Raw genomic sequence first — 144179 nt, 5'->3', positions numbered from 1 at the left:
ATTTCAGTTGCTCATTGGGTGCACCTATTGTCGACTTTTTTGGGAGACGTTATTCTTAGTCAATTTTTAGCACGACTGCTATTAGATTTCTTTTTAAAGTCTACAGATATTATGATGCAGGGCCAGATCATTTCTCTCCCTAATCTACCAGATAAGTATAAATTAGTAAACTCATCTATTTTTCAGTACCTCCGAGTTAGAGATTGTATAAACAAGTTTTGTGGACACAGAAACTGGCAAATGTTTAGCTCCAACCACCTAATAAAGCTCTATTTAAAATGCACAGGATACGCAAGAACAAAAGGAGATAAAGATCTAAATGTCCCAATCTCACCAACTGAATGGCTTGACAAGCGCATAGTTGAGTTTGTGCCCAGGAAGACCGTACCCCATACCCAAATAATGACTCAGACACCTTATTTGGGTGCAAAATATATTGTCCACAGCTTTATTAACATATATACAATATTTAGAGGTCATTGTCAACCCAGCCGCCCCGGTTAAAACATAATTAACAGTTTACTTCTTATTAACACTGACAATGACCTCACATAACCAATAAATTAACCATATAACAATGGCACCAACACATACCAGGTGCCTCCACATTAACCCATTAACATATTGACCACAATAGGGGTATACTAAGACACCCCTACCAGACCGTTTAACCAAATTATAACTATGTAGGGGCATACTGAGACACCCCTACACCACCGATTTAACCAAACACCAATGCAGGGGCATACCGAGACACCCCTACACCACCCCAGGTTCTGAGCCACAGGCCAGCTCGAAACCTACACCAATAACTTGAACCAAGTCAAATTATTAAACAAAAACAAACCACCGTACTAGGCAATAATCCCCAACTATCCCCGCCGCTGTGACAAAACGGGGTAGTCACCCCCCCCACAACCCACCTTAAAGGGAGGGAGGGTGGGACAACCAGGATTTAGAAAAGCAGTTAAGTGACAGTTTACAAAATGGTTGCCACTTATATACCTTGATAACCCCACCCATAACAACTTTGAACCAATTAAATTAAATCACTCCTTTTGCACACCACCTAGCTCTGTCAAGGCCCACTCCGCCTAAGCTGCGCTGCTCCATGGGCTTCATAATGGGTTCAGGAAGTTGCTTCCCAGGATTAACGACCTTTCCCTACTTGAGACCCAGTTTATACAAAGATGTTCCCGGCCAGCCCTAAAACATGTTGGAGATGTGGTCAATATTTACATATATGGTGGTTATGCCCGAAAGTCATCAGATTTTGGTTAGAGATCCTGGAATACCAAATTCTCCATCTTCTCTATTAGACATACGTTGGCCCCCTCTGTCCCAAGTTCAGTTGAATTTAACGATACATACCTGTCTAGCTGCAAAGAGAATCATTGCTAAAGAATGGAAACAGGACAGATTTCAACGGGTCCCACTTAGAGAGCCAACTGAAATTTCAAGTCTCAATAGAGCAAGAAGTCTCATCTTTTTCATAAATCATTTAAAAAAAAAAAACTCACATTTGGGAGATCTGTCTTCAAAGAATACCATAGGCACTCCCTTTGAACAGGAATAGACTTACTTTATAAATTGATATTCTTTTTTATTTGTATCCCCCCGCCCAATTCCATCTCTCTAATGTTTGTTTTGTTTGTTGCATGTTATTCTGTTTGCTGAACATCGGGAATCTAATTACACTGAAATTTTTTTAACAATAGTTATTACGAGATTCCCTTAGACCGACAGTTCGTTAAATATTTGTTATATGTGCTTATGTCAATTTTTTATAAAAAAATAAATATTTTAAAAAGTTTTTTTAAAAAGTTGCAATTCTAAGGTTTAGAAGAAATATAGAAAAGTTTTGGCTTTTATAAACTCAACTTTCAAATCAAGAGATTATAGGCTTTAACACATTACTGATTAAAACAAGGTAATAAAGGAATTGAATCATTTTATAGGAAATTAATGAGTCCCTCTCAGCTTGCAATTGATTACAAAGCAACCCATAATTTAGATAATTAATGGATTTCAGAAACTCGTTAAATCATACACAAAAAGCTACCTAATATGTAATTCTTTGATTGAACAGTGATTAACATTTAAATGTAATCATTAAGATTGACAAAATTGGCATGCATTGTTATTGTAATATATTTGGTCAAACTAATTGGCAGTTATCGCAAAAACTAGGATTTCTATTTCATCTATAACACAAAAAAAAAAAAAAAAAGAACAATGTCAAACAAAAAGGTGATGAAAAAAAAGCTCTTAAAACTAAACTTGGGCGCCGGAGGAAAATTTGTGTTAGTTTTTCGGGGAAGAATTGTTTGTATTCCATGGAAACAAGAAAAATGCATAGAAGTTCAATTGGGAATTTGAGATTAATGGATGGAAGAAAATGTAGACTGGTTAAATTAATTTAAATTAGTCAAAACTTAAGACACCAAGGAATGGCAGGCTGAGGCTAATCAAGTCTCAACCAGAAGAAAATCACTAAAATGCAGCACAGCAGTGACAAAGCTGTTGCGGTGAAATGAACGGATCCCCTGCCTGCTCTGCTCTTATATAGGCTCTTAATGACTAGTCTGCTTTTTTTTTTTGTTTCAAACATGAAGCACAGCCATTGGACAATCCCCCAGCATGATTCTCCTTTTAGTGTAGTTAAAGTATGAATGTATAGACAAAACAGTAAAATTTGGCACAAAAACTACTAAAAACCAAAAACTTTGTGGACATCAGGATCTTTCTGAAGCATGGTGAGAATAAACCGTTCAAGTAATGCCCAATCACACGATTCCCTTCCATTAGTCACTCCGTTTGAGGTCCCTGTTGGACGATCACACATAATGCAGTCAGCAATTCAGGGTTATGGAGCCCAGCTTGCTGATCACAGTGTGAGAAGACAGATCAGTAGAAAGGAAGAGAAAGTTTCTGCCCTTCCTGAAAAAATGAAAAAAAGTAGGGGGAAAAACAAAATATGAATATAAAATTGTAAGGGAGCCCAGTGATTCACCATGACATCACTGGCAAAAATAGATGAGATCCCCAAAGTGGAAAAAAGTGCCTTTTAGCCCTTCCACAAAAAAAAAAAACAAGACTACCCTATACCTTTTGCCAATTGTATAATATATATATGTAATATACGAAGCATGGATGTGGCCCTCTTGAATATAAAAGGTATGTATGTTGCCGAACATAAATTTGCTTATTGCTCAGCTGTGGCCCTTACATTATAGAAGGAATTTTAAGCAATAGTGCAAAAAAAAAGTAAATTTAAAAAAAATCTATTTTAACCATTATGTTTTGTATACATTCTGATAATTTGTGCGGGTTCATCAAAAGTTTAACATAGTAAAAAAAACAAAAAAAAACCCCAGGCCTGAAGGGGTTAGACGTTTAAGCGACAATATCGGGTGCCAATGCTACTTCTAGATTTAATGTCCTCATCACAAGCCAAGGAGAAATGGTTAATATTCCTAACATCACTGGGTATCTGAAATGCATTGATAATATGGATATTTCTGGGTTTATAAAGCCTGAAACGAGATGATGAAATATTGACTATGAAATTCAGGAACAGTTATTGATTTTTTTGCGTGCTGTAATATAGTAGTAATACTGTCTATAGTGAATTTTTGCTCGATTATTGGTGATCTAAGGTGCAGGATGATTGTCCATGAGAATGATTTTCTCAACTAGTTTACAGTAATTAGATACTTGCTGAAAAAATGATATTTAACCCAATGAGTGACTCAAAGCCGCTATATAATTAAAATAGTTGGTCTTCAGCGCATCTTGACATTTACATTAAACGTGAAAAATTAGCGAATGAAGCTTTATGTGCGTGGAAATGCGGGTTTGCGCTATGAAATGTAGACAATGTTGCTGTTTATCGTGGATTTACCGACTGCATTAGCATATGATATGCCCCATCTCCTAGGTAAAAACCATAAATCCTTAATTTCTAAGGCAGCTTTAATATTTTAATTTTTTTACCACAAGAAACTCCTGCAAATTCTCAGCTTTCCTGACTACAAATGACACATTTCCTTTTTTTTGTAATTTATAGTTTTTAGAAATACATTTTATGCATAAAATGTATCTAGTTGTACGTTTATTACAGATTCACAAAAAGGTTAAATTATTTCCTGTAAACATTACTTGGAAATTAGGAGACATAGGCTTTGCTAGATATCTGGGTGTTTACATCCCTTGTGGTGTATATCTCTAGAACATTGCCGTTTGCTCAATGGCAGGAGCTCTTGCAAATCCATGTTGGCTTTGCTAGGTATAAAGTGCCATTGCAAGGGGGGGGGCAGTCCATTCACCCCTAAAATGTGCAGAATAGGTCAACGCGTTAAAGCGTTAAATATTGTATGTAACGACAAAGTCCCGGTTGTTACATCATTTCTATTGGCCTGGTATTGGTGCGGATGTGGCAAATTACTGTTACTCCTGCCCCGAGTATCAGTAGGTAGGATAACCTGGGCAGGTTGGTAAGGCTCCCCTAATACCCCTTCCCATAGTAGGGGAACCATTTGAGAGGATAGCAGTTGACAGTAGTTCTGGGAAAGAGTACATCCTCACTGTAGTAGATTATGCCACTCGATACCCAGGGCCGATGCCCTGTTGAGCGTCTCATGTGTGAGATTTCCCAGAGAGACTCTGAATGATCAGGGGCCCTAATTTACAAGTGATCTGATGCAAAGTGTAAAAAGGTTCAGGTAGAGCACCTAGTCAACGGCCCGTACCAACAGACGAATGGCTTGTGCAAGGGATTTAATGGGACTTTACAGCAAATGTTGTCAACATTTGTGTGGTCACGGGGAAGGGATGCAACGGTATGAGGTGGGACAAGCTGCAGGCTGTCTGGGAGGGTCCACTCACTGTTCTACAGAGACAATGTTAACTTTGTGGTATCTTTAGACGTGAATGGAAGAAGGCAGAAGGCGTACCATGTCAATATGATGAAAATACTTTGACCGGGAACCGCAGTGTTGGTGTGTAGTTTGCCTGGGGATAAGAAGGAATCTTCTTGCAGCATATACCAGGTATTTAAACTTGGTTGTCCTGGTCAAAGCAATGCAGTGGGATACTGAATTCCCCCCCATTGCACAGATCTCCACGAATGGACTGCACCTTCAAACTGAATTATGGCATCGATAAAGTAGTTTTCCTGCTTCATTCTCTTGTATAGACTGCATCTATCAACAAAAATATAAGAGGCATAACAGCAAGTACAACCGGTGCTCTTGTAGCCACAGCATGTCAGTCCCCTAGTGCTTCCTTTATTACTTAAAAAAAAAATACATTTTGTAAAAGAAAATAAGCCTTTATTCCACTGGAAGAAATGTTTTTTTGTGAAGTGACTTTTCTATTCCTTACACCGCATGTTACCTAGAAATGCTTTTTTTTGCTAGTGTTCAGATTATGATCTTTACCAATATAGCTACTATGGCTGCTCTCAGTTATAAGATAACTGAAGTAACTTACACGTGGCTTTGTCTATGATTTAACCATCATGTGATTGCCAACAAAACATAATTCCATGTTTGAATATGCATTTGATCTTTCAGATGAATACATGGAAACAGCTGAGCTTCGGGAAAACCTAATCCTTTCATAAATTATTCCATTGGGTATAACGATTAGGCATTTGGGGAGGACAGAAAGGTAGATAATTACTTACTAGCCATTAGCTTAGCTATTTGTGGAATATGTCTTAAATACCAGATGTTTTATCTGTTATCCGAAATCCCGAATTCCATCTGTGGCTACTACAGTGTTATAAATTAAAAGGAACAAAAAAACATGAATATATTCACCATCTGTTTACAATGGGGAAAATACTCATTTCTATCAATTGAGTCAAGTGCTATGGGAAACCTTCTGGCAATCTAAAGAGAATGTCTGCCCAGACACATGAGAGATTGGTAATATGACTATGGGAAGGCATTTTCCAAGCCAATGCCCTCCTTTGGCATCCTTTCTAGCGATGCTGCACTACTGGCCACATCCAAGGACCCAAAGTAGAGTAGGGGGCAGCAAATTTAAATTGCTTCCAAAAAGTATTTAAATAAATTATCCAAACGGGCCTTCAATTTATTAACCTAAACTAGGAAGGAAAGGCATAGAACAAAAGAATCCCTGAGAAACTGGCGCACAGTTGCAAAGAAGAAAACTTGGCTCTCAATGTGCGCCATGCATGCGCTGCACAAAAAGCACAATATGGAGGAAAGGAAAATCACCTAAATGTACAACGGACAGCCGAAAGGAAATTGAAATTTAAGAAAATGAAAGGCAAGGGCAATGGCACCACGCCAAAGTAAAAAATGTAATCAATAGAAAGCAGAAGAAAAAAAAAAATCTACAAAATACCAATATATTATGAACATCTTTTCTGGGAGCAGGAAAGAAAGTTGGAAGATGAGGACCACTATGTGCATTTGCCACAGGCGGACATCGGTGGTCTAAGTTCTAGAATCGCTGCAAAAATTGTTGGAATAAAAATTTATAGTTGAACTAATACAGCTATTAAATCATAAGGAAGGCAGCCAAAGAACCCCAGACTATGGCTACCTATATAGGGGAGCAGCGTGAAACGGTGTGTTGTGAGTAACTATGGTTTCCAGCAGTGTGAAATAGTGAATTGTGAAGCATTGCTTGCAAGATTTAGCCATTAAGGGAATTTTCTCCATTGATTTGCTAAAATCTTAAATTATCTCTGAACTACATTTCCTGAGGGGGGGGCTTCTCAATATTCACACATAAAATGAAGGAGGCACTTTGTATCTTTTTATTAACACAAGGTATCGTGGCATTGTGTAATTATATATACTGTAGTAAGGTACCTCTTAGAAGAGTAGCAAGGACAGCAGGAAACCCAATATGTTCCCAGGCTTTTATTGCACCAAATCAACTGAACACAAAAAACCCTACTCCTATTTGGGAGGCTTACTTAACAGTAGTCTTCCCTGACTAACAGAACTGGGCAACTAAGCTGGTTTCCAGTATAACAACAGAATATACGCCAAACTGATTCCCAGAAGTCGTCTCTCCTACCAGCCCACTTTGAAGCACACTGGAACTCAGGTACATCTCCTGCTCCTGTTCCAAGATGCAGACAAATTTGCAACGGGCTGTTCTCGGTCAGAGAGGCCGTTTCCTCCACCCTGCATTTATCTCACGGGGCAGATTTAAACCTGGGGCACCTGTGTTAATAGGACCACCAGTTAAACCATTAATCACTGGGGAAATCTCCTGCTTACATACATCTTTCACCCTGTCGCATTCTGGTTCACCCTAATGTAGAACAAAAGACCTGTCCTTCGCGAGGCTCTCCACCAGCTCATCTACACACGGCATTGGGTAAGAATCAAATTGATGTTTTGTTTCCTAAAGTCCTTGCAGAACCTGAGAACCATCTGGTTTGGGCACAAACAATGGGGCTGGACCAAATACTATACGATTCCTCGATAACGTCAAGTTCCAGCATTTTCCTAACTTCTGTTCTGATAGCTTCTCTTTTGGTCTCAGGAATCCTATATGGTTTCAACCTGTTACACCCCAGGCTCCGTTACCATGTTCTGGCTCATGTCACCAGTTCTACCTGGCTTCTCTGAGAAGACATCTATTCCTCTCTACCATGGTCCTAGCGTCCGTGACCTGTTCAGGAGTTAGTTCCATAACCAGCTTCACCGATTTGTCATGGTCTAGGGGCTTCTCTGTAAGAAGACAGACCTCCCCATCCTTCCACAGTTTAAGCAGATTTATATGAAACACCTGTTTTTTTTCTACGGCGATCAGGATGCCTAATCTTGTAGTTTAGAATTTTTTTTCCCAAAAAAACCTCACAGGGACCTTGCCAACGTGCTAGAAGTGTACTCTCTGCTGTGGGAACCATCACCATTACTCTGTCCTTGTTGAAATTCCCACAATACTTCTATTACTCTACTCGTTGCTTTGAGACTGTCGGGTTAGCCAAGGGAATCCCACCACGTATGACTCCATGGTGGCGCAAGTGGAAAGACACCAGTCCGACAAAGATTTGTCAAAACCCACCCCGGTCCACTCTAAGTTATCTTCATGGGGTCCTGCAAGTCCCAAAAGAAAGTCTGTTAAGCCCCAAAGACCTGGAGCCAGGATGAGTGACCCTGAAGTCAGAAGACCTGGTGCTGTGCTTGATGTTCGTCCAAAGAAGATGGACTATGTAGACCCCACTAATGTGGAAAGAACTCCGGTATCCTATTTCGAGTGTGGGCATGTCTGGGCCCGATGCCCAAACTTGTCAGAACCAATGCAGTGTGGTCTTGGTGAGGACCCTGACTACTTTTGTGGCTTGCTCTGCCTGGCAGGTATGGCAGAACATACCCAGTTCTATTGAACAAGAAAGACTCCATTGCTTTAGTAGACTCTGGTGTCTGCAAATGAAATTGATATGTCTCGGCTACAGAGAAATCATGTTATAGGAGTGCTGTGTATACATGGGATCACCGTACATTATCTCACTTCTATCACATGAAAATAAAGGAAGGGGGAGTATTGATTTTATGATTACTGACACTTTTTCACTATTTGTTTTCTAATAGATACTGGCACTCTTATCACTCCTATACATGTATTTTTTTCTCCGAGTACCAGTACATGTTTTTCGGCATCATTTTTATATAAAAAAAAAAAATAGACCAATATGGCTTATGGGATTAACCCCTTCTCAAATTGGAGGGAGGAAAGGGTTAAAGAATTGGATCATTTTCACAAGATTCTATTCATAACGAAACCAACTCAAATTTACACATTTAGAGACACTTATGCAAAAGGAGATAAAAAAAGGTGGTGGTAATTTACATTTATAAAATATATAAAAACAAAAACTACACCTAGAGGATTGAGGATCTATAAGACCCCAGCCTTTGGCACAGATGATCCGGCATTTATGCAGGATTGGCATAACATTAGATTGCTCATTTAAGTTACTTAAACTAATAGTTTCACAACAAAAGGATCAATTAAGAAATATAAATAAAGAAATACAGGATATAGAGGATAAGGTAAGATACAATTAACACTACGGCCACAACCACAAGGAAAAAGAATAGAGGGGAAAATTAGAAAAATGGAGGAAGAAATCATTGAAAAAAAAATTCTTTAGGAGATAACAGGAATACAGAGGGGAATACATCAAGTCAAAGCAACATAGATAAGACAATTACACAGGATTTTTTTTGGATAGACCCAAACAACCACCCATGAATTTTAGAAACAGATTTATCCCAATAGACCAAAGCTTGTGGAAAAAGAAGATCCCAAAGGGGACAAAAAGGGAAGAAGGTAGGAAACAGTGTATAACTGATACCAGAAGATCGTAAAATGTTATCCTTTAAATGAGAAGTTACAATATAGAGGTTTTCACTGGAAAAATTAGAACTGAGAAACATTTTAATTTGAGTAGGCAGAAACAGAGGTCATTAGGCGTTAAAGAAAAACACATTTTTCCTATGTGCCATTTTGGTTTTGTTATTTGTCACCTGTTTCTGTATGTCATCTAATGTCCCATCTACCCTGTGGATGGGGCCATATAAAATAATCCGATCTTGGAAAGGAGGTCCAGAAATTGGGCAGCAAGAAAAAGGTCTACCTCTTCAAATTTTATTAGGTTTGCTGTACCATTTTCGGTTTCTCACCGTTGTTTGGTTCATATCATTTATTTTTAAATAGCTTTTTTTTTTTAGGTGCCATCTGGTCGTCCTAAATCATTTGGGCAATGAACCAAATTGAGACTATATATTTAAATTAGGATCACTGTTCATGGTTATATTTCAGGTTTTTCTCTGCACTCCAATTCACGATTGGCATCTTTTCCGCCTTCTTAGAACGAGCAATCCATATTTTTGGCAAACAATTGCATGTCACCAGTGTGCAACCAGCAATTTTGTCAAACTCCCAGCAGTATTTCCTTGTTCATTTTCTTCCTGTTAGGCTATTTAGCGGATTCTTCAACCATCAAATTTCATAGATTGAAATCTTATCACGGTCAGTAAACTAAATCACCCATGTGCTTCAAAATATATCAGATTGAAAAGTAACAATTCCTTTGTATGTTTTCAATCCAAAATTGCAGCCGTAAATATATATATATATACTCCATTCTAAGGTTTCAGTTCAGTTGTAAAATGGCTTTGTACACAGTTAAAAACTAAACTCCAGAAACAAAGGCACATTTCCAGTTTCCTACATATTAACCATTTACATTGTGTGCTCCTGTTGATCCAATACTGCCCCATAATAGGTTAAAGATCCTTCCACTACCAAGTACCCATGAGTCCTCAATGTCAGTCTGCACAGACACATGCTTACTTCAACCAATTGCTATCAAATTGATTAAGACCAATATTAAAAATAATAAAACGCAATGGAAAGAAACAAAAAGGTAGCTATAAGAAAATGTATCAAAGAAAACCAAAGTATAATCTAGCTTGGGGAGCCCAACGTCCGTCCGGGGACTGCAATCTACCCACTCTTTTGGGATATCCCAAATTCATGACGCTAGTTTTTGATGCAAGGGACAGACTTCCTGGCCTGATGTGGGTAATATCCAAGAATTCTTGTGGTTCTCACATTAGAAGTTGAAGAAAAGGCTAGTTCTGATGAACAGTCCCTTCTAAGAATGCAGGCTGGTTTCAACTGCCTACTTGACAGTTGGATCCAGCTCAACTTTCAAAGCATCGTGGGCAGTATGGGAATTTTGGGGCCGATACTTTCAGATAGGGCTGCAACTAACGATTATTTTAATAATCGATTAGTTGGCCGATTATTTTTTCGATTAATCGATTAATCGGATAAAAAAATACATTATTTTAAATTGAAGAAAAATTGCAATAAAAAACGTACAATTTACACTTTCATCTCTTTATTGCAATGGCCTCTCTCTATTCACCTTCTTATTTTACTGACATAATAATAAAAGCTACAAGAACCCAAACACAGTGCTTCTCAAACTAGGTTTTAATACAAAGTTATTAATAAATATTAATTCATATGTTAACTATTTTTCATATTTAATAAAAACTGAGAAAAAAGCCTTGTTTAAATTTTTTTATTTACCAAACTGCCCCCAGTTATGCACATCTGACCCCCAGCTTGCCACTCTGCCCCCATATATGCCTTATACCTCTTATATGCCAGATTCCACTGTGCCCCCTGATATGCCACTGTGCCCCTGATATGCCTTATACTCCTTATATGCCAGTGATATGCAACTGAGCCCCCTGATATACCTTTTACCCCCAGATTTGTTTTATGCCCCCCTGATATGCCTAATATCGATGTCTTATACCCCCTATATGCCACTGAGCCCCCTGATATACCTTTTACCCCCAGATATGTTTATGCCCCCTGATATGCCTAATATCCATATGCCTTATACCCCCTATATGCCCTAAAAATTCATAATACCCCCCATACACCACTATAACTCACCCATACACCACTCTGCCTCCTCCCCCTCCCATACACCACTCTGGCTCCTCCCCCTCCCATACGCCACTCTGGCTCCTCCCCCGCCCATACACCACTCTGGCTCCTCCCCTCCCATACATCACTTTGCCTCCTCCCCCTCCCATATACCACTCTGCCTCCTCCCCCCCATACATCACTCTGCCTCCTCCCCCCCATACATCACTCTGGCTCCTCCCATACTCCACTCTGCCTCCTCCCATACATCACGTTGGCTCCTCCCCCTCCCATACATCACTTTGCCTCCTCCCCCCTCCCATACTCCACTCTGCCTCCTGTGAACCTCCGTTTCTGACAAGACACCAGGGAGCCGGGTAGAGAGGCAGAGTGGCGTATGAGAGGGGGAGGAGCCAGAGTGGTGTATTGGAGGGTGGCTCCCATACACCCCTCTGACTCCTCCCCCCTCCCATACACCGCTCTGCCTCTCTACCCGGCTCCGTTACTGAAGGCACTTTCATTGCAGCTTCATAGAAGCCACAGTGTAAGTGAAGGGCAGTAACGGAGTCTGTCTGTGCGATGCAGACCCTCACCGGCCATCAGAAAGGATGATTCTCTGTTAGCCGGTGGGGGTCTGCATCGCACAGACAGACTCCGTCACTCACCTTCACTTACACTGAGGCTTCTATGAAGCTGCAGGGAAAGTGCCTTCAGTAACGGTGCCGGGTAGAGAGGCAGAGTGACGTATGGGAGGGGGGAGGAGTCGGAAGTGAGAGACCGGCCGACAGTGAGGGGAATCCAGGTCCCCTGCAGCGTTGCGGGGGATCTGGATTCCGGTGTTATAATCCGATCTCTGTTTGAGGTCGGATTATATAAAGAGAGGAGTTTTTCAGAGCATTTGCTCTGAAAAAAACCTCTTTTTATAATCGATAAAAATCGATCCGATTAATCGATGATGAAATTCGTTGACAACGATTTTCATAATCGATTATTATCGATTTTATCGATTAGTTGTTTCAGCCCTACTTTCAGAGCTCAAATAACTTAAAAACGAGGAATATAACAAAATGTAAACAGAAGTGATGGGTTTTCAATGTTGGGTTCAATTATTTCTCAGAAGAGAATGTATCTTTCAGTGCTACATTTTCATGATATTATTGACTGGGCAGCTCGGTAAGAAGCCGACACCATACAGATGTTAGGCTAAAAGCCTCAGTGCGATGTCAGCTGTGAGGGTATGATAAGAAATCATTCTCACCGAACGGCACGGTGATCTTAAGATGTACACAGACCAATCAAATGTCAAGTGGCAGAGTGAAGATAGTATATTGTCAGGGCAGCTCAACCAACGTTCAATTTAAAAAGCATACTGCTTTTACAGTCTAAAGTAAAAATACTTTATTTTTCCCATTGGTGTCTGTTACCTTAAACACAGTGAGATCAACGGGCATGCTCAAGCATTTTGATTTTTTTTTTTTGATTCTACATTTTGTAGAGTTTCTATTTTGCTAAACACACACACATATATATATATATACATACATACACATATATATATAGGGCTGAAACAACTAATCGATAAAATCGATAATAATCGATAATGAAAATCGTTGTCAACGAATTTCATCATCGATTAATCGGATCGATTTTTATCGATTATAAAAAGAGGTTTTTTTCAGAGCAAATGCTCTGAAAAACTCCTCTCCTTATATAATCCGACCTCAAACAGAGATCGGATTATAACACCGGAATCCAGATCCCCCGCGACGCTGCAGGGGACCTGGATTCCCCTCACTGTCGGCCGGTCTCTCACTTCCGTCTCTCTCCCCCTCCCATCTGCCTCCTCCCCCTTCCCATACATCACTCTGCCCCTCTACCCGGCACCCTTACTGACAGGCACTTTCCCTGCAGCTTCGTAGAAGCCTCAGTGTAAGTGAAGGTGAGTAACGGAGTCTGTCTGTGCGATGCAGACCCTCACCGGCTGACAGAGAATCATCCTCTCTGCATCGCACAGACAGACTCCGTTACTGCCCTCACTTACACTGTGGCTTCTATGAAGCTGCAGGGAAAGTGCCTTCAGTAACGGAGCCGGGTAGAGAGGCAGAGCGGTGTATGGGAGGGGGAGGAGTCAGAGGGGTGTATGGGAGCCACCCTCCAATACACCACACTGGCTCCTCCCCCTCTCATACGCCACTCTGCCTCTCTACCCGGCTCCCTGGTGTCTTGTCAGAAACGGAGGTTCACAGGAGGCAGAGTGGAGTATGGGAGGGGGGAGGAGGCAAAGTGATGTATGGGAGGGGGAGGAGCCAACGTGATGTATGGGAGGAGGCAGAGTGGAGTATGGGAGGGGGAGGAGCCAGAGTGGTGTATGGGAGGGGGAGGAGCCAGAGTGGTGTATGGGAGGGGGAGGAGCCAAAGTGATGTATGGGAGGGGAGGAGCCAGAGTGATGCATGGGAGGGGAGGAGCCAAAGTGATGTAAGGGGGGGGGAGGAGGCAGAGTGGTGTATGGGAGGGGGGAGGAGGCAGAGTGGAGTATGAGAGGGGGGAGGAGCCAGAGTGGTGTTTGGGAGGGGGAGGAGCCAGAGTGGTGTATGGGAGGGGAGGAGCCAGAGTGGTGTATGGGTGAGTTATAGTGGTGTATGGGGGTATTATGATTTTTTAGGGCATATAGGGGGTATAAGGCATATGGATATTAGGCATATCAGGGGGGCATAAACATATCTGGGGGTAAAAGGTATATCAGGGGGCTCAGTGGCATATAGGGGGTATAAGACATCGATATTAGGCATATCAGGGGGGCATAAAACAAATCTGGGGGTAAAAGGTATATCAGGGGGCTCAGTTGCATATCACTGTCATATAAGGAGTATAAGGCATTTCAGGGGGCACAGTGGCATATCAGGGGGCACAGTGGAATCTGGCATATAAGAGGTATAAGGCATATATGGGGGCAGAGTGGCAAGCTGGGGGTCAGATGTGCATAACTGGGGGCAGTTTGGTATATAAAAAAAATTAAGCAAGGATTTTTTCTCAGTTTTTATTAAATATGAAAAATAGTTAACATATGAATTAATATTTACTAATAACTTTGTATTAAAACCTAGTTTGAGAAACACCGTGTTTGGGTTCTTGTAGCTTTTATTATTATGTCAGTAAAATAAGAAGGTGAATAGAGAGAGGCCATTGCAATAAAGAGATGAAAGTGTAAATTGTATGTTTTTTATTGCAATTTTTCTTCAATTTAAAATAATGTATTTTTTTTATCCGATTAATCGATTAATCGACAAAATAATCGGCCAACTAATCGATTATTAAAATAATCGTTAGTTGCAGCCCTATATATATATATATATATATATATATATATATTTATATTTATATATGACCTCCCATTTACCCCTCATTTGGACCCAAATACCTGTGTGCCCCTTTCCTTCCCTGATGCCCTTCTTGTCTAAGAGCTAGGAATGTTTGCTGGATATGAGGGTATCACAGGGTTCAGTGTATAAAATCACAATTTCAATGGGTTGTGCAGTAATGGTCTTTATGCAAGGGGGGGCACGACGACTGTCCTTTTGGCTAGAAGAGGTTATCTGAAAGACAGAAGAAGCCTGTAAGTATAAGAAACCCTTAAATGCAAGACCTCTCATCTACACGTTTTAGTATTCTTTAAATTGACATCTGTGCACTAAATATTTAGGAAATTGATCTAGAATTAAAATATTCCCTCCAGTCTCCAGATGGAGATTATATGAAAAGGGACCAAGCACAGAATACAGGAAGGTTTTCTTTTCCAACGTTATACATCACCCTGAATTCCAGAGTGGAAAGTTTGCTATCTTTTATACGTTATATCCAAACTGTGTACTTCAGCATATGCGCACTTCTACGGATGCACTTCTCTGCAAGCTTATAACTCATAACACCAGAACAGGACGTCAGGCATCTTAAGAGCACGCACAGACATGTGTAATACACATGTATGCCATGTGCCCCAATAAAAAGGAAACAATACCTACTTATCGCATCAAAAACAGATTTTACCGTAATATCAGCAACCCTAGCGCCCAGAGCATCATTAGACTAAGTGACTAAGCACAGGCATAAAATGTTATTAAACAGTGAAATGATAAATTCCCCCAGCAAGCGTAACCTTTAAGCTAACAGGTAAAAAGGAAACTAATTGTAGAATGTCGAGCCTAAAGACATCACAAAACATGTCCAGCTTCTTTGCATCTACAAACGGCAGTCAAAGCCTTGATATAGTTTGATGGCATTCAGTAACCACCCTGATCATCTTCCTTGGAGCAGCATTACTACTCGTTGATGCCGCCAACAAAAACCATTTGACCCAAAGTTTTTTTTTTTTGTTTTTATACATAAACTGCTGGACAATGTGCCTTCGGAGTATTTTTCCTAAGAATTTGAGTAAGGATGGCGTTGGCCGTTATTTATATGCAGTCTTGTACGATAATCGCTAAATAGAAAGCTCTTAAAACAAAGAGGGATATAGTCATAGCACCATCATATACAGCAGCCCTGCACAAACAAGTTCACAATTTACATTTGTAGTGAACAGCAGTGTGGGTCAGCATTTGAAATCAGTTTATATTCCTGTCCAAGGGACGATAAGGATTCATACAAATGTTTATATTAAAATCTGTTATGATACAAAAATCCACTAACCCACAACCTTAAAAAAATGAAAGTATGAAAAAAGTGCATACTTTTTATTTTAAATTTAACTCAAATGTTCTGGAGCTGCAACGATTTGCACCAAATTGGTCAATATGGGGTAAAATAAGGAAAAGATACGTTTGTTTGAATGTTTATTCGCTTGTGATACTGTACTGTGTATATATCCTTTGTGAAGTAACTGATTAAAGAATCTGATCTACATATAATTACGGTCTGATTGCGACTACACTTGTAAAACAAAAAGGGGCTACTTATCAGTCTGTTTAGCAACACCGTGTTCTGTCATTTAATTTCAATAATTGCATGTTATTTACCATAGTGCAGACGTTCTGATCTTATGCGATCAAACAATTATTCGTCAAAATTCTTTTATGCGATGTTTGCATTTTGATGCCTTTTCAACAGACTAAGCGATCCTTAGTTTTTCTAAATTGGATTAGATTTGTTAAAACGATTGCCCACTTTAAATGGCTCATTACTTGCTTTGTTACAGTTTAGAGATTTAGTTACATAGGCTGAAAAAAAGACCTGCGTCCATCAAGTTCAGCCTTTCCTATATCTGTTAATTTGTTGCTGTTGAACCAAAAGAAGGCAAAAAAAACCCCGGTTTCGCTGTTTCCAATTTTGCACAAAGCAGGGAAAAAATTCCTTCTTGGATCAATAAGCAGTTTCCCCAAGATTATATCCCCGAATATTATGTTTTTCCAGGTATCCATCCAGTTGCAGTTTAAAAGTCTGTGCAGACTCTGATACAACCACCTCTGCAGGCAGAGAATTCCACATCCTTATTGTCCTTACTGTAAAAAACCCTTTCCTCTGCTTAAATATCCTGAAATTAAAATAATTTTCCTATGTCTGTCAAGGGAGCAGCAACCTTAATCTGAACGATTACAAAACTAGAATCGACAGAAGACAAGCCCATACATTAGGTAAAGAGGGTCCTGCTTGCCAGTGGCAACTCTAGGAACAATGTATTAGGGGGCCACAAGATACAACTAGATCATATCACTGAAATATATATATATGCCAAGATGCCAAGTATTGCGGTATGCAATGATGTTTAACCAATGAAAAAGGTAATACTTAAGACAAGCTTTCAAAAGCTGGCAGCTATGTGATTCACCGCTGGCCCCCAGCATGCCCATGCATTTAGATAGCACTATGCCATTTGGTCCTGCAGCTTGGGGGGGTTCTAAATTCAGTGGGGGGGGCCAAGGAATATTCTAGGAGGGCAGTTGCCCTCCCTGTGACGCCTATGCTGCTCACGAGCTTACAATTTGTATGTTGTGATTTAACGTTCAGCCTTTGTAAGGGTAGAGAAAGAAGGAAGAGAACTTCAGGACAAGAAATCAACACAAACCTCACGCAAGCTAAATATTAATAAAATTAAGTTAATTATGGTAAGCATGACCAAGAAATGTCTTCTAATTCCTGAGGGTTTCCGTCTTGTACCGGGTTCGCCCTTTGAGAAGGGCTCGAGCTGGCACTTTTACTGTACTAAACAATGCCAAAATATATTACATACTTTATAAACTTAGTGCATTGCATACATCAGCAATGTAACATTAATTACAAAAAATAAGTGTACTGTAACATTGTTTCTATAATGAGGAAATCCATGAGCTCCCTGTAGATTCTACAAGATTCATAAAATGGAATGGCATCGAAACATCTCATTGTGACACTGAATTAACGCTGATGGACTGCAGATGGTAAATGGGACCCAAGTCCCGGTAAAGGGGACCCAAGTCTCGGTCCTTTCTGTCAATCTGCAAGAGCAGTAAGCTACCTCTTTGAAAATTTAGGAAGAAAAAGAATATTGGAGACTTATTTCCAGAGTTTATTGGCATAATACTGTTTTACATCTAAATTATTTATTCGTGGGAACTGAACTTGCCCTGCGCTCAGGGTTTTCATCTAAAGTTTTAGTAAGTGGTCAGATTTTCCAGGAAAGAGTCTGGAGCTTCCTACTTTATCCTGTAATATGGATATGCCAATTATTGCTATTCTCACTGCTATATCACAGCTGAAATAACTGCTTGAATACAGGTAACTGTACAATTAGAGCTCCCCCAAAACAATCTAATGCTTAGTCGTAGAATTTGCATGAGAAAGGTGGGAACTTAAACTGAGTGTAGAATAAGTTATTTTTTTCCCCCTTAGACTCCTCTCTGCATTTTGAGGGATGAATCTAAATACTCAACACAAAAGCTGTTTAGTGAATAAACCCCATAGACAAAAATGTTGGTATTAATCCAGCTCAAGATATCACTACTTGTTTTATATAGCTCCATCATATTCCACAGCGCTGTGCAACAGGTAAACCGGACATAACAGTTCGGCACAAACAAGGGGTAAGGAGGGCTCAAACGCGCTTACAATCTAGTGGAATCTAGAGTAAATAAAGGCCATTCTTTATTAAATTCACTGCAAATCTCTTCCAAACAGTCAGCCTTGGACATTTCAGCGAATAGCATTCAGACATAAATCTTATCAGTAAATCTATTATATCCAGCAAAATAAAGCTTGTAGTCTGAGGCGGACAGAACGGAAAATTGCAAATCTCCCTTGAAACTGCGTTACTCCATTTCGAATCGTGTCAGGCCTGTGCTGTGATTGACTTAATCTAATGTCTTCCTTGGAGATGGCATTTGCTATCAAGGAAGTCATCTGTGGTCTAAGAGGACATAACGGCGACTTGTCCTTAGCAAAGACTATTTCCTAAATCATTTGGTTGCCTACATTGGCCAGTGAATGCTAGGAGTTTCTACCATAGGTTGTCCCTGTTTTGATCCTTTTATGATAAAAAGGGTCCTAACTTCTAGAGAAGCCCCTTCTGGTAAATCTTTGCCAATTTTGTTATTTTATAAGACATAATTTACTTGGTTTTACAAGTATCACACCATGAGTCTTCAAAAAAAACCTTCACACTGCTTCAAAATAACTCATTTAGGCCAACCCCCCCAAGGGTAAAAATCCCAGTTTATTGATACTGATATGATACATTGTGCTTTCTTTATATAATACATATTGATACATTGTGCTTTCTTTATACATTCTGAATCATGTGCAGCAGCTAGGCATCAAAAACTAACCACTCCAACTAAAATCTGCGAGCATAGAAAGGGCAGAATTCTGAATAACGATAATCTGACAAAAAAGCGTCATTGGTAAATATATCGGAAGTTTTATATATTGAATGTGAAATTGTGAAAGATGCTTGCTTTGTTGTTTTATCTAAATTGAAATTGACTGAGTTTAAATAAATGGAGACTTGAAAGTCCATCTCTAGCAGCAGCTGTATTTCCATCTGTCAATCTATTAAAGAAGATTACTTTTTTTTTGTCTATGTGGAGCCATCAAGCCACGGTATGAAAGTTAATACTATGCATCGTGTACATTAATCTCCATCCCTTCCCAGGAATTTTGACAGTTTTGTAAACTACGGAGACATCTATACAATACGTGTAGCTTATTCAATGGATTTTGAAATCAGATCGTTCCTGAGAGATGAACGATGATTAAACAAAATAGACTGTTTTGGGGCATTTTTTCATATTGTTGGCATATTACTCACAAATGTCATCTTGTTCCCATTAGACAAAAGTGATTTCTCTTTTTTTGTGAAAGCAGAAAAATCTAAGTATTTTTCCAGTACATCTCAATGTCTGCTGCTTTCAAAATGAAAAATTGACAAATAGAAACTTGGCTTAATACCAAACCTCCTAAAGAGTAAGTCCCATTCAGAGAAAAATATTGAGCATGACCCCCAGCATTGTTAACACTAACCGCCAACCCCCCCCCAACACTTCATACAACACTGACTAAAACTTGGTTCTCTTTTCTCCAACTCCCTTTATCTACAGACTTGGAGGAGCCATTGCCATCAGTCATGTGATATTTTGGGTGACTTTCCCAGCTCAAACACCACACTGAGCTGATGCTTTATGGCAATGCTAATGAAGTCTGTTGCATCATAGTTTAATTGGTCTCGCTGGGTAAATAAGTCTTAGTTTATTAAAGTGAACACATACAAATGGCTAATATGCAGCTCCCTCAAATCATTATGGGGCAACTGGTTTAAAATAATTTTTCTGAATTTCTAAAAATCTGATAAAGTTAAAACTGGGCACGATTATCCTTTTAAATCTAGCCATTTCTTTTTATAAAGTGTAAATAAGATATAAAACATTGCTTAAACAAAATCAGTAGCGCTAAAAGTATAATCACTTAGAATGCATGACATTTCTCAGGGGTAGACTAGACCGGCCAAATGATTATAAAGCTTTGTTAGTCTGAAAGAAATGGGGTATGCTTTTCATTAAATTGAATGAAAATCCTGGGGATTTTTCAATTGCAATTAGCAGGATCCCGCTGCAGATTAGACATTGATAACTTCAGGGTTAAAGTACATTTTTGCTACTACCAATTTCTAAATGATTAACATGGTAGTGGGTTGTGATGCACACAAAAAAAACCCTTGTTTGTGACTGTGGGGATTGTCCTGGGAAACTTAGGACTGTTGGTAGCTATGAAAAACCACTGTTCTAAAGTTGGGGTCATAAAAATTTAGTGTAAAAGAAAATTTGTCCATTAAAACACTAAATGGACCACAAAAACTGCAGTCATTGATGTTGTAAATTACTATTGTAGTGGGAAACTGCGTACATAGGCCCTTTATCACTCCCATCACTCCTGTGTCCCAACGGCCCTTTATCACTCCCATCACTCCTGTGTCCCAACGGCCCTTTATCACTCCCATCACTCCTGTGTCCCAACGGCCCTTTATCACTCCCATCACTCATGTGTCCCAATGGCATGTTGTGTTCGCTGATCCAAGTTTAAAAGGCTGATGATTAGAAACCCTTTTGCAAATATGTTAGAGATGTCCTTGTTTTCCATGAAAGCAGCTGAGTGAGCCCAAACTTCTGAATACTGTACCAGAAACTTATCTACAACGCAACTAGTTTTATAACCGGAAAGAGCATTTTGAATCAGGTATTTGTGAGAAGCAGACGTACTGAAGGCACCCGTTAGAAGCAGCATTCATAAAAGGGAAGTTTTAATTATATCCCACTTGAACTGTACTCAGGCTGTCTCTGCCAAACCCCTGTTATCTGCTTCCACGGGGTTACCTTTTAAGCCAATTATTTCTGAAACTATTACACCGCTAGGCTTTAACTAATGCATTTAGTTAACCCGAACGCTAAGCTGGCAAGTCTCCCTTTAATAGGGCCTGTGTAAAGATCCGATGGCCCCGTTAATAGCTGTGCATTTTGCAATACATGCACATACGATCACGTATAGGGCATGTGTATATAGGGCCTCCTGAACACACACACAATGGCTTCCAAAAATCACTAAGCTTCCAGCAGCTCCAGCCACTTCAGTTCATGTATATTTTAGTAACCTGCAGTGATAGGGTGGTGTTCAGTGGTGCAGATGCGTGCTTATAATGTTTTACATAAGTATTAGAGCTGGAGGGGCATTTAGGAATGCTACCCCTTTTAGACACACATGCCCAAAGCAGACACGGATCCTGGAATAATTAGGGTATCAGCAACTAGCAGATCCTCATGCTGAGGTATTAGTAGGATTCCCTACAAAGGCTGACTTAACGCCACACAACACCCCACAGTTCCATCTCTCCCCTCTGTTTCCTGGTTATTCACTCGGTATATTGCCCTCCCTCATCTGCGGTTTGAGAGAAGCCGGTCCAACCACTCTATGGCATTCAACCTAACTCACAGCCATCCCCTCATCCCATTAAACGCAGCCCGCCAAAACAGCACGCAAGATATAGATAAGGAACACACCATTAGAGGCAGGGGTAGGTGTAAGCCTATCCTCAGGATTATGGAGCAGACCATTTTGGGCAGGGGTAGGTGGAATCTATCCTCAGCATTGTGGAACAAACCATGCGAGACCGGGAGAGGTGCAATCAATCCTCATCATTATGGAACAAACCACTTGATGCAGGGGGGAGATAGAAAACACTTCTCCAAGTTTTAGCCACTGTTCCCTCCCGCTTTTCCACCTCCTTTTATACTCTGACACACAAAGGGTCAACCAGGACATAGAAAGATCGTGAGTGGTAAAAGGGCCAGCTGTAAGTAAGCCCCGTGAGACAGTTGGGGCCCTGGGCCACTCCACTTTTGCCCTGTGGCAAAAGCAGCTGAATGACAGCTCTGCTGTTTGTCACATCACTTCTTAAGGACTTTTCACGTTGGGACTTAGTGGCAGGTATTGGAGTGAGGAAAAAAGTAAACTGTGCCCAGTAGGTGCAACCCCCAAATCTTCACCTTTTGGGCCAAAATGGAAACCCTTTCTTCACGGCTCGGCCAAAAGGCCCAGGGGGACTACAGAAGTCTTCAAAGAGAGTCAGGAGACCAAAAGGGCAACCCGCTTACCCTCCCAAAATCCTAGCTATTGCGGGATCCGGCTGCACTGTGACCATTTTCAGTGTTCCATGTAAAAAAAATGTGTTGAATAACCCTATATCTGTAAAAAAAAAAAACATTTCCTGCAGATTCTATACACATTATCGGGGCTTTTAGGGTTGTAGAAATCTTTGATACCCTCATACCCAGCAAACACTCTGGCCTCTTAGAAAAGAGGGGCATCCGGGGAGGAAAAAGGGGCATCAGGGATTTGTTGCCCAAAAAAGGACTGCCCAGACGAAACAGGGACAGTTGGGATAGATATATATATAGACAGTTGGGACTAAATTGTATGTATATATATATAAATATGTGTGTGTGTGTGTATATATATATATATATATATAATTAGTTTTACAGCTTTGGCTACAACACAAGGAAAAAATAAAACCACATCTGCATAAAACCATGGTGTTAATTAGAAATGTTATTAATGTGCGGATCGGGACAAATAATCAAATGTATAAATCAGTAAATGGGTATTATCTGGTGTTTAAGAATGTTTAATTGCACGTAATAAAAATGGCACCGACTGCATATAATATTCCAGCTGATGTGTTAGAAGTGTGATTTCTGACAATCCCTAACAGGCTAAAAGCTCAGATGGCATTGTGAACATTTTTATAAATGGAAAAAAGGGTTTTATTTGTTTTTTTCCCCCAGTCTGTATACACGGCGGTTTACTTAAAATATTAATAATATTAAAAATATTAAATCACCCCATGTCTAAATTGGCTGCGAGAACACAAATATATCTTAACTTTGATCAATCTGTTATAAATCTACAACTCCCATCATCCTCATTTGATGAGAGCGGTCGTATTATAGCAGACACATTTTGGGATTTATAGGGTTAAGACGGAAGGGCTGAGAACAAACGGCTTCTTGGGTTTTTTTTTTTTCTTTTCTGTCCATTCATTAAAATTAGATTAAATACCCAGGAACACTGAATTGTGCTCTTTTTTAACTAAATTTTATTTGGGATTATTTGACTTTATTTTGAACCCAATTTATGAAAAAGTCAACACCCAAAAATCCACCTTAAATATGTTTATTGCCAACCTGATACATCAGATCCTTACTGCCAATGTGTGCCCCTGATTTTTTTTAATGAGGATATTCTACCAACCTTTCTTAATTACTAGTACCAGATTAAAAATATATTTTCCTAAATATGGGGCTCTTTTCTTAAAAAGTTTAGTTTTTGCTCTGTAATATAATGTTTTCAGGCAGCTGCATATTAACCATTTGAGTTCTCATTCTGTTAGCCGAGCCTCAATCTACTAGACAAACACAACAACTCCTTATCATACTGCCTGTGGGAAACAATAGAATGGCTCAGTCTAAATCACCCAGCTGGACACTCTGACTAATGAAAGTGTGGTGTGTGAGCCGGGAAAGTCATCCAAAATATCACATGGCTGACAACAATGGCACCTCCAGGTCTGCAGATAAAAGGAGTTTATTGGAGCAAAATTAGATAAAACCTGTTTTTTCTCAACACAACAGACATTATTGTAAATAGTGCTGGGGGTATATTACTGTATACAGCGCAGGGGGGTTATATTACTGTATACAGCGCAGGGGGGTTATATTACTGTATACAGTGCTGGGGGTTATATTACTGTATACAGCGCTGGGGTTATATTACTGTATACAGCGCTGGGGGGTTATATTACTGTATACAGCGCTGGGGTTATATTACTGTGTAGAGTGTTGGGGGATATTACTGTATACAGCGCTGGGGTTATATTACTGTGTAGGGTGTTGGGGGATATTACTGTATACAGCGCTGGGGGTTATATTACTGTATAGAGTGTTGGGGGTTATTACTGTATACAGCGCTGGGGGTTATATTACTGGATACTGCACTGGGGGGTTATATTACTGGATACAGCACTGGGGGTTATATTACTGGATACAGTGCTGGGGGGGTTATATTACTGTATACAGCGCTGGGGGTTATATTACTGTATACAGCGCTGGGGGGTTATATTACTGTATACAGCGCTGGGGGTTATATTACTGGATACAGCACTGGGGGGGTAATATTACTGGATACAGCACTGGGGGGTATTACTGGATACAGCACTGGGGGTTATTACTGTGTAGAATGCTGTTAAATTAGAGCTAAAATACCTGCTTGCATACAGAAGAATGTATATTTCATAAAGGGTTAATATAAGTTGAGTCTCATTGTCAGCTCATTTAGAGCTGGTATAGTTATGGTAGGAATGGGAACTCTTGTCTCACAAAAAATGAAGGCAGAATTTGGCATCTGTCAGCCCACAGCCATCCATCAGGTTAATGCTCCTGAACGTTGAACTCCAGATACTAACCCTCAGGAGTTTTGTGGAATGAAGTAAGAATTAAGGAATTTCAAATAAAACATGTTAATTCATTATGTCATAGGAAAGGAAGAGTATGTTCTTTATTAGCTGAGAACATGCATTTTAGGTTTAGAATGGAAACATTTACATACAATATTTGAGAATCCTCATTCGTCTATGCATTTCTCTACATTTATAAGTAACTTTGAATTTGGGCAGTAGATGCAGACGTCACTGCAACTTTATTAACCACTTAACGACCACAGGACTTATTTTTACGTCTTTATGTGTAATAGGTGACCATTGGGACATAATGACCATGTTATATCCCCTTATTATCCCATGTTATATGACAAGGTGCCATGAATTCGTAGATTGTAAAATTTCCACATTTTGAATCAGTCCAATGACAGTTAATAAATACTACGAGGGTTACGCATGTAACTACCCCGAAAAAAAAACTGACATGTGAAATGAGGATTAGATTAAAAAACATGGATGTTTTCTGCTGTCAAAACCTACTTCTCTGTTGGTTTCTTTCTGTAGCTTATTTGGTAAAAACTATGAACTTGGTGACCTCCCTATTTTTACAGGACAAAGAAATACGCCGTGTTCTTGTGCTGTAATTTCGAAGTGCCCGGTCAAAGTAGTGCTTATCAGTAGTATACAATGTTTCACCAAGCGTACTGAAGGACCTCGGTGTCACTTAGTTACAGATTAAAGGGGAACTGTTGCAGTTCTGTGAGATAAAACTGTAATTGGAAGTGTGGGGGAAAAAAACATCCGATACACGCATTGTTATTTTATGTTCATCTTTAAAGTAATTTGTAGTTTTTTGTTTTTTAGCTCTGGCATTCACTAAAGACATTGCCTGGGCATTTCATACAAAAATTCCTTCAATTTCCAGTATCCCTCATTGAAAATTCTATTAGTCGCCCTATCGCCAGCTCCTTCCAGCAAGTCCCATGGGGCTTTCACAACATTTTGCAGTTCACTTGTTTTGATCCAATGCCAAGAAATTGTGGTCGAAGGGAAAATGTCAACTCCAGAAAGCTTTCCGTGTTCAGGATGTTGGCGCATGTAACCAGCAGCTTAGTGTAGGTTATGTTGTCCATAGTAAAATATAGTATATGTATATATGTGTATGTGACAGTAATAGCATCATATACAGGGGGCTTCGTTCTCCCTCTTTCCACTAGTCCACCCCAGGCCCTCAGCTTCTGGGAACATGATATCTCCTAAAACCATTGAGAAACCCTTGATAATAGGTGTGAGACTCCCAAGAAGAGGAAACACAATGTATCCTTATATTCTGTATCTGTCTTTTGTATTTTTTAGTATTTTAGGAAAGACACCATAGACCTTTTCCCTTTAGGGTTTTATTATACTTAAGCTATTTTCAAGATTGTCTATTGATTCTCTATCGATCTTGGAGATAGCACTCGGAATGTTTTTTCTTCTATAAAATTCTGCCTGCTTTTTTTTTTTTTTTATCTTGCCGATTTGATTTGGTGGGCTTTTCAAATGGTAATGCCCTTTATCGAGAGATGTTTCATATGAGTGTCTGCACTTTAAAAGCCGGGTGTTGGAGCGGGACTTTCTGGATTAGATCAAAGAAGAGGAGAAAATAGATACAGAGTGAGAATTGCTTTTACCCGTTTGTGCTGCGTTACAAAGTAGCTACTCCAAGCCTTTCAAAATTTTTTGTTAAGCTGTGATAGCCTCTCCAATAAATACAGAAATGTTTAGCAGTGCTTTTGGGACGGTTTTTTGCAGATTATAGGTTTTTATATATATATATATATATATATATATATATATATATATATATATATATTATTACACTTCTGCTCCCACCCATCCCATTGAACAGAGGTGGCAAGCTGAGAGAGGGCATAGGCTGTATGCTCTCCAAAGGGTACATTACCCCCCCCACACACTCAACGGCATACAAGGTGAAGTGAGAGGGAGGATTGTTGTTCCCCTTGGTTCATAGGGGGGCCCTGAGGACTGTATTTTTTATTTTTTTCATTTACATTTTTTTATTCCTACATGCTATAGTGGCTGGATGCAGCCTTGCACGCTGCCGCTCAACACTGCAGCGAGCAGGCATCCTGAGCGGAATGATGTTACTTCCAAGTTTTGGCGCCAAACCCAGTTTTGTAACCTTTTCTCATTCCTCGCCCTATATAAACCCCAGTAACCAGCTACACCTTGCCTTCTGATGGCCGTACCTGTGCTTATCATAAAGTATCCCGTCCTCGTGCGTTATCCGTTATTGATCTTGTGTATTTGACCCGGCTTGATCCTGACTTTCCGTTTCTGGCTTCCTGACCTCTGGTTTTCCGAAGCTTAACTTGGATACATCCATTATCCTGAACTCCAGCTCCCTGACTATGGCTCTTCTTGTATAGCCTGCCTGTGAACTCTTCTCGTCTGTCCCCGGTGTAAGAGGATCATCAGAAAGTCCCACGGCTGCTCAAACCCAAAAGACTAAACCCCAGAGGGAACCGGTTGGATGGTGAAGAGCTCTTCTGAGATCGTAGGGCTTTCTGTTGTGGATACATAGTGTCCTATCCTGCAATAGCAATAGCAGGATAAGCTGAGCGTGACACAACTAAATTAATTATTTCTTTATTAATAACTTTTATTGGTTGGGGAAATATGCATTAAAAGAATAAACAACCCAAAAATCCATAATGCAAAAACAAGTAAGGATATCGGAATATGAAAAAAAAATGGAATTAAATGTTTGGCCAGAAGGAGATATAATTTACAGTAGCAATCCTTATATGTAATCATTTGAGCAGATTCAAAGAAATGTTGCTGTACAAAAGGCCCAGACCGTGCATCTGGCATACCGGGCAAATGCCCTGGGGGCTGCCGGCTGACAGCAATAATCTGCCGCTACAGGTTCTACACCCGGGGGAAATGTGCAGCTATGGTCTCCAATTGTTTTATATAGTGATGGACAGCAAACTTCATATTCTCCTTGTAATGTTCTCTCTGTCTAAGCATGAATTTCCGTTGCCCTTCTTTTTCAAGCAAAGGCCGAAAAACAAAATCTTATAAATGGTACCCTTTAATACTACAGGATATTTTGGGAAAACTACCTTTTTTCTGCGACTTTGTTTCAGACAATCTTTCAGTTAAAAGGAAACAAGGCAGGAATTAAACAGAATATGATGAAAGTTCCAATAAAACACAAAAATAAAAAAGTAATTTTTTTTTGTAGATATTCCATTGCATCAGATCGAAGAGATGTAGAATACCGGTACTTTATTGTATTTGTAAGACCAAAGGTGAGTCAATATTTTTCCCGTGAATAACCACAATTAGTCCCAGCAGTCTAAATAATGATGGTAATTACACAGGTATAACACAGGTATATTCTCTCCAAGGAACAAATGCAATTGATTTATGGAAGCTGACATTTCCGTTTAGAAAAAAAAAATCTGAAATCATTTAATTATGGCATTAATTTCTGCATTTTTAAGCCATCAATTTGCATTGTGAATTGGCAGCAAAAACCATCACGATTGATTGTCTCGGCTGTCACTTTAATTAACCTCGCTCATTATCCTTCACATCTGATTTGCTTGTTACGCAGGCGAGGAGGGGAAACAATGCAGCCTATTGCGGTTCTGCAACAGGCGTTTTTGGAAGACGGCAAAGAGTTCATACTTCGGAAACTCACGAAAAGAAAAAAATGAACGGAAACCTTACACCGATCAAGGAATCTGACATCATTGCAAACAGCGTTACAGTTACAGTAGTATTAACCTACAGCGTTGTAGGTTAAGGGCAATTGGAACGTATAGATTAACCCTTTCGTTGAGATAGGTTATTCGCCCGAATAAATGAAAGTTTTAAGTATTCAAAACAGTTGCCTAGGACATACCTAGTCTTTATACTAAAAAGAAAACTTTCCTTAATGCTTCGGTGCTGGAGTGTGGGTTCTGTTTGTTAAAAAGGTTCTGTCATATTAAGAAATCCTACATTATTAATCAGGTGGGATGGGTTAAATACCACGGGAGCAGCGATCTTAACATTCGGGATCGGCTTTAACTATGCATGTTCGCTAAATGACTCCCCCAGTTCTCCAAAAGGGTGATTGGCCCTGGGAACCCAAAAGTAGAAGGAGTTCATGGTCTGCGCAGGGAAGTAATTCGTTATGTAAGCGTTGACGTCAAATGCCACCAGGTGTGATAAACCTTTAACCCCTTGATGGCCAAGGGGATTTAGTATCTCAAAACCAGAGCTGTTTTGACTTTTTTGTTCTCCGTTCATTCGACCATTACTTTCTTTTTTATTTACCCAGAGACAATACGTAGTGTTTGCTATGACAGGTTGGACTGGAAATGAATGGATGTTTTGCATACGGTATTATTTATGTACCTAGAAGTGATTTTTTTTCAAGAAAGACAAATCGTACATATGGTTTTTTTTTATTTATCTATGACAGACACATTACGCTTACTTCCCTTCACCATCAGAAGATGTCCATCAGCTCCGCATTGTCAGAAAACACTGGGATCCTGTTACATCGATCTATTGTCCGGTGAAGTCTGGTCAGAAGTGGTCTTCATGGAAGACTTGCGGCTAAAAAGGCCATACGTCCGACGTGGAAACAAGGCCAAGCGACTCAATTATTTGCGAAAACATAGGAACTTGTGGGGGGGATAGCAGGAGGTGCTCTGGACTGATGAGTCAAAATTTGAAATATTTGGCTACAACAGAAGGCATTTGTTCATCGAAGGGCTGGAGAACGGTAAAAAGATGAATAGCGATGCATGGTGGAGGCTCCTTGCAAGTTTAGGGCTGCATGTCTGCAAATGGAGTTGGGGATTTGGTTAGGATTTGGTCAGGGGATGGCCCAGAAGTTCTCTCGCGTCCAGAGACCAGATCTCTTGATTTGTACCTTTAAATGGAGTCACAGGAATAACCTCACGATCAGATCACCTGCCAGTTCCTCAAACATGAACGTATCAGAACGGTTTCGTGATATTCTCTAGAACTAGGTCACAGGCACAGAGCGCATACTATGCTTATGGGGACAAGTATCAGGGGCTAACAAGGTATTTCTAGAAATTGGCGTGCAATAAACTGAAATAGAGATGCCGCGAGGCGTCTCGTCAAACTCTTCACGTACCATTTAAACTCAACTGCGACATTAGTGTTAAACCAATCACCATCCTAGACTAATTACAAATTGTAGATGTATCTACCGTACCGTGCAATACGTGGCTTTATCCATTCATCTACCATCTTGGTATTTACTCTGTGGTTGTGTGGCCACCAGACCCTTCCAAACTCGTTCCACGCCATTATCATGGCCATTAAAGGCTTGGGGTGGGCCGCCAAGTGTTTAAAGCGTATATATCATCGAAAGTGCCGCGCTGGTTAAGATCCAAGCTATTGTTTTTTTTTTTATTAATGAACTTTGCAATAACCAAATCTGCGAATGTTTTAAGTGTACACTTTCCATATCATTTAATTATTGTTCATTTGCTGTATCTTACCATATAAATTAGCATTTTTATATCAGCGGATCGTTTAATTAAATATTATAATGTTAATTTAAACAGTTTATTATGATTATTATGATGTTAATCTAAACTGCGTATTCTGATGTTAATTTCAGCAGTTTGTTCGAATGTTAATTCAAACGGCTCATTCGGTTGCTATAAAGTATACTTAAAGCTTAACGTATGTAATTATTTGCTATTTTAGGAGGTAAACAACAGTACTTGCCTTATTAATTGCTTCTATTACACCATCTGTCATTGCAACCACAGAAACTTGACGTGGAGGATTTTAATTGTTACATAAAGACATCTGAATTGTTTAAATTTTCAGGAAAAAAACTATTTTAATGCTGCAGTTCCACCTGCTTTGCTAAATAACGCAACGTTACAAACATCACTCCTCATACTTTTTAATGTCCAGACCCTTTTTTGCAAATAAATATTTAGGCTGGCAAAATTTTGCCTTGCTCTTTTTTTTTTTTGGCAGGAAGAAGTCACATGACACTAAATGGAGTGTACATACACTATATGGACACATATGGACAAAAGACATTTTTGACGATGCTCCTCTTCCAGCTTTGTGGGAACAGTTTGGGAAAGACCCTTTTCTATTTCAGCAAGACTGCGGCCCGGTGCAGAAAGCAAGCTCCATAACGACACGGTTGGGTGAGTTTGGTGGGAAGAACTTGGTCGGCCGCACAGAGCCCTGCCCTCAACCCCATTGAACACGTTTAGAAAGAACTGGAACGGAGATTGTGAGCCGGGTGTCTCGTCCAACATCAGCGCCTGACCTCACAAACGCTCTACTGGATGAACGGGCAAAAATCCCACAGAAACTCCCCAAAAGCTTGTGGAAATCCTTCCCAGAAGAGCGGAAGCCGTTATAGCTGCAAAGGGGGGGCCGACTTCATATTAATGTCTATGTATTTAGAATACGATGTCATCAAACCCTCAGTTGGTGTAATGGTCACCAAGAGCATATATAAAAATGTATGTATGGAGGTCCAGTCAACCCAACAGTTTTGAGCTTCATGGGTTTTATCTGTAGGAAACCCCCAAAATGTACTTACCTAGAGCTGTATATTTACAGACATTAAACACATTTTTTTGTTAATTTCCTGTTACTGTAAAAAGTATAAAACATGTAAACCATCAATAATGAGTTAAACATCATGTAGTTTATGTGTCAACATGGAAACGTAAATACCAAGCGGATGCGGGTCAAAAGGTAAACATTTACATTTTTTTATGCACATATTTTACCCATAATTCCTTTGGATTTAATGCTCAGTAATACCTCTTTTTCGAATGACTTTAGTGCTAAGTGATCTACATATTCACATAGATATCGACTAATCTGTTTTCTAACTGAGACATTAGCGTGCTATAAACAGGAGATGAGCGGGGGAGATGCCGGTTTTGTGATCATGTAGTTTTGTTTGATCTGCCTAAACTTTTCACCTTCCATTATCCCAGCAGCGATTTCGGTTATTATCACTTCTCCTATTCCTTCGTTTTGTAACTCATCCACAGGCTGCCAGCGAAACCTGTTATTATCACACAGGTACGCTTAACGGCGATACGGCAGATCATATGTCATACGAACATAATAAACGGCGCACTCCCCATGCCTCGATGGAAAACTTTTCTACTTTCTCCACCAGAACGCAAGAAGTCACCGCCGAAACTTTTTCCCCTACTTGATTCCCATGAAAAACATGCTAGGTTATTATTGTACTTGGGAATGTTCTAATTGATTTCAGGCGAATAAAATATTAACCCTTTATTAAATCATTCTAAAGTGACTCAGGGAATCGGTGGTTCTAATAATGTAACAGTGACAAATGTACCAGTTATTATCATACCTGGGAACTCTCCAGGTTTGACCCGGAGATTGCCGGGTGAGCGTGGCTCCTCCTGGTCAAGACCCGAATCCTCCGGGTCGCGGGAGCGGGGTCTTGACACGCCACGCTCCCCGGCCATTTTTCCTTTTAAATGGGGATGTTTTCCGCTGACGGCAGCGAGAACACCCCGACGGCAGCGGGACCGCCCACGACGTCAGTGGGCAGTCCCGGCCGCGTCCCACAAGGGAAGGCTCCGGGTGGCTGGAGCCCAGAAGTTCCCAGGTATGGTTATTATGTTCAGATTTCATTAAATCAGAGTAGAATATGAAACTCTGAAACTGGGCTACCAGCCCTGAAAATCTGCCCATTCACCTCGAATCCTTGAGGCTGCGATAAAAACCCTGAGGTTTTACAAACTATTGAATCACAAGGTCTCCTTAGTTTTTCACACTGGGCTTCTCCATTTTGGCTTTATTTTTGTTCACTAAATCATGACAAAGTGTAATGTCATGTGTTGTTCATCTGAGGTTGTATTTACCTAATTTTTAGACCTGCTAAGGAACAGATGATTGTTATTATGTCCTGTAAAACCATAGAATTCAAAGAGGGTGTACTTTCTTTTCAATTTTCTATTTGTGATATAAATCGTGTTATGTGGACCCCTGAAGACTCACAATCATCCCAAATTATTTTTTTTAAATATCAGATATCACAATACTATACTGGATCTACCAAATGTATATACATGTGTGTATATGTATGTATGTGTGTATGTATGTATATATATATATATATATATATATATATATATATATATATATATATTCTAAAACACCACAACAGCTCTGAAAACAGAATTTAAACTACATTATGTTACATTATATACAGTACATAATATGAAATAAAATGGACTAAAATGTTTTAGTTCTTGAGAAGGTGAAAAAAATATATATACAGGCATCTCATGTGAAGGCTAAAGGCACACGAACAATTTACCTGACCGTTTCTTGGCCTTCATCACAAAAAAATTGCAGAAATCTCCGCTCTAATCCTTTAATATTAGATGTACAGTTCTAAGTATTAACTAAAAGAAAAAAAATCAATGAAATGTCAAAGTACATCTTAATTATGTTTATTTTAACATCCCGTAGATGGGTGAGCATACTTTAACAAAGGAGACAGTAGAATAATATTATTTCCCATTTTTTCTGCCCAATACGTAGTCAGATACAAGGCTCGTACTTTGTAATTTTTCTAGATTCTACCACATACATTATTCCGACCCCTGGGTGGCTATTTCTTTGAAATACATTAACAAAATTGCTTCTTAGCTTTTGCCAGTGGATGTATTCACTTAAAATGTCTGTTTTACGTACCTAGTAAAATCTAAGCGTTTTTCTCCTTTTTTATTCGCACGCTCAATTTTATCTTCCAACTGATGTATTTCAGAAAAGATGCAAGTTTAACATTTTTGGTTATTTGCTAAATATTCGGCCCCCGTCTTCATTTCTCCTGCTGTAAAGACTCAAACCTTAATCAGTCGTCGGTCTCGCCTTAGATTCAGGAGTCGTATTCCTATCACATGCATGTTTAAATCCCCTCACTGTATTACCCTCTACCACTTCTGCTGGGAGGCTGTTCCACTTATCTACCACCCTATCACTAAAGTAAAACTTCCTTCTTCTTTCATTCTCATTTGAAAACATTCTTCCTTTACTTGTCTTATAGAAGGGCAGTCTTATGCCTATCAAGCAATATTTATGTCAATCTTTATCTATCCTAATTCTGACATTTATATATTTTTTCCCCTTTTGGTTTAATAATTTAATGATTTTTCTTCTTTTCTGTTGTACAGGAGCTGTCAAAATATTCATGTACTAGACATTTTTATTATTTATTGATTTATATGGCACCATCATATTCCGCAGCACTGTACAATGATGTCAATCTGTTAAAATTATATTTTTATAGATTGTAAGCAGGGCCCTCCTCACCTCGTTTCTGTAAGTCAAATTGTTACATTATATACTGCTAGTCATGTCCTGTCCACCCATTGTACAGCGCTATGGAATATGATGGCGCTATATAAAACAATAAATAAAAATAATATTCTTAGCAGGCAAAATAAAAATGAAAAACAATTGTTGTCCCCAAAATTTCCATTTAATTTTTTTTTTTTTTTTTTTTAAAAAGGTTTTGCTTACAAGCTCAAAAAGTATAATGTAGACAATAAATAATTATTTTTAAGGAGTATCAGAATAACATAAATTTATTTTCCAGTATATCATAATCCATATATTTCTAATTTCTTCCGCTGGTCCTTAAACTCTTATAAGATACTTTTTAAAATGTTCTTAATTATTATATAAATGTGTAGTAAATATTTCCAATTACCCATTTATTCTCATTTAAAATAATTAAGAAATGCAAATGAAAAATGTACAATATATAAAATAATAAAAAACGTCATATAGTTTTCAAAGCTAATCGAAACAAATGGTTCTTTTGATTTGAATAAAATGAATGCAGAAGTTTGTTTTGTGACGAGCGATAATGAAATTCGCTAAAATGGAGACTGTTTAGATTAATTGAAAAGCAAATTCATTGTTTGTGAAGTTAATTAAAAAGTACTGCCAAATCATTGAAGAAGACGAAATAATGATGTCATTGTTGGGTAGACAGCTCAAGGTCATCCAACAAATGTAAAAAAAAATAAAAAAAAAATTAACAATTAATTACTAAACTTTGTCACTTTTTCTCAGATTCTGTATTTGACAGAACTTGCATTTATAGATTAAAATGTTTTCAGGGTGCGTTCAGATGTTTCTCTCTCCGGTGTTAAGTTGCTGATTGTTGTTGATTGGTTCAAGCAGCCTAAGTCTAAGATCATGGAGGAGGAAACTGTCTAGACTGTCGTTTAGACCATTTCTCCTCCCACCCCCAAATAAATATATATTTGATGCTAGCACCACCCACCATGCCCCCCATACTAACGGCATTAATCCCGCCCACCAAGGCCACAGATTATGTTGGCCCCATCCACCAATGCCATTGGACTACCTAAAGAGGGAGGGCTCTGGGAAGCCTGGAAGTTCCCTGGTATGCACATCGTATGCTGCATTTACATCATCAGACGGCCGCTGGCCTTAAAGAGCCAGGGACGTCTTGTCATTGATAGTCCAGCATTGCCGTTTAGTAAATGTTCCCCTATAAGCATAGCTCACTTGTTTTATTGACTAATAAAACACAGACTTGCTGTCTGTGATGATTTATAATGATAATGATTTACTTAAATGATTTACTTTACAAAAACATAATTAAAGATGTAACTTAACATAACTAATGTAAATGCTACAAAATACCTTTGAACAATAAGATCAATGGAAACATCATATTCAGTTTAATAATGTTAAATAGGCCGTGGATGGGTACTTGTCATGGAATTTAGTAGAATTCCAATGTCAGTAGTAGCTAGCCTATTCATGCCTTGTTTATGCTTTACTGAAAGAGTGGTGGATAAGTGGAACAGCCGCCCAGCAGATGTGGTAGGACCTAATAGCATGAGGGACTTTAAACGTGCATGGGTTAGACATACGGCTCCTGAATCTAAGAGGAGACCAACGACTGGTTAAAAGTCTTTACAGCAGGAGAAACAGGCAGACTAGATGGGGGCCGAATGGGGCCGATCCGCTCGCAAATATGCTTCTATGTTGTTTAAAGAAATATGATTAACTCTATCATCGTTGCTGAACTTATTTGATCAAATGTTTTTTTTTATATAATCTTCAGTTATTTTGTGTCTCCGTCTGTCGCTTTATAAGGAGGGCGATTTGAAAAAAACAATACAAGTGATGAATGGGCAGGGGTTAATTGCACTTACATCTAAACCCTGCCCGTTCATCACTTGTATGAAGATAACATCCCATGGTTGTGCTTCTCCTTTGTTTTTTGTTTCCTTGCATTTTCTCCAGAGACGAATGAGATAAAAAACCTTGAATATCACAACATTTTTGTGAGTGCAATTATTGGCCTTTTAAAGAAGCCTCTAGTTTTATAAAGTCTACACTATCATTGTTTTTTTTTTTTGTCTTTTTGTTTCTCTATTGGAATATCACAATCGGTTCATACGAGCTCCCCTAGGTGGTTTCTGATTTATGTGGTGCCAGCAGGTTCTATAGCGCTGTTACAAAGGAGATATTTAACAAAGACAGTGTAAAATGACAATAACACCAACACACATTAAGACATATTGGTATAGGAGGAGAAGAGGGGCCTGCTCTGAGGAGCTTACGATCTATGGCTGTGACCAAATTGCAAAAGCTGGTGCTTTAATATTTATTATTTAATTATGTTCTTATTAATTGTATATTACTTAAAAGTATCATTTAATAAAGTAAACTGGGTTGGTGGTGGCTGTGGGATCTTTATATTGCCATGGCTGCCATGGCATTCAAAGCACAAATAATAAAATATTAATCTTGAAATACATTTTATTGTTAAGTTTAGATGGGGTTTGGGGGCTGAAGTCTCAATCATGACATGGCCCCCTGAAAAAAGGGGATGTCTACTTACTCTAATCCAGGGGAATTGGTCGTCATGACCTCCTTGTATCAAGGATACATTGTATTGTATTACAAAAAGAAATCAGGGCATCTATAGTATCGATGGTTACCCTGGATCGATCTTCTACCCCTGCCGATAAAAAGACTGTGGATATCCACATCGTGAGCACCGTATTATGAAGTGTTTGCCCCGTACCCTTACTCATGGGACACGACTTAAAGAAGCTAAACTTTGTATTTTTGTACATTTTGTTCCATCGGTTCCTTCACTTCCCACCTGGGTCCTTCACAGCTCTTTACTACGGCGTGGAAACGATACCAGTAATATCACTCCTGGTTTCTCGTGGAAAGGTTCTGTACCTTTCTGGGTCATTGTTTGCTATGTTGAGTGGAGGGATGTTTTATCTGTACATTTCAATGAACCGGTTCAAGAGGAAGAAACCATTCGCCCCGTGGGGTCCGCAGCTGATGGTTTTTTCATCGCAGCCTAAAAGCCTCTGCTTTTTAATTCAAAGAAAATAAAAAGGATCAATACGTGATGCTAGATTGATGCTGAGCGTCAGTGTGTTGGGTATGTGTATGTGTTAAGCAGAATGTACGTGCCACGTTTTATTTCTAGTCTACACTATTATTACTGATGCTGAGCGTCAGTGTGTTAAACAGGACTGGTGTGTGTGTGTGTGTATATGTACGTGTGTTTGTATGTTAGGCAGAATGTACGTGCCACGTTTTATTTCTAGTCTACAGTATTTTTGGGCCATTTAGCTGGGACTGGGACTAAACTTTTTTCAACTTTTCATTGCAGTCAAGTATCCAGAATACAAATCAGAATGCGGTGCTTATGCCATTGGGGGGCCCGTGTAATATATATATATGTGTGTGTATATATATATATAATATATATATATATTTTAAGTTCCCCACGCTGGTGCTTCTAAATCCCTATTTAGATTTTTGCACCTTTTCTTTAGAAACAAAAAGCAGAAATTTTGTAAATGATGAATAGAAAAATGTCATTTTGAAAATTAAACTCATGGAAATATTTCCACCTTGCCAATTTATTAATAATTACTTTTTGTATTAATTGTATTATTTGCCATCAATGAATTAACGACATTAAAAGTATATAGTATATATCTATATAAATCTATCTATATATATCTTGCATGTATATAAATACATTTAATTAAAAATATATATTATTTAAATAAATCAAATAACTTTACATAGTGCAAAAACAAAGATCCCTAAATTGTTTACCCAACCACTGGTACTCACTGAGTGGGGGCTGATCCACCACCCAGCACTGCAGGTAGCGTGTTCTGAATGCACAGTGTGGTTTGGTTACTTATTGCATTAGCGTTTCATGGAAGCATTAATGGAAACGCATATGAATGCCTGAATCCCTGCCAATTGGATTACAAATATATTAATTCAATGAAAGAAAACCCAAGAGAGATTTTTGGGTTATTGTTCAGGAGAATAAAGGACAAATAAAAAGCCATTCTATCCCAAAATAATTATGACATTAATTAAGTTATACTTTGCATTCCGCTGGAAAATAAAACGTTCTTTTACTATCAAGACCGTGCTGTGCGGCTTACGCATATTTTACACGCATTGTACGCTACATATCGCAATACTCTTTCTGCATTTATATTTTAAATTTAGGTAGAATTGGGTGCAGAAAGTTTGAAAAACGATATTTCTGAATATCTTTGTGTGTTGAGTTGGGCAGTAACATTCCATTGGTTGCCATGGTGAACGATTCACGGTAGAACTTTGATCCAGAATTTCTTCATTTTTTTATGAATATGGTGGGTTATTGCTTGCTAAAATGCACCACAGAGAATGATTGTAGAGCAAACATAGAAAGGATCCGGCAAGGTTACTGTGTCCTAAAATCACCTGATCGGGGCACCTGTGTTTGGAGGGTATGTGGAAAGAGGTGGATAGGGGAGAGTATCGCCCTGGAATTGGGCAGCATGACCTTCTCCACTCTCCCACCTTACCTGAGTTGTCAACTCATGACGCTAGGAGATAACGCAGACCTCCATTGATTGATCAATCCATGAATGGTCAGGGCAGATCAGAAGGTCCTCCCAACCAGCCAATGCTCTGCCCAAAAAAGTAGGGCAGCTACTCGGGACAGCGAAGACCTTCAGTGTCTGAAGGTCGTCTCCGTCCCTCGAAGACTTGGACTCTTGGGAGGTATGCTTGTATGTTAGCCTATAAGAAACCCGAGCTTGGCTCTCTGGACAGCCGCGTAGTTAGCCAATATATTCGGACCCAATCCTGATGATCATGAAGGCCCTTCTTAGGAGGGCTTCGGAAAATATTTAAAAATTACGTTCGTGATCTGCAGGAATTCAGAGGCAGGAACGTGGTTTCTACCACGAGAGCTCCAGATGTGTACAGATCTTAATAACCAAGCTCTACGCCTTAACGTTAAATGCCCCGTCATGCGCGGTGGCCCAAGTTGTTTGGTCAGTATTAAAATCGTATCGATCCATTAAAATGACCAGCTATTTTTATATGAGATGATTTAGAATGTTCTCAATCTTTGTCTATCCAGCCGTTGTCTAGAATAAATATTTGTTACAGGACCTAACAGGATCGTTTATAATCGGATTTCTATAAAAGCATAACAGAGGGGAGCGCCTTCTCTATTGTTATCGGAAGAGATTTGGAGACTTATCATTTCTGAAAGGTTTCACGATTTTGAAATATCTCTCTTACGACGCTCGGGTATTTTAATTTTCTGGAGAGATGTTTTATGGTGTGTCGCTGAAGTGAGCTATTACCGGATTATAGCCGGATCGATTTTAGAACAAGGCTTGGTTGGATAGAGGAAGTTTGTATCAATTTTATTTTTAAAGTCATGGCCGGAACCGAGTGTCAAAGATAACAGGTAAAACGAAGTAAATATTATATTATAATATATTTATTAAAATAGAAGAAATAATGCCTACGGTCCTGCTTCTAGAACTGCAGTCTATAAGTGGTGTGAAAATATATACAGAAACCTAGAACCAGCCGGCAGATCGGCCCCATCTAGTCTCCCGTTTTCCCTGCTGTAAAGACTCAAACCTCGTTGGTCTCGTCTTAGATTCCCATGCATTTTTAACCCCTTCAGTCCCCTATGGACGTACCAGTACGTCCTGCCCTTCTTGCAGCGGCAAGAAGGGCAGGACCGATTGCTCCGATGAGGCACAGACACTGTGATCTCTATGCAAGCCAATGAATAATGTATATTGAAGTGATTTGTAAATAGTAGATAAAAATATAAAAAATTCTATTAAAAATAGATAAATATAACTTTAGGAGCTGTTGCAGCTCCAGAGCTGCAGCACACTGCCCTTTCCATGGTCCAGTTTTTTGTGCCATTTTGCCTTAAGTATTCTTATATTAAATAAAGTGCCAAAGACTCCAGATGGAGCAACTGCCTAGCGCTTACTCATAAGCTCCAAGTGCCTTCAATGGCTGAAGAGTCACGCGGAGACATTAAGGTGTTAATCTGCGCATCACAACGCAAGAATTTGGTTTGACAGACTACATGAATAATCAACAAGAGAAGAAAATATACAAAACCATACTAACGTACGTATAAAAAAATATACAACGGAAACGGATTATCCAGACAAAAAAAAACAACCAATACATTTTATATTTCTGAAAACCCCCAAAAAACGTCCGTCTATAAATCAGATAAGGGTTGTTTGGATTGTATAAAATGAGGAACATTTATTATTTCTAGAAAATGTTTTGTTTTTTTTTTCTAAAAAATAAAAACATCTGTCTAAATAAGCAGTTATTAAACACATGGATCCCGTTAATTTCGTTACAGGCTGAAACACTGTATCTTTATTGATAAAACGTGTCTGTGTCGGTTGAAATCTAAATCCTTCGGGCTTTAGATAATTAAATAAGATTGATAAGGAGGATTTGGGGATAAATCACCACTAATTATCTTTATGTCACTTGCATCTAATGAATAAGAAGCAAACATTTTTTTGAGTAAATGATTCAATAATAATAGAGTAAGAAATAAAGAAATAAAAACCATTGGCGCATGAATTATCTACTGATCTAGGGATTCATACACCGATAAACACATCCCCCATGACAAGATAAAGACCGTAAAGTCAATAAGTGCCCGTAGGACTTAAAGGGGAACAAAGAAATATTTTTCTCCTTGTGTCCTAAACCCATTGAAAACAATGCATTTTGAGCCGTACATGTACGGCTTTGTCATTAAGGGGTTAATGGTCATCATCTCTTGGAGTTTGCAGGTGAGTTAAGGAGAAGATGAAACATTTCAGCTCCCCGGCATCAATCATTTATGAACTATGCACTAAGTAAGCTTCTCCTGCTTGAAGAGCTGAGCTGGCTCTCGATAACGCATAGTTAAAGCAGGAAGACATCTTGAGTATGAGTATAAATTTCGAAGGCCCGTTTCTGCCCCCATGCAGGATAAGCAAACCGAGGTTGGCCCTTTTTATATTTATCGTACGTTTGAGTAGATAACGTATGATACGATCTGGAAGATTCTACTACTATAATCCAGGGTGAAGCGGAGGTACCAGCTATAGTGGGTTACGAGCTGAGTGGTGGCCATATTATAACGGGTCCAGCCCACCTAGCCCATTCACAAACCAAGCTTCATTCACTTACCCGATACACAGGTTCCTCCATCTTGATAACCGCCCTAAATCATTAGTAATCTACCGATATTTTGCTATTAGTTTATCTATAACGGAGTACGGTAAATGTTGCACTCAGTTAAAGTGAAATTGTTCTCCAAGTTTAATATCGAGCCGGAGCTTTGAACCAATAACAACTCGATTAAGAGATCCACAGGAACCTGATAATGTAGTCATTTCAGAAAAGAGAGGCAGGGGGCGGTTCTTATAAAGACAAAATGGCGGCACACATACAGAGGTTTTGTTATTAAAAATACTTTTCTTTTGCTCAATGAGAAGCCTTTTAAGCTCTCACCCGAAATTTAAACATATTTCTGTGTCACAGACACTTATAAATAATAAACATTCCCCATTTAAGCGCCCTGTTGTGTGTTTAATTACCTGCCGTCGGCAGCGATGGTATAGCACCTGTCTTATTACTGTTTCCGACGTATGCAGAGATGAGAACCCATTTTCTGTTCACGCCGCGTTACTACTAATTAAAGCTGGAATCTAACTGCCTATTTATAGCACGGTGGAGAATGACATTTGGGTTCCGACAAAAGTTTTTTGGTGTTTCAGAAATAGCAACATCAAAGAAGCCTTGTTGTAAAAAATAATAATATATAGATATTATTGTAAGACACTTCTGATGTTTCCATTATTATGTTACTACTCTGAAAATAAATGTCTGCAAATATTAGCACCTGTTTTTATAAATTTTAATTGGTCTCGACCACTTAACGGGATATGTAGTTTTTCAGACATTTTTGTAAAAAAATAAAATAAATAAACACTGCCACCTAGTGGTGAGGTTCATGTTTGTGCTTTCACTCGCTCGACAAGCGTCATGAAAATCTGGGAAACAATTGTCGGTTAAATAGCACCACCTAGTGGAATGTTCACTAACGGCAGAATCAACTGTAATCTATTTTATATGCAACCACCAATCATTTCAGGCAGAAATTTTTTTAGCAATTTAGCTTTATTTATTTTTCTATTTGCAGGTAAAAAAAAACAACAAAAAAACAACACAAAGTTGTATTACATCTGAATTTTTACTTTGTTGGACTTATTTCCAGAAAGGTTTTTCTGTTATAAGCCAGAAAAACTCATTTTTGGGGTCCTTTCCTATTGGCATTGTATTTAAGAATCAAGTTAAGATGACTTTTTCAAGTGACAATATACAGAACTTGCTCGTCAGCTTTAATGAAATACAAAGTAATTCTGATATCCACTAAAAAGTTATATTTCTATGTTTAGTAAAGAATGTGTGAAATGTCTCTGAAAATGCTTATTTGTACTAAAAGTGTCTTTCTTGTCTTATGGTCAGACTCAGTGCTATATATATGTTAATATTTAGAGAGTGGATAACTACTTTTCTTGTTGATTGAAAGATAACCTAGCTGGTGCAATAATAATAATAATAATAATAACCGAAACATAGAATTTGCTGGCCCATTTGGCTCTTTTTTTCATGAAAGATTTAGGTCTTAATCAGTCCTTGATCTCGTCTTAGATTCAGGAGCCATATGCGTATCCAATGCATGTTAATTTCCCTTACTCTATTAGGCTCTACTACTTCTGCTGGGAGGTTGTTCCATTTATCTACCACCCTCTCAGTAAAGTCAAACTTCCTTACATTCATTCTCAGTCTCTGACCCTCTAGTGTTAGATTCTGGTCTCGTGTTGTAACTCTCGCTTCTCTCCTCCAAGCCTCTTCGTGCTATTATTGCCTCTCTCCATATAACCCAGCAGCCTTTTCTATGCTGGAATTATACCTCTAAAGATCTACGTTTCAAGTGACACCAGGCACACGCGTTACCCCCACTTAGCAAGACCAGTTAAAAAATGTTTTTTGGGATTTCAGAAAATACTTAGTACCATATAGAGGCAAGCAGTGAGGTTTTCCCTTGAAAATAATTCAGCTGCCCTTTTTCTGTATTGTGTGGAATATATTATTTTTTTATTATGAATATTTTCTCCTTGAGCATAAACCCCCAAGAGCTGAATATAGTAATATCCCCCAGCGCTGTATAAAGTAATATCCCCCCCAGCGCTGTATACAGTAATATAACCCCCAGCGCTGTATACAGTAATATAACCCCCAGCGCTGTATACAGTAATATAACCCCCAGCGCTGTATACAGTAATATAACCCCAGTGCTGTATACAGTAATATACCCCCCAGCGCTGTATACAGTAATATAACCCCCAGCGCTGTATACAGTAATATAACCCCCAGCGCTGTATACAGTAATGTCGGTCGTTGTTGATAGAAACCTGGTTTTATCTCATTTTGCCCCAATAAACTCCCTTTATCTGCAGACCTGGAGCCGCCGTTGCTGTCAGTCATGTGATATTTTGGGTGACTTTCCCGGCTCAAACACCGCACTGAGCTGATGCTTTATGGCGATGCTAATGAAGTCCGGTCCTCCATTAGTTAGAGAGCCCGGCTGGTTGATTAAGACTGAGGCATTCTATTGCTCCCCACAGGCAGTATGATAAGGAGTCGGGGTGTTTAGTAGATCGGGGATCAGATAACAGAGCGAGAATCATACAAACGGCTGATATTCAGCTGCCTGAAAACTTTATATTATGGAGCAAAAACTGGGTGAAAAAAATGTTTGCGAGGAGTTCTCCTTCTAATCAGTTACTTATCCTGTCAAGTTTTATGTCATTACACGGACACGCTGATACTCGTAGAGACAGAAGACACAGTCTTGGTGTAAGAGACTATATGGCTTAATGCTTAATATCACAACGGATATGCACTGGTAAAAGTAATGTTTATTAAAGAGGAATCGTCTCAGTCAGAGATTTTATCCCCACTAAATTCATTAAATACACTTTTAATGAGTGAAAATGTTTTGCAGACAATTAGTTTAAAGTTTGGGATAATTTCTAAACCTCCGGAACCAGAGACACAAACCGATATTATCTCTCTCTTCTCCTTCTACCTTAAAAAGGTCGCCAGAGCAATCAGCAACAACCAGCAACTTAACAACAGCGGAGAGGTAATGGGGAGGAATAATCATGCAGATTGAATGACAAAAAAGTTTACTTTGGACACATGAAAGTTCTACTTTAAGTGTTTAGAACATCACCATCCCTTTTATAGAAGGGTAGACAATATGTGATTACTGTTTGTTTTATAAAGCTAATTATTTATGTCATATTACTTTTTTTTGGTAAATGTACTGTTTTTTTTTATAGTTTAATATTTTATTTCCTTGTCTTCTGTTCATTTGCCTACTAAAGCAGTTTGAATCGCCAGCCGTCATGCTTTGCCGAGGGGGTCTTTGGAGACTCGTCGGATGTCGCTGTTAATCGTGGCTTCTCCTGGGGCATTAAACCCCCAGCGCAGCAGATGCCACAAGCAGGACTCACGGCAGCTTCTGCACTGCAGTTTGGAGACATTAGTGCTGACATTCATTTTGAGCTCGAATAAAGAAAATCAGTTATTTTCAATAACCTTATTCTGTAAAAAACACAAAAAAGGCATATTCTCAAATAAACAACTCTATGGTTACAGTTACATAGCACAGAAGGCTGAAAAAAGACCCAAGTCCATCAAGTTCAACCCTTCTACCTAACCTTCCTACTCTTGATCCAAAAGAAGGCAAAAAAACCCTAATTAAGCTACTTCCAATTCTGCCATCAGGGGAAAAAAATCCTTCTTGACTCCAAAAGGAAAGTTGAGATGTGTCGATGATGTCATACTTGTCTTTTACATCATTTCTATGGTTAATTTTTACCTTTAAAGGCAGATCAAGGCTTATTGTCTAAATGATGTACCAGGTCACCTGAGTTTGGGCTATCACTCAGCATTGCGCAGGCTTAAGCGCCCTCCTTGCCTGTTGATGTCCCATGATGGAGCTCTGACGCATGCCAAGGAGTGCACAGGAGTCTCCAGCTGGAGAAAGACTACCAATGTTCTTAACATGCAACTCATGCCAGGTTGCCCTTTTAAATGAACCAGGTTATTTACTAGCGTGAAAATCGCCCCTCTGGGGGCCAATACATATCAAATTGGCTTATTGGGTTTTTTTGTTTGACCAGTGATTTCCTACACACACCAAGCTCTGAAGAACACCAATTTCTAGCTGGCTTACAGAAAAATACCTTGCCAGGTTGCCCCAAAACTAGAACTGCATTGACAATTTAACCTGGTAGCGTCCATCTAAAAAAAACACATTTTAAAAAAAAATTCCACCATTAAAGTAAGTAAAACCATAAATTTGATAGAATCCATTAAAAATGAAAGGAATAATGTGCCTTTTTTTAAATTTCGTTTTAGTAATTCATATGAGTGTGCGAAAAAATTATAACCCCCCAAATTCAAAATTACAAAAATAAAGACACGGACAATCTGTTTTTTGTTTTTTAACAATTTACACGGGATTTATAGTTAGCAAACACTGTTTAATAAGTTGACAATTTCTTTAACAAAAACCGAATTCTCTTTTTTTTTTTTTTTTTTTTTTTTTTTTTTTTTTAACTCTGTGATTCATTTCTATTTCGGTATTTCAAAAGTTAAAAGGATGGTCATACATACGCTGGCTCGAATACACTTTACATGATATAAAATGGCTTGTGATGTCACATTAAGAAGCGACAAATGCTTAATTACAGTACAGTTTATTTTAATGAGACCACCTAAAAAAAAATTCTACGATAACAAGTATATTCGTACGTCTACGAGACTTCAAGTACTTTAGTTTAAAAGAAAAAAAGGAAAAACGAACTGGTCACCAAAAGTCCACCTCCCCAACCAAAAAAAAAAAAAAAATTAAAAAAAGCTATTATAATGAAAAGGGGAGTTTTACACAACATAGAATTTTTTTTAAAAAAATGCATGATCTATATATATTAAAATACAATATTCACATAAGTCAACTTTATTTTCTTTTGTACTTAAAAACAAAGACACAACTGTACGTCACAACATCATTAGACAAAATTACAGCATGCTGAACACCGCTAGGTTAATTTGGCATTAACTATTTACTGACATCTCAACAAAGGGTCTCTCACATTTTTAAAGCTCCATCTATGTTACAGACAACTAAAAGCCATTGGGTCGATGACACGGTGGGAAAGAAATTGCAGACAATTAAGAAAAAAAATATGTTACAAAAGAATAATGGTTAGTCTGTAAATGCAATAAGGCACTCCAAATGTTGAGTTTCTGTAAGAGATACACAAAATTCTACTTTGTATGTAAAAAAAAAAAATCCCAAGACAATAATGAAACAAATAAAATACTAATATTTGGCAAAAAAAAAGGTTGGAAATATCCTGGGGTGCATTAATTACGGGGCTTACATGGCTGCTTGCGGTGCGCTGGTAATAAGAACGACTAAAAAAAAAGAAAAAAAAAAGTAATTGCAAAATTGGCTCGTTTTTGTCAAGTATTAAAATTATCAGGTAAAAATCTAAAATATTTTTTGTCTGCAGCGCCGGCTCAATTTTAATTTCTACTTTTTTGTGCAGGTGATCTGTCGCCACTTTTGAAAAAGAGTGAAAAAACTTTCTATGCCACAAAAAAGTATCGGTGACCGTCTGAAGAAGACTCGTAGAGCTTGTAGATCCCAAAAGCTTTTGTCACTTTTCATGTTGGCTCAGTAAAAATCATCGATTTCACCTAAAGACTCATTTTTCTCTTGGGCCAATAGAGCAATATCCTTTTTTTTCCCCCCAAAAAGTACCCAAAAGCCTTTTCTCAAAATTCCAAAGATTCTTCTATTTGATACGTTTTTACTAAAAGCTGAAATTTTATTTCCATGTTTTCTAGCCATTAGAAAATCTAAAATTTTGGGGTTAATTGTACTTATTTGCCAAAATGTATGTGTGTTTTTTTTGAGGTCCTGTATGACGTACACACATGCAAACATCTAAAAACAAAATGTCTATACGTCTGAATATTTAAAACATGTAGCAAGAGTTTGTTCTAGCTTGAATCATCTAATAAATGTGTTAGAACATGACTCCGTACAAGTAACCCAATCTAAGAAGCCCCTATTGCACTGAACATGGCGGACGATAAAGCACATACATGGAATCATGTTTATCGCATGGCACATACTAATTATTATGCATTACTATTATTAATAGTAAGTGGAAATGGTTTATTTTACATGCAGAGTTTATTTTTGAAAACAAATTCCTACTCTGCCAAGTATTTTAATGTTTTGCCAGACACAATGAGAATGATGTAATAATTAACTATATGATTTTTTTTTGTTTTAATACCAAAGCTAAACACTGAGGAGGTTTTATAAGAAATGAATTTACCTTTTGGGGGAACCCTCCGCGATCAGCATCCCTAATAAAATAAAAGCACATCATATCCCGGCGCTGTGTCTTAAAGATCAAAGTTCTCCCTTGTAAACGGCCCAAGGGACGGCCCCCTAGTCTTGTACCGAGGGACTGCCTCCTCCCTGGACCGGCCACCCTTGGCCTAGGCCAGGATACATCACTAGTTTTCACCCAAGTATACAGCCCAGTAATGTGCCCATTTTAATAAAATTAAAACACCTCAATCAAATGTTAATGGGTTTTTGAAGGATACATTTTTTTAACCATATGACCAGAAAAAACCCCAAAAAACTTTAATATGTCCAATTAAATTCTGGGAATTCTGTATTATATCATTTTTTATTTATTTTAAGCTATGCTCATTTGGATATTCAGAAAGTGTCCAGGTTTTACCCAGAGTCTCCGGGGGGAAGAAGTGCTTCCTTGGGGTCTCCGGGTCACACCCCTCATTCCCCAGGGTGGGGGAGCAGTATTTAGCCGAGCCCAATCTCCACCCAAGTCCCCTCCCACTCCCAATCCTTTTCATGCCATGTGGGGCTGGCCCCACCCCCCTTCAGAAAAGGGAGCACCCCGTCCAGCCTGCCCTGGGAAGTTCTCAGGTTTGTTAATTTATTAGATTTTATTTTGGTTTGTGTTAGGAAGCAAATATTGTAATTATTGTCAAGTTGACCATTTGCCCTTTTTATTAATCTGGCAGTTTTATCCATTCCTATTTATTTTAATTTAAAGAGCACATGGGCGGCTCCTGAGGATTTAAACTGCGCAGACTGAAGAAGAGAAGAAGTCAATCTGAATTTACTGCTTTATGATTAATTTCAACTGAAACACCCCTGACAAGTTTTGAGACAATAGTTCATTATCCATACATAAAATATATTAGAAAATTCTACAGTTTCATTGCCCTAAAAAGTATTATTTTAAATTTAATATATTTATATATTAGAGCATTTTTTGGCAAAAGGAATGTTTAATAAATGATACTATACAGAATTGATTAAATCTATTTATTTTGTCTGTATTGTGTGCTATTTTATAATTATTTTGTTTGCAGTGGAGTCATTTAATGTTTGTTACGCTATACAATGATTAACCAGTTTTATTTTGGTTAAATTATTTAATCTTTCACATAATGGTCCACGATATTCTAAAATAATGCGCTGTGGAAAATATTACAGTATGTTTTTACGGTTTTTATTCTGCAAATACTGGAAAAGTAATAACTAAGAAAATATCAATTTTTAATGCAAATTGGCAATCATGTTCTATGTGCAAATTAGTGATTTACCTCTTTCAAAAATTCATTTTGATGATGTTGTAATACTTATTTGATGAGAACAGTTTTGGATTCCGGTATGTATTTGAGATAAAGAGACACTAAAATTTAAGATATAATGCCAGAGATAAATCTGTCTAAAAGAAATGAATTGGAACTGTCTCACAATGAGATAGGAACGAATTCCTCTGATATCCTCAGCGTTTGAATTAATGTCGGTACACGCAATAGTTTAATGTAATATTTTATTCACTTTAATTCTATTAATTTTAACTTTCCAGTTTTTTAAGGTAACAATAACAATTTAATATTAAAAAAAATATATTATACAGGTTTACCATTTCTGAGAAATTCTTTAATTCATATAAAATATAAGAAGTAATGTGTTTTAAAAATCGTATCAAATGTTCTTTGAGCATTGGAAGAAAAGTAAAATAAGCTTTTTGAATGCATTTTTTGGGAGTTGTAAAAAAACTTAATTAGGTTTTGAAATCTGAATTTTAAAGTTACTGAATTCTAGAACAATTATTAAATTTAGAACAATTGTTATTACATTATTAAATTTCAATTATTAAATTTCAAATTGTGCCAAAATACTAGAATGGGTTCGAAACATTGTTGATCTACTTGTTTTTTATGATTATCCAAAAAAATGTCAGAATTTAGACTTCAAATGATTTCCTATATAAATAGTTTTTCTTAAAAAAAAAAAGGTATTTTTTTAATATCCAATTACATGTAGAGCTTATAAACATGCAATTTTATTTGTGAACAAACGTACATTTAAGGACTCTGTTACATGGAACGGCCGCCATCGATTCTGCGGTGCTAAGAGGTCATGTGATTCTTGTTAACAAATCATTGAACCCCTGCTTAGCAGCTGCTATATGAAAGCACATCGCTTGTAGCTAGTGGCACTGATGGGTCTATGTGGGGCTCATTAACTAAACCAAGCCACACGCGGGAATCACATGCGTGTGCAAAGCGTCAGCTCTTCTAATTTAAGGGATTGGTTTACTGAACCTCTGACGCCTGAAGGCAGCTGATGGGTACGGCTACGACGGCAGTGCTTGCTTTACTGATCCCCAGAATCAAATGTTAAAGGGATTTATAAGTATTAATAACCTCCAAAAGAACCTAATTGCAAACAAAATTTGTTACATTCATGTGGCAAATCCCAGGGTAGTCCCATCCATAGTATTGGACTCACCACTACATTTTTTTATATATATACATTTATTAGTTACAATTGGTTAAAATTAAAAAAATGACTTTTTTAAAAAAAAAAAATCTGAAATCTTTTTAAGCATACAATAAATCTGGAGATAAAGTCAAGGGATAAATATCACGTTAATGAATAATTCCAAACAGCCTGATCCATCAGCAAACGTGTGCAGTTGTCATTTCTGCATTTTTTTGGCACATTTAGTTACTAAAACGTATGTATTAAATCACAAATTCTGAAACACATGGCTCGAGATGCTTTATGTATCCCGATTCGGTTAACTACTTACAAGAATTTCTTGGTAAACGAATAATATCACCATAACATTGACGCTGAATTATTTTTTTTCCCTACTCACAGTATTATTAATTTATAATTAATAATTAATTATAAAAATATTTGAATGTATTTTTTAAACACTTTTGGAGAATGCACTAAATTATAGAATTATAGAAATATTTGTGTACATATTTAATACGGCAAATTTTTTTCACCATTTTATGATCTTTTATTGCAAAATAAAATTTGACTTTAAATAGGGGATTACGTAGCTCTTCTTCATCTTTATCTCTTTTATATGTGATTATTTGAATAGACATATTTAATTTATTATTATTAGAAAAGTTATTCTGTAAAAGATTAAAACTCACTTTTTTAGTATCCACTGAACCACATTTTAGGTTTCTCTAAAATATTCTTGCCTTTAGTAATATAGGTAGATGGACACTTAAAACATTAAATAATAATAATAAAAAATGATGTTGATAAAAAACCTCTTATTTCCATAGCTCTGGTCGTGAAAAGGCACTTGAGGGACCTTTGCTCTGCAAATTAAAATAGAAAAGACGCGGATAAAGTAGAAAATGTTTTTAAACTTTTTTTTTTTCCCTGCACCCAAAATAAATATTTGCATGGCTGATGATTTTTTTTGTTGTTGGTTGGACTTCCCTATTTCACAGTATGACGTGGAAAACATGTAAGTAGAGATATATAGACGATATATACCATGACATGATAACTATAGTTGCTTCATATTTCACATTTATCAGGTATTGGGCTGGGATATCGAGCAATTTAATTGTAAGCTCCTGTGAATACATTCATCTGCACAGGTTATTACAAAGAATATAATACTCTCAGTGCATAAAGTATAGCTACAAGATAATCACTACATATATCTTTTTAACATTAAAAATCGATATTGATAATAAAAGATGTATTTTATCACTAAAGATCTGTCAGAAACATATGGCACTATGCATATTACAATCCATTTCTAGAATTCTCCTGAAAAAAAAAAAATGTATTATGGTCGGTTACACAAATATATAAACTATGGACATTCTGCATTTAATATACACATTCTGCATTTATATAGGCTTCGCCTAGTTTTCCGTCGTTCACAAAAATAACAGTTTTTATGGGTTTTGTAATTTTTTTACATTCAAACTGACATGACGTACGTCATTTAAATTCCGACATTCCTCATTACCGTGTTAATTAAAAAAGTAAAATTATTTATAGATGTATAAAGTTTCCAGTTTCTATGTTGTTATTTTCTATTATTTAGTATTTCGAACTAAAGTTAATCTACTAGGTTGATCCAGTCTTTATGCATTGCATAAAGTATTTTCAGAGTTAATTGACATCATAGCAGTTTCATAGCAAAATATGTACCTGTTATAACTCTGAAAACAAGGCAAAATCGAGGAGCATTGTCGTAAAGTAGGCATTTTATATTTATATATATATATATATATATATATATATATATATATATTAAATGTTAAAAATGGTCAATTATAAAGTAGGCATTTGAGATGTATATATATATATGTGTATATATGTATGTATATGTATATATATACATATATATATATATATATATATAAATATATACATATATATATATATATATATAAATATATTATATGTTAAAAATGATCAATGGCATATTGGTTTCCCAATACATTTCGCCATTTTCCAGTGTTCTACACAACACAAATTGTCACATACACATTATCCATATAACCTATATTATATTTACCGTGACGCTTATTTATCAACACGATCCAAAAATATTACCAAGATACCTCCATGACGTTTGTGTTAATCGTTATCAAGCGTTACACTCTTCGACCATCTGTCCCCGGTCAGTTATTTCACATTAAAATTGGTTAACGCACGAATGTTTAATCTAAAAAAACCAAAAAACTACTTTTTTTAAAAAATAATAAAATTCTTTCTAAGTACACAATATACAAGCTGCCACACTTATTACTCCGTAAACAAACGATAAGTATTTACATACGACTCATCTGTAGTACTTATCAAGTGCTCCAATTTTTTATTACTCGCTCTCTCTTAGACCTATGAAATAAGTAGGTATGCCGACGCAACAATGTTAATCGAAGGTGCTATGTTGTGTATTCTGCTGTAATACACAAAATGTACCTTTTACAAAGATTCGTTGTTCTCCTATTTGATATGAAAGCCCGTCTATCGTTACTGGGCATGGATTTATGGATAGTCAACATCGTGGAGTTAAGATGAATGACCCATCCGCAACAAACCCAACTAAACTAAACATTCCGAGACAACTTATGATGTTCCGTCCCGCTTTTCTATTACAAATGAGAAGTAAAACAACAAAAAGAAAAAAAAAAAGATAAAGTGAGATTTGGGTGGAATTAAGCATTTTGGGAACTCATGTCGCCAGGTTCTCCGCATTTATGCTCGACATCCTGATCTGGGAACTGCTCTTGCTCAGAATGGAGAGTTGCGTCCCCCCGTTGACACCGCTGCTTGCCAGCGAAGGGTGGCGATGTTTGAAATCCACAGCAAAGTACCGGTTGACTTTCCAACTCCGCCACTTTCTCTTTATTTCTGATTGCACCTTTAGGGAGAAACTTCAAAAGGTCATTTTTTATGTACTTTGCTGTTATGGAACATGCTGGCTAAAAATAAATACAAATAAAATAATAATAAATAAAGATAATAGACAGAATAACTGAAATATTCACATGCATTACGCTTCTAAAAAAATATATATATAAAAATGTCCAAATACGGTTAAAGGAAAATGATAATGTAGGAATCTTTTTCCCTTTTTTAAGTTTTATTTAGCTACGCAATATTTTTTATTTGTAGAAATATAGAAATATATGTTAGTCAATGAGATATATGGCGTGATGAATATAATCAAGAGAAATGCCTAGGGCTATATCTTGCAGAAAAGACTGGAATTGGATAAATAATAATAATAATATTAATAATAATAATAATAAATAAACTATGTTTCCTATGTGTTTTATTTTTTTTAATAAATACGCTACAGACTAATTTAAAAACACATTTAAAAAGTACAGCATACCGACCAGTAAACATTGGCACGTTGGTATTCAGTATTAAAATTAATTTAAATGGTAGTATTTAAATATTCATTTTATGGTCACTATGTATCTGACCCCAAGGAACCCTAATGTACGAAATGTGAATATATTTGGCTTTCAACAAAACCAACACATTTCTGGGAGATTTGTATCAAACTTCAAAGCGGGCGGCTTTTTATCAATTTCGGAAACTCGACTTGAGAACGGGCTTTGTGCCAGAATCCCATCTGTCTTTGGAGTTTCATACGGAGCTGAAGAGCATGTAATACATTTGTTAATTTTATTTGAACGTCCTTCTGGCAAAAAACCAAAACAACTTAAATATATAAAGGAGATTAAAATACAAATAAATAAATACTTGTTTAATGTAATATGGCAATGAAAGGGTTTAGGCTGACAATCCTTATCTGCTCCATGTTTTATTTGTTTTTTACTTTTATTCTAATAAACGTCAAATTGCTGAATCTCCGGCATTGTTGATTTTTTTTTTGTAAAGTGTTCAATTTAAGATGCGGTACAAATTTGTACACCGTTTAGGTTGATCTCTATGCACCCATTTTTTTTTATTTTATTTTTAGCATTGGCAGGTTATTAAATCACTTGCAGTGCATTTTTCACCTTCACTAAAATCCACTCAATTGAGCCCATTGCGTCTTATAACTCTCCCCATTATCGACCCTCAGACTGTATTTTTCACGCAACTTTTTAAGGATTTAATATAAAAACTAAACTTTTAATTTCATTGGGAAGGTTTGGGGGACAAAGTAATCAAGATAATTAATTTTAAAAAAAAAAATCACCATGGAAAAAATTCACCTTTGGGACGCCGAACCCCCAAATACCATTTTCTTTCCATAGCATTTTTTAGTAGAAAGTATCTCACATTAATAGGATTAAAGCACTTTTACAAAGAGGCCCCTCTTCTTTGTGTGTGCGGGATATTATGCCGTCTCCTAATAATTACAAAAGTGGGGTGTTTTTTATAAAAAGTGTAAAAAAAAAAAAAATGTAAAAAAAAAACTTTTATAGTCCTCCCATTACAAATATAAATAAAACGTAATTTGCTGCCTCAACCCAAAAGTGTTAAAAAACATAAAAGAAAAAAACAGTATATGATATAAAGGAAATATTGACACTCCAAAACATACAAAAAGTCTAATGTTTATGTTTTTCAAGACCAGCACCAAATCTGTTTTTAAAAATGTATGTATCGTTTTCTCTGTTTTTAACATGTTCAATGATTTACAATTTGCGAGCGTAAAATAAACATGAAAAAAGGGAATCGTTATTTGAGCGAATGTATGGTAATAACGCCAAAAGAGCTCCGGTCATGATGGTGATAAACTCTCTGGTCATGAAAAGGTTAAATATAATATAGTAAAAGGAAGTCTTTCACTTCGTGTAATAATTGAACTATTTTAATGAAAATAACGACAGATTTACAGATTTACGGTATAGTTCAGTGACTTTAATAGCGTTTTGCGACAGAATGGATGCACAGAATGAAGTTTTTTTTTTTCCCATGCAAACGCAAGAAAATAAAATGTAAAAGTTAAAAGGATCTTACCTCCCCATTCAGGAAACAATAGAGAATTGCAACGACAAAGCCCTTTGGGGAGGAAAAAAAAAGAGGAAGAAAATCGGTGAATTGTTTATTTTGAAACAGGAAATATGAAATAAATACTTATTTTTGCCATCGTTTACCTGGAAGGACCCAAGACCCAACTCAAACACTAGTCTCTCCCGCTTGCTGACATTTTCAGGCGAGAAGGCGAAGACGGTGTAGTGGATTCCGAACAACGGGATAAGCAGCAGTGTGGATCGCGCCAGCCTCCTGTAACAGGAAATGATGTCATTGTTAAAGTGATGTAATTTGATTTTACAAAAATAATACTGTCTATGTATTAGATACTTTTATTACTTCATAGACCAGGACAGTTTCACATTCCATGCACCTCTATATAGGATTGGTGGCTGTCCAACATTGTCCAAAAATGTTATTATTTTTAAAGGCTTTGTTAAAAAGGCTGCATCGGAAAATGTAATAAATGTATTCTGAGGGTAGAAAATATATATGGGATAAAGCGGGTCAATTACATCTATACAGATACATAATCCAATTATACCTATACTTACATTGACTGAACAATGTATCTGCCCATCTTTAACATTAAGCCGGATAGTGAAAGGGTTAACATGGTGTTTAAAAAAAAAAAAATAATAATTTGCTCAAACATTTCATTGGTGTTTATGTTACACGAGCATTCATGGGAACTGTCAGGATTTGCCCCGGAGCCTCAGGGTCTCGGGGTGAAGATTTTCAGGGTCACACAGTCTGAAGTCAACTCTTTCATATTCTGCTCTGGTTTAATTTAATGATATCTGAACGTCCTGATTGGTGCTTTTCTCACCGCTGGGATCCCTGCATGAATACAGGTGACTTCATTCCGAAGTAATGGTTTCCATAAGGATCGTTATGAGAACCATTTGGCTGCCACCACTGTAGCAAGTCACTACAACAGAATTTTTTTTATGGGCTACTAAAGGGTTAATGTTTTGAAGAAGTCCCAGGGAGAGCTCATATCCACTGAACTGATGGATTAACATTCCGGACAGGCAGTTATCTTTCTATTCTTTTAAAGTTAATGACACTCCAGCTACTTTAACATTCCCCTACCCTCCAGCTCCTTGGCCTGCGGGAGATGCATGTGTGTGAAGGCACCTTCTGCTTAATAGTGCGCATGCATGATATGATCACCATCAGCCAGCTCCCAGCGCTGGCTCGCACAAAACATAGAGGGTCCAACGGGACCACTGAAGCAATCCAAACTCACATCAAACGTGGACAGTAAAGCGGGTAGGGTGCTGGAGGTTGAAGCTCTGGAGCTGCAGCTTCTTCTAAAGATGACAGTTTATAAATATATATATATATATTCTCCATCGGTGGACTGTAAGGGGCACTGAACTGTCTCTTTAATGTTGCAGTTGACGAATAAGGAATATAATATTATTATAAATATATTTATAAACCCCCGACAGATGTCTCTTTAGGATAAAATTCATTAGGAACTCCTGTTCTTTGCTACAGATGTTTACGATATTCTCCTTCACAGAGATGATTAATAATATGGATTATTCATGAATTCAATATATTTAAGTATAGTGTTTATAGTTATGGAAAGTATATATATATATCATCTCCTAATTTTCTTGTAGCTTTCAGATGATTTTCACATTAAAGGTCTTTGATACAAATATATGCCACCCCTATAGCCTTTATAAATCAAGATAAGATATATATACCTCAGAGGACTGATTATCTGGAAATAGATGAATAAACATGGAAAATAGAGAAGAACCTGGGCTGGAGGCTCATCCCCCATGCCCTAAATTAAAATATATATATAGTTTATTAAGTTCCATCTAAGCCGCTGACCCTTTAAAGTTAAATGACCAATAAACAAAGGAGAAAAACTGCTGCTGAGGGAGCAGGGCCGGCCTTAGGGGTGTGCGACCTGTGCGGCCGCACAGGGCGCCATGACAACAGGGGCGCCTGCCCGGGACTTAAAGCATCGTTTATTTTTTTTTTTTTTTTTTTTTTAAACTTTATTTAACATCCTCCATATTAAATAAAGTTGTTTTAACTTTATTTAACATGGAGGATGTTAAATAAAGTTAAAACAAACAATTTAAGTCCCGGGCAGGGGCGGCGAGCGGTTTTCCATTCTAATATATAATATAATATATAAAAAAATATTTATTAAAAATCAGAATGTACAGAACCCATGTAACATTATCGAAAACATAAAAAGGTAGACCCGCATATTCATACTAAACTATGGATATGAGTGTATACTCCCGTTATTTGTCCCTTTCAGGTGTAATTCAAGACCCTTTGACCTAATTTTTTACACATACACGTTTTCTTAGACACATATTTATTTGCAAGATCAACAATAATCCCCCCCATAAAATTTACATAGTCAAAAGAAAAATGTTGAACGTTCGTATTTCACAGAATTTCGACATGGTCTTTACAAACTTTTAAACAACTCGTAAGAGGTGTTCCTCTGAAGTAATTGGCTTGAATCTATTTTGTTTCTATGTTTCTACGTTATGCTTCTAATTATTCCATTCAAGTACTTCTTGTTCTTTGGAGGTTTATTTAATACGGCCAGGTACGTGGATGGTGTCTTCTGTGACTATTATAAAGCCAGTCTTACTAGTTTTACGACTTCTCTTTGATGACTGTTTCTTCGTGTCCACCGTCAAGCCCAATAATTCCACGTACATAGATATCCGCATCTTCCAGAGGTTAAACTTTTCTTTGCGATTTTGTCCCGATGCCCCTTCTATCTTGACACTTGTTGTCCCCATAGATTACCATCTTCGTTGCAATCCAAGACTGAGGTGGTCATCCGGGAAGTGATATCGCGTTGGCAACCTTCTTCTCGTCAGAACTGGGCATGTGGATCTCAACATTCACAAAGTGAATTGGGCATCATGTGCATGTAGGCTTCCATTGGAAGGAGCCCTGATACTTTTCCACCAATGTCCAATCATCTATTCATATTCTAAGACCAGGGAGGTAAAAAGAGACATCCAATATGAACGTCCTAGCATTGGCTGCCTCTTCTGGTCTTGTTTTCATACAATTTGTCACATTCTTTTGTGTAGAACGTTTAATAACGCTCAAGCAAGATGCATTCCCAGTAGCCCCGAGAGGTGCCACTGACCTGACACCGGTTGACCGGGTGCTCCAAGTTCTTTCGGGTCCTACTGCGTGTTGACCAGTCTTCTGATCTGCCCTCTGCTGAATTCCCAATACAGATGCAATGGGTGAGGGGCTACGGAGCAAAGAGCACTTTGTGTGAGAGGTTTGGAGCAGACGAATCTAGCCTTAAAACAACCGAATGAAGACAACGCTGATGCACATCTTGCTACCATATTTAGGGTTTTTATCCTGGGACTTGTTAACTTCCTGGTCAACAAACGGAGTGTATGTTATACAACAAATGTCACGGTCACTGTTTAAAAGGCCCCGTATAAACTACATTTTATAGAATAATGTCTGGTGTTTTATATTGTTTGTAAGGTGGTTTTATAACACTACACTGGTCTTGATCTGCAGAATTCTACTTTGAATACTTACCTTCTCTTCCCAAAGTTCCTTTAGGTGTTCTTTGCCTTCTCTTTTTTTATTTTATGGCTTCGGTGCTGATTTGAGAGTTTGGTACATAAATGGTGGTCGAGGTAACCGTAGAAAGGGAGAGAAAATTAAGGTTTGGTTTGGAAAAATTGGATCGGGTCTACAGGAGGCAGCTGTGGGATTGCTGGGGACACCAACACATCCACTGACTGTATGTGGACCTGAAGTGGTCATTTAGAAACAAGGAAGAAAAAAACACTTGTTTCTTTTGTTAAGGTATTTTGGAATTTTTATCTGGTAGGCCACAGAGAACGAAGAGTTTCAGGCGTGGGCATCAGATGGTAGAGACTAGGGATAAATTGGTGACATTTTTTAAATGTAGACATATTGTCGAAGTGTTTGTAACATTTGTAGTGTTCTACCAACATCATTAACCGCTTAAGGACAATGCATTGTGAGCCCGTACAATGTACAGGCTTTGTCATGAAGGGGTTAATCATAGTGTTAGGTATGAAGAAGGAGGAGAAGATCATGTTTGTTGTTTCTGGACTCCTTTGCTCATAGAAATATCTACAAAAGCCCACTGGAGAGATAGACGCCTCGAAAGAAACGTAGACGGCAACGTAATGTTATTGAAGAGCCATTGAATGTGTTTAATTTTAGGTAACAATGTGTAACAAACTGCGTAGACCGAATAACATAATCCCCATATTCTGTAAATCTGAGGCTTTATCAGCCGCATCTATTTGTTTTTCTACATATCAGTTATCCTGATATATGGCGAAATTGCAAGCGTCACCCTCAGGATCAGTTTATTAAATTCATTGCGAGAGATGTGGTGTGTCACATAAACAACGACAACAGCAGTAACAAAATTACAACAAAAACATTAAACCTGGTCACACAAATTAGACAATGTGGCTGGGTTCTGTGACATAGACACACTTTTTTTTTAATTTAAATTGTTCCTGGGTTGTAAAATGTCCAAATATGATTTTAGTAACCTTTGCTAAATACAGATCTAAAATTAATTAAAAAAAAATTCCTGAAATTTATACCTTTTCCTTTTTTGTTCTAAAAAATACCACTTCCGACTAAATCATCTTTCAGCAAAAAAAAAAAAATCACAATATTTACAAAAACCAAAAGGAGAAAATTAATTAACATCCCAACATATTCAGCAAATATTTCTAAAGTGGTGATATTAATTTTTTTTTTTTTTGAGAAAAATCTTGAATTACAAAGCAACACAGTAAATACAGATTATGGAGTCAGGCATAGCTATGGATCCATCTTATATTACAAATAGTAAATGCAAAGAATTAACGGAACAAATTTTCTTAATTTTATTTTCAGGAAATAATAATTATTATTATTAAATAGAAAAACAAAACATATATTGTGACACACAATGAAAAAACATATAGATGGGAAACAGATAAAATCAAACAGTAGGAAGGACTACAAATGATACTCTCCCACTATATAAATATATACTATAAAATCATCTACTATTGAGCTTTCTGGATTCTAGGATTTTTAAACATGAAAGTTAACATTTTATTTTTTTATAAATATATTTTTATTTTAAATTTCTTTTTTTATTTATATCTTTTTTTTTTTGTATACATTTTTAAATAAGTGTTCCTATAGTATTAAACACAGTGTGGTAGAAACTAATGTAGTATAGCACTAAAGAAAATGATGTTTTCCCCGTATTGATACATTGTATTCTGTAATATATTAACTGAATTAATCTCAGCTGATTTGTCGTTTTAATCTTTTCTTTGAAAAACAGCCTATCGGTAGCTGCTTTTGTGTCACATGACAAATTTTGTATGATTAAATAATTATTTCTACAGCATGAGGAATGATGCTGTGGATGCATTATGTTATACCTGGGAACTTGTGGGCTCCGGCTACCCGAAGCCTACCCTTGAGGGACGTGGCCAGGACTGCCCCCCCCCATTTAAAGGCAAAATTGGCTGGGAGTGGGGCATACCAGGACCTCGCTACTGTGGCCTGAAGGATCTGGGTGTAGACCCGGAGGAACAGGTATAATTATAAGATCACATTGTGTTGTGAAAGGCACCCGTCAAGAAATTATTCTAACTTTATACTATTTTAAAAATAGACAACTATATGCTGGTAAAAGCTATAAAAATATTATCAATTTAAAAAATTATCCTTGGACTTTATATACCGTATTGGCCCGAATATAGGCCGCACTTTTTTCCCCCACTTTAAGTCTTTAAAGTGGGGGTGCGGCCTATATTCGGGGTCTAGCGCCCGACGCACGGGACATGCAGTCCCGGGCGCCGGGCAGGCAGCGGGGTTAGGATACAGATCCCCCGCAGCGGTGCAGGGGACCTGCATCCTACTGTCTGATACGCTCAGACAGCCTCCCCTGCCAGCACTTCCCACGGGGGGGAGTACCGGCACGGGAGGTTGTCTAAGCGCATCGCACGGACGTTCACCGGCAGCGGCGATGCGCCGTTGCCGGTGAACGTGCGCACGATGCATTCTAACCCCCCCGACTTACCAGGGCAGACTCCCGGGTGTCTTGCAGGGCCGGCGGAAGACATCTACGCAATACACGTATACAACTTCCGGTACCGGCACTTCCGCTGAGTGCCGGCACCGGGAGTTGTATACACGATGTGCATAGATGTCCCCCTCCGGCCCCGTAAGACACCCGGGAGTCTGCTCTGGTAAGTCGGGGGGGGGGACAGAGTGGCAGCATATCGCGGGGAGGACAGAGTGGCAGCATATCTCGAGGGGGGGAGGACAGAGTGGCAGCGTATCTCGAGGGGGGGAGGACAGAGTGGCAGCGTATCTCGAGGGGGGGAGGACAGAGTGGCAGCATATCTCGAGGGGGGGAGGACAGAGTGGCAGCGTATCTCGAGGGGGGGAGGACAGAGTGGCAGCATATCTCGGAGGGGGAGGACAGAGTGGCAGCATATCTCGGAGGGGGAGGACAGAGTGGCAGCATGTTTTTTGGTGCTTTTTTAAAGAAAAAAATTTTTTCTTTAAAAAAGCACCAAACTTTTAGGGTGCGGTCTATATACGGGGGCGGCCTAAATCCGAGCCAATACGGTATATGCAGAACAATAAACTAAATGTATTTAGTTATATATTTATATTATATATGACATTTATATATTTAAATTATTGCAATAATAAAACATTGCAACCCAGCAACATTTGAGAACCAAAATGTAGTGAAATATAATTTATTTAATTAATATATATTAATATATATACCGGTAATTAATTTAGGACATATGTTACATTTATATAGTTCAGGCGGTACATTGGCACAATTAAAAAGAATAATGGAGAGGTTCTCTGTCAGTCCTAAGTATCTGCCCTTTCATTAAAATAAATATCGATTAGGTATATATTATGTGTATTGTACAGATGTCGTCTGCGGTGTAAACATAATACATATATATATATATATATATAATGAATGGTTTGCCTATAATTATATCGTGTAGAGCTCGATCATAACAGGGTCCTGACTTATTCAAACATCTAAGGGTTCTTTATTTCACACAGACACACAACATCAATGTATCATGCAACAAAATGCCTCTGACCCAGCAAACATGGACAACAAGTATCGGAATCATGCTTCACAAACACGGTAACGTCACAGGAGTGCGTACACTTACAGAGTAATGGTGGACATCTTGCAACTGTGCTGGTGAGCACTGTCTGTCTTACAGTAGCATTTCTGAAAGCAGCTGCTGATAAAATTAGTATATTTCAGCTTTTGTAGGCGGTTTTGGCAGAAAGTCATCTGTTTAACACAATACACAGGACACAGCAGAACGGCAAACTCAACGGACAATGAACACCTACGGTCATGACGAATACACTTAACAAGATCTGTAATGACTGTGTTACTTCATTACTATTAATATTTAAAGGATGCCCGAAATTTATTGTATTTGAGGTTTTTTTTTGGAATTTTCCCATTTGGTTTGGTGTGAAATAGCTGTTCTTTGTGATTTATGGGAATTGTCACCACTATTCCCCAAGACGATGATGATTTTTATCCAGACTATGGCTGAATCCTTGTTGACCATACGAGAATATCATACAATGGTGTTTCTGATCATTTGATACATTAACCCCTTAAGGACAATGGGCGGTCCCTAAACCCATTGAAAACAATGCATTTTGAGCCTGTACATGTACGGGCTTTGTCATTAAGGGGTTAAAAGGTATTTAATTTAATTTAATGTACTTTCTCAACGCCTAGTGAATGTTTCTAGCATTGTCTTCAATATATTTTCACAATCAAAACGTGAATAAAGAATAAAAATAATAATAAAATAATAAATATTATTATTTATTAAAATGAATCAGTAATCTATGGCTTCCTTATAGGGTGTCTCCTTAGCCAATAGGAATCTGAGACCACATTCTACTGAGAACCATACGTTAAAAAAAAGGTAGAACCCCTTTCTATCTCTATCTATCAATTCACATTGATACGTTCAAACATCCTTTTTAAAAATGTGCTAGTTATAAACGTAATCTGAGGGGTCAAAATAAAGAAAAAAAATAATAATTTAAACAATGGAAACACTGGAATGGAAAAGGATATTAGAAACGTGGATAAGGGTCTACCTTTACTAGTTTCCTTACCTATTTCTTAATTATAGAAATAAAACAGGACTGGTTTAAAACACACTGAAGGACGGCATCAAACCAGCAAACATCTGGCTTTTGCCAGCACTCCCTTTTTGCATAGAAAAGTGATCAAAAGAAGCGTTTTGGCAGAATAACATACAAAGCAGAAGACGCCTAAAACCAAAGACTTTAACGAAACATCGCTAGCATATTTTACTAAAGATGAAATCCTAATATTAAGGTCTCTATATTTCTATATAATAAATCAATAATAAGGATTATAATAATAATAATTTAAGAATAAAATAATATAAGAATAAATAAATAAGAATAAAAAAGAATAATAAAAAAAAAGAATAATGAAAGAAAAATTCTATACAAACCTATCGGAGAATCAATTGAAAGAACAAACTCTAAAGAGAAAAAAAACCCTCTAAATTAAACAAAATAGAGCTTTTTATTGATCGAGTTATTTTTGTGCTCTTGAAGCTTGTAGGAGGCCACGAGTCTTGAGAACTTTATGTTTCTCCTGCTTCATCGAACGTGACATATTTAGGGAACTTATTATTTATTTATTTTAAATCAAGGGTTTGAGCGACATTTAGGGCAAAAAAGTAAAGCATCTGAAAGTTGTTAAAACGGAAAAAAAAATACACTGTATGAAGTTTTTAAAATAAACTCAACAATGAACATAAAGATAGATAAAAGCACAAACTCAATTTATAATCTGATACAAATACAATTAACGGACTCTGATCTGTTACCTTTGTGATAATGCGTGGCTTCTCTTTATATTGAGACAAACTATGCATAATAATGTAATTTCCCCCCTTTTTATGGAATTTCTGATTGCAAAAATGCATTTAACCAAAATCATGCAGAATACACATGGAAATATTTAAATGGACCTGCTGACGGGTTTGGTGATGAATCCTGATGTGTAATTACCATACATGAGGAATTGTGGGAAATGGGTGGAGTAAGATCCAACAGGGGGTGGGACTAAGTAGAAAAAGGGTGGAGCTATAACCTAAAAAGCTTTAAAAGGGTTGAGGGAGGGCAGAGCCATGGCAGACAGTTTCCAGGAGTGGGAATAATCACCTATTTGTGATAGCCGACAACCTCACAACAGATGGAAATTAAAGTGAGTTACAGCCAATGATACGACTTCCACAACCAGTAGGAAACAATAGGAATTTTTATTTTTTATTTTTATCCTTTACATGGTTTTAAAATGATCTTTTATTGATCATATTGCATTGATATACAATGCATCCCACCTCGTGCTGCGGTTAAATCCTAAAATAATAACCGACCACTTAACGAGTGCCAGAAATTTATGAAAAACATAAACCTTAATCAGCAACTTTTTGAAGCCAATTGCAATAAATGGTACTAATAAAAATGCAAAACTAAAGACTCAACGACTCTTCGCTTGATACCATTTTATCAATAAACAAAATGGAAATATAAAGTTAAAAGGACCGTGTTCTGCCCCAAGCAGCATCACCCGACTTGGATTCAGATTAAAATACTCAGTAAGTACTTTAATATGCATTTTTTTGTCTAAATGTTGCTAAAAACACTACTCTACTTACCTGCTGAGAGAACCCCTTTTGGCTCTCCGTGTTCTAGCGCCGGTTTTGGCAGAAAAGAGATCCCACTGAAACCAGCAGGAAGCCCCAAATGTCTCATTAGACCCCCAGAAATTTATAATGAGCCGGAGCTGGCCGGGGGTGAGTGAACACGCATGCGCGCTGCTGGACAGGAGATGCATTTGGGCAAAAAGTCAAATAGCCGGAAAAAAGGGGAAAAGCGGCAAATTCATGGAAGGGATTCTGATGAACCCTTCTATGCATTTTTAAAAAATATATTATTATAAGGTAACTCTCCTACGTGTTAAAGTGCAAGCAATATATAAAATTCTAAAATAAATATAAAATATATCAAATTATAAAAGTTACGCACTGAAGAGGAAGTATAGTTGGATATCCTTATGTATGTTTATGACAATAAAGATTTTTATTTTTTTAAGCACGGCTTGGGTAATATATTAGCACCATTGCCAGGAACATTCTACTGGTTGCTATGGTGATTGCACCATTCATCCACACAACCCCACAAAGTTCAGGTGACCCATTAATCCATTTATTTTCATAGGACTATATACTGCGTGCACCTTTTTTTTAGCATGTAATAAAGGCTTGATGATCCTCTGTGTATAGAACTATATACATCAGGTCACTTATAGACATACCTATAAGATGCAATAACACGTATACGCCATGTTGTCACTATGGCCAGATTTTTGCCCAGGAGGGCAGCCGGTACATTGCGATGTATCCTTTATATCTAACGTTACACTTTTGCTTGTAATTCTGATACTCCTGCGCAAACAAGTTTTATTTTTATTTTTTATTAAACAATGTTTGTCTGTGTATTTGTTCTTTCAGTTCCCGAATGCATTGCTTGAGCTGACCTGGTGCCTCACTGTCGTGTTGGTTTTGCAATATTGTTATTTACTGGTATATACGTAGCGCCATCATATTCCGTAGCGCTGTACAATGGGTAATTAGGACATAACACGTAGTGCATCATATGGAAATTGGGACTTGCGGAAAGAAAAGGTGAGGCCGTCCCTGCCCAAAAGAGCTTATAATCAATATAGATATTATATATTCAATATTAAATGTAGCAGTTGGAAACCCACATAGAGTTACATGGTGGGCACTTAACCCACCATAGTTGGCACATGGTGGGTTAAGGTGCGTTATAATCAAGGCACTTGAAAAACAAAAATGGTTCCATAAACATATATTCATATAGTCGTGTATATACAGTATATATATATATATATACTGTGTATATATATTTATATATATATATATATATATATATATATATCCTACAATTTTTACATAATTGTAAAAATGCGCTGCATTACAATATGTAATCTGTGCGAACATTCCCATTAGACTTGTCCCTTCAATCGGTGTACACCATATTGTATCTCTGCTCGATGTGGATATTATTATACTTACAGGTATATACTGGATTCATTGCCTCCGATATCAGGCGACTGGAGCTTCTGAACGAGGATGATGATGATTCCGACGAACAACACAAAGTTGATCTGTGGATAAGAATGATGCATCAGGTGTAATCATAATGAACTGAAAGCACAAACTCAATTCCTACATTTTTTGTAAACGTGACTGTACTCTAAAGCCCGTCTTGGCTCCACTCAGTTAAAAACCAACCACAACTTGGAAACTTATTAACCTCTTAGTATCTGCCAAGTTGGAAAATGGGACTTGGAAGAAAATTTCAACTGGGAAATTCAATCTCTCCTGCTAAAGATATCATAGAGTCATTTTAATACAATTTATGTACATCCAGTGTTGTCAGCTGGTATCTAAAAATAAAAAAGACAAGGTGCCAGAATACCCGAAACCTGTAGCAATAGATAAAAAAATAGCAACTGGCTGTATAGGATGTGGTATATATACACTCCTGTATATCCAGCACCCCCTACTGATGAAAGACTGCATTGCATGTTCAGTAACGCCTGTAATTTAAGGACTGAGCACTAGGTGGCACTAGTTATCCAGCTCTGTGTAACCCTTGCTAATCTTTTCCTTGACCATCTATGTACAGGCAGAAAATAGTTAAATAACACCTTTAAATGCATGGTTTTATGGGGACCTCTATGATATGGGATATCTTTGTGTAAGAAGGTCATATTCTTGTTTTGCAATTAATAATCCTTGGTGCTTTTTAAAATAAATATAATCAATTTCCTAATTATCTGGCTCTATAACAATACAGACAATTCTAATTTAAACATGGCATTAACAAACAATAACATCCAGCCCTGGTGTGAGCCAAATAAATAACTATTATAGAAAAAAAAATGATTTTTACTGTTAAATATTTCTTATTATATTGTACAATCAAATTTTTTGGTTATCACTACAATGCACTTTTTTTATATCTCAGGTCAGGTACACGGTGGCTGTTAATGTTTATTAATAATTAATTATAAATATTAATATTTAATGAAATGATTATATTAAAATAAGAACTTTGGCACTTATGTCTGCAGATGGTAAAATATCATGAATAATATATAATAATAATAATAATAATAAATATATATATGAATAAATATTTGAATTAATATTGGATTTAACTTACCATGATTGAGCCAATGACAGGACCCTTAATCACCCACCACAGAGCAGTCTTGTTGTTTGTATCCCAACAGCTAAAAAGAACAGAGAATTTGTAAAATAATTAATTATGCTCTTTTCTATTAAACTGTTTATAATAATAAAAAAAAAACTGGTCCTATGGAAGCTTCTGGAATAAATGTAATGATTTAATGTTAGCATAGTGCACGGGCACCAGAATAGGGGGCAAAAAGCAGCACCTTGCAATTTTGGGCCAGCAATTCTGCAAGCCTCACCAGTCGATAATCTTTGCATATCTGTTCATACGGGGCTCATTTCGAGTTGCATTTAGTATCTGGCAATATATTTGGAATTAAAGTTCCAGGATTTTTTTAATTTTTTTCTTTAGCCAGAAAAAAATCTGCAGATATCCCAGAAATATAGAATTATGGCCGTATGTCTATCCCGGGCATGTTTATTACCCTCACTGTATTGCCCTCTACCACTTCTGCTTGGGCTTGGTCTTAATGACACAGCCGGACTCTCTGACTAATTAAAGTCTATAGAGGAACGGACTTCATTAGCATTGCCATAAAGCGTCAGCTCAGTGCGGTGTTTGAGCCAGGAAAGTCGCCCAAAATATCACATGACTGACAGCAACGGCGGCTCCAGGTCTGCAAATAAAGGGAGTTTATTGGGACAAAATGGGATAACTGACGTTACTGTATACAGCACTTGGGGGGGTTATTACTGTATGACTGACAGCAATGGCGGCTTCCAGGACTGCAGATACAGCCCTGGGTGTTATATTACTGTATACAGCGCTGGGGGGTTATATTACTGAATACAGCGCCGGGGGGTTTATTACTGTATACAGCGCCGGGGGGGGTTTATTACTGTATACAGTGCTGGGGGTTATTACTGTATACAGCGCTGGGGGTTATATTAGTGTATACAGCGCTGGGGGATTATTACTGTATACAGCGCTGGGGGATTATTACTGTATATAGCGCTGGGGTTATTACTTTATACAGCGTGGGGGTTTTATTACTGTATATAGCGCTGGGGGTTATAACAGTATACAGTGCTGGGGGGTATATTACTGTATACAGCGCTGGGGGTTTATTACTGTATATAGCGCTGGGGGGTTATAACAGTATACAGTGCTGGGGGGGTATATTACTGTGTATAGCGCTGGGGGTTATTACTTTAAACAGCGCTGGGGGATTATTACTGTATACAGCACTGGGGGTTATTACTGTATATAGCGCTGGGGGTTATTACTTTATACAGCATTGGGGTTATATTAGTGTATATAGGGCTGGGGGTTATATTACTGTATACAGCGCTGGGGGTTATATTACTGTATACAGCGCTGGGGGGTTATAACATTATACAGCGCTGGGGGGGTTATATTACTGTATACAGCGCTGGGGGTTATATTACTGTATACAGCGCTGGGGGGTTATATTACTGTATACAGCGCTGGGGGGTTATATTACTGTATACAGCGCTGGGGGTTTATATTACTGTATACAGCGCTGGGGGGTTATATTACTGTATACAGCGCTGGGGATTATATTACTGTATACAGTGCTGGGGGTTATATTACTGTATACAGTGCTGGAGGTTATATTACTGTATACAGTGCTGGGGGTTATATTACTGTATACAGTGCTGGGGCTTATATTACTGTATACAGCGCTGGGGGGTTATATTACTGTATACAGCGCTGGGGGTTTATATTACTGTATACAGCGCTGGGGGTTATATTACTGTATACAGCGCTGGGGGTTATATTACTGTATACAGTGCTGGGGGTTATATTACTGTATACAGCGCTGGGGGTTATATTACTGTATACAGCGCTGGGGGTTATATTACTGTATACAGTGCTGGGGGGTTATATTACTGTATACAGCGCTGGGGGGTTATATTACTGTATACAGCGCTGGGGGTTATATTACTGTATACAGCGCTGGAGGGTATATTACTGTATACAGCGCTGGGGGGGTATATTACTGTATACAGCGCTGGGGATTATATTACTGTATACAGCGCTGGGGGTTATTACTTTATACAGTGCTGGGGGGTTATTACTTTATACAGTGCTGGGGGGTTATTACTGTATACAGTGCTGGGGGTTATATTACTGTATACAGCGCTGGGGGGTTATTACTGTATACAGCGCTGGGGGTTATATTACTGTATACAGCGCTGGGGGGTTATTACTGTATACAGCGCTGGGGGTTATATTACTGTATACAGCGCTGGGGGGTTATATTACTGTATACAGCGCTGGGGGTTATATTACTGTATACAGCGCTGGGGGTTATATTACTGTATACAGCGCTGGGGGGTTATATTACTGTATACAGCGCTGGGGGTTATATTACTGTATACAGCGCTGGGGGGTTATATTACTGTATACAGCACTGGGGGTTATATTACTGTATACAGTGCTGGGGGGTTATTACTGTATACAGTGCTGGGGGTTATATTACTGTATACAGCGCTGGGGGGTTATTACTGTATACTGCGCTGGGGGTTATATTACTGTATACAGCGCTGGGGGGGTTATTACTGTATTGTTACTGTACGCAGCAGGTCTTTGTCTACCCTTCTAACCGGGTTAAATTACACCAGTACTCGGGGATGAACCGTATACATACCCCAAGTCATCAAAGTGAAGTCGTAATACAGCCCAGATGGTAACGCAAATCAGCGGAGTTCCTGTAAATAAAAGGAAGTCAGCATCCAGAAACAGAGACAAAAGACAATCGGAGCCCAAATTGAAAAATATATCTGATTTGTAGAACTCTTTTTTGTAATAGCCCCATTTGGAATACATTGTTACTCAATAATGTGCAAAGTCCGCCATATCTCCGTAAACGTCGACCCGATGAATCGCCAGTTCTTGCATAATGGAGAATCAGCAAGAACATTCCATAACCCGACCTTAGAATGTTTGATGTTCCCGAAAAAAGTTATTTCGAAGCATCATGGCGCTCAAATCATCGCAACATTCTAAAGATCGTCCGCTTCTCGCTGCTCATGAATACCCGATAAACCAACACAAGAGAGAAATCCGAATAAGCGCATGAATGAAAGTAGATTCCTGGTATTTAGCGTCACGTTCCCTGTTCTATTTATTAGCGGCAATGGGAAATAAATAAAATATAAGAAGCGCCAGCTTGTAGCCGGATTCCAGAGCTCATTATACGATGAATGTATATTTCTTTCTACTCGGCTGATGGCACGAGAGATATGTAATAATTCATGAACACAGATCAGAGCTGTCATAACATGCCGGCAGATACCTCGAATTCAAAGAGCCGTTATATAAATAAATATATATATATATATATAAAAGAATGGAAGGGAAGCGCTATGGAAATGAAGGGCTTTGAGAGGCTCAGAAAAAGAGTCCTTGAAATTTAGTGGCTCGGATTGGCAGATCCACTTTGAAATGCAAAACCGGTGTCATAGGATTCTCCAGAATAAATTGTCCGAGGCGTAACTCACTCTTTTTTTGATAAGAGCGCGCAATTAAAATGCAAATGAACATCAGACGGTATTAAAACATACTCAGAGGGACTCGATTAAATTAACTATTAATCAGACTGGCCAAATAAAACGCTGGAATACATACTGTTCTACGCGATTATGTGATGAATGAACGTCGGCATGTAATATTTGCACGTCTCATTTTATAATAAACTATCTCTATTTACTTTGGCTCTAAATATTTAAGGAACTGAATTTTAACGCATTTTTTCCCCCGATTCGCCCCTTCGTACGCCTCTCACTAAACGAGGCGGGACCCCAACCGCAGAAACCAAACCGACCCCCGAAATCTCTGAGTGCTCGTTACGCATTTGTTTATTTGTGTTAGGACCCGGTTGGGTATCTGGGATAGAAGAAGGGCAGGTGTGACGGAGCAGGGCAAAGGTCAGACCCTTCAAGTCCAGATACAGTCCAAGGGGCCGTAGGCAGACACAGAGGACACATAGGGGCCTGTGTTGAAGCTTTAAGGCTTGGCTTCCACCTCCTTGTATGGCCCTCTGTCTTGCCTGCCGGCGCCATGTTTTTCTGGTACGCGAGTCTATGAAGTGCCTCCTGCTTGCTTTACAGAAGTCTAGTTGGTTGCACTTGATGCTTTCTCTTTGACGGCAGGATACATACATGCTGTCTCATTGTGGGGTGTCATCTCTTATTATTGTAGACTATTGATTATTAAATATATTTAAATAATTTGACTGGCCGCATTGTCCATGAAGTGTCTTCTTCCACAGTTTTTAATGAAGATTTAATGGCTGTAAAAGGTTGTTCCCGTTTTATCTTTAAGGGGTGACCAAGCCTTGGTTGCTGATCTGTAAAGCTGTTCATTCTTTCTACCTGAAGCATGGAATATCTCTTCCTATCAACGATTTCCACCCAATTCTATCAACAGACAAATTATTAACGTCTCGGCCGCTAAGCATGTCCGCGACCCCATATTGTTAAATAATTAGAGCGATCACCGTGTCATGTCTGGAACATTTATATAATATAGTGATCACTTTAAACTATAAGGTGCTTGCCTAGACTGATGGTTTGATAAGGCTGGATATTTGTATAATTGTGTGTCAGCGACTGAGTTCCTGCAGTTGCTTGCGTTACAAGCATTCTGACATTTAGGTCACTTGACTGTGGGGGGCATCAGCCGTCGCTAATTGCTAGCTTTCGTACTCTTCTTTTGCTCTTGTTGGCCTTACCATGGAATCAGGCGAAACGGTGAATGTTCCGGGATCATTTTTTCCCAGCGTTTGCCCCATGCTAGTGATTTTTGCTATTTTTTTACAACTAAAACAATAACTTATTTTACATCTGTAGAAACTGATGTGGCTGATGATGCAGGAGAAATACAAACATCTCTGTTGGATTCTGCAACAAATTATTCTCTTTTAAAATACGAGAAAAATATTCTCTTACACTATTTATTTATTTTTTACCCTCATTTCTCTACCACCAGGTGGCGCTAAAGACTTTTGCTGTCCCTCAATTTTGTTGCATTAAAAGGAAACGATTCCGAGATATTATATTATATGTGTTTAGTATTTAATAACAAGCTTTTATGTGTAAATACATAACAATGGTGTACTATCCATCAGACACGCTAGGCATATGCCTAGGGGCCCCTAAGCTTTTTAGGGGACCCTAGTGGTTTAACGGATAATCCACAGCAGCATTAGCATGAAAGCATTAGAGGAGCTGAATGTGTAGGCATGATCGTTGTATTATTGAAATTATCTTTCCCTTGATTCTCTGGTATTAAATTACAGTCCTAAACCCGTAGTTAGTCACATAAAAAATCCTAATCATTATAATAATAATAAAAATAATAATTTTAAAAATATGGTCACATAAAAAATCCTAATCATTATAATAATAATAATAAAAATAATTTTAAAAATAAAGTCACCTAAAAATCTTATTATAATAAAAATCATAATAATATTGAAAACATTGTTAGTCATATAATAAATCCTAATAATAATAATGATAATAAAAATATTGAAAACATACCCCATCCGATTATTGTGTACCAATAAAAGTATCTCCTTTCTGGAAAAAACGTCTCCACCAGGAGTGTAAAGAGATAAAGTCCTTCTATGAAAAGCCAGAAGTAATTGGACATGACGCAATAATGGAAAAACACCATCACCGCTTTACATTCCACCTACGGAGAAAGCGTTCCGTTATAAGAAACCTGCCGTGTACACAATACTAACAAAATAAACACAAAACATTGTGAAAACAGCATTAAAACCTGCAAATGCATAGAAGATATAGACAACGAACGTATAAAAGTTTACTTAAGTAAAAAAAATCTTTGGTCGTTCTAAACACCCACATAATGGCTCGGCGTCCCAATGGCTCTGCGCCCTTCTTGCAAAGGGAATTAAAACATACAGATTGTAAGCTCTGTAGGACAGGTGACCTCCCAGAAAAATAAATATTATATTATTATTATATATTAGGTCATTAACTTAAACTTAGAGACTAAGATGTAATGAAAGGAAGTGTTATATTACTGAGAGAGCGGAACAGCCTCCCAGCAGAAGTGGTAGAGGCTAATACAGCGAGGGGATTAAACATGCATGGGATAGACATACGGCTCCTGAATCTAAGACGAGACCGACGGCTGATTAAGGTTTGAGTCTTTACAGCAGGAGAAAGGACTTATATTCACCTAAATAAAATAATGAATGTATACTTATGTGAAAGAGAAGGGTTTATTTTGGTGTGATCATGGTTAACGGAACACGTGTGCACCAGCAGGTCGTAATCGTAGGTGGTGTGCTCTATAGTGCATTGAGATGGGCATCACCCATTTATAAAGTGGCCCTAAAATTGGTCACTGCATGACCTAATGTGGAGATGGCATGATGTCACAACGCAACCACATCACGTTCTGGACCGGTCCGGGTGGTGGTTTCTCGGCGCTTACCGTTGAAACATGACAAGGGTTTCCATCTTGCTCAGCGTACAGAACTTCGTCTTTAATAAAAACAGATATCGCTCGCAGTATGAACGATACAAACAGGTTCATGTGGATGAAGTTCCTGGTGCAGTGAAGTTTTCTGCAAAATGAAAAATATGTTCAATAATATTATGATAATTATAATAAGACAGAGGATATAAGACCGTTATTTTTTTTTATTCGCTGATCTATGTTGTTTTTCCAATGTCTGATAACAGTTGTTAGCCAAACTCGTCTTGCTGTTGGGTTCTTACAAACTTGACATTGTACGTCTCCCATCAAACTGCTTTAATTGACCTCATGGGTGGTTATCATAGCCGAAGTTGGCCATGCCAGTGGGCAATCGATTTTTATCATTTAACAAAACGTAAATTAAGTGAACAAAAGAACATTCTAATTGGAATCGATATTTGATGACCTCCCTTTGCCTTCAAAACAGCATCAGCTCTTCTAGGTCCACTCGCACATAGCTTTTTAAGGAACTCGGCAGGTAGGTTGTTCCAAACATCTTGAAGAACTAACCGCAGTTCTTTTGTGGATTTAGGCTCCTCGGTTGCCTCTCTCTCTCTTCATGAATTCTCAAAGAGATTCAATGATGTTAAGATCAGGGCTCTGTGGAAGACCTCTTTATGCTGAAGATAGTTCTTAATGGCTTTAGCTATATTTTCTGGGTCGTTGTCACGCTGCTGAATAAATTCAGGGCCAAGCAGATGCCTCCCTGATGGTATCGCATGATGGATAAGTATCTGCCTGTACTTCTCAGCATTCAGTCTGACCAAATCTCCAACTCCATTTGCAGAAATGCAGCCCCAAACTTGCAAGGAACCTCCGCCATGCTTCACTGTTGCCTGCAATAGCCTTTCTGCTACAGCCAACTATTTACACCTTTGACTCTTCAGTCCACCAGCTGCCATTTTCTGCACCCCAGCGCCTGTGATTTTGTGAATAGTTGAGTAACTTGGCATTGTTTCCATTGGAGGTATTTGGCCCCCAAGTCTTCCATGAAGATCACTTGTGACCAGACTTCTCCAGACAGTAGATGGGTGTAACAGAGTCCTACTGCTTTCTTCCTTGCTGGGCTGATGGCACTGCTGGACAAGCAGGTCTTTCATCTGCTGCAGTTTCCTTGACCTATCATTGCATCTACAGTCCACAATTTTGCCCATTTCTTTGCGCATCTTCAAAAGAGCTTGGACACTTTCTGCCAGGAAGAAAACGTGCTGAAGAGGTGTAGCTACCTTGTGGCTTGTTGCTGTGCTCGGTCTTGCCATGATGTATGACTTTTGACATTCAGCAACCTCACCTTGTTACTGAGTTTGGCTGCCCTCGCCCAGGTTTAATCCTCCTACACAGCTGTTTCTATTTAATTAATGATTGTTTTTCTACCTACATATTAAATTAATGATCATTAGCACCTCTTTGGTATAATTGTTTAATCAAACACCTAACTATATGCCTACAAAATCCCTGACTTTGTGCAGATATACCTAGGAGAATTGATGCTGTTTTTAAGGCAAAGGGTGGTCTCGCCAAATATTGATTTGATTTAGATTTTTACTCAACTTGCACTTTATTAAATGCTAAAAATAAATTAAAATGTCTATTTTTGAATAATCACCTAAAACCGTTGCACAGCACTGTATATAACAAGACAAAGGCGTTAAAAGCATAAACATGACATTTTTTTTTTAGGTATGCGAACATAAATGCTAGTTTTTCCTACAAAAAAACATAACTATTAAACTAAATGAAAATGGTCAAAATGACTTTTTTTTAATAAAGCTGTATAGTGACAGGACAAAATAACATTTCATTATTGCTATTAGGCTCATCAAATGCTTCTGGACTACAACTCCGAGGACCCTCAGCCTGCTGTAGAGAGTTTTATTCAGCTGAATGAGGAAACAAACGCCTAAGCTAAGGAAAATCCCATATTTAAGGTTATTTTACTTAGTAATATGTGTCCTTCATTCCATGAACTTTTATTTCTAATGCTTTTAAGCATTTTAAAAGTGTGATTTTCTGTACTTTTTGGTGAAAGCCTCTCAATGCATACCATTAATAAAATTGACCGATTTTCTTGTCTGCTCTAAAATCATAGAAAACCAAACAATTGCAGGCGACCAATCAAAAATGCCAAAACCATTCATCACCATAGCTGCATAGCAGTAAAAATGTCCAAAGTGTTCTCTTACTGCTTAATCTAATTACACATTATATCAAAATACACAATAAATAAATAAATGTAAGCTAAAGTAATGTGCACAATGCTTCTCTGTGCATATAAACATCAAATACGTTTGGGCATGAAAATGTATTTATTTTCACTTTTTTAAAGGTGAAGCGCCACCTCCGTAGCCTTTAGTATTCGTAAAAGTACAGCATTTTACTGGTCGGAGGAGGAGAACTATATATGGATCAATAGCCGCCCTCAGGTAAGGGGATAAAGGGACTTTTTTGTAGGTGTAAAGCAAAAATCTCCCCGTAATGGGCAAATGCTTGGCCATTAACTTCTCCACATTTCGTTGGGTGTCAAGACTTACACATGCGACTTTCCAGAGCTGTTGGGGCATTCTCAAGTCTACGATTCTAAGGTACAAAAATACAAAAGGTACAAAAATACACCCCAAAATAATCGTTTACCCATAAGATTCATTTGGCCCACCTACCTGAAGCGACAGAGAATCACCATCGCAGTAGTAAGGGCAACCAGCGACGTACTGTATCCAACGGTGTAGAGCGCCTTCACGGACAGAAAGTAGGTGTCCTGGAACGTGAGACATTTCAGAGAGAATGTGAGGAGGAACAATAGATGAGCAGCGACATTCACAAACAGCCCAAGCTGACAACGGGGAAAAACGCACTAGTTTCCCTGAGAAAGTAGAACTTGTATAATTTGGGTCAAACATGCCCTGATTCCACTGTCCATCTGGAGAAGTTTAGATAATGACAGATCGTTTGTTTAATCTACTAGGAGAAAATGAGCAAAGCTGTAAAAATTTGGCTCAAGTAATATTTAAAGAAATTCCATCCTGTGCCTCATCCTGAGGATTAGCGATAAAGTAAATAAAACAGGATACCCAATAATAAAAGACCTACTTATCCCACCCCATCTCTAAGTCCCCCAGGTAGAGCACCCAAGTCAGAAGGGTGGACGAAGTATTGGTGCCGAGCCAGCGTCATGAAATGACCCCAAGATTCCTCATCTTAGGCACACGAAAGGAGGCCACCCAAATCATATTATAACCCTAAACCCCCAAAAAAGGGCACAAAAGATTAAAGTAATTCCGTGCCTGACGGCAGCAGATTGTAAAATGGCTCCTCTTTGCATGGGCAAGCGCATATAGACCGCCATGCACCAATGGCCCCAAAGATACGCCAGGCCTTCTTCACGTCTATGGATCCTATTCAAGTCAATGGGGTGTATAGAAGTTAGTTGTAAATATGAATACTGAGTTCCAACCTTGCTTCGAACAAGCAACTCGCATGCCCTCGCATGAAACACCCAAATGTAGCTTTCAATTAGTAATTGAAGGAAGAGAAAGAACTTTATTACGTTACATATTTTTTTGGGAAAGGGGATTTTGATTCATTGTGCAGCTGGTGTCGGATTAAACACTGAGTATTTCTGCACAAAGAACTTTATTATCATCGTTATTCTCATTATTTATAGCTATATTTAATATTAACTTCAATTTCAAAAGTGATTGAGTTTTCTTATCGTCATTGGACGGCTAAATAATTATTAAACGTCGTGAGTACGATAAAAAAAAATGAAAAACACGTATAGAAATTGGTTTTAAAAATCTATCACTCCAAAAAACGCCACAGGCCACATTTAACCCCTTAATGACAAAGCCCGTACATGTACGGGCTCAAAATGCATTGTTTTCAATGGGTTTAGGGACCGCCCATTGTCCTTAAGGGGTTAAACAGCGGATTCCACATGATTTATTTAGTAACAATCTGGAGTTGGAGGAATATTTTGAGTTTCCTACCTGGTCGGGCCCCGTTTCATTTACATCAAAGCCACAGGCGTCGGAATAATGAGGAAAAGGCTCCGACCAGCCATTTTCTGTGCAGTTCCTGCTAATAATGCCTTCTGGAAGGGGAAAAAAACGCACAAGGGATTCGAAATGAAATTTATGGAAAATGTCAAGTATTAATAGACTTCTCTGCTCGATTATTAAAAAAAAACAAAAATTCTGTTACATCAGAAATAAAACACATAATTAAAATGATCACGGAGATATTTAGGACGAATACGGCTTTATAGCTACTAATTAAGGATTTATGGCAGGACTACATCTCCCATAATGCTCTTTCCGCTAAGGGGCTGGCTGAGCAGGATGGGAGATGGAGTCCTGCGGCAGCTGGAGGGCCGCAGGCTGCCATAAATCATACACGGCAAAAAACAAAAGTTTACAACTAAAAATAACGTCGGTTTCTCGTTGAAAGGGCTTTTTAAAATTAAACTTTTGTTTTTAGTCTTTCTTTATTTTTCATTCTGTCTTTGTGCACATCAGAGATCTAACATTTTGGTAAAAATTTCTGGCGTCCCTCATTCTAAAAGCACAATTACGACTAAGGTTTTCAATTCTTCTAAAAAAAAAAATATTAGGTGTTGAGTAGAAGGTATATTGTAAATCGTTAGCCGTTCAAACGCAGCTTGATTTAGAATGAATGCAGTTAATCAATTGTTGGTCTAGGCCTACGTTGTCACTTTCTATAATTACATATGAATTGGTGAATGTTACCGTTTTTTTTGTTTTTTTTGGTACGTTACTATTTCTCGCTGCCCGAATGAATTCTAAAATATAGTTCCGACCTTCAGCACGCCGTCTAGGTTCCTCATTTGTAGAACAATCATTTTAAAAAAAAAATTAAAAAAAACTCAGAAATAATTCACATTCTACGAATAAATTTGTTTTATTAAGACACTGGATGTAAGGTCACATCTACCGATGATTTATGCCAAAAAGGGAATAAAAACCACGCCGTCAGTCCTGACCTGTCCTGACCTCGCTCAACCGAGAGTGGATTTCAGAAGCGATACAATTAATTCAAGTTCTATTATCTTTTTATTCGCACGCAAATTTGCCAAATTCGTTTTACCTTCCTGCAGCTCCTCCAGGTTATCCAGAGACTCCAAATCTGCAATAAAGGAAGGAAAACGCTTGAGTGAACAAGTGGGGTCTTGGCTGGAACATCCGTAATCCAGTGGTCCGCGTAACCCCTACAACCCGTTCCATATAAAATATGCCTATCCCGTGCATGTTTAAATTTCCAGACTGTATTAAACCCCTACCACCTCTGCCGGGAGGCTGTTCCACTTATCTGCTACCCTCTTATTATGGAAATCCTTCTCCTTGTGTCATTTTTTAAGGGTCTTAAAGGTGCTGTTCCACTTGGACAAAACGCCAGCTGAGCAAACCGTGGAAGCTTTCATGTATGGAAAGGGATGGGAAGAAAATGATAGCAAAATGGGGTTACGTATAAAAAGTCATCCTGGTCAAAAGCTTTGAATATTGGTCTTATCGCCATAGTAACTGATGGAATGCTCCAGTCAGTGGGGATTTTCTTTGGTTGCTATGGTGATAAGACTGCTTTTCAAGTGTTGCACGTAACCCCCAAATAGTTTGTCATGGCTTACATTACAACATGGCGGATGGTGGAATTGTGATAAAATAGTCATAGATGCCCCCCTAGCGAAATCGCGCCAACGAGGCCGACGTTAGTAAGAGATGAGAACGTGTACCCACCTATATGAGACTCTCTGTCCGTGAGGTCCACATCTAAGCAAACAAAACAAAGACAGATATTGAGACGGAGACATGTTAGCAACAATTTTCTTACTAAAGGGTAAAACCTTTTAATAAGCAGGAAGTATTACTGATGTTTGCACACGATTGTACATATTAAACCAGCTACTCAGGTCATTCATACTTATTCTTAGACTGTAAGCTCCATGTGGCGGGGACCTCTCCACACAATGTATTCATTCAAAGGGTCTGTAGACCACGTTACTTATTGTCAACCTATCCGTCTTGCTCCCTAGATCTAGCCTTGAACGGTTGCCCTTTTGTACGATGGACTCTCGTCACCTTGTCCGTGGGCTAAAGTGACTCTCTTAATGATGTGTTGCTAAAATATTTTCCAAAATATTGTTTACGCGGAATAAGTACACAAATATAGCATAGGTCTTTATGTATATGTGTAAGAGAATGTGTGTGCGTTATGTTAATTGTTTGGGCGCACTGTAATTGTTGGACAATAAAGCTTGGTTATCTGCAGATCTGGAGGCTCCAATCGCTATCATATTATATTTGGTACAATCCAAACTCAAACACTACACTCGATGATTCTTTATGGCGATGCTAATGAAGTCCTGCATATGTTAATGAAGTCCGTTAAATAGTCAGAGGGCCCACAGAAAAAAAAAGTCCATGGCCACAGACAAAGCTGTCCACCCCCCCACACACACACAATACCCCGTCTACAGCAGCTAATGGGGTCCCTGAAGGATTCATATTCATCGAACCGAGGAAGAACCGACGAATATTAATATGTGAAAAAATGTAAAGCCATGCGGCTGAAAATTCAGATTCTGTTCCTCCTTTAATGTTACAAAAAAAAACCTCCTCCGGCATCAAAAACACTTCGGTACTAAAGCTAGGATTTCATGCCTGGCCCCTCCACTCCAATTACTTTGATCCCGTCCGCCGATATAAAAGCTCCCGCATCAATCGCCGAGAAGGCAGGTGTAAGAGGGGCGCTGAGGCAGTGAAGAATAGGAGGAGAGCGCGCGGGAGCAATGGAACTGCTAGGCGTTTGACATTTTTCAGTCGTGTTCCTGCGCGGGCAGCCTTTCACAATATATTTTCGTTACACAGCGAGAGATCTGCTTGCGCCATTCAATCTTCTGTGTGTATAAAAAAAAAACATCTGTCCGGCTACAGAGAGCTTTAACAACCCGTAGAATAAAAGCCGGCGGCCTAGGAGGGAGACACATTGTTATCGTACACTGCGGGGAGGGAAGGAAGCGGTCTTATATCTCGTCGCGGAGTGTGACCCATGAAGATAAAGACCTGGGGGACCTGGTAGCTGCCGTGGCCCCTGTGAGCACATAACGTAAGAAGGGCACATTTTTTTCAAAATAAAATAAAATCTGGGGATATTTTTTGCAAAGGTGGGGGAGGGTGGTGTACACTTTATTTGGTGGAATAAAGTTATTTTATCCAATGCATTTTGGATATAATTCTATATGGACTCCAATGCGTCTGTCTGCATGCGTTACTTCCGCCATATTTCCCTCCTGTCCCCGGCTACCTCTGGTATGACGTGCGCCCAATGAAGTCAATGCTCACTTAAGCGTGGATGTTTTACAAGCATACATATGATTGGCTGGAGATACTCCAGTTCATTTCAAAGGGAGGTCATCCCCCATTAAGATCAATTGGAGAGCGACAGACCATGTGCAGGAAGTGTACCTAAGTATGCTTCCTGCTTACACTTCCTTGTTTGTAGAGGCAGCAAAGGGGGAGGAGTCTGATTTGCACTGTTTTGCATACAGTAAGATGTACTGGACTCCAATTGGACTCCAGTAATAGATGTGACGGAACCCCTCCTCCATAATGAACCCACATACACATACATACCCCCCAACATTTTAGGTGTTCAAACTAGGATGCCTTTGTTGGGTGGGCATGACTTTAGGCAATTGGGGCAGGGCTATGGTCAAAAGGTTTATAGGTAGCGAAGCCAAACTCTGGAGCCGAAGACATCAGATCCTAAAGCAAGGCTTCACTACACTGCATGATAGCCCCACGGGAACTGCGACTGAGGTCTGTACTGCAGCAACAGCAGGGCAGTGCGGCTGCCATACTCGACAGTGGTACGCTGCCCAAAAACTTAGACTATCCCGTGGAAAATACACCACGAAGGGCCACCAGAAGTTAGTTTATCCTGTATAAAGATCTGAGTTGGCCCTGCAGCAGTCATGGGATTCATAACAACTTATTGAATTTAAAAAGTTTGTGTCAAACATCCAAGAAACAAAGTGTCTTTTCACATCTCAGCCACTAGAGGGCACTGGCCCAATCCTTCGGTTATTAAGGGACTTTGTCAGTGACTCACAGCTCTGTCACAATGAAACTGCAGTTACTTTGTGTTAACCCTTAACTTACAGGAATATCGAGGAAACTCTCGGACATTTTATTAGAATTTATTGATTTTTAAAGCGATTTTTATTGATCCGCAACGCAGTACAATGGGCAGATAGGACACACATGTACCAAGCAGTGCATCGGAGAGAAATGTGGATTTAGAGCAAAAAAGGGGTCCTGCTGAAACAATTTTAAAACCTAAAAATAATTTCATTGTCTTTCCATTTTTTTGTTCACCGCGTTACTCAGTAGCTGCGTACACGAGGTTTTATCGAACTACAGTCAATATGACTTTTTATGTGGAATCATCGCCATTCCAATCACATACAACAAGTCACAAAGAGACGGCTGGGGCAGATGAAAGCTGAGCCTCAGCAGCAGCGGTGGGGATGGGGCTGTTCTTTAAGCCTGGTTTTAAAGATTCCATTATAATACTACATACCCCCCAACTGTCCTTTTTTAAGGAGGGACAGTCCTGACTGTTCAACAGCTGTAAAACTCAGTCATGTGTATACACACAGCAGGAAATGGGTTTATAAATGAAACTGCGTAAATAAAATACATTATCCTTCTAAATGAAAAGATGACATGAAAAGCCACAAAGCCTTGTTGCTTACACCCTCTTACCATACCCGTTAAACTTAAGGTGCCCGTTTGGTCATTTAAAGTGTTAGTATGATAATGTGTGTTGTAACAAGTAACCATAGAAATAATGAGAATATTTTTTAAGCAGCAGAAAATGTGGGTTTTATATCCTACAGAATATTAAAACCACAGACCTCATTTAGTACCTTCAATATCTATTTTGATATATATATATAATATATATATATATATATATATATATATATATATATATACACACACTATATAGATAAATTAACCTCTTAATGACAAAGCCTGTACATGTACGGGCTAAAAATGCATTGTTTTCAATGGGTTTAGGGACCGCCCATTGTCCTTAAGGAGTTAAAAACAATTTAATTTTAAAAATCATTATTATGATTTTATTTTGTATTTTATACTGTATTTTATGTAATGATTTATTTTGATATTATTATTATTACTGTGGAAAGGAATGTCTGAGCATCTGCTGGGGCATTTAAAAGCCCCCCCTTACATGTAACATTAATTGGTACAAGTACTGCTATATTGCGTCTATTAGCAAGAGGCTGGCGAAGCTGACAGCCCGATCTCCCCGCACGGACGACCCTCAGCGGTCTCTCAAGTGAATTCTGAGCAATGGCCCGCTGGCACCTGCCAAGGGACCACCCTATTAGGGGTGGGATGGTCCAAAGGGTTAATCTGATTTGAAGAATTTGGACAGATAGTAAAAAAAACACAAAAAAAGGAAATTGAGATTTTTACAGAGACGGTCAATTTTGTAGATGAAACAGAAAGTATTCATTTATTATTATTATTATTATTAATTTACGTTTTTAGAAAATGAAATTATTTTAGCATCTTTTACCCTAGAATTAACTGATTTTCAATAACAGTAATAACCCGCCTTAGAAGGTTCACAGATCATACTGGTTAGTAATTTTTTCACTTTCTTTAAATACTACGAGTAAGCACGGGTACGTAGGCCCGGGGGGGTGTGGGCAGACTCGGGGAGTGGGGGGGGGGCAGGGAGCAATTGCCCCTCCAGCCAGCCCAAATTCTCCAAACAGGGATGTCAACGGAGGCAGGACCGCCGTGGGGGTCACGTTGTGCAAACAGCTGTACAGAAAAGCTCCAGACAAAGAAATATGCGATCAAATGACAATGTATGTGTGTGTGTTAGCATGTGTGTGTGTGTGTTAGCATGTGCGTGTGTGTTAGCATGTGTGTGTGTTGGAGTAGGTATAACACCTTCTATCGTAGGTAGAATTTTACAAATCTGAGCTGCATTCCATATCTGTAGTTTTGGAATTTGATTTAAACATTACTGCTGTCACAACTAAAAAAAAAATTCCAGTTAAAGATGCTGTTCCACTTAAGCAAAATATTAAGTCCTCTCTTTAGTATGTTAAGCACATAAACTTCATCATCCATCATTTTATTCTTTCGTTTAATGGTTTATTCACATTCAAAAATTAAGAAGCTTTTTTTCAGTTTCCATGGCAATATCATTCCAGTGTCTGCTTCGTGTCACATGACAATTTAATATTCTGTGAAAATAATATATGAATAAGATTTTTTTCTTGCACCATTACATGCAAAAATAGACTTTTATGTAAAAAAATAAATGAATAAATGTTTATCCTTATTAATAATTCCTACAACTACGAAGGGGAGAGGGTTTTGGGGTCATTTGGGAAGAGAATCTCTTTACAACCAAATTTGTTACATTTAAATGAATCTGTAATAATTCTGTAGCAGGCATGGAAACTAACAATTATTTCATCCTAATTAGGTAAATAATAAAATACATTAAAAAAAAAAATTGCTTCGCAGGGAACATCTTTGTGGTAACCATGACAACCTGCAAGATGCTGAATGTTTCCCGTAAATATTGTATAGAAAAAGCATAGTCTATGAGTCACTGCCGTATACTGAAGCTCTCGCTATGAGGATATAAGAACTCGTTTAGCGGATAAAGCTTGGTGGTGGGGAGCCTGGTAGCGAAACAAACATAGTCTAAGGGTTTGTATCTCTTAAGGAAGATCTAAGATTAAGACATATATTAAAATCTTTATTATAGTTTTGTTTTCAGACCATGTGATTACTGTAAATGTAAACTAGAATATATATTATATATATAATATATATACTATATATATGTTATATATATATAATATATAACATATATTATATATATATGTTATATATATATAATATATGTTATATGTTATATTTATGTTATATATATTCTAGTTTAATATATATGTTATATATAATATATATGATATATATATATGTTATATATGTTATATGTTTATATTAGATCTATTTACATTGTGGATATCAAATGGCCTAACATCTACAATTTTAACTCCAAGCGACATGAGAAAGGTAATATAACTCCCAACAGTCCCGGTTTTCGCAGGACAGTCTTCATTTTCGGAGGAAAGAGGGGGACTTAAGTCCTAAAGAACTGGCCCTGCCTATTTCGGAGTATTTTTAAGCAGTTCTGTATTTTTGGGGGTTATGTTTTTTGCCACAACCTTCTTGCCCCCTCCTGTAGCCCACCCACGGGAACCCTTTATTAGAATTAAGAAATATATATTTTTAAATATGTTTAAATGGTTAATAGTTAAATTACATTTCCAGGAGACGTGGAATAATTGAAAAACACGAGTTTTTGTTTTTATTTTTTGGTAACAGATTTCCTATGATTTATTTGAAGCTTTCAGCGCCGGATTCTTTCAGGATGATATAAATGGCGTCCGGGCCGAAACGTCTGGGCGTCTGCTGATGTTGTTGAGAAGAACAAACTGATGTGACAAGGTCCAGCCTGAACCCCGAATGAGGACATTGTGCTGCTGCAGCCTGGTTTTTCATATATTTAACCCATTTTTTTAACAACAACAAAAAAAATCAGTTTTAGTTAGCTGCCCCTATCAACATTTTTAGTTCACCTTCCAACAGTCCAGGTTTTCACATGACAGTCCCAATTTCCCACAAACTGTCCCACGTAGCTGTAATGCGGGTAGTGGGGATCAGGGGCCTGTTGGGAAGATCCTTTGATTTCCCTGACAGAGTCACGGAGTTTTATTTTAAGGTATTGTGATAATTTCTCTTTAAAACAGTTGTAGTTTTTGCCCCATAATATAAAGTTTTCAGGCAGCTGCATATCAGCCGTTTGTATGATTCTCGCTCTGTTATCTGACCCCCGATCTACTAAACACCCCGACTTCTCATCATACTGCCTGTGGGGAACAATAGAATGGCTCAGTCTCAATCACCCAACCTGACACTCTAATTATATGAAAGTCTATGGAGGAACGGACTTCATTAGCATCGCCATAAAGCATCAGCTCAGTGTGGTGTTTGAGCCGGGAAAGTCATCCAAAATATCACATGACTGACAAAAATGGCGGCTTCCAGGATTGCAGATACAGCGCAGGGGGGTTATATTACTGTATACAGCGCTGGGGGTTATATTACTGTATACAGCGCTGGGGGTTATATTACTGTATACAGCGCTGGGGGTTATATTACTGTATACAGCGCTGGGGGGTTATATTACTGTATACAGCGCTGGGGGGTTATATTACTGTATACAGCGCTGGGGGTTATTACTGTATACAGTGCTGGGGTTATATTACTGTATACAGCGCTGGGGTGTTATATTACTGTATACAGCGCTGGGGTTATTACTGTATACAGTGCTGGGGGTTATATTACTGTATACAGCGCTGGGGTTATTACTGTATACAGTGCTGGGGGTTATATTACTGTATACAGTGCTGGGGTTATTACTGTATACAGCGCTGGGGGGTTATATTACTGTATACAGCGCTGGGGGGTTATATTACTGTATACAGCGCTGGGGGGTTATATTACTGTATACAGCGCTGGGGGTTATATTACTGTATACAGCGCTGGGGGTTATATTACTGTATACAGCGCTGGGGGTTATATTACTGTATACAGCGCTGGGGGTTATATTACTGTATACAGCGCTGGGGGGTTATATTACTGTATACAGTGCTGGGGGTATATTACTGTATACAGCACGGGGGGTTATATTACTGTATACAGCGCTGGGGGTTATATTACTGTATACAGCACTGGGGGTTATTACTGTATACAGCACTGGGGGGTTATATTACTGTATACAGCGCTGGGGGTTATATTACTGTATACAGCGCTGGGGGGTTATATTACTGTATACAGTGCTGGGGGTTATATTACTGTATACAGCGCTGGGGGTTATATTACTGTATACAGCGCTGGGGGTTATATTACTGTATACAGCGCTGGGGGGTTATATTACTGTATACAGTGCTGGGGGTATATTACTGTATACAGCACGGGGGGTTATATTACTGTATACAGCGCTGGGGGTTATATTACTGTATACAGCACTGGGGGTTATTACTGTATACAGCACTGGGGGGTTATATTACTGTATACAGCGCTGGGGGTTATATTACTGTATACAGCGCTGGGGGTTATATTACTGTATACAGCGCTGGGGGGTTATATTACTGTATACAGTGCTGGGGGTTATATTACTGTATACAGCACTGGGGGTTATATTACTGTATACAGCGCTGGGGTTATTACTGTATACAGTGCTTGGGTTAATATTCAAAGAAAAATATTTACTCTTCCATGGACTTTTAAAGAAAAACCATATCAATTTAACTTCTGGTAACAAAAACAAAATTCCCTTTTGTTCCCTTAAAAGCATTAACAGGGAATAAGCGTTGTCTATAAAATACTCGTAATACTAATAACCCAAACGACAGACGCTAATACTTTGTCAAAGACGCATCTGTAAGAAGATTTCATTAAAATCGGTGTGAAGTGTAACGAATGGTGTGACACTTACCATCTTCAGAGTCTATCATACTGAATAACTCGGGGCAGCGGATATAAGCAACCTTTCCGACCACTGCAGGCATCCAGCAGGTTATGTTATCCCACATTCCGGGGCATCCTGAAAAGGACAGGGAACACGGTGACTTGTTTTGGTATCATGAAGCCATTCAGTATTTATATTTAGGGTATTCTACCGAAAACCATCATTTATTTGTATTTGGGCTCGGTAAATGTGAATGAATGAGTTCTAGGATTAACGGAAGAGAATAATGTCCGCTTTTACATAATGGAATACACTTAAAAGGACATTAATGCCCTAAAATCAACGCAAACAGGCCACAGGGTGGGTCTCAACATGCCCTTGCACGGCATGAAGCTGTTTTATCATAAGTATTATTATAGTAACACAAAATTCTAGACAGGGGTCCAATAAGAAACGGTGAAAACCCTTTCCTTGATCTTCCATGGCACCAGTTCGCGCATGTGCAGCGCCAGTTGTGTTCCAAAGTCTTATGGGTGCTAGGTATCAAGGCTTACAGTTTGGGAAAGTTGGCTAGCATGGAATCCCTTCGTGAATCAGGCTCTTCAAAAGGTTGTAGATGTTTCGGGGCTCACGTGGACTTCCACTCTTGCCTTCTTTGCTGCTTTTCGCCCCCCGCTCCAATTTATCTATCTTTCTCTTCTCTTACTTTCTATATTTTTTATACTTTCTTTCTAAAGATAACATTTTCTGGAAATGCTGCCCGTCCATTTCTAAAGGTGACACATAGATCAGAACTGATCCGGGCTGCACTCGAGTATATGTTCTGTATATAACACAAAATATATATAAAAATTATATTACAAAAAATATATATATATATAAAATGATATCTGCTAACCAGGCAAGCTGGTATTTAAAATCTGTGTCCACTATATAATAAAAATGAATAGTTAACAAAAATAAATAATTCTTTATAGTTTTAGCTCTGTAACTGTTTTTTAAAATAAAAAAATATATATATTTGTATACATATCAATACATCAATACATAACAAAGAGATCTCATGATCGGAATGGATAAAAGAAGTCAAATACATTATTTGTTTTATTCTTTTCATATGCGGGTTTTTTATTTATAGCCGTGCATTTTTTTTCTTTCTTGTTTTTTACTCCCGCAGACGCCTTTTAATGCGAGCCCAGGATTCTCAGACACGGAGGCTTCATGAAGGACTCTATGAGAATATTAACGGCCCCCAACCTTTTACTCCTACCTGCCCTCAGCTTTTCATAGAGAAACGCAGGGGGCACTCGTCGATCTACGTGCGTATGAGCTTTCATCCACGCATCTTATCGTCTCATTAATATATTTTACATTTGTATGTTAAATTCTTGGAATATTTCTGCAGCTGGTTGTCATTCTGCAAAAATATCTAAAGGTACTTTGTTCTTTGATCAACCTGACAAAGAGCGCACTCGTTCCTATATAACAAGAACATGGCGAGAATTTTAATTACTGCAGTTTCATTTGTTTAATCTGGAGCTGCCATCTCAAATTAATACTAATGAAAAAATAAATAAATAAATAAATAATTGATTTTTTTTTATGTTTTTTTTTTTAATGTTTTTTTATTGTTTTGAAAATTAAATAAATTACTAATACTAATGAACGCAACACTTTGTTATTTATATAAATATATATATATATATATATATATAATAAATCAGAAGTTTTTAGTAGCCTCTTATGATTTTTAGCTTGTTTTTATTTTGTTCTTTCAAAAAAAGATTTGTTTTTTAAATAGACTTTATTCTAAATAGAAGGAAACAATGTGTAAGATGGACCCGCTTTTTTTTTTATGTTTTTTTTCTGATATTGGCTTCCCCAAGATTGTCAGCAAAGGTAAAAAAAAAGCACCAAAAAGAAATAAAAATGCACAAATTATTTAAAAATAATAAGTATGCTTTATGTGCTGAAGATAACTCGCAATAGAAAGGTACTTTTTTATGACGTGTCTATGTGGATGCCTCTTGACGGGAATGACGTATTCTAATTGGTTTTTTTTTTCTTTTTCAATTCCCTATGCAGAAACTCGTATTTTTTTGTGATCTCTAGCAGTAACTTTTAAGGTTTTTGTTACAGTTATTTAAATGATTATCTTTACTTTATTGATGAAAAGACATTTAATGGTGTTTGCATTTAGCATCACCCAAATAAGAAGCAAATCCAGAATGGACGCCTCGTCTCATGTTTGCCTGATACCAAATTCTATTGGGTAAAAATGTAAGTAGTTTTCCTGGGAACTTTCCGACATAGGCTGCCCAGAGCTCTCGGGGGGGGGGGGGCTTTACAGTGGGGTGGGGGTAGTTGTGTGCAGGGGCAGGACTAGCCCGAAACAGCCTTTAATGGGCGTGGTCATATACTGTTCCGCTGCCCAGAGTAAGAAGACACAGACCCGGAGACCCAGGGTAGAAGAGCTTCAGCCGGAGACTCCAAGTCAAGCATGAAGAGTTCCTAGAAATACTTAGGAGTCAGGAGCAGCGTTTACATGATGTCACAATTAGGTAACATGATGACATCACAGAAACCTTGAAATCTGAGTTACGTTTTGTGTTACCAGCCCCAGAAGAGGTTGCTTTGCCTTAAGTCCGCAAGCCCCCCCCCCAACATCACCTTGACTCATAGTTCTATTTTGACTGGAAAATACATTAATTCTTGGCTCCTTAAGGTTTAAAGTGTTAAAAAGTTCCAGGGTCGTTTAGGTTCATTATTCTGAGCACAAAATATATTTAAAAGCGGTTTTAGTTTATGGGAAACTCTTTCTGGATCTGCTGGTTTGGGATTTGTAACAATAAACAAAGAGGGTAAGATTAATTTATTCGATGTCAAATGAAACCAAAGGCTGGATATTCGTTGCAGATGCTAAAATATAATAGCGGTAATAACGCTGACACGCTTCCTTACTTCCATTCTCTGTTCCATGCTCCGCACATGGATGGAGAGTGACAAACTGGGAAAAGCCTGAACTAATTATCTCCCTTCCTGCTGTTATTTGCCAGGAAAAACATTCTTGGTGAATTTATTATTATTGTTTAGACCATATTTAGCAAGAAGTGATTCAAACAAAACTATTCTTTCCTATTAAATTTGTTACAGATTTATTGTTACTCACTATACTGTGTTTCTTTCAGACATATGGTCAACATCAAAGGAAGTTATGGTTTATATATCTATATACAGTATATTTGTGTATATATATATATATAATATATATACATACATACACTACCGTTCAAAAGTTTGGGGTCAATTTCCACCAGAAACATAATTACAAAAGGGTTTCTAACCATCAATTAGCCTTTTAAACTTAAACTTGGAACACAACGTGCCATTGGAACCCAGGAGTGATGGGAGTGATAAAGGGCCATTGGAACACAGGAGTGATGGGAGTGATAAAGGGCCATTGGAACACAGGAGTGATGGGAGGCATAAAGTGCCATTGGAACACAGGAGTGATGGGAGTGATAAAGGGCCATTGGAACACAGGAGTGATGGGAGTGATAAAGGACCATTGGAACACGGGAGTGATGGGAGTGATAAAGGGCCATTGGGACACAGGAGTGATGGGAGTGATAAAGAGCCATTGGAACACAGGAGTGATGGGAGTGATAAAGGACCATTGGAACACAGGAGTGATAAAGGGCCATTGGAACACGGGAGTGATGGGAGTGATGGGAGTGATAAAGGGCCATTGGAACACAGGAGTGATGGGAGTGATAAAGGGTCATTGGAACACAGGAGTGATGGGAGTGATAAAGGCCTCTGTATGCCTATGAAGAGATTCCATTAAAAATCAGCCGTTTCCAGCTACAATAGTCATTGACAACATTAACCCCATCTGCGCTGGATTTCTGATCCGTTATTTTAATGGAGAAAATGTGCTTGTTTTTAGAGACCAGCAGATATACTTCATATATAGTAAAATATATTTAAATATAAATTCACAGTTATAATCCAAATACAAATTTAGGAATGCAAAAAAAAACTATTTTTTTTTTTTAGGATAAAAAGTTAAGTAGTTGAGTAGGACAGGAATGTAGGTTTAATAACTTAAGGTAGTAGTTTAATATGTAAATTAATGTTTTAGTTATATGTCTGGCTTGGAGGGAAGAGGGGTAAGAGGGGGGGGAGAGAAAGAGATGATGGGAGAGAGACGGAGGAGAGAAGAGAGAGACATTTAAATACAGAAAGGGATTTTAAAAAGTACAGGAGGGAAGTTTATTTCAAAGGGGGAGAAATGTCAGAATAATCTAAAACTAGACGATCAGAGGCTTAAATGGAATGTATAGACATTTCACTTTACCAAGTGGTAGATATGTGGAACAGACTCCCAGCACTAGTGGCAGAGGCTAATACAGGGATTGAATAGGATAGGAATATGGGAATGGGACAGGAATATGGCTCCTGAATTATTGCAATCTAATTTGTTTAATGTGGATCTGCCATCTGAACGCAACACTGTGTTGTTATATATATATATATATATATATATATATATTATTTATAATGAATCAGAGGTCACAGAATGAGGTCACAGTAGATGAAATAAAACATTTAAAACCATTCTCCTATATACAGTTCTAAGCACAATATCTTTTAATTTTTCATTAAAAACCCAAAACACACGTGTCCGCAGCATTAGTAATAAGTATAAGAATATTCTACATTTTCAAAAAAAAAAAAATATTAAAAATTTGACGGCAGCTGTTCTATCAGCAGTAAGAGAACAACTCAAGGGTTTAAATCGCTGGAAGCCAAAATGAATTGAAAACTAAGTCCAGAAAATGGTTTTAAGGCCAAGTCTCTCGGGAAAAGTCTTCCAGTCTGAAGCTCGGCTTTTAATTCAGTCTTTTGACAGGTGACATTAAGATGATGAGTTTCCTTACTTTACAACGGCTACGTAGTTCTTAAATCAATCAATCATCCCCGTGTATTTACAGCGGGTGACAGGTTTTATAATCTGCGTGATACATTCATGGAAGATTTGCTGGATATTGGATAATTTTGCCTTGAAAAAAAAAATCATTTCTGCGATAACCTTCAGGGATTATCCAGTTTAAAAGTTGGAAATCAGCCGCACGCACGTTCCATGTGATCATTTTGTAAAATAATAGAGGAAAGGGGGGATTCTGTTTTATCCCATATTTACATTTGGAGATGTGTTTTGGGGTCGATATTCTGTTTGTTTCCAATAACTACGGGTTGTTTTTCAAGTATCTTGTGATTCACCACCACCCACTGATTCTAATTCGATCGCGCAGAAATACAGATTTCAAATGGGTTTGCCATGCAAAGAATAGTCCATACGATGTCGATAACAAATTATATAAAATAGAGATGGATACATCTCAAGTTTCCTGGTTTTCGTGGGAGAGTCCCCATTTTTTGGGTGTTGCCCTGCTGTCTCGTGTAGCTGCTGTGGGAATCGGTGATCAATTGGAGAGATCCTCTGATCCCCCCCTAACCTCTCCCACCTGGCCTCTGAAGCTGAGGGCAACACGATGGCTCATTAGCATAGCTGGGAATGACGGGGAAGCTCCAGGAGAAGCGCTGCTTTTCAGGTCCTCCGGGGTAGACACCTAAATCCTCCTGGTCACAAGAGCTGGATCCTGACACGTATCACTGCCCACCCATTTCCCTCTTAAATGGGGTGTGTCCCGCAAAATCAGCGGGAACGCCCAGTGACAGTGGGACCGCCCACAATGTCAGCGGGACCACCCATTGACGACCAGACACTGATGTCAGCTGGTAGACCTGGCTGCATCCCGCGAGGGGGTGCTCCAGGTAACCGGAGCCTAAAAGTTCCCAGGTATGCTCATCAGGTAAGGTGGGCAGATGGTCCCATCTACAATCAGGCCCGCACTTTGTTACACACTCGCTCTCACCTCTAACTACAATCCCAACGCAGGTAATAAGGGATGGCGGCAATAAGGGAACCGGAAAGCAGGAAGGTCTATTTGCTCCATCATCCAGTTACTGTTGCCCATTAGAAGTCTGGTTACTTTGTAACATCTACTTCATGTGATCTCAGACACCTAAAGAACTGCTGGTTGGAAAAAATACACAAGTGCTCATTAAGATCTGACTTGTCTCCATGGAGACAGACTGATAGATCTCGCTAAGAGCAATAGCGTTCCGTAGAGGACTGTAACTATGGAGCTTCTGTCATTGATCTAAAGGACTTCAGATCAGAAATCAGTCATTACACTGTCCCCTTCCTATATAAGCTTCCCTGTTAGTGACATATTTAGTCCTTGGGTACTGCCTTAACTCTGACCCAGGGCCCCCAAAGTGAATACAAGCAGCCAAGCCTCATCGTCCAATGGGTGAACTGGCAATGGCGCCAAAGGGTTAAATATTAAGGCTCCTACAAAAAAAAATTAAAGATAGATGAGAAGAATTCAGGTTTCAGGGTAGGTATATTGAATTAAAAGTAACCTTTTAGATATCACAGTTTTCATTGGGATCTTCCCTCTTAATATTATATAATTTATCAAATTCAATGTTTCCTGGAGCATCACATTTATTTTCCTGCGGTATTTACCGTTTCCTTTATCCTACAAGAAGAAAATGGTAGCAAAGAAGGTCCTGAGATTTTAGGCATCTGGGGCAGTTTAAAAGCCGGTTCTACAGAGCTCAAAAACTAGTTGCCAACATTCTACTCCATGTCGTCGGAACGCACAGCTATTTACCATCACACTATGCTTGGGAAAGCAAAAGCTGACAGTATGCTGAACGCAAAAACTGGCAAACGAGAATGGTTGTTGACTAAGCCTCAGCGTTGGACATATGTTGAGTAGGCTAAACTTGGGAACTTTAGCCAATAGCTGTCTGAGTACCATGGAAGGGTCATATTTCCCCAATTGCCATGGTTTACGCAGTGGTTCGGCCAGGGACCTTGGACCTCTGGCACATTGATCTTCCTTCCAGGGCAACTGTTAGATGTTGGCATTTTTTAAACCCCATTGTCTAATCTGTCCATACCTGGTTCCTCCATTAGGAACACCCTTTATAAACTCGCTCCTCCCTTCTGGCATTGATTGATGGATTGATTCTGGAGAATCTTGCTCATTGACCCATAATTGCTCCAGATTTACTGGTTACTGCTCCATGACCTCTCCTTCCCCTTTGTTCCCTCTCCTTAGCACTAAGCGTTGCACCATGCCTCCTAGTAAAGATCATAGGATTCTAATGCAGAATTATATACCTTATAGGAACTCCTGGAACTCCATGCTGAGGAACCCTCATACAAGAAGCTTCCATGCCAGTGGATAGCCGCCACTCATATATATATTCTATAACATGACCGAAAACAGAATCGGAACCCAAAACATACCTTCGTTGCAATGCTACAAATGTTTCTTTTTGTTGCCTTCCTTAACGTGAAGCACAGAGGGAAACTATTGGCTAATTACAGGTCACAGTCAATAAATCCCGTGGGCCGGTGTCATTTTATTTGGACACGTATCTCAAAAACAACTACTGTTGTGTTCCTTTCCTGCTGTAACTGTTTTCAATCCATCAATTTAACCAACAAATTACTGTAGCTGGTCTAATGAGCCATGCAGGTAATTTGTGATCGCTTCCTTCCAAATTACAGGTATTTTGAGTAATGGCACCGAGTGAGATCGCAGATACTTCTTTCGCGCGAACGCCGAACGGAAAGAGACCCAACATTTTAATAAAGGCAGTTCATTTCAGATTTCTTCAAAAATAAGAACGCATTTAAAAAAAAAAAAATTGTGAAATCAAAATAACAACCTTTTGTATGACTGACCCATGTTAATTGAGAACCTGCTGGAATAATAAATGCATCTGTAGTGAAGATTAAGGGGTGACACTTTCCTAAATTCAATTCTTCCCTTCTTGGATTCACTGATGCCTCGTGAAGGTTAGCACCCCATGTGCTCAAAAGTCAGCCATTGGCTTGGTAAATGCCACCAGAGCTTCGTGACGTCTGGCTATGCCGGTAATTACCGGAATCAGTCCCAGCAGTTACATTAAGGACATATTACATATGCAAAGGGCAGTCCCCTCATCATAAGGTCTACCGAACTTATTTTGGGGCCCTAAGTAGTTGCAAACTTTCTAAATGAGATTGTTCATCCAGACCCTTATCCTTTGTCACTAAAATGAAGTGTCTTTGATTTAGAAACATTGTTTCTTGTTGACTGTTGCTTAACAGGTGGACTACAAACACTCTAAGCTTGTAGAAACACTGGAGGACTATTTACGTGGTCTCTAAAACAAATGACACCGCTCTTCATGGAATTTAATTGCAGAATTAATGCAGTGGGTGAAGGCGGTTGAAGTTCTGCTTTGGTGAGATTAGTTTTCAGGTAACAATGTAACATCCAGAACAAGGCAGAAGACCATTGCTAATATTGGACATGAGCGGTGGGGTGAAGGATTTGGCCTAGATCGACAATGCGGCAAGTCCCTCCGGCACAAAACTTTAGTGACGATCAGAGACTTCTGATCCCCCCAAATGGCCCATATATGCTATGGAGGACTGTGTCCTTAGTATGCTGTACCTGGTGCCGTGTGTCTTTAAGAGACAGAGCGCTAGATCTGAGAAGTAAGAACGGTGGCCGCAGACGGGGTAGTTGACCATTGCCTCCTCGGACAGGCCTAGGGTATTACCCAAGGTGATTTCATATCTGCATATAGTGCATAGTGTGTCAAGAAGAAGGAAAAGTTTTTTGTTTTTTTTTTGCATGGTAGAAAGCAAGATTTTATACATTTTTCTAGAATTTTTTATCCTTTAAAAAATTAGGAGTTACTGTGAAATCCAGGCTTCTATAATCCAGGCTTCACCAACAACTCCATCAGTAGCGTTAATGAGAGAGAAAGGAGGTGGACGCAGGCAGAGGGACTGGCCAGACTGATTGGGGATGTTTAGGAGCCATGAAAATATAGCAAATTAGTTGAATTGCGCAAATATAGAATTCTGTGGACTAAATGTGAAAATATACATAATAATAAGATTGCGTCCGATAAAAATGAACGTCTCGTATTTAACAAATTAATGGCAAACGCGTAACGGTGCAATTTATAATTGGCGTTTAATACGATCGTTAGAGCGATGGCCAAAAGCTGTCTGGCTTTTCACATAAGTGGAAAACCATCGCGCTCGAAACAAGCTCGAATCCTTCCAATTGTGCAGTAAGCAGCTAAATGATAAATTAGAGCATCCTTCAGGAAGGTGTCAACTTCCAAATTGAATTGAAATTCCCTTGGTCCCTGCCATTCCCGGCTAATGAAAATTCCGAAATAAAATTAAATTATTTCAACGGGCTGTGGCGTATTTCTGATAATATAACACTTGCCATGCCAGCAGAAGCCGAGCACCGGAGGGCAGAAAAAAGAAAGTAGGAGAAGGAAAAGGTCCTGGTGACCCAAAATCCCTTTGTCCCTTTTTTCCTCCCCTTACGTCCCTCCTTTCTCCCATACCCGAACAGACACCTTGTATTGCTCAAGTGCTTTTGCCAGGTGGCCATGTTGGAGCTGCGATAGAGCTTTTATAGATCAGGGAGGTCAGAAGATCTCCGCAACTGGCCCATGACCCCCCAGGACAACCAAAAGTAGGACAGCAGGGTAGATGAAGATCTGAATTGGGACTGGGATTATACCCGGTATGCATATTTTAACATATTTCTAATATTTTCCTGATGTAAAACTCATTCTGTAATAGTTACGTTGGGCAATTATCTACATCACCTTCTATTTCCTGTTTTCAGCACCAATCAAAAGAAAGGTTACAAAGCTGTTACGCTGCCAATTGGGAATGGGGAGGCCATTTGCATGCTGGGATAGGCAGCTGTCAGAAACAGAGGCATTGGAAATATCATAAAACCGTCTGTATATAGTGAAAAAAAGAGAATGTATAATGGGGGGCTAATAATTTGGAACCTATGGACGGTTATCTGTACCTGGCTCAGTGTCGTTCCACATTTCAGATTCGTATTTTTGTATCTTCTCCAAGCAGGCTTCCTGCTCCTTCTTTATTATACAATACGGGTGCATGGCAGACACCTAGAAAAAAAAAAAGACATTCATATAAAACATCTTATCTCCTTTTTTCCATACAATCGTTTTCATTTTTTTACACGTATATAACAGTCATGTTACGCATCTTGTGATTCAAGCACGATATTGCAATAGAGTCTTATAATATAAAGCAGAAAAGGCTGCTTTATACATTACATTTACTGTAATCTCTAGTTTGTTATGCAAATAAACCTTAGTTTATGGCTCGTTTAATCCTTTTCTCTCAAGCTTTAAACAACACGTATACTCTTAAGAAGTATTTTCAGTTTTTTATGGCAGCAGCCTATCAGTGCACGGTTTTTGTGTCACGTGACAATTAGGCATTTCCTGGAGAAAAATAGGAATAAGGCACCTTGTTACAGGAATAAATAATTTATTTCTAGGAAGGGTTTGGGCATTCAATAGGATATCAACTAGGAATGACACTGATAATACTATATTTATTATCTGACCTTTACTAGCCATATTTTAACAATTAAAAAAAAAAAATATATATATATATTTTATTAATTTTTTTTATTTTTTTGCGGGATAAAGTTCATTTAGTAATTTATAGGAAACATATTTTCCTGCATTTTCCCTATAATAATAATGAAACTAATAATAAAAAAATAAATAAAACAATTAAAATAATAATAAAAAATAAAATAATTAAAATAATAATAATAATAACACATATTTACCCTTAAAAAAATCTTACTCAAATATATTGGTAAAAAGAACATTACGTGACGCTAGTTTGACTGGTATTGTTAGAAGTTATCACAACATTTCTTGTGTGCCCCATATATATCTACAATTTTTATCTCTTTTTTTACATGATTCTGTGGAGCTCTTAACATGACGGTTTGAAAAAACACATACGTGTATTTCTGCTCCTGTGACAATCGTGTCAAAACAAACTCTGCATGGCGGGTTCGCCTGATATCCGTGTGCGTGAACGGCTGTACGGAGCATTAGAATGTCACGGGCTTTACTATGCGACTTGATTTAGATTGGTTTGGAATCGTATCCGTTAATACTGCATGAAGCATTTTAAATTACAGTCATTTCTCAGCCACTTAGATAAAACGCAAGAACAATCTAACGCCATCCCCTCTTTAAAGTGGTTTAGTCATTTTTTTTTTTTCTCTCTCTTACCGACGAGGAAAAAATTATATACATTTGGGGGAGAAAAATATTCCATTGATTTATTCAGATATGCGGTTCTACAAATGGGCTTTATTACAACGATCGACTAAAAGCAGAATTCTCTATTTAAATAGATTGGACTCCGCAAGCTTTGGCATAATTAGCCATACCTTTTGTATTGCTATCTATTTTCTCGATAATAAGATATCTAGTGATTGGTCAAAATATAAATGAAATACTATAGTTAAAGGACGCAAAATGCATTAGATTGCAAGCTTTCAAGACTACTCAGGCCTCTCCTTCAGGTGTAAGAGTCATATGTAAGTCTCCAAAGCTTGCGATCTGAGGCAATTCAGTTAATTCGCTTATTTCCATTCCATGGCTAACAGCACCGGACTGGCAATGGTGGGGCGGGTCTGGTACTTTAAGGCCGTGGCCAAACACTACAGAACCCAATCTGGTGCTGGAGCGGCCCATGCGGACCAATGTCGGGAAACGGCCCACCGGGCATTAGCCTCATGGCTAACAACATACAACTCCGAACTTTTGCTTACCACGGACATTCTAAAATGGTTTCAAAACATATAAAACCTTCAAGGAAATGTTACTAGCCTTGTCCTCATCTCGCCTTAGACCTTCAAACCCACTTATCTTGACCAACACCTTGCACTCTCCCCCAGGCGGACTGGAGCCGTGATAAAATATTGGGGAGAGATCGTTGATAAAGTGGAAACTCCGATTGCATTAGAGTACGCAGACTCCCGCTTAATTTCCTGAGAAGTCTCTGCTTTCTGTTCAACTGTCTTTTAAATTAGATTGTGCTCGTGGTGATTTGATGTGAGATTGGATTTGCGGCGCAGTGACAAAAACAGCATGGAAACCAAAATAATGATATATAACAGAGATTTCCAGAGAAATTAGCTTTTCATGTAACTGTTGGCTTAACTTGTACAATGACGGACCTCTAACGCGTACGTCATTTTAATGGCGTCTGTGTTGGACTCTTCATGAAGACATTTTGATGAGAAGTAGCACGACTATTAAAGAGAAGCTGTCCCTAGCATAACCAGATTCATCCATTGACAATGTTTCATTCTTTTGTGAGTTTGCAGTCATTGTTACTGTGATGGATATATTTGGTCGAAAAGGAAGGGGTTATTCTACCCCAAGGAAGCTGAGGTCCTGTCCTGAAGTTCTCTCTCTTCTCCTTCCCCCGTGCAAAGATGTCTAGATTTTAGTTGTTCCTGCCGGCAGATACCTGACCTATTTCTACATACTGGGGACTTTTTGTCGTGCGACATCCAGCGCCTCCTTGTTCCAGGTCATCCATGCCCTTCAACAATTCAGGTAACCAAATCGGGACACCTTGCTGTGGGTTGTGGGCTGGCACGAGTTGAGGATTGGAAGTCGGTGGGATTATACTCAGAAGTAGGAAGGGAAGAAGAAGTGGACACCCTACGGCCTTACCCGAATAGCCACAGGCATTCAACTCATTGGACCCGTCAAGGGGAGATCACAGGTCCTCCTTAAACAACCCATGTTCCCCACTGCCCCCAAAAGCGGGACAGTTGGGCTGCTAAAGTGGCAAGACGGGTATGAGGGAGATCCGCCAAGACACAGTTACTTCTGCCTCAAAATCAGGACTGTGCTGCAAAAAAGCCAGGGTATGGTCACCTGTCCCTGCTTATTGAACATTTTGGGAATTGTAGTCCGCTTACATCGGGAAAACTAAACAAGGAGCTTCTAAAATAAAATCCAGAAATGTGTTGAATTAAGAGTCTACAATCCAATTTTTTATTTTGTCTGCCATTCCGAACGTAATCACATCCTTTCTGCTTATGTACATAGATATATTGATTGGCAATTATTTCAGATTGAGCATTCGACGGAGATCCGGCTGTGTGATTATGCGTGCGCAATCACAGAGGCATTGTGTCTTCAAAACTGTTCCGAGTTGGCTCCTGGAAGAAGCTTTTCATGGAACATAAAGGAGTTGAAAATAAAAACCATGTGGCACCCTAAATGTATTTGTGGCTTTCATCCCGTTTCCGTGGAAATCAGTGTTGAACATCAGTCTATCAGTCTTTCATTCTAAATACCTTTTTTTTAAATGCCCAGCAAGTTCCACCAGATGCAACATAACGCTCTGTATTAACCCTATGCTGTTCTGTGGACCGCCAGGGAGTACGAGGGCCAGAAGTATAGGCCAAGGTCCAATGAGGGCAGCAAGGATCAAATCAAAGCAATAAAAAGAAATATTATAGCTAGAACCTCATGACCAACATGGGTGGGAAATTGGCAAGACCAGAGGCCACTACTCTACCAGTAGAGAGAAGAAGTTGGCCTGTAGACTCGTGGAAGCTGGGTATCAGGAACCTTAGGACTAGATCCAGTCACCACCAGGAGGCTCCTTGTTCCGGTTCCTGACACACCTGTGGTTCATCGAGTACTCAGGGGCCAATATATACCTGGGCTGCGACTTATTTATCTTTGATCATAAGGTATTTGACCTTGGCCAAGACTTGGACTCTCCATCTGTGTCATCCTTGTGTAGTTTGCATCACCTCGGCTATCCTGACGCCAAAACTTCTGCTTCCCAGCACCAGAAATGTGAATGTTATCAAATGCTAAATACATTTTGGAGTCCATTTGCATGGATTTCTGTGAATTTTACTAAAACTAGCAAAACTTCCCAGGTATATTTATCCTACGTTTATTTTTAAGGCTTCTGTGTTGTCCTTTGCCGTGACACATCTAAGAGACGATGACGCGTTCCGCTCCTGTAGCACTGTCTTTATTTGTTTTTTTCCCTTGGTAGCGTTAAAGATCTTTTTCAATCACCAACCGTTCCCACGGGGGTTATTTGCTCTGCTGCAATTTTATTTTTGGTCAAGTCAAGAATTTGCCGACATGCGCGAGTTCATTAGTGTTAAAAGGCCAGCGCTTTCTCATAAAAGAACAGCGAGCGCTGACATCCATTAACAGTAAAACTCTGACTGTAGATAAAAGAGTGTCAATTCTGAAACATGTGACGGCATTTTACTGATTTCATAAATAACTTAAATTAATAGGGCACTTTCTGCGAATGTGTGTGTGTGGGGGGTCTCATTAGATGCCCCCTGGAACTCTCTTACAAGCAAGGCGAGTATAGCGTCCGTGTACTTGGGCGAGTAGATGTGTTCAGCCAAACCCATCTCCTGCAAGCTAGAGACCTGGGGGCAGGAGAAAGAGGCAAATGCATATTGGGGAGGATTCTGTGAAATCCCTCCATGCTTTTGCAAAGGGGGTAAAAACCATTATTAAAAGGGACCACTCAGCTATCACATCCATTAAAGTGCATTATAGCGGCCTGTTTTTCCTGCTGTAAACTGGTTAAGGACCGTAACCGTCTCAAATCTTGTCTTAGATTCAGGAGCCTCTGCTACTTCTGCTGGGAGGCTGTTCCACCTACCTACCACCCTCTCAATAAAGTAAAACTTCCTTCCATTCCATCTCAGCCTCAGACCCTCTAGTGTTAGATTCTGGTCTCTTGTTCTAACATTTCTCCTCCTTTTTAAATAAACGTCCCTGTCCTTTGTTAAATCCCTTTATGTATTTAAATGTTTCACTCCCATCCCCCTCTCTCTCTTCTCTCCCCCCCCCAAGCCGGACATATTGAGATCCCTTAGTCTTTCACATATCCTTTTAGAGATGGGGGTCTCCAGAACTGCCCCCAGTACCCTAGATGAGGTCTGAGCAGAGATCTGTAAAGTGTCAGAACCCTCTTCCCGCTACTAATGCCTCTCGCTATACAACCCGGCACCCTGCGAAGCTTTTTCCGACGCTTTGTCGCATCGACCGCTTACTGTATGAAGGCTTTCAATGACAATAAAGCTTTTGTTCTCTGTATTATAGCGAAGGCAAAAGTGTTATGTGAATGTTTATTTGTCCTTTAACCCCTTAAACAAATACTCGTTCTGATGATAAATAACAACATTCCTGGAATCTCCTGTCCTTAGCGGGCGAGAATCCAGGAATTAGGTGCAAGCGTCTCTCTGAATTATTACCCGTCGCGAAAACACCTGCATTGCAGTCGGCGTTAACATTTCCTCCCAGCCTTCGAGCCGACGTTCTGATTCACGAATGTTTCCCGAGTGCCACCTAATGAAAACTGCTCCAAAAACTGCTTTCCGTGACTTTTAAAAGATTATTTCTATTAATATTTATTCAAATACCATTTCTGTGGCTCGTTCTGAGGAATTCATAAGAAAAGCCCTTCTAGTGGTAAAAGAGGCTGATTAAATAAAAAGAAAAAAAAAAGAATCTATAGGTAATACTATCTATAAGTAAACTGAATAGCTTTTTTTGGAAAACATTGAGTAATAAAATGTACCGTCATAAACACGAATGACACAGCCAGTGAATTAAATTAACCCGGACTGCATTGCTAACCAAAATCAGGCAATGAGTTCTGACAAGCATACGATGTTTAATGTTGTAGTTGCGTTAGGAGCATTCCAGCTCTAGAAACTATAAAATGAAATAAAATGAATCTATTGATGAGGTGCATGAATGAATAGTTCTAGAATATTAGTTCTTTATTATAATCCAGGATTTGGAGTGGATTGGGGGGGGTATATATATAGTAATACCTGGGGGTCTTCAGGTAGTCCGATGACGGTGGAGGGTGGGGGCCGACAGCCTCGGTGGGCAGGGCCAGTGATATTGCGAGCGAGGCTAGCCCCAACCAGTTGATCTTTTATGGGGGTGTGGCCATGGGCGGGCAGTGGGGCGTGTCTAATAGTTTATAACGTCTGATTCCTCCGCCTGATGCCTCTAATGAAATGTGTAATTTATTTGGTTATTATCTAATAATTATTTGATGCTAACTTTTAATTACAAAGGTAAGATTTGAGTTACCAAGCACTTAATAATAATAATTTATTTATAAATCACATAAATGTCACAGACTCATATGGAGAAAAAACGTATGCTAATTAAAGGGAGACTTAGGTGCCCCTGTGCAGCCCCATCAACAAGAAACACGTATTAGTTACTATGTAAGAACCTTGGTAGATATTTTGTTGCTGGACATAATGACCACCTACCTTCCAGAGCTGCAGCCCCCCCATACTCTAAAACTAGAGGGTCAGAGGCTTAGATGGGATGGGAGATTATTTTTAAAAGGGCAATCCCCGATTGTATGTAATCCCCGATGTAATTGAAGTTTAGGGCAAGAATTCCTTTTGGAGGAAGAAATTTAACAAGCAATATGTGACCGGAGAAGAAGCTACATGAGTATATTAATATCGGCTTTGATGTAAGAGATGCAAGTGCTTATGGGACCCCAGTTTAGTATTTTTTAAAATTTTATTTTAGTGGGGATGTTGTTTATGAGATACAGGGGAGGACAAGTGAGTTCCCATTGAACATGCATGCCCTCGCCTGTAACTCGTATAATTTATGGTCATGAGTACTTGTCTACCCTCGCAAATAACTCACGGATTAAGAGTGCTAGCATATGAGGGTGTGTACTGGGGTTGAGTCAATACTTAGTTCGACTGACCACTTGACTTCTTAGTGAATAGACCAAAGTCACTTCATGTTACGTGCACAATTCTGTGGAGAAACCCAGATGAGTGACATAAGGAGAGAAAGATGCTTTATGAGGGCTAGACTGGCTGCTGGCCAGGCCACACCAATTGTTTCCCCAGCCTATCGGTGCCATCTTTTGTGTCACATGGCAATTAAGCATTCCCAGAACAATTGCAAACCAACCAACATTTTAAGCGATGAAATAATTATTCCCGGGAATGGGTTTGGGCATTCAACACGGCAGCATTTAGGGTTAAAAGACAGTGGAACAGCACCTTTAAATAACGGCTGAAGAGCTGACATTTGGTAAACCTACACTAAAGATAGAGCGTCGACCCTCTACAAAAAAAGGCGGCCACAGGGAAACAGCAGCTCTGTCAGTGGGAAAAAATATCTCAGAAGCTTATCTAAAGGTTGTCTTTCCCAGGCATCAAATCTTTAAAGTTCTCTTTAATTAATAGAATTGCATCGCTATGGCGACGAGGTAATTACAGCCGAAATGTGAAATTCTTTAAAGGTTCTATAATAAATTTTCAGGTGCACAATTCGAGATGAACTAATGGAAAACAGCCCCTTTTTGTCATTACATTGACTACAATATGACTTTTTTTTTTCTCCTTGCCCTCGGAAACCATTATCTCTAATGACTTATCATTAATCTCCAGCGGCCATTAGCCCAATCCATACATTTGGGAACACATAGCGGCAGGATAAACCATATGATGCCACGATAATGATGTGGGTTTTTTTTTATATATGCTTTGATTTTTTTTTTTCTCATTACATTGATGAAATGACTGAAGAACCCAACACCCCTCGTCGGAGGATTTACTTCCCAAATGTACAGGAGCCACCTGATTTAAAGCCCATTTCATAGATTACTGTTATTATATGTTATTATTATATCGTGGAATAAAATGAATAGGAGAAAACATCGTTGCCATTGTATTTAATTGAATTTCACTAAATAACTGAATTATTAAAGCCATCATATGTACTTAAATGCGTATCATAGTCCTCCCAGTGTGTGCTGCAGCTGAATGGGTTAAAGGGCTGATCTCCGACCTCCCCAACTAGCCCATTTACGTGTGAGAATTCTAGTGGATCTAAGATCTCCTTCAACCAAAGCATAGAAAGAAAGAAAGTCCTTAAGCATCCAAAAAGCTGGAAAGCGGAGGTGCATGCACTGCAGCTTTGGAGCTGCAGCTTCTCCTAAAGGTAAGCGGGTGGTGTTTTTCCTCCCCTACAGGTCTAATATATTAATATTAATTCTTTATTGGTGGAGTAGTATGAGATCCTAAACTGTACTTTCAATAAGTATGAATTAAAATGTTTGCCCATGTTCTTAACCCCTTAAGGGCAATGGGTTGTCCTTAAACCCATTAAAAACAATGCATTGTGAGCCCGTACATGTACGGGCAAATGCCACTTGTCTACCCTTTGACAACTTTAGCAAAATAAAAACAAACCCCCGGCATCCAAAGCTTCCCATCGAGAGTTTTCTCAGTTAGCGACGAACCTAACGATTCCTGAAGTAAATTTGTAGCAGATTTTTAGACCCTTGCCAAAAAAAAAAAGGTTTCCTTATGACTTCCGCAGGTGACAGATGGAGTTGCCATGAAAAGCAAAAAGTGATGAAGTCTTCGTGGAGCACGAAGATTTAGCTCAGCTCACGGTCAACAATTTATATTTCAGAATTTTAGAACAGAGCAAATATTTAATAATGTAAAGCGATAAAAACATATTTGAAATGTATTGTACTGGAAAGCCTGAAGCGACTTGCGCATGTTGTCTTAACAATGGTTAGAAAATTTATAATTTTGTGGATTTCATGGGGTGAACAGAATACTAACTGAAATGGCAAAACAGCAATCATAAACTGTAACATTACTTGTTGTAATGAGCTTCTGCTGTGGCAGAGACCTTTAGAAGGGAAATCAGTGCACACCGGATGGTGATTATGAGATATAATCTCTAAATAGGCTTCATTCTGGTTATAATGATATTTTTGGGGGGGTTTTGTACCCTCTCAATATGATTTTACCGTGCAATGTCTTTCAGCAGAAGTCTATATCGTGGCCGGTTCCCGGAATGAAGGCCTCTATCTCCTGATCTACAGTTGCTATGGAGCTCCCTTAATGGCTTCCGTTATATATCGTGACCATGTCTTGTTTAAGTTATAGATCCAGAACAGCTCTATGCCCAAGGGTTAGGTACACCTCCCAATAAGAGCCAGAATCAAACGACTACAAAAATGTCCGCAAAACGCATAGATTGGTAGCCGCAACTTGCGTGACAAATCTAAAAACATATGGGCTTTATAGCATTTATATATAATTTTTTTAATTTATATAAATTTCAGTATTGTAACACTACACATGTTGTAACACGAGTTCCTTCTGTCTCACTCTCCCTCATCCTCAGAATAGATTGTAAGCTCCTAAGAGCAGAGCCCTATTCTTCTGCTATACCTCTCACCGTCTAATTCTAAGTTGCCATCTTTAATGTTAATTCTTAGCGTTCCCTTATTGTAATAGCGCTACGGAATCTGCTTGAGCTCTATTAACAGATGTAATAATCTAGTCCTAGCGGGAAAGTATGGCGCCCAGGCAACGGGAGCTGAAAAGTAACTATTAATTCCGATTTAATTAAGAAAAGTAACGAACAAAATAAACTTTCCACTTACCACGTAAATTGTGAAAATGAGAAGTAGGTCAATTCTGATGGTGAATGCCATTTTTCTTCGGGGAAGAATTTGTCTCGGAAGAAGCTATTCCGTTCCGAGGAAAATTTCCGTGTAACACAAGGCTTTCAGATTCACTCCACGTCTCTGCAGCAAATGAAATAAAAGATCGAGAAAGTTACCAGGTATAGTCTAGAAATTATACCAATACAGCCGTGGTTCTGTCTGTGAAATGACAGGGAAATTGAACCGTGGAATATTGTATTTTTTTTTTCTTTTGAAAGCTTGTTGAATCCTAAGTGTTTGTGAAGGACAGGGAATAATAGCAGCAGCTACCGAGATAAACATGTTGGCCGTGCTGAGTATCGGTGCCGCGGCTTCTCCAAAGATGAAATCTTGATCCCCGACCGTGTCTACATGCAACATGAATTCTCTCCAGGCAATCACAGTCATGCCCTGCGCAGTATCGCAGATAAACACATGTTCTCTTGTGATGTTACATATTACATTGTATCACATATAAAATCGTAGGATTGATGTCATATTCGCATTAGAGTCAAGGTGTACTAAATACAGAAGTAACCCGGCCTCCACTACTAGTGAGATTTGGAATAATATGGGTCTGGTGGCACCTCCGCCTAAGACGATAGTAGAGCCGCTGCTTGGTTGTAGCGGGGCAATATGCGTACATCACACTGGTGACGAGGATAGTGAAAGCTAGACTTGTGCATTCGTATTCAGGCAAACATGAAAACGAAGAAACGAACATGGCGGCAGCAAAACGTATACGAAGACGAAGAGACACAACACGGAGAATCTTCATGTTCGTCTTCGTTTAATAATCTCTCTGGTCCCTTCCCCATCTAACCTACGCAGCATCGCAGGGGTTAATGGGCTACTGCACTTCTTCCCGAGTTTTATCAAAGGCTGTCTTGTACAGGGGGCAATTACTTTCAAGGGATCCATGTATAAAGTGGATATAGAGGCAAAAGGTGATCATTGTTGACCTTATTGGCATGCACCTACCCAGAATCCCTTGTGGTTGTGGCAGCACCATGAGATTTCTGCCTGAAAAAACAAGCTTTTTGGCTTGTCTGGTGTCTGTAGATGAGTGTTTAATAATATTTCTTTGTGGGCACCTTAAGGTGCTTCTGATATCTTTGTAGGTACAAGTGGGCAAGGTCCATGTCCGGGGTCATTTTTACACCAGGAGATCCCCAAAAGGGAACTAAAGTCCATGCAGCATCATTGATTGCTAAATATGATGGCTCAACCATTTTTAGTTATCCAACACGACCATCGTCGCATTCAATACGCCGTACGGCTTACTGAGCCCCAGCTCTAGGTCTTATGCCAAAGGGAATGTTTTAATAGAAAACTAGGATATTTACAGGAGCTCCGAGGCCGCGTTCTTCCTCATTTCCTTTAGCCGTCTCTTTGTGTAAATAGTTAATCGTCGAGTGTCAGGTTGTCGGAGTGACTGGCTCAGATGGTGTGCGATGCTAGCAGATCGTATAAACACCGGAGGATCTGCTTTTGCCACCATCCAAGAGGGAAGACATTTCGTTAACCCCTTAAGGACAATGGGCGGTCCCTAAACCCATTGAAAACAATGAATTTTGAGCCCGTACATGTACAGGCTTTGTCATTAAGGGGTTAAAGCGTGCCTGAACGTGAATATAAATATAGTGAAAAATGACCGGGGATGAGATGATATTCTTTGGAACGTTCCTGAACGTCAGTTTGTAACCGCCCCTTAAATACTAAACACGGATTCTGGCCAATATTCTATTACTATATTTCAACATTCTGCTATAAAAAAAAAAGTGGTATTTCCCATTAAATTGTAACTATGACTTTTCCCAAATAGTACATTCTATGTAAATGTACACTGATGACTTAAATGTACAAATTAACCCCTTAATGACAAAGCCTGTACATGTACGGGCTCCAAGTGCATTGTTTTCAATGGGTTTAGGGACCGCCCATTGTCCTTAAGGGGTTAAATTAAGTAATGTGTATGTATTTAAAGTCCGTTTTATATATTCCACAGAAGCAGCCATCTTAACTTCCTGTTGTCGGGACGCGTGTGATTACTCCTTCCTGTTAATTTGTTTTCACTCCCCTATTGATAAGTTGCTGGTTGTTGATGATTGGTTCAGGCAGATTTTGAAAGGGTAGGGTGTGTGTGTGTGTGTGGGGGGGGGTTTAGGACAGTATATGACTTTATATGTTTGTCCTGCCACCTTTTGTCACAGACCGCCCCCCCGAGATTAAACATGGTCTTACTTAAATCAAATATCTCCAAAACACATTAAAATACTAAATAGAAGCTACAGGCAGTTAAATTTAGTTACCCTGAAAGCTGTGAAGGAACTTTTCATGGTATATTCCTATAAACCACGCTTCAAGCAGCTAACCAGTGGTGCAAAATGACAGATCATGCTGGAGGTGCAGCACTGCAGCTGTGGAGCTGCAGCTTCTCCTAAAGGCATTTCTCGTTGGCAGGTTTAATAAACGCATATTAAAGTAATTACAAACTACTGTCCTATATATTTATATATTCTTAGTTCAGGAGGCTGCCTAGGACTTTAACGGAGTGTCCCCTTTATTGACAAACCGCCACTATTGCAAGAATTCTCTCTCTCCTTCTTTCATCCCGCGCTCTGCTCTGTAATCTGTGAGCAATAATCTAAATTTATACAGAGTGACAAGAAGTATTTAAGCGCGCATTAAACGGCACTGGTGTGTTTCTAAGTCAGGTTATTTCCCCATATGGATGATGCATTATGTATCTCCGTTTTCCAGCGGTTGTTCCAAGACGGTTATGCATGAAGAGAGCTGAACGTTCATATAGACAACACTCCCTGCAGCTCATCCGCAAACCATCTGCTCAAAGGAATATTATGAGATGATACACAAAAGAAGCGAAGGAGTGGGACTGTATCGAGGGGAGATCCAATGCCTGTGTAACAAATGACATCATCGCTCATACGGCTGACCGGCCAGACCCTTCCCAGAAATAACTTATTGTCTCGCTCATATTTTTGGCCGGAAAAAAACACTTTATTGCAGTCCATGTACAAGAATACTAATAAACCACGTTATCATTTCGGATTTTATAATCACATAGGATTTCTTTCTTCTACTGTCACGTTATGGTCCTCGACAATGGGGGACACTAGGATATGATGTCATACAGAGCGCTCTGAGTCTCTTCCTGCTGTCACAGACAGGCATGGAGGGCTATGGTTTCTGTATTTCAGAGAATCAGCTCAAAAACCCTATTTTTGCTTCACTAGTTTGGTCTATAAGAGGGACTGAAGCTCACAAGCACAGAATCACACCTGGGAGCATCCAGGCTCCAGCTACCGGCCCAGATGAAGACTTTGACTTCTTATTTAAAGATACACTGAGTCACCTGCATTTAAGCAGGGATAGCAGCCATACTGGTAGGAAAAGGACTAATCAGAAGTCTTAGATATGCGTAGAATAAGAAGGAGTCAGTTCCAGACCCTGTGCGACCCTGAGAATCTGCCCCTTCACCCAGAGACCCTGAGTCAAACCTTGAGCGTTCCCGCGTGTGGCACTATGACATCATATGTGAAATGGCTGGATAAGTAAGGTAGGCGGATGGTCTGCCTCTAACCACTCCCCTGCCCCACCTCTAACCACGCCCCCTGACAACAATGCCCTGTTGTTTGGACATGTTGAACGTTTGGCCTAAAAATCATACTAAACAAAACTTTGTCCTTTTGAAATATTAAGAGGTACGATAATGCAGACACACGAGAAAGGGACCTCCATGCTTCTGGGCTTCATCCTATCCAGTCAGACTAGTTATTCCTAGGCATGCTTGCAGTTTTGAGAGTGATGAGAGTGGTGCTCCATGCAAAAGCAAACTCCTTAGGTTTTTAGGATCTTGTCCCGCACAACACTTAATATTATTTATTACTTATATTGCATGCATTACCCAATGTAAGGGGCTAGAATGGCCTAATAAAAAAAATAATTGGTTAACTGGATACATTTTCTTAATGGCACAATTATTATTTTTTTTCTCCCATCATTATTTTATTTCCAACCGTGGCCCTTTAAAGCCGCCTACTAGAGAGAGAGAGCTCCAGAAGTCCGTGGTGAACACGCACATCGCAAATCTTTTCTAATTGCCGCCGTCTGGAAATTAAACAGAAACACAAATCGGCATTTTGTAAAGCCCTGTTATGAATTATTAACAGGAACAATTAGCCTCTTAATCCCCAAATGGCTAATCCTTGACCATAAACCTTTCACTGCAGCAGAAAAACAGACGGGTATTTCTTTAAACAAACCCTATCTGGGGGTTTAAAGCCCACGCCGGACACAAGCGTAACTATTTGAGCGCCGGGGAGACGCTCCGCCGTTGCCTTTGGCATCCTTTTTGGTACCGAAAGGGTTGATTTTACCTTTGTTTGGAATAAGCTTTTTTACATTCCGTGCGGTCCTGGCATTGCTTGTTGCTAAGCAACCGCATCCTTAATGAATTTGAACATATAGCCGCATCAGCTCTCTACCTCTGTAGGTATTGCAGGCGGCGCCAAAATATACGGAATACGTTTTCTCTACAGTGAAACTCATTAAAAAAAAACATAAAAATGTATCCATGGAAATAATTATAAATTCCCAAAACGTATGTTTTCCATAAAATCATCATTAATATTTATATTTTTTTATGTTAACATAATTTTTTTTTAATTTACTTTACGTTATATTCGGGGGTCAGGGGATTTTGGACAGGCTCCTGGGTAATTTTTACAAGGAGGTCATGGGAAAAAGGTTTTAATGGGGCTCTCCCACCAAGTGTGGCTCCTAAAATATCACCAGATAAGTGCTGCGTCGTGTAAAGAGAAGTGACAGAATTTAATCTGCCCTTTTATTTTTTCTCCTCAATGCTCTCTGTCCCTTAAAAATTGCATTAAAAGGTTTATTGAGATACTGCAGGTGCTTAGCAACAGAGTCATGTCACTCTTCCAAAACCCTTCCTTGTGTAGTGAATCCCAGCAGTCTGACCTTCTGCAAACCACTCCCACCAGTCCCGCTTTAAACCAATAGGCCTTCGAGCAAACGCCCCCCTTTTGTGATGGCAGAAAGTGGGAGCCAATGCAGAGGGAACAACTTGGTTTGCCAGGTAGCTGAGCCTGCAAAGTGTCACATTTGGGGGGGGGGTTATTGCAAAATGCGTCGTCCTCAATGTTTTCAACAAGGAATTACATAAAAAAAAATGGACTCTTCTACTTTCTCACCGTCCCTTGATGTTTTTATTATTTTTAATGATTTTTGTTAATTGCTTTTTCTCTCTTTATATATATTATTAGCCGTATTAATGTTGCAACAGCTAGCGCTCATCAAGCCTCTCAATATGTAATTAGCTGCATTAGTGGGTCTAAACGAATCATCGTGCAATGACCTTTCACAACAGAATGCACGGTTTTTTCCCCCCTAATTAAAAAAATATATTTTAGCGTCATGAAGAGCTCGGGGTTAAAAGGGTCATAATAATCATATAATGAGAGGGGGGCAGTTCGTAAAACATTGTAACATTGAAATATGAGCAACGATCACCTACGTGGCTTTAAAAAATATTGAATTCATTTATTTAAACCACCCATAATTTGTGGGAATTGTGGTTAAAATCTGGCTTAAAATTAAGGAGCCGGCCTACCAATTTATTTTGTTTTCCTAAAAGTAGATGGCCTCTCTATCCAAATCCTTAGAAAGGAAGCCTGAACTGATCAGTGTCCACCAAACCAGAGCAGCAACGTGACCGAAAGGGAGTAATAACACAATGGGGAGGAATAACTATGCAACTCCTGAGAGTAAAGAGCAGATAAGATTGGGACAGGAAATTCATTCTTATTCATTCATTCTTAGTTTTGCCACACGTTTCTTGAATACACTGGATAAAAGCCAAAAAGTACAAGACGCAGGGAATGTTAGTAAATTAATATGGGGCTCCATCCACCCTCTGTCCGTAGTCGGCCCCTGTGGCGGTGGGCCCCGGGCAGATACACGTTAGTTAAATCGGATCAGATATTCATTCATTCGCTGACTCTGCTGCTCAGCCTGTAACATTCCGGGGCTGATCTGTCATTCATCTGCCCTTCGAGAATCTTATTAGAAATCCGCAACCTTTTTCCCTCTTCGGATCTCCGCTGTAATTTGCGTACCTGGCTTCCTATCCGTTTCTAACGCAGCGATGTTATAATTGCGCGGAACGCGTGGTCTGCAAGACGTTCGTGGTGGAAGAAGCTAAGCATGCTTCCACCCCGGTGATGCCGTCTCCCAGTAATTAATCTAATGAGTCATTAGATGCACATGTCCTGAAGCTCATTAAGGATTAACAGAAGGACTTCAAGCTGCCGCTGACAGTTGTTTAGTCCAGATACCGGTATCGTCTTCTAGTTACTCGTTAATAAAAGACACTATGGCCGCTCTGTGGAGAGCGATGACGCTATAAATATAAATTAATAAGAATAATAATAATGGTTTTGTGTGCTCAATAGCATTATAGGAAAGATTCACGGTGGATTCAGCAATCGAAAGGTTAAAAGAAATGAATCAATTAAAACTCCCTATGCCTGCACCAATTAAAACAGTCGGAAGCTTAATAGGGGAGGGAAAACTTAATGGGGAGGAATAACCATACAGATCATGAAAACAGGAAGTTAAGATGACTGCTCCTATATTACGACACAGAGGGCTCGGTTCAATCTCCTGTCTAAGAGCAACACTCTTAAAATATTGTTGTCTTTTTTTTTTATATAGGTTTTCTATAATAATGTAATAATATAATGTTTTCAGCCATTTGTATGATTCTCGCTCTGTTATCTAAGCCCCAATCTACTAAACACCCCGACTCCTTATCATACTGCCTGTTGCAAATAATAGAATGGCTCAGTCTTAATCCCCCAGCATGACTCTCTGAGTAATGAAAGTCTATGGAAGAACGGACTTCATTAGCGTTGCCATAAAGCATCAGCTCAGTGCGGTGTTTGAGCCGGTAAAGTCACCAAAAATATCACATGACTGACAGCAACGGCGGCTCCAGATCTGCAGATAAAGGGAGTTTATTGGGACAAAATGAGATAAAAACCAGGTTTTTGTTGCCGACTGACATTACTGTATACAGCGCTGGGGGGGTGATATTACTGTATACAGCGCTGGGGGGTTATATTACTGTATACAGCGCTGGGGGGGTTATATTACTGTATACAGCGCTGGGGGGGTTATATTACTGTATACAGCGCTGGGGGGTGATATTACTGTATACAGCGCTGGGGGGGTTATATTACTGTATACAGCGCTGGGGGGTGATATTACTGTATACAGTGCTGGGGGGGTATTACGGTATACAGTGTTGGGGGTTATTATTCCCCGGCACCAGAATTCATAAGGCTCATCTAAAGAAATTCAACAAACTGCACACGTGTGTAAAATCCTAGCGTGTGATCTTCAATTTTCAGCTAAAGCCTCGGTTCTGGAAGGTTATAGAGTCAAGCAATTAAGGCAGGTTTCCAACACATACAATTTCCTCAATACTTATTGGATGAGATCTCTTAATTATCATGTGACAGCAAAGCAGGCACCAATAGGCTGTTGCCATTTACCTCAAAAAACAACGTCCTCAAAGTCTTTTGTTATAATTATATGATTAACCCTTAAGAGAAAATAACATTACGACAAATCTGCTTTATTGCACCCTTTGCTTCCTGCCCCAGCGTATAGGGTTAAATAATCTCTTAAAGGGATATAAATAAAATCTAAAGCAATATATATATATATAAATTTTAAAATATTTTATCTTTTGGACTCACTAACGAGGTTTCCTCCAATCCTTGTCTGTTTATGATTATTTATTGATTTATATAGCACCATATACTGAAGCGCTGTACAAAGGGTAAACACAGGACATGACAAGTAGTGCACTTTATAACAATTTGGAATTTGTTTTAAAAAAAAAGGTAAGGCGGGCTCTGATCCAAAGAGCTTACAATCTACAAGTAGAATTACTATTACTTGTGAGGATCTATCTGTTGAATCAAAAATATCCTGTATATTGTAGCCTTTGCATGCATTTATTTTAAGAATAAAATGTAACAATTCTTCCCAATTTGTTTTAATATTTTATTCCTGCGTTTAAGTGAAAATACGCATTTAAGAGATTTACAGAAATATAACAAATACTAAAATAATCAGTGCAAAGAAAAATAAAAAAATAATAATTCTGTACAAGCAATGGCAATTTCCTTGGCTGCTGCGTATACAGTATGTGTCTGTCTGTCTCATTGTTAACGGAAATATACATCACCGTCCGACGTAAAATAAACATGGAAGATGAATGAGACTTTTGTCATGCGCAGCTTGATGTGAACGGGATTTCAAAATCATTTTTCAGCTTCACAGGTTTAAGCTTTTTTTTTTTTTTAAGTTTTTCTGTCTTTGTATCTGACTTTGAGATATTTAGTCAAAAAGTAAAAGGACTATCTCCCCAGGGAGAAGCTGAGACCTGGGGCAAAAGGTGGCAAAACTAGCACCATCTAATCAGTTTCCTGTCCTGAAGCCCCCCCCCCTTACAAAGGCTGCCTGAACCAATCAGCAACAACCAGCAACTTAACAACGGGGGAGATAAAACTAAACATGGAGAACAGAAAGTAAAGATGGCTGATCCCATAGTTTTTATAGCATAACCTACTTTAAAGAGAATAGTTTACATCGGTTGGGTTCCACTTCTTTAGAGTCCAGCGACGTTGGCTTTACACCACTTCAGCTGACGCCTGGCATTGTGCACAGTGATCTTCAGTTTGTGTGCAGCTGCACGGCCGTGGAAACCCATTTCATGAAGCTCCCCACACACGGCGCTTGTTCTGATGCTGAAGATATCTATGCCGATGGCCCATTTAGTGGTGCTGCCAGCAGCTTAGTCTTCAATAAGGGGGGGGGGGCAATGCCGATTATAAATATTATATATATTATATGGCCTCATGTGGTTCGTATGTCATGCCAAGTCCACTTAATGAAAAATCCAATTCTGTAATGATGACCTAGATCCACCATCACTTCCTTAGAGCCCATGGATAAAGTCAGAAGAAATAGGCACTGGGGTCTTTGTGACGACCAGACTATGAGCGACCTTGAAATCCAAAGGCTGACCTTACTATACCTTTAAATGAAAGCGATCGATGAGCCGTTCCTTTAAGCGTCATCATTCACCGTGTCTCTCCTTCCTTTATTTTGCCGATACAGAAGATGCCCCATAAAACACACCGACGGGCCTCAGAAACATTGTATCAGGACACAGTGTTCTCTGCCAGAGAACGCTTACAATATCGGAAAGTACGTATTTTTAGAATTGACAATTTACTGTTGTAAAAATATATTCTGGCCGAGGCTTAATCATCTATTTTTTTTTTTACTTGTTTTTGTCTTTTGTTTTACTCCTGTAAAGTGTTAGCGTAAACAGAGGGTGTGTTAGACGTAGTAGAACTTTATATTCAGTATTTCATCCACTTTTTATCTGTAAAATTATTTGTGTATTAATTATTTAACAAAATTAATTAAATGTACTTATATAGAGCCACAAATGATAAAATACTCTAATATATAATATTTATTAATTTTATTAGTTTTTTTTTATTATTGTATTTAGTGTATTGTATAGCGTCTGAGCCACACAGCTTGTTATGCTGATCACTACAGGGTCCTGCTAAGCACCAGGATTTCCCCCTCGTTTCTCCTCGCCATAGAATGAGTTGACAATAAATTACTGTCGGTTAATACGCGGTAATTAAAACCAAGACGAACTACATGTCATGGAGCAGGGAGGCTGATATGAATGTCTGTGTACATGTGTAGCACAAGCTGAGGTTACCACGGAGTCAGGGAATCTAGAATGTTATTTAACGCCGCGGAACTTCCGAGATTAAAGCCTTGAAGAGGTAATAAAATGGCGGGGAAGGGCATTGCTTTGAGGGTCAAGGAAAGATGATTGGGTCATCAATAATCGAAAAGGAATTGGAAGTCGGGTTGGGGGATGGGAAGCTGGTATATAAAGTAGACCGAAGGGCTCGTGTCGTCACACGAAGACATGGTGCAAACACTTTGATACGTAACGTATCTTTCCTAAAACCGCAAATGAAGAAGGAACATAGAATTTGTAGGCAGATCGGCCCTTTTCGGCCCTGTCTAATCTGACAATTATTCCTGCTGTAAAGACTCAAACCTTAGTCAGTCGTTGGTCTCGTCTTAGATTCAGGAGCCGTATGTCTATCCCATGCATGTTTAATCCCCTCACTGTATTACCCTCTACCACTTCTGCTGGGCTCGTGATCATACCTGGGAAATCTCCATGGTTTGCCCGGAGACTCTGAAGCCGATTCTCTGGGTCTCCGAGCCACTGCAGAAAATCTCTGGGTCGCGGGAGCAACAGTGAGACACGCCCACTCCCCACCCACTTCTCCTCTTATGCGTTTGGGGCTAGCCCTGCATGCAACGTCAGTGGCCCCACCCACTGACATAAACAGCTCCACCCAATAACATCTGAGGACCCGCCCACCGACATCCTGAAGAGGGGAGGGCTCCGGGTAGCCGAGGCCTGGATGTTCCCAGTTACGCTCATGACTACACTCTCGCCATGTTGTATAGAGATATCACCCGTTGTCACTCGAATATTTTATCGAGTCAAACAAGGAGAAAATAGAATAAAAAAAAACAGCATTATTCAAATTTTAGACAGAATCACGACAACTGTTAAATTATTGACGCGCAACATGGTTCATATCCTAAAGCAAAAAACAGACCATTAACAGCTGCCAATACACTATTTCCAGAATAGCGAAGCAAGTGAATAATTCAGGAGAAAACTAGAAAAAAATATAAATAATGTATGCATTTTTATACAAGCACTGGTTTCATGAAAGAACATGGTCTTATCGCCTCGGCAACTAAATCAAACAATTTTGCTGCTCGTTGGGCAGTTGTATTGGTTGCTATGGCGATAAGACCGCTTTTCATAATGTGTCTTTATAGATAATAACCCTCGTTTTATAATGGCACACAGGGCTAGTCAGACACTTATAATAAAAAAAAAATAAAAGTGAAATCATTTCCGGTGGAGATTCATTTTATAAGTTAAAATTATGTATATTTAAATCAGCAAATAAAATATTATTTAAATCAGCAAATAAAATATTATTTAAATCAGCTAATAAAATATTATTTGAATTAGTTAATAAAATATTACAAGACTAAATAATTTTTCCCATTTTTTTCCCACTGTTTCTATTTTTTTTGTATTACATTATTAATAATGAAAAAACATAAAATACATAACATATGGAAATATATAACAATACTGCTCACGGAGTGCATTTCATGCCTTTTGATTTGTTATTGTATCTTAAGACAATATAGTTAAATGGATGCTTTAGCCATTATATACACTTTAATGTACAGGATAGCTGGAACTTCAGCTTCTCCTAAACGTAAGTGGCTTTATTTTTTTCTTATAGGTTGAAGAATGTATGTGAAAGTACTAGACTTGCAGAAACAGTCTAACGACCCTTAATTCTCCGACATTTGTCTTATAGAAGGTTTATGGTGCATCCAGGTGTCTAGAAAGGACCATGGACATTTGCCCAAGGGTCTCCACCAAATGCTGGCCGATGCTTTGAGGCGTTTTCAGCATTATTTCCCCCGTCCTAGTAATAAAAATGTTCTAAGATGGAGTTCTATGAGAAACGCCGGTGAACTATTACCTCTTTACTTCATTTGTTGAGCGAAGGAGCCCAGAAGGAGTGTTGAGTACCTCAACAAACACAACCCTGGAGTGTTTTCCCTTACAAAAAAATACTGCAGTTTTTTGGACATGAAAAAACTGCAATACTGCACTTTTACTACAGTATTACTGCACATTTACTGCACTTTTTTTATATTGCAAACCTACAGTTGTGCTTCAATGTGCTGCAACTTTATTGCATTTGTGCTTCCGTACAAAAATAACTGCAGTAAAACTGCAGTACAGTGAAGTATAAATGCAGTAAAACTGCAGTAAATGTGCAGTAAAAGTGCAGTATTGCAGTTTTTTCATGTCCAAAAACCTGCAGTATTACATCACAAAAACTGCAGTAATTTTTTCGTAAGGGTTTTTGTTACCCTAATGTCCATGTTCAGCCATCAACACAACAACTCATTAACAAAAACTAGATTTTGATCCCTTTTCCTTCTTTTTTTGTCCCTTTAATGATATTCGGCGGTGGGTATACTTGTTTTTGTCGTATTTGTATATTTGCGCCAGTGGGAAATATCTGGTAATGCACAAAGGTAGAGTGTCATGTGGACACAAAATAAAACGGCAATTATGTGTTCTCTGAAAGTACCTTTCCCTTAACAAAAGCAAAAAAGCAGAACACATTTTATAATAGAACCTGATTCTTTGTAATCATTTTGCACTTCAATTTTCTTCCCTGGATATCTCTATTGTAGCAGCATTTTAACAAAAAAAACCGTGTACTGTTACCATTATTCCATCATGTGGCACTTCATCGAAAAGCCTTGCACCTTGTGGACGAAAACTTGGAATATTTGCCTGGAAACTGATTTTTTTTAAATGTTTTACACCGTATGAAGGTATTGAAGAGTATTGACTAATGACACATGGACAAATATATTACATTTTCATGATTATTATTTTATTATTATAATTATTATTTTATTATTATTAAAATTATTATTTTTTAAAAACCCTGGATCCACAATTTCAACCTCTGCTCTCCCTTTTGTTGTTTAGCGATCACTATGCCCATGTCGGGACAGACCCAAATTTGACGGGACAGGACACCCCCCCCAAAAAAAACCACAAACAAATGTGACTATCCCAGGAAAAATCGGGGATGTTGGCAGGTATGCCATACATGTTTTAAATTTCCCTAGTGTTTTAGCCTCTACTCCTTCTGCTGGGAGACTCTTCCACTTATCTACAACCCTCTCAGTAAAGTAAAAAAAACAAGACCCTCGATCTCTGCTTATGATACAGACACAAGGTTGTAGACTCCGGTTTAGTTGAGGGATTAATGCCTCTGATGCAGTTCCATAAATCACCACTGATACGGGGTTATGATGTCATCACTGGCCACGGCGCTCTTTCACAGTGATGTCATCAGAGCCACGTAACCAGCTCCTTTTAACCCATGACACCTCCATAATGACCTCCCACCATAAAAATATCAGCCTAATGTCTAGGCGGCTGACTGTCCAGGCCGGTATCCAAAAACTCCTCTGCGTTGCCAGCCAAAGCTCGTTAACCAAATCAGACACCATCTACGTAAACGGAATTATCCTTGCCTTAGTATACAGTAACAAAACACCTGGACATATCTATGATGTCACTTATTTTGTGCATGATTGTTTTTGATAAAACATTTGTATCAGGGGCGTAACTAGAAACCTCAGGGCCCCGGTGCGAGAATCTGTTAAGGGCCCCCCCCACCCCGACCCATCTATCCCTTTCTCATAATCTACCCTCTCCCTCCCTACCCCCCCTTCTCACAATCTACCCTCTCCCTCCCTACCCCCCCTTCTCACGATCTACCCACTCCCTCCCTACCCCCCCTTTGTAGGTCACTTACCGTCAACTCCTGTGTTGGGAGCCGGCACCCGAGACAAACGCCTCACGCTCCCAACACTGCACTCTGGGAAGCGCTGAGGCAAGCGGCGGTGGTGACGGCGGCGGCAGCAACGGCAGGGAGCGGAGGCATCCTGGATTTCTGTCAGTCAGGGGGGCCCAAGAGTTGCCGAGCGGTCGTTTTCAGCAACCGCTCGGCACCCCTTGGGCCCCCCCCTGACTGGCAGAACTCCAGGGCCCGGTCGCAGTCGCGACCCCTGCGACCCCGGTAGTTCCGCCACTGATTTGTACCTTTTTCACTTAGGTCCAATCAAATTAGAGCCAGTCTGTATATATGAGGTCATCATGCCCAGTCTTTCCTAATCTCATTTGACTCCATCCAAAATTTCTTCACTCAGGAAGTTTTTCATATTTTTTTCCTATCTATCTATCTTTGTTGGGAAGATAATAAATCGATTTTCTTTTAAATATATGTATTTCTCTTAGATATTTTATTTAAAGGTACTTTATCAAAAGGGTTAAGCTTTGTTTCCGCCACTAATGAGCTGTGCATGTTACAAACATTCTACTTTGTGGCATATCTTTAACCTCAGCATTCTACCAACGCCTGCAATCCCTGGGGTCCTGTAAAGCATCAGCTCGAAATAGATCTCTGACCGCTAAACAACCGTTAAAAAAAAAATAATCCGACCCTGCGCGATTTAATTGCGTGGAAGTAAAAAGCAAAGCAGATCTATAGCCACCCAACTGGTTTTAATCTTACAACAATACGCGCTTGATGCATCCGTTCGTCTGCACCGTCCTGCTCTCCTCTTACTCGCTACAAGTGGCGTCCACATTAATTATTCTTATTCCATAATAAAATGCTGAAGATCCCATATGACCCTCTAAAATCAAAAGGAAGCTCAAGCCAGTTATTGCCGGTTCTTGAGTGTGGATTTCGAGAAGCCATCAGCTGTAGGACGATTACTTAGAGGCTACGAGACGTTTTTCATTGTGCCACGGAATAGAACGTTGCGGGACAGCAAGAATTAAAGACCCTTTTCCCAGGTTTAGATCCTTGAGCGGCGCTCGTGCGGTGGTTATTGTGGGCCAGAGGTTCGAGTATCTCCTGGATCTTTCCACGGTGGAGTAATTAGGGAACACAGGCAAACCTTTTTATCTTTGTATAAACCTAGTTTTAGAACGATCTCTCATACTTTACTCAGTTTGTAAATGACTCGCCTTCCCACCGGTCTCATTTTATTGTCATTATCCTCTCCACCTTTCCCAGCCCACTTTGCATTATCACTTCCAACTTTTCTTAATTCATTATCTTATTATAATTTCCACCTCTACGTCATTATCTATCCCCCTTTTCTAACTGGTATTATTTCTTTCACCTTCCTCAGCCCATTGTGTCATTATCTCTCTCACTTTTCTCAAATCACTATCTCTTTCAACACTAATTGCCTTATTACCGCTACCTTTTCCCGATTAACTAACTTTAGTAGGGATTGCCCTTTAAATGGAAAACCAATGGAAACAAGAAGTCCCCTGTAAACTCTCACTTCCCATTACCTCTTTTGGCTGCGTCAACTTTCATTGTCATCATCTCTTCCACTTTCCACAGACCTCTATGTCATTATCACTTCCACCTTTGCCAGATCACAGTGTCATTATCTCTTCCACCTTCCCTAAATCACCCTCAGTATCTTTTCCATCTTTCCATAGCCATCTTGTCGTTTTCTCTTCCACCTTCCCTAGCTCATTGCCATTATCACTTTCCTAGTTCACTGTCATTATCCCTTCCACATTTTCCAACTCACTAGGTCAGTATCTCGTTCTTCTTTCTCAACTGTCATTGTCACTTCCACCATTCCCTGCCAACTACATGTTTATCTCCTTCACCTTCCCAAAGTCGTTGCCATTATCTCTCCCACCATTTCCAGCTTGCATTGTCATTATCTCCCTTTCATTTCATCATCAATCCCATTAACCCTTTCAATGTATTGTCTGGATGACTCTGCTTCTTATATCATATTGTTTCCGGTTTTAACCTCCTCTCTATGCCATTGTTTCACCCACCGTGGTTAACTCACATAGTCAACTAGAAGTTCCCGACATCTCAAGAAATCTGACATTTTAAAACACGTAGCAGAGAAAGGATACTGTAGCTGCTGATTACCACCGAGGGTTCGATTTTTTTTTTTGTATGGCTTGGAAGGAAGGAACATTTTGAATGTTCTCTTCCAAATACAGCTGATTATAAGCAGCGGGGATTCGGGATGCATGCTGTCATGGCAGCCACTGCTAAACTGTCAGAGTTCTGAACATGTACAAGAAACCCTAATGGTTCAAGTAACTTATTTTTACAATAGCCGTTCTTGTGATAGCTGCTAAATGTGCATTATACATAATATAGGATATAGTGGCTCAAACACATGAAGAATTATGACATAATAAAACAGACAGTGTCCATCTTCTATAGGAAACAAATTCTTAACTTCATATTGTTCTAGCCTGATTGCTACCATTCTAACCTATTTCTCCTTCGCAAAAAGATTCTTCTCCATCATGCGCCAATGACACACAAGTCCACATAACCTTACTATGTTGGTAGGTGACTGGACTAACCACCAGGAAGGCCAGGGAAAGTCCAAACGTGGCCTAATGCATGAGTGTGTAATCATTGTAGACTGATGGAAACCACATATTGATTGTCAAACAATGGGCAGGATTTAGTGTCGGAGATAAATCTATCACGAGACATTGTTTACAATTTAAATATGTTTTGGGGCAAACCCTGACATCAACATCATCGTCCCTGCCCACTCCCATCAGCGGCCTGCTCACTGATGTCAGCAGACCACGCACTGATGTTGACGGGTCCAACCAAATGTTGACGGATCCAACCGTTCCCGAAAACGGAACGGAGTTCTGGGTAGGATGTTCCCAGGCTCGCTAGGATGACTAGACATAGATCGGCAGGTCCGGGATCCAAGTGTCCTCTTGGGCAATCCGGCGCCCTGTAGAGCCACTACGCAAAAGATTCCGGTTCTCCCCAACTGGTCCATTAACACCACGAAGCACCGATCCAAGTCCCTAATTCAGTTTTACCCGCCGCTGCGCATACTTAAGAGGCATCTTTATATCTGGATATGATGTCATAGTGCAGATGTTTTAATAACATGCTTCTAATGAATGACTTTCAATGTAAAGTAACCATTTTTGAATATTTAGAAATAGGGTTTTTTTGGAGGTTTATTTACCAGTGGACAGCTCTCTTTGTAAAATATACACGAACGGTAACTTCATATAAGCAAGGTGGAGGCTTTTATTGTTTTATTGCATTTCTAATTCAGCTTTCAACTTGAGCTGATATAAAGATCACACATACTGTTTTTAGACCTGTGGATAGAGAGCACCAACACCCACATTATTATTATTATTACCAGCTTTTTATATAGCGGCAACGATTTCCGCAGCGCTTCGTACAGTCCCTACATTCAAAGAGTCTGACAAAACCAGAACCGACAGACTAAGACAAACCGGCACGTTAGGGGAAGATGGCTCAGCGCACAATCTCCTCATCTCCCATCACCTACTCTCTGTCTCGATGGTCTTCCAACGGAAAGCAGAATTTATGGAACATGCAAGGCATTCGTTTTCAAATCTATCACGAGTATGTCATACGTAATAGATGTCAATATTTTTTCCTCCATGACCCCTGTCTGTTGTGCGGGAGAATAAGGACCAATGGACCATTTTACATTTGACGTTCCTGGCCAACTACCACTTCTGCCTTATTCTTGATAGAACCCATTTGATGTTGGCCGACCTTCACCGACTTTTCATTTTCTCTTTTTACACAAAATAACCGAGACTGTCACTTCAAAAATATTGGAAAGTCTTCTCAGCCTTACTATATGCGTGTTACTAGGAACCCATAGGTAACTAACCTTAATATTCCCTATCCTTGGGATGGAGATCCATTGAGCAGGTAGCATATGGCTAAAAATCGGCAGTTTTAGTGGAAAAATACCACTAAAAGTGATTCATTTTTTTTAATACTACAGATGATTGTTGCTTCTTTATATATCTTTGGTAAAACCCTTTCCTTAAGTATCCAAAATTTTGGATAATGTGCACAACATCCCGTTCCTGTTTGCATTAATGCACTTTAAGGCCAGCGGCCACCTGTTGACATAGTTGTGGCCGAGGACTATGTTTTTATGCTTACGAAGCTGGGCTTATCCGCAGAGCCGGCCTTCAGTGTTCTGGCGCCCTGTGCGGACTACTCCTCTGGCGCCCCTTCTCACTGCCCCCCGCCCCTTCTCACTGCCCCCTCCTCTGCCCCTTCTCCCTATCCTTACTCCCTATCCTTCTCCCTTACTTAATAATTCCGGCGCTCAGCATGAAACGCCGCACCGGGACAGAGTCATGGAGAGTCCCTGCCCGGACTTAAATTGAAACATCGTGTTTTTTTGTTTGTTTTAACTTTATTTAACATCCTCCATGTTAAATAAAGTTTAAAAAAAAAAAAGTCCCGAGCAGGCGCCTCTGTTGCCATGGCGCCCTGTGCGGCCGCACAGGTCACACAGCCCTAAGGTCGGCCCTGCTTATCCGGTCTCTGGTTGCACTCTGTGTGTTTTTGGTCTTTATCGTAACCTAAAATCCTGTTCCTCATTGGTGGAGGTTTATTTGTTCTAGCATCTTCTTAAGGGAGTGGCTAGGAAAGATGAAGAAAACTTACAGACTGGATAAGCGGCACTTATTATAATAAAAAAAAGACAAAAGCTAGAGGAACCTTTAAAGAATGTGTTTTTCTTATTTCTACCACACCTTATTGTTAGAAATTCTTAAATTTCTTCTAAAAAAATGCTCTACTCAGACTTCTCATATGTATCATATGTAAGATACACGGGGCAGCAGGGATCTTTCCTAGCCTGTTGCGTATTTACCTTTGGCGCTGCCCTAGGCCATACCCCCCCAGCCGCTCACCACAAGGCCACCATCTTTAATACAGGGGGGCAGGATATGATGGCATATCCCATTGTTCCTTGTCTTGAAGGCGCACCGTGCTTTTTAGTCCAATCTATGGAGGCTTCGCCAGCTCAGCACATTCAGCACAACCTTTATAGTGTAAATGGACCATTTGGGAAGACCAGAGATCTACCCTGTCACCATTGAGGAGCACCCCATTGGGGGGCAATCTACCCCCACACCAGTTTTGACGCAGAGGGACTACCTCGGACCCTAGTCGGCCAAGGCCAGGGCACATCACTACTGCCATTCCATATTATAACGTTAGCTATACTCCTGTGTGCACCTAACTGGTGCTGCTATGCAAATAAAGATACAGATAATATATTAATAACTCTGAAAAGTCTAAAATAGTTTACTTTTCCTTCTGGAACAAAGCCAGTCCATACACACAGCCTTTGAACGTGCGCGTTCCCAGGCGCCAGGCTGTTTATAAGAATGGTGGATGATATATGTACGCTTGTTCTAAAACTGGTCCAGAAATCGGCCAGATTTATCAATTAAAACAACGCAGGGTTATTGAGATACGTTGGATATTTTTTTAACCCGTTACACCGGAGATGGGATTTAGGTATGCATTATATAAATCATATATATCTTCATTGTTCCTGGTGGGATTTGTAATGGTAATAAAAGTAAAGACCATATTAGCCGATGTCACACAAAGCACGTTACATCATAAAACTATCGGTGACTCACAATTCACAGAATCCCATTTATTGGAAATGTTCTTTCTTATTCCGAACGTATGGATTCTCTTCTGGTTTCCTAAATAAATTCGGTAATCATGATATTTAAAAATGAATCAGTTCTGGTCATTACGGGGGCATTTTACCAAAAAAAAAAAAAAAACAACAAATAACGTTAACATTTCCAAACGACCAGCCTTAGGAAACTTAGCAATATCACAATAATAATAAAAAGAGAGAGAGAGGATGGGATGGAAACATTTAAACACATAAAGGAGCGATGTTGATTTTAAAAGAGGAGAAACTTTACAACAAGAGGCCATAATCTAAAACAAGAGGCTCAGATATAAATATTTCAAGTGTGGTGGATAAGTGGAACAGCCTCTCAGCAGAAGTGGTAGACGCTCATGGCATATGGTAGGCGTATGGCTCCTGGATCTAAGACGAGACCGACGACTGATTAAGGGTCTTTACAGCAGGAATCACGGCCGACCAGACTAATTCATATTCATCCACGCTCTTCCTACTGGGTTTCTGAAATAACGTGGATCGCTAAATCCACACCAATGAAAAAAAGGTATACTAACATCCGTTTATAGGTGATTCAACTCACTGTATTCTCTACGTGGCCCTATACAGCGTATCACTGCCAAGGTGACCTGCGCGATGTCGGATAATTCTATTATTGCAGGAAAAAAACCGCGTTGTCCCTTAAATTGTTGCATCCATCAAATAAACAAATAAATCGTCAGTAATCTCACATTATGCAAACGTAAATGTCCCATGAAACAATATGAAAAAATATAAATCATTTATATATTTGTGTTATTTTATATTCATATTTAACATATATATATACATATATATATATATATATATATATATATATATATATATATATATTACAGAGAGAGAGACATACCGGTATATATATATATATATATGAAACAATCGTAGAATCTGTCTGCAGAGATATTTATTGATTACGTTGCTTGCTGCTGGGCGCCTAAGTAGACCGGCAATCGCCTTCGTTTTGAAGACCCGCAAATTGGAAAAGACACAGGCAGGGTGACTACTGTCATCTCACGCAAGTTCTCCTAAGTGAGTCGCCTGCGGCCGGTTAATCCGATGAGGGGATTTAAACATGCACGGGATAGGCAAACGGCTCACAAAGACAAGACCAACGACTGACGAAAGTCTGAGCCTTCGCAGGCGGAAAAAAAAAAAAAGGGGCGACTGGATGGGTCAGAGCCTATATTTCTAGAATTTACGTTACCAGTAAAGTTATCATATATTATATGGGTAACAAACGCACGAGAAAAGCACACGCACGTGAACAAAAATATAAAATGTACAGAAGCAGATGACCCCCCCTCCATCGCACTCGCCATAGCAAGTCCTGGCTGATGCAGAATTCTGCGAAACCATTAAAATAAATTGTTCACAGTGGGTTTTTCCACACACTGAGCGTCAGACCAGTATATCCCACGGACGTCAATCCTGTGACACTGCGGTAGATATGTTCCCGGACTAACATATATATATATATATATATATATATATATATATATATATATATATATATAAGAACAAAAGCGGATTATAATACCGAAAGTGGCTTAATTGCCTAATATACTAAACTTTGTCATATTGTTTGTTTTGCGGAAGAAAACATTAATGCTTCACCAAAAAAAATATATATATATATATAATCACCCCTGTCTATGCAGCACAATATTGGGAAATAAGGGCAACAGCTAAAGACCAGGGGCAAATATTTTTAACAAAAATATGAATTTTATCAAGAATGTTTCAAATCTTTATTTTAATAAACACAATATATATATATAAAATACAATAACATTCTAATTTGGAATCATTCCAAATTTTGGTTTGCACCAAATAAATATTTGAATTTTAAGATGATTGTGTAAATTTCACTCTTCTAACATTTTTACGTTTAAGGTACGCGCGAAAAGCTTAATTAAAAAAAAAAAAATACCGAAAACCAAAATGCGATAATACGGCAATCGCCAATTGCGCTGCAGGTAGCTTGTTAATATGCAATCATCACCTCTTGATTAATGATATTAATTAACAAAATGTTTTTAAAACAGGGGAGGCGAATGATGTTACACTGAAGCAACTGTGGCAATTAGGTTGTGTTCAACGGCCATGTTGCAACACACACACAATACGTGATTTCCATGCACAATTGTGAGACTGAAGCAGGATTGCGGTGGAATTTTGAGCGGAGACTTTAGCGTAACCCACTTTTCTTGGGGTGGCAAATAAAGGTCATTTTTTGGGGGGGTCTTCTGCAATAATGCATCCATCACCCTGCAAGCAGTATGATGCACTTTATAATTAAGGTGAGGGGATACAATTATATTTAGGGGGGGGTGTTGGACCACCCTTACTGCACCAGTTGAGATGCATCAGCACTGGTGTTACTAGGAATACAGATACATAAAGGCACAAACAGAAATCCTGCAATAGATGGCTGCATGCAAAGGATGACTGCATCTGGGTAAATGATAGAAATATTTGTAGACAAGGCACTGTGTGCTTGCAGGGCAAGCAATGATCTGCAGGGGTTTAGATTTTTGTTTACAAATATAAAGCTCTGTTGGGAAGCAAATAGAATGCTGTGTGTCAAACAGATACAATGTATCAAAGGAGGGACAATAGACTCAACTTACCAAATGCAGCTACAGCATCATTTCCCAAAGCAGGTGAGACCCCCCTAAGACATTGAAGTTTTGTGCTGCTGGTGGGATTGGTGAGGAGGAAGACTCAGGAAGCCTTCTGCACTCATTAAAAAAGGTCTCTCATCTGCAATATCCCTCCCTTTCAGAGGAGAGCAGTGGGGGAAAAAAAGTAATGTGATGGGAATGCAGACTCCAAAACTGAAAGGACCAAGGAGAAGAAAAGAATCATTGAAGGAATTCCCTCACAGCAAAGGATCTAGCAGGTGGAATCCTTTTTCCTCCAAGAATTTAGAATCTGAAGGCAGAGGAGGGTAATCCATTGGGGTGGAAAAACATTCTAGTTCCCAGAGCCAAAGAGCTGTGTGTGTGTGGATTGTGTCTTTGCTCTGAGTATATTGCAGGTCCCTGTTCTCCTTCAATAGACAAAAGCACAGCAAAGCCAGCAGGTCCTGCTGGGAACTGAAGACCACCCAACAGAGAGAGGGGGGGAGGCATGTGAGCCCATCACTTCTGTTCTGCTCTCCTGCTACATATTCATATCTTGTCCCTGGCCAATGAAACAGAGAAGGGGCTGGGTTTATTTAAATGACCCTGTTAAATCAAACTCAAGTCATTCAACTCATGGAGAGGGGGACAATGATCTTAGAGATGCTTGGAGGTGGCCCAGGATCCGTGCTGCAGTGTGATTCCTGCCACAGGGGGGGGCAGGGATGTGCAACCTTTGGCATGTCTACTCGTGCTATGGAATACAACTCCCATCATGCCCAGGCAGCATTTGGTGGCATGCCTGCAGTACTCTCTAGCTGGCTGGGGCTGATGGGAGTTGTAGTACACAAGTGGGTAGAAAGGGAAGCTGCAATCCACTGATGGGAGTCGAAGTACACATAGCTTTAGAGTGAGAGGAGCTTCGGTATCAGTAGTGATGAGAGTTGTAGTCCACAGCAGTTGGAATGACGTCTGATTCGTATCGGTGATGACGCACACAGCAGCAAGACGTACGGATTTAGGACCACTGATGGGAGTTGTGGTCCATTGTGTTTGGAATGCAAGGCGTTTCATATTAGTAGTGCTGAGAGTTGTTATCCGCAGTAGTGAAAGGTGTTTCCTATCAGGTGGGATTACATGATCGTCACCTGATGTGCGTTATAGTCAGCAGCACTTCCAATGATAAATGTTTTCTAGAGTAAGAAGTCATGGGAGTTGTAGTCCACAGTAGTGGGAGTGAAAGATCTATAAGAATGACACATTTGGGTAAAATAATGAGAGTTACATTACAAAACATTTGGAGTGGAATGTGTTTCCTATCAGTAGTGATGAGAGTTGTAGTACACAGCATTCGGAATCATCGTTTTCCTCTGATGGGAGTTGTAGTCCGCAGAAGGCGGTGTTTGTGAGGGTAAACGTCTCCGAGATCAATTCAAATGACTTCGTTCCAGTTCTGTTCCAGAGGCTGATCAGTTATCTCTGACCTAAATGGTGAAAGGGACTGAATTGTTAATTAAAGCAGGGATATAAATCCCGCTGACACCCAGAGCATTACTTCCCTTCTATGGCTGACCTGACACCGACCGTGAGATGCTTGGGGTGGAATAACGGAGGCCATGCCCAGGGGGATCAACACTGAATTCTTCCAGACATCAAATGGTTAATAATAAAGCATGTTTAGTTTTAGTGTAAGGAAGTTTTACTTTGCTGAGAAGGTGGTGGACACGTGGAACATCCTCCCAGCAGAAGCGGCAGTGGGTAATACAGTGAGGGCATTAAACATGCATGAGATAGACATACGACCGATTAAGCTTTGAGTATTTACAGGAGAACCAGGCGACTAGATGGGGGCCGAATGGGGCCGATCTGCCGGCAGATTCTTTCTGTCTGCTGGGAGGCTGTTCCATTTATCAACCCTCTTTCAGTGAAGTGGTAGATATCACTCGTTCAAGCATGGTAAGAGTTAATGCGCCCACATGAAAGTTGTGAAAGCATTTCTTAGCTCCACTGCCAGTAACCCCCCCTATTAAATTAAATAGAATATTAACATTAATCCATTTCCATTTGAAAAGAGACCCCTGAGGTCTCAAAATCTGATTAACCTCTTCTATGCTGGCCCCAGAAAAAGGATTCCACTTCAACTAAATATTCTATTTCTCTGTGATTTAACTGGTCACACGTGGAACGCCCAGCGAGTAAAAGAATGAGTTTAGCAGGAAACATATAGATTCTGTCCATTTACTCAAATAGGGGGGCGATAACGACATTGCCGAACTCTGCAAGATTCAGGCAGCGTGTGACTCCGAGACGGCCCTGTATTTTTCTTTGTGTCTCCGTCGGCCTGCGGAAGCCTCTGTAGCCTGTAAATTAAGCACAAAAGCGTATAGTCTGCGTTTTTATAGATTCTTAATGAAGATTATTAACCCCTTAAAGACAATGGACGGTCCCTAAACCCATTGAAAACAATGCATTTTGAGCCCGCACATGTACGGGCTTTGTCATTAATGGGTTAAAAGGATTTTTCACCACACGCTGATGGGTCTGATGCATCTAAATTATTTGTGAGTGCAAATCACATCACACACAGCACTGATTATTGTTTATACCTATTGCACTATTATTATATTATTTTTCCCCTGTATGTATTTGCGCCCCAGTCGTCTGTATATCGGTTTATCTACACTTTGAGGAAGAGTTCTTTTGGGCTGCGGCAGTCGTATTATTAAGCATTTTTATTTCTTTTTTCCACATCCGCTTGTGAGCACGAGAATTTGGTTGTTTTAAGTAATTTTTATCGAACAATAAACCAATCATGAAATGAAATCATGAAATTCAATTTTGAAGGACTTTGTGAATATTTTTCTGGACCTCTTTTTCTCCTTCCATCCTCCGTACTCCACATACATTTGTGTTTTGTGTTTTGAAACCGTCAAGACCTCCCGTCCAAAGGGGAACTTTTACCCTGAAATATTTTAGCAGAATTAAATGAATTTAGTGAAACTGACTATTTTTTTGCATTTAGTAATTCAATTAGTGGATATTCTCAAAACTGAACTGGAATTTGGTAAAATCTCTCCTGTATCGCACTGAGATTTGAATATGGAATCACTAACTGGGAACTTTGCAAGTTAAACTACTCCATTTTTAAGGAAAAATGGGTTCCAAGACTACAAAACTAATACTGTAGCCCATGGAGCAGCGCAGCTTAGCGGAGCGGGCCTTGACAGAGCTAGGAGGAGGGCTTTATTATCTTATTAGGTCTGGGATTGGTTACAGGTTTTAGTAGGTGGGGTCTTGTTGGATGCTATAAATGGGCGGACATTTTAGGTGAGTGCCACATTTAATTTGAGCTTCTCTTTGCCACCAGATCGCTGGTTTCATTGGTTTTATTGTTTCTATTCTTTCTTCTCGTTTTTATTACAAAAATGAATAATTGGAAGAAAAACGAAAACCGATTATATTGTTACTACGCTCACACATTCTCTTTCTGAACTGTGGGTTTTAGTACCTTCCTCTCTGCACATCTTCTTACACAAACTCATCACTGGTACCTTTGTCAGGTTTATCTTTATTAATCACTCTGTTTTTCTGTCCCCAATTCTAATACCTCATCTCTCCTATCGATTTAATCCCCCTCCCCCCAACGCACCCTCCCTGCCTCTTGCTCATTGTCTGAAGCGGCCTCCTGGGTCAAGTTGCTGAACGGATCTATGTCACCCAGTGAATAAGATCAAAGCTTTTGCAGCAGAGCAAGGGGTCCATTCTCTCTGTAAACCCCCAATATGACTATATGATTAATAAATGTCTTAAATAAATTTAAAAAAAAAGAATCCTCTCCCAGGGAAAAGGTACACCCCAGGTCTCTGTCCCACAGGCTGAGGTAGTATGGCTTGGAGACCGATCCCTGAGTCAGTTCAAGGGAATACAGTTTAGAGAGTAAATGAGGGGTTTCCACCTTCTCCAGACAAAGCTTTTCAAACGGGGTGAGAGGCCTAAGATCCGCAGTGAGCATATTACACGCAGAAATAAAGTGTTTCATTTGGTGGTAAGAAAATTGTACCTGAAAAAGAGAGTGGCCTCAGAGTGGCCATCAGAAATGGAGACATATGGTCCGAGGACTGCCCAGGTGCAAAGTCCGGGGGTCCTGAAATAGGAAACAAGGGTGAAGGGAATTTGTCGAATACTTTTAACCCGAAAGAATGATGTCAGGATGCCATGGACTTATTTGCTTCAATAACCCCCCCCCCAAGGTGAATTTAGTATTAATTCTAATATTAAAGTTTCCTCTAAAAATGATAATTTGTATAAGAAACATACTAAACCAAGGACTATAAAGTTAGTAAAACCAATCTAGCTCAAACTGAAATGGATGAAAGGCAGTTACGAAAGAAACTCTTTGTTAAAATCAGATACCCAACGTCTGTTTTTGATAAATTGAATACTGTTGGGCTCCCTTTTGGATCCTTGTCACTGTATGACACTATTGTGTGGCTCTTCGGACCAATTCTAATCCTCTCTGTTTCCAGACTCTTTTCTAAAAAGTATCAGATGTTCTAGAGCTTGCTGAGCTAGAATGTGGATCTGTTGTGACTTCTCCTCTCTATAGGTGCTCTGTGTGGGTTCCGGGTCTAATGTTCTTAACCGATTCTTCTGTTTGTGTGCGCTCGTGTACCGTATTCGTTTTGTAGTCTTGAAACATTTTCGCAAACGTATTTTCCCTTAAAAAGGGAGTAGTATGTGGAGTACGGACGTTGGAAGAGAAAGAAGTCCAGAAAAATATTCACAAAGTCCTTCAAAATTGAATTTCAAACATGATTGGTTTATTGTTCGATAATCAGATGTTCTGAACATTTCCATTTTGTCGCCAATAATCACAGAGTCGCTGGATCCGCATTATGAACGGCAGCTCAGCAAACCGGATGAGCTGCTCTCTGTTTCGAAGAATGAAGACAGAGATTCATAGCTAGAAATTGAGACGCTGTCCTCCGCCTTTGAGTAGCTGCTAGAACTCCCGGCCAAAGTCCCGTCACTGCTCTCAACAGGTGGCTTCATCACAGCCTCGATGGACACGCTGGATTTGGTGTCAGTTTCAGAGCAGGAAGCCAGATAGTTTTGGCTGCCGGGAGAGCTACTGGAGCGATGGAGGAGCTGCTCTCGCTGATGCTCGTTGGAGACTCTTTGTCCACAGGAGTGTCTGGGGTGGGCTTGATGGTCTCTTCAGCCTTTTGATCTTCAGGATCCTCATTCCCCATGAAGCAACAACACCACAGCCTTAGGGAGCTCCTAAAGAGGAACACTTGAGGAAAAAAGACACAAAACATGTATTTCTATCGCTACAGCAACATATTTACTTTTCATAAAACTAAAACCTGTCCCTCTACATTGTCTGTATTGATAGATTAAGTTGACGAACTAAATAATATCAACTTACAGCTCCCCTATCTGTCGCAGTTGATTAATTAAATTTGAATTCAAAGTCTTCTCGCAGGAGAAAAATCTTGTGAGGTAATCGGGACCGATCCAAACACAAGTGTGAGGGAGATTAGCTAAGGTCACAGTGGCATGGGCGTGGCTGTGAATGCTACCTTATATGGGCATGGGTGTGGCTCAACAATGTTGCAAATAAAGGCGTGGCCTAACAGGCGTGGTCTACTGAGAATTAATTTTCTACGGTCGAAGAGAACACACGCTGCGAATAGAAACAGAATTCTTTTATAAAATTGTCATATTGTTTGGGAATTCGGTGAAACCCAAGAAATCGCTCACTTCTTAGATGCCGTGCGGCTAAACTCTCCACCCCGGAAATAACCCGCATCTGGGAGGGTTTCTCGTACTTTCAGGGTAGCGATACGAGCCACCATTATGGAGGGTTTCTCGACAAATACTTTTTTGCTTAAAGAATTCCTCTACATGAACTTGGTACCACATTCTGAAATGAAAGTTCAGTTTTTAAAATGGATAATTTGTATAAAAAACAAAGGAAGCTCAGGCGGCAGAGACACACCTAGCGTGCCATGCCATCACCGGTAGGTGGTTGCTAATTGGTCTCCTGCACCGTGAACCCACCGGTAGCGCTGCACATGGGAGCAAGCACCGCTATCATGACTTTCTATGGCGTAAATATTGAATTTGGGCACATTTTTTAGCAGCAGCATAGAATATCATGCAGGGTTGAACAAGTTAAGGACAGATATCTGAGTGTCTGTTAGTCGTGCCCATTATATATGTAATACTGCTGGGTTCCCTTCTGGATCACTGTATGACACTATTGTGTGACTCTTTTTCTTTGGACCAATTCTCATATTTTTTATTCTCGTTATCCTGTCTGTTTCCGGACTCCTTTCTAAAAAGATATCAGATATCCTAGAGCTTGCTGAGCTGGAATATGGCTTTGTTGTGACTTCTCCTCTCCATAGGTGCTCTGTGTGGGTTCCGGGTCTAATGTTCTTAACGGATTCTTCTGTTTGTGTGCGCTCGTGTACCTGGCAGGGGCATCCTGTGAGAGCTAAAAAGAAACATAAATAACCCCTCCAAACCAGCAAACCCAATAAATGAGACCCCACCGTTGTGTTGGAAAAATTATTGTCCACAGCTTTATTACAACCATAAATAATATATATAATATATATACAAACATATAAAACATACCAAATAATAAGCCATTGTCCAAACAACATAACAATATAACCCCATACAAATCCCCCCACATGTCAATAAAACATAGACAATGACCCCCCCAAAAACTGACCTAACAATAAAACCATCACCATACCTGTAAGGTGCCAATAACCTTACCAAACTAAAAGTAGGGGCATACTGTGTCACCCCTACACCCCTAGGTTCTGAGCCACAGACCAGCTCGAAACCTGCCATACCAACCAACAACACCAACCAATTAACCATAACTAACCGAAACGTCCCAATTCTGCCCCCCACCTTACCAATCCAGCCCCGCCGCTGTGACAAAGCGAAGCCAAAAACGATAAACCAAAACTCAGGGAGGGACGGTGGGACAAAAGCAGGTAAGAGACTCAAATTAAACGTAATCAATTCTCTGTTTGTCCCACATATAGTAAATAGGATTCAGAATAACATCAAAAAGATACAGTATACAAGTGTCAAGAAAAGATATACAAATATGACAAAAAGTTATACAATGGCACATTAACGATGTTATTCCGAGGATGACTTTGATTTTTAAAGAAAAACTGCCGCAGTCTTTTAAAAAAGCCGTTTTTAGGCTGCTTGGTGTCTTCAGCAATATTTTCTTCCACTGATGGATCCTCCACCGTCTCATCCGTGATGCTTTCCTCACTCATGATGCTTTCCTCTGCTGTCAAATATTCTTCTGTTGATGAAGAGTCATCATCCTCATCCCAAACATCATTCTCCTCTGAACTCCACTAGAAATAGTGGATAAGGAAGGACTTCTCCTGATTACTATATACATTCCTTTAATTTCAGCTATTAACTGATCAATATCCTCCGGGCTTTCACTCATTTTGTTCGCACAAAATCTCCAGTAGCTAACCCACAGTCCGTAGACTGGGAGAGGATTCTTTTAATAGCGCATAAGAGCACTGTATCTAGTAGAGTCCAGGTTATTTCTCGTTGGTATAAGGTTCCTTTGGACCTTCATAGATTTCTTCCTCACATTCCACCGACCTGTTGGAGATGTGGTTTGCAGCCCGGCTCTCTAATACACATTTGGTGGTCCTGCGTCATTATACGACCCTTCTGGGATTCTGTGGTTGAGGTCATTAATGAGGTGGCAAACCAGAACTTTGTAGCCTCCCGGGCCTCGATTCTTTTGCACCATACCGACACTCCCTACCAGTCTTATAAGAAATCGTTTATCTTTCATTTGATTAGCGCAGCTATTACTATTCTCCCCGGGTCCTGGAAGTCCGCTGATCCCCCCCCCCTCCATGGCTGCCTGGTGGTGTTGAATTTATTTATAATATGGAGTCTATCACGTGGTCTGCGAAGGGAATGGGCCACACTTGTGAGCTTCGATGGTTTCATTCGGACAACAGTCCTAACACCTCTTTTCTTTGATTGCCCTCTGTATTGCTTGGGGACTTAACCCCTTGGTGACTTTGGTATGCAGCTCTCATAAGAGTTCTTCATTTTTTTCACTTTCTCCATTTTCTTAATATGGACAGAATTGGTAAACATTGTATATATATATATATTATCATATTAGAAAATTATTCCATTTGTATTAATTTACAGCGTTCACAGTGAATATTTTTTTATACCTTAGGGTAACCGTCGTGAGTACATGTTGCTCCCGTAGCTTTGAAAAACCTCTACCCAAGTTGTTTTGGGGTCATTGATGTTGATGGAGAACTTTTTTTTTTAGGCGCTTGGGTTTGAGATTAACGCGATTTGTAAATGTAAACCAGTATTTAAGATTCATTGGGATGCCTTTGACAGGGACGTAGCCCCATGTGGCATGCTTTGGAGGTATAGAAGGCTACAGCACATCTCGGATATTTATCCGGATATATTTATTAAGAGTTTGTTCATCGTCTATTGAATTGATTTAGCAGTGTTTAACCCTTTTTGCACCTCAGTTGTCTAAATGAACTGTTGTACCCAACTCATCTCCACTTGACCGTGATCAGGTCCGTTTCTACTCTTAATGAGCATTGGTTATGTTGACTTCAATGAATATGCACTTTGCGCAATTAAAGCCAACTAAGTAAGGACGGGCTGAGCACCGCATCGTTTCCGTACGACTGCTGTAAACTTGTACGGATACCAAAATGGTTACAGGCCTCCATGGAACTTCATACTGCTAAGAGAGATGGGCTGTCTCCACGCAGTTAGAGAAAGAATAATAACAATATCATTATTATTATTAACAAAAAATATAACTGAAACATAGAATCTGCCAACAGATCAGACCCACTCATCTAGTCGCCCGTTTTGCCTGCTATAAAGACTCCTTAATCAAGGATCAAGGGCCTTGCCTTCTACCGTTGATGTCCACTGACTGGTGGGAGCTCTTCTGCTCCTTCATGGTCCTCACATGCTGGCTACGTCTGAGCACCGGAAAATTCTATCATATCCCAGCGCTCATACTCAGCGTGCTGAGAATGAGTGAGTGCGGCTCTCCAACCCAGCTGTATACACTGCCCGGGGTACGGAGTGGTGTGGTGCTAGCGTTAAGGACCCCCATAATGCCAGGGCTTCGGGGACCTCCGTTACATCACTGAAATGAGACACAGCCATTAGCCTATGAAGTCTATGAGTCTAGAAGCTTCTAAATGTTCGTATTCCAAGATCAAAATTGGCTCGCCGCCCCCCCGTTACATTCTGCTCAGCTGCCGGCAGTTTAGTCGTATTAATGAAATAAGTGGAGCAGAGGTACCCGTGCATACTTAATGCTGTCACTTCCAAACCCACCGCCTCATCATTGTTCTCCTTGACAGGGATGAGATCATTTATTTAATATGAATTATCAAACACGCGCAATAATTAACTCATCAAACCAAGTTCGTTTTGTGCCAATTGAATTACTCAACCCACAGTTTAAGTTATAATAATGCGCTTTGACAAGGTACAGAATATATAAATAGATTCTCCTTATCCGCTAAAACCCAAGGATTGTTTTTTTTTAATTATTATTATTAAAAAAATTGGTTTTCAACTGCTCGCTACAAGAAATAAGTTAAAATGTAATGAAATCTGGAAAACAACGCATTTTTATGAAGCTGTTTAGTGTTTTAATAAAAACAAAAAGACAGAACATTATGATCGTCGATGTCTGTCTGGAGTTAACACGGGAAATTAACAATTTATTGTTGACAGACTGTTTTTTTTTATTTACTAAAATAAATTGGGATGAATATTTTGCAAAAGGAATGCCTACATTATTATTATTATTATTACTACTAATTTTTGTAAATGTTTTAAATAGTTTATCAATGCTATTCTTAGATAAGTGTCTAACAAACAAACAAATTTTAGAAATAAATAAAAAACTATTTCTATATTATTTTGATTATTTTTTATATTTTTTGATAGACCCATGAAGACGAAGTGTGCCGACTGAACTAAAAAAGCAAAAACTTTTATTACACTGCCAATATACATTTTTGACTTTTTATTTCTAATTCCAAACCATAATAATAACAATAGAACTTATTTTTAGTTAGCCTTTTTGATCTTGACTGCTGAAGTAAAATGCAGGCAAAACCCTTTGTGAATTAACCAAGGTGCGATGGGTTTGGGGGGGGTTAGTTGAACCGACGCAACTTGACATAGGGTTGCTAGTGCTACCTGTTTAGGTTTCAGCTGGAGAGTCTTGGAATACAGAGGTGAGCAGGTTCCTCAGGTCCTGGGTTCACCTCTTCATAGCTTGGGAAATGTTGGGCCGGTGACCATCTTGCTTTCCACGGAAGGAGGACTGGGTAGCCTTTAGACGTGTGAAAATAGCCGGGCCCTTGAACATGGTGGGGAATGCATGTAGGAGAATGGACGACGTTTAGTGTTGGTGGGGGAGAGAGCCGATGTCTGTGCATGCTTGTTCTGATGTGCGGTAGGAAGGTGGATTTGTACGGTCGAGATGTGCATATGGTAGAGATTTGTAGAGATTGTGGAGATGAGCGTGACTAACACTGTGTAGAACATTAAAACTGTGGTTTTCTTCTTTTATCATAAGATTCATTGGGTACATTTTTTATTTTTCTGATGCAGCTGCTGGGGGTGTCTTCACTCGCAGTCAGTCAAAGAGTTTTCCTCCCCCTCTCTCTCTATCTCCTCTCTCTCTATCTCCTCTCTCTCTCTTTCTCATAGTCTCACATTGTGTTTACCTCCCCTAATTTTTGTCTCATCTCCTCTACTTTTGTGCTTTTTCTCCCTCTCCTTCTCCTTCTCTACATTGTCTTCTCTTCCCTTCTCTTCTCCATCATTTCTCTCTTTTCTCTTCAGTCTATCATTCTTTCTCTCTTCTCTATATTTCTGTTTACCTGTCTCTATTTTTCTAATTATTTTTCTTTTTTTCCTTCCTCTACTTTCTCTCCTTCTTTTTCCCCATACTCCCTTTTCTCTCCTATACTCTTTTCTCTCATTGTCCTCCCCCTCCCTACTTCTCTTTTCTCTCTCCCCACAGCATTTCACAGTCAATATAAAAACTATTTATTTAGCTCCCTTTTGTTGAAATGGTGCCCAGATCAAAAACAGCTCTCCGTGGGACGTTTGCTATGCACTATATTCACTAGATAACAATGAAAATGATGATTTATAAACAACAGAAGTTGGGAATATAGCTTAAACGCTTTTTTTAAATTTTCTTGATCTAAACACTTTCTTTTATTGGGTCAACATCAATCATTTCATCTTTAGAGGAGACATCCGAGGTCCCAAAAGCTTACATAACTTCCCTTTCTTTGTTGGCGTCACAAGATGTATGAACTCGACTAAAGACTCCCAAGTTTTCTATATAACAGAATAATTTGTATGAATCATAATTACAATCAAATTTAGCAGTTTATCAAATGATGTGTTTTGTACAAAAATAAGACATGTAGGAGATGACTCATAAAACATTATCTCTGACTATTTCCTAGGGGATATATCTGAATTAGAACAATTACACTGACCATTCCGCCAATGTCATAGAGTACTGTAGAAAACGAATATGAAACAATACTAATTAACATAAATAATTATATTTTTGTAATTTATATGTGTATTCTTTATATATATATATATATATATATATATACTGTGTGTGTGTGTGTGTGTATATATATATATATATATATATATATATATATATATATATATATATATACTGTATATATGGGTGTAGTTATAGATTAACCTCCATTATTAAGTTAAAATAATTACTAGCCACAAAAGATCTAAGTAAGACATGGACGGCAGTACAGGGTTTAAGGAGAATCATTAAGACCGATAGGATGAAGGTCGCAGTTTCAGGTAGTCGTTGATTAGTTTAGTCCATGTGGGGGAAAAAACCTTATAAATAGACAAATAAACAAAGTGAGGTCAGTTAAATGAGGAGAATGCAGAAATTAGAATAGAATCCCAGAAATAATAGAAATAATATATAAAGTATAAAGTTCTGGTAATGTGACAGGAATCCTACGTCCATGTTTAATCCAGTGTCCTTGGTGCTGAAACGGTTAATCATGTTTATGCTCAATGGGAATTTATTTTATATTGCAGTACTCATTTTTTTTTCTTTTCAAATTTATACTACTGGACTAAGGCGCTATCCCAATACCGAGCCTGCCTCATTACTGTATAAATTCGAGTAGACGCTGCATAATGCTAAGTGCTTGGCGGGATAAAAATGATCAGGAAAGACTAAAGGAGCTAAGTATGTCTGACATGGAGGAGAGAAGAGAGAGAGAGAGGAGACGGGAGAGACATTTAAATACAAAAATGGATTTAACAAAGGAGAGTTGATTTCAAAAGAGCAGAAACGTTAGAACAAGAGGCCGAAATCTGAAATTTGAGGGTCGGAGGCTCAGGTGGAATGTAAAGAAATTCTACTTTACTGAGATGGTGGTAGATAAGTGGAACAGCCACCCAGCATTAGTGGTAGAGGCTAATGCAGTGAGGGAATTGAAGGATACATGAGATAGGCATAAGGATTTAAGAGTCTTTACAGCAGTAGATGGGGCCGAATGGGGTCAATCTGCCGTTGGGTTTCTATGTTAAAACTACTGATTTTACAAAAAAGAAATAATTCAGCTGATAATTGGTTTATTACATTATGTTTCTAAGCTTACCATCAGGTATAGATACACTTGAAATGCAGGGTGAGGAGCCGCAACGCTTTACTAAAGGCTGTTTTTTTTCCACACTCATTAGAAATACTGAATATATTAACCCCTTCATGACGCAGGCCGTACATGTACAGGCTAACAATGCATTGTTTTTAATGGGTTTAAGGACAACATACATTTCATTTTGCTCCACAAAGAGCAAATTTGGATCAAAGTTGGGTATCGTTATTCCGCGCAGTTTATTTAGTAAGAAGATTAACCTCGGCGCCATCAATTTTGTAAGCAAGGAACGGGAGAAGATTAGCAAAAAATTGATATTCAGCGCAAAGCGTTGCTGGACACCGAGTACTCTATGAAAAAAAAATCATTAGAACCCAGCGTGAGCTCGAAACATTGTATCACATTTTACTTTTGAGAACGTTCTTGAATATCTAGTCAAAGAGGAAGGAGAAATTACTTGCATTTATTGATAAAATCTACAATTATAATGAGAAATGCAAAAAAAATGAACATTGTAATATGCGTATTATTCCTGTTCTCCGAGGAGTGCGTAACATTGTTTTGTTTTTAGTGTAAAAGAAGGAGTTTGGATGAACTGATTGATTAAATATCAATGTTTCGGCCCCCGCAGCCAGTGGATGGGGTTTTATAATATAGATGAGAAGTCATTTTTTTTTCTTACTCTGCTTTTATTGCATGTAAAAAATCAGGTGATATATTACAGTTTGGTAACATAATAGCGAGTTTGACTCCAATAACAAAATGAAGTCTACCTTTTGTAGTCAGCTCGAGAATGGTGGAATAGCAAAGGATTTCTGATATAAGGGAATGATAGCTTTTGCAGCGTAAAGTAAATAAATAGGGTTTTCTTATACGTCCTGAAGGATTGGTGTGTGGTGTAGGAGGGCCGTCTCTGGAGTGAATGGAAATGAAGAATCAGCTTTAATGACATGTGTAGCTTTAACCCAGAAAGGCTTCACCTGAGGGCAGGACCACCATATACGAAGAAAACTCCCCATCTCTGCCTTGTACTTCCGGCACATCTTGGACACCTATGGTATGGTGAAGCTCTGCTGGGACTCTGTACCACCCCGAAAGGCGTTTAATTTGAATCTCACTTGATTTTGTTCCCTTATGGAGTTTTAATAAAAACAATTGCCAAGCATTATTGTCTAGTGTGGCATTATAGTCCAAACTGGCTACATAAAAGTAGCGTGTACAGAATAGATAACAAATGGGGAGCCTCCGACCCAGCTGTACCAAGTTCCTCAAACCGAGTCAACTCGGAAGTGGAGCCCCACTGGCAATAGACGAGACGTTACAGTTGATCTGGTGGTAGAGAAAATTCTTGATCTGGTTTCAGAGGACTGAGCTGCTGATACCATATCTGAAAAGGGCTTCAGGGATACAGAACTTAGTATATATTATAGACGTCATACTTCTACATCTGATGGAGTAAAATCTCTTAGAGGAGCCCCATTACCCCAGGAGCAAAGTTCGAGTAATGTGCCAAAGACAGTAGGGGACTAGGGAACATGGAAATTTCTGTGAGGAAGGTAAAATCTTTCCGTACCCGAAGGGTGGTGTTGGTTGTTGGGTGATACTATGTAACAAACACTTGGTGGGATCTCAAAGCAAAATAGAGACGGACAGCAGCCTGGAGAAATAGTTCTGCTGGACTAGCTTTGTATAGGTCAGGGCATCGCTTACGCTGCTTGGAGAAAGAGAGAAGTGACCCGGAGGCCCAGGGAAGCAGTGCTTCACCAGGAGACTCTGGGTCAAACTGAGTCTATAACTGGAAATAATAACGCGACTTAAGCCCATCCGTCTGTAAGTTTCTCTCAATAACCAGGGGCTACACTTCTAAAAGTGCTTCTAAAATGCATCCAACTCTGGGTTGATCCATTAAATCCTATGAAATTATAGGCAATGCTAAGTACGGAAGAAGGCGATGGCTCGGATTTTTTGTTTTTCAGAAAGCCCCCTATT

The 144179-nt window shown here is 39.1% G+C and overlaps 1 protein-coding gene across 3 annotated transcripts; it reads right to left on the bottom strand.

Moving 5' to 3' along the window:
- Positions 1–52528: 52528 nt before the first annotated feature.
- ADCYAP1R1 (ADCYAP receptor type I) lies at positions 52529–129867 on the bottom strand. Of its 3 annotated transcripts, XM_053468291.1 has the most exons (18): positions 129430–129867; positions 107360–107503; positions 97851–97953; positions 87889–87996; positions 80001–80033; positions 79354–79392; positions 78237–78340; positions 76908–77005; positions 74206–74338; positions 73281–73434; positions 70385–70445; positions 67738–67807; positions 66582–66673; positions 62574–62648; positions 58484–58594; positions 55452–55581; positions 55315–55356; positions 52529–53251 (listed from the first exon to the last, which is right to left on the bottom strand). In XM_053468291.1, exons 2-18 carry the CDS (start codon positions 107408–107410, stop codon positions 53063–53065), a joined length of 1593 nt encoding a protein of 530 aa, XP_053324266.1. In that variant the 5' UTR covers positions 107411–107503; positions 129430–129867; the 3' UTR covers positions 52529–53062. The 3 variants fall into 3 exon arrangements, with proteins under 3 accessions (XP_053324266.1, XP_053324267.1, XP_053324268.1); XM_053468292.1 differs by lacking the exon at positions 58484–58594; XM_053468293.1 differs by lacking the exons at positions 58484–58594; positions 62574–62648.
- Positions 129868–144179: the final 14312 nt, after the last annotated feature.

The sequence above is a fragment of the Spea bombifrons genome, chromosome 5 (genome assembly GCF_027358695.1).
Source record: "Spea bombifrons isolate aSpeBom1 chromosome 5, aSpeBom1.2.pri, whole genome shotgun sequence".
Taxonomy (NCBI): domain Eukaryota; kingdom Metazoa; phylum Chordata; class Amphibia; order Anura; family Pelobatidae; genus Spea; species Spea bombifrons.
This window is presented reverse-complemented; position numbering and strand designations above follow the sequence as displayed.

Coding starts and splice junctions, on each gene's coding strand:
- ADCYAP1R1 (XM_053468291.1), bottom strand. CDS start 107,410: ATGGCATTCACCATCAGAATTGACCTACTTCTCATTTTCACAATTTAC. Junction 67,808..70,384: donor CTTCACTTTGATGACTTGGG/GTATGTATACGG, acceptor TGTTCTTTTTAG/CTGTTGGGATACAAACAACA. Junction 55,582..58,483: donor ACCCGGTCAACCGGTGTCAG/GTCAGTGGCACC, acceptor TTCCTGTTACAG/GAGGCTGGCGCGATCCACAC.